The sequence below is a fragment of the Rhipicephalus sanguineus genome, chromosome 11 (genome assembly GCF_013339695.2).
Source record: "Rhipicephalus sanguineus isolate Rsan-2018 chromosome 11, BIME_Rsan_1.4, whole genome shotgun sequence".
NCBI lineage: Eukaryota > Metazoa > Arthropoda > Arachnida > Ixodida > Ixodidae > Rhipicephalus > Rhipicephalus sanguineus.
This window is the reverse complement of record NC_051186.1, coordinates 93,021,498-93,165,676: the sequence shown is the minus strand read 5'-3', so window position 1 is coordinate 93,165,676 and position 144,179 is coordinate 93,021,498. Positions and strand designations below refer to the sequence as shown.

Here is a 144,179-nt window from a genome sequence, read left to right as displayed (position 1 = left end):
TCTCTACCTCTTTGTCAGCAACGATGAGTTCACGGAAGTTGTACACACGCAAAAAGAGCTTAACATCGTTATACTACAACTGAAAGTATCTATTACACACATATGAATCCATCTCGCCCGCTGCTTGGCGGGCAGCCTTCTTAAATTTTTGTTGAGAAAGAGACACTGTCTGACTATTCCGAAAAAAAGGGTTATTGTTGAGCACCGCAATGTGCTGCTTATTGTGTACACTTCATTTCAACGCCGCGAGTTTTCGCAGACTTGTGACGTCGCGTAACAAGAAGGCGATTTTAGGCCAGATTGAAAATTTTTGATGAATAGCGAAGAACCAAGGACCAACAATACGCCGTATTGAAAATAGTTCATTATTATTATTTTTTTACGAAGTCATGCGTACGTGGTAATTACGCGGTGGATAACTTACGCGTCATTTCTTGCGTCGTTTTACGAGCAGATGCTGTGAGCAGAACCCAGAAAATTTCGACAAATCATTAACAGCTAGCGACCTATACGGAAGGAAACAATACGGGATGGTTTAACGTTATAACCGCCGACATTTCGTCAAGGAAAATTTGAGCTTACGCAGTTTAAGTAGGCTATTTACTTGGAGGATCCGGAGGAGAGGAGTAAAGGGCCCCTTCATCGGTTTTCCGTCCACCCCCCCCGGCCAAGATGGGAAATGTAGGAGGGCAAGGAACGACTACTAGTATATAAATCCGTGGCCATTTATATTCTTATAACTATGCACAACCAGCTCAGTGTGGTTTGCTTAACTATTATTCGACTGAACTTGGTCTTCTTCTTTAATAAGAGGGCTCCAACAGCAAAGCGATTGACACTTGTAGCTGGCAAAGCAAGGTACTTCTGCGAAGTACCTTGCTTTGCCAGCCACATGTTTTGTTTAATAAGTGAGAATTTAAAGGGGCCCTGCAACACCTTTCTTAGCTATATTGGAATAGTCTCATTATTGACGTATGACTCTTCACGAGTCATATGCCGCAAAAATTTTTCGAATCCGTCAAGTCTAAGTGGTGTTACCAAATTATAGGGATCACGTTCCGCAGCTTCCTCCCTCAACTCAACGCAGCGAGCGCGCGGAAAGCTGCGCGCGGCGTGAAGAGAGGGAGGGCGGAGGTGCGAGGAGGCAACGTCAGCGCCGGCGGCATTTTTTTCATTTTTTTCTCTCTGGCGTCTCGGCGCAACCACGTGGTCTCTGGCGCCACTTCCGGTCGGCTCGCGCGGTCGTCGTCGAGCGCCGGAGCCCATGGCACCGTGTATCGCGCGTGCTTGAAAACTGCGAGTCGGTTTGGTAATTTTGGGTGTGCATCTCGAACTGCCGTAGTGTTTTCATCGCTCTGCCAACCATGGACGCAAACTTGCGTGCGCGTTTGGAACGAATGACAGCTGAGATGGGTTTCGACTAGTGATGCAGAACTATCGATGGTACTATCGATACTATCGATAGCGGAGTCACTATCGAACTATCGATGGTAAAAAATACCATCGATAGCGCTATCGATAGTAAGTACTATCGATAGTATAAAACCAACAGCGCTAAGTCATTGCACCATAAACTTGGTTCCCCGCGCGCGCGGTACACAGGGGAGCCGGATGAGCAGGCTGAAGGGCAAGAAACCTAACATGATTCTGTTCTTCACCAGAGTGCTTCGCTGATATATGATCACAAAGTCAAACTGTTCAGCTGTAGCGGAAAGGACGCCGTTACATGTGGTGGTACTGCGCGGCTTCAAATTTATATTGCATTTTATGATTCCAAAATACAAAAAAATATCAAGAACTAAGTTTGTTAATCGCAAGGTGTAACTGGTTGCTTTTGAATACGTATTTATTAATGGACATATTCCGCCATTTTCACTGCGGATGTAATTTATTTCTCTCGCCGAAAATTGCTCATAAATTAAGCGAAGCTGATAGTATACGCTATCTCAAATATTTTGGCAGTATGGCCAGCTAGCAACAGCATCATTATTCGCACCTCTATGGATAGGTTGTCACATGGTTGTGAGGGTGAGAAATGCTGCAGCAAGACTGCTCCTTATTTGGGCGAACTTGTGCCCAGAAAATCAAAACTCAGCATACAAGCGATACACGCTGCACACTGATAGCGGCGAGAACAGTCGCCGGCCGTCAAGTAATCTGATGATCGGTGGAACGCTTGGTATTTTATACATCAGTCATAATAATAATAATAATATCTGGGGTTTAACGTCCCAAAACCACGATATGATTATGAGAGACGCCGTAGTGGAGGGCTCCGGAAATTTCGACCATCTGGTGTTCTTTAACGTGCACCTAAATCTAAGTACACGGGCCTCTACCATTTCGCCTCCATCGAAATGCGACCGCCGCGGCCGGGATCGAACACGCGACCTTCGGGTCAGCAGCCGAGCACCGTAACCGCTATACCACCGCGGCGGACACATCAGTCATCGAACCTTCCAGCGTTATCACTGGTTCTCGCGTAAGCTCTCGAATAAACTTGACTATTCGAGTCCAGGGCGTAATCTTAACAAAATTATCTCAGACAATCGCGAACCTTCCCAAATATTGCGGCGTGGTCTGCGTCAAACGCTCGAAGCAGTCTTTGTTGGTGAAACCCGAATACATCAACACAAAGCAATAAACACGCATGTCAGCAACATCGCCAGTAATATTACTAATGGTACTACCGACTGGACTATCGATAGCTTGTCGATAGTAATACTATCGATAGTTTGTTTACACTATCGATAGTTTCAAAGAAACTATCGATACTATCGATAGTCAATTTACCGATAGTTCTACATCACTAAGTTCCGACCCACACTCCGATACACCGCCTCTTCGCACTACTCGCGCTTGAATCGTATTCAACACGGCAAAGCTGCGTGCACCCTTCTCCCAGTGGCGGTACTTCGATGCTGTTTGCTCTTCGAATTCGGGCGCACAGCGAGTGCGGGCTGACAACGAAGAACTACAGACTAGAAGAAAGGATCGTGGGGCATCGGGCCGGCGCGGACCCATCCCCCGACTGTCTGCAGCTACCGGGAAAATGCGAGTCTGCTTGGTTGCTGTGTCGCGGTTTCTCGGGAACCTGAGACTACGGGGAGGATACGCCGAGGTACGGCTCGATAACATACTGAACAGACAGCGAACGGGACTCTCGCCATACAGCGAACACAGGTATCCTAAGCTAGCCGGCGTCAGCATTGTTATCGGAGAAATGCTGCACCGCTGCCTCGGTCGGTCGTGAGAACGTGCCGACGATGCAGTTTCCAGCTGACGAGGCAACACTCGAACGGCTGCCACTCTCAACGGCAACCGGCGATGGTCAAAAGCACAGAAATATTCACGATTTCGGCACTGCACATGGTGAAGAAAATGCAACCAAGCAACTGCGAGCAGGCGAGCTGTCGGTGAGACCGGAAGTGCTAATATTAATGTTTGTTCGGTGTTTTAACGGCATAACACAATATAAACATACATATTATCTACTTATTGAACTCAAAATTAACAACTAAGGTGATAATGAGGGTGTTATCGTGATTATAACATCAGCCAATGGTGGAACTGTCGACAATCGCGTCATATATTGCGGACTAATACATCATTTGTCGAGAGAAGAGGAAGCAATTTTCAGCTGACTTTGAGAATTTATTGTAAATTCCAGGCCGCTCGCTTCGGTATAATATTTGGCTCGCGTGTTCTCGGGAGCCTCGACTACCGATTGGCAGCGCTTTTTGACCCTGCTCCAAAAATTTTGCAGGGCTCCTTTAAGGCACTAGAGTCATAGCAGGTTCATAATACTCATCGTATTTACAACGCCAAACTAAGACTGCGAAGTTTGCTGATGCAATGCTCAGATGGTCAGGTCAAATTTGGGTGTACTTTTTAAACTTCGCGGTAATATTTCCAAAATGTTATTAAACACTGCTTTGTTGCCGCGGTACAGGGCGGCCCATCCTGCACAATCTGTTAGCGCAGATTCTTTTGATTTAAAACAAACAGTTTTGAAAAGCAAGTCATTTGGTCAGCTGTATAAATATAAAAAAAGGTCGCCTCAAATCACACACACACACACACACACACACACACACACACACACACACACACACACACACCACACACACACACACCACACACACACACACATATATATATATATATATATATATATATATATATAATATATATATATATATATATATATATAACATGCCGCGAACAGAGTGAGCGACGCCAGCCGCCCCCACTCGCGAACGAGTTGGTACGCCACTGGTTGCGGCAGCTTCGACTCTAACATTTTTGTAGCGTTAGCTACACTGGGCGAGCCGGAGTGGTTTCGCATGCGTGTACATGAGCCGTGCTGCGCATGCGCGAGGAGCAGTGATGTCACACAGCTGGCGCACCGGAACGCTTGAACACTCTAACGCTATGAGCCCGTGGCTGTGGGCGGGCTGATCGCGTCCCTGTCGCGCGTGCGGCGTCGACTGACCGAGTGCGTCGACTGCTGCCACTGCATGAACGCGCAAACTGCGCCACGGGCGATAGCATCCCTCTCCGTCGGTCAAGGTCTGTGACGTGTTGACCGAGCACGAGACGCTGCCGTCTCTGGCTCTAACGCCGGCGCTGCGCCGGCCGTTGGGGCCATAGAGACGGCAGTGTGTTACTATTGTGGCAATAGAGAAATGGCGTTGAGCAAAAGATAAATATACATGTGTCACGTAATGCGTACACCATGTGTATGTCATTGAAGTACCAGTAAGCATGATAATCATGCTTATCCTAGACAGCCAGGAGAGGTAAGAATGATCAGCTGAACCTTAGGCTCACGCTAAGTATATCCTGGCATAGCCGAGCTAAGCCACTACAATTTTTTTTAAAATCCTCCTTGGCTAAAGCGAATGCACAGGCTGGCTAGAAGTCCGTGCGAGGCAGTTAGATGAATAGATGGATGAATTGCATGACGGTTCCCTGAGAAACCGAGCACTGACCTTCGAGCCACCAAGATGAGCGGTTTTTTCAGAGACGTGCAGCGCCACTATCGCTTACGTGCCGGAGGGAGCAATGACTATCGTGATCGCCGATGCAGAGACGCGTTCGGCAGTCCACACCTTTGTTTTCAACGGGACGCCTTTGCCGCGGCTTGCTCTTCCAGCGTTGATTAGCAGGTAAGTAATCGACTGCTTCTAACAGCTTGCGTCCGTAAGACGCAAGCCTCGTGCCTCAGCGCACTTCGTCTGAAAGCAACTTCAGACAACCCTAGTATGCAGTTTCGAATGGTTTCCGAACATGAGCTGAGTTGTCTTTCTTACACGGTACTCCGGCACGTGCACCGCTTCTGGCTCTACACCGTTTTTTTATTTGTCGTTCTATAATTCTGTACCTCAGAGTGTTACAGGGCTCAGCGAGCGCCGTCTGCAAAATATCCACACTGTCGCGTATCAAGGAAAGCAGTGGTGGAAATGCTCCTAACGGTATTGAAGTAAGCGAAAAAGTGTGCCTCACCTCTTGGAAGAAGAGGACGATTCCGTCAACATTGCCTTTGCGAGGCAATAGCGTGTTCTCATTTTGGAACATAATTTTATGAGATTCTTGTCCATCGTAGTACCTGCAACATCACGGCCCCAAAAGGCTAATGGTATTAGGGGAACCGTTTGGCACTGTTTCGCATATGGACTGTGTTGCTGACCACTGAGGTCACTTTTCGGACCCCAAGTCGTGCTTCTTGCTACTGGCACTGCTACCGCGACTTGCTTATGCTTACCGTTAAGAACATCTACTGCCATAATAATAATAATAATAATATCTGGGGTTTAACGTCCCAAAACCACGCTATGATTATGAGAGACGCCGTAGTGGAGGGCTCCGGGAATTTCGACCACCTGGGGTTCTTTAACGTGCACCTAACTCTAAGTACACGGGCCTCAAACATTTTCGCCTCCATTGAAAATGCAGCCGCCGCGGCCGGGATTCGATCCCGCGACCTTCTTGTCAGCAGCCGAGAGCCATAACCACTAGACCACCGTGGCTTTTTTTTCTCTTTATTGCCTTACAAAGTATTTTCATACACTAATCGTAAACCAGGGAACAGTACAATGATACACCACCAGCTGTTAGCTGACTACATGTTAAAACTTTGGCATGTGTAACAACGACTCCACTCTGGGAACCCACTCCGATACATCCATCTGCACTTTCTGCATTTCGACAAAACGAGAGACACATTCGCGAAAGTAATCGCGAACAGGTCTGACTTCCACATTGGCATTGTGAAAGGCCGTTCGGGTTCGCCATATATTATGCAGGCCCAGGAGCATAATAAGGTCGTAAGGTACGCCATCTTCATTTTCAACCGAGAGAAACCGGATTCCATGTGAATTTAACGGTAACTTCTTTTTTGGAGTTCTTTGTAATATGTCCCAAAAAAAAACACCCCACTCCAGCAGTCTAGGAAAACGTGTTCAATTGTCTCAGGTTTTTTGCATAGAAAACAATCTGGGCCCATGGTACAAATAAGCCTTTATCTTCCAACAATGTTTTAACTGGTAAAGTGCCGGTGTGCAATTTAAAGAAAAATGTTTTAACTCCTGGCGCTACGAGCATTCTTTTCACGCGTTTAAGTACATCTTGGCCTGGGCCTGCAGAATATAGCTCACGGTACAACGGTACAGGCAATAAAATATCCACAAGGTCTTTATACAATTTTCTACGTGACACCTATTAGACCACCGTGGCGGGGCAACATCTACTCCCTGCTACTTGAAAAGCTGCTGCGCCTCTACGGAGCTCGAGCGCGGCGGTTGGGACGCGTTTCTGTAGTCCTATTTTGTACGCTGCAATTGCGTTGCATTTACCAAACCCACAAAGCCCTGGTGTGTCGGTCCTTCCGCGACGGTGCTCACGCGCTTCTGTTTTCTTGTGCACGCGAAACGCTTCAGGGCGTTCCTTTGAATATCAATGGAAATTGTGGTCCAAGTGGCACGATGGATTTTAGAGCTTTATTAGAGTGACTGAGAGGAAGCGACGCCATTTCTAATGCTCGACCTCTTCTTCTCTCCTAGATAGCAGATTTGTACATTGTGCCCGATCAAATAGGCCGCTTGACGTTGCGCGTGGTCCGTACACACACACACACACACACACACACACACACACACACACACACACACACACACACACACACACACACACACACACACACACACACACACACACACACACACACACACACACACGCACGCACGCACGCACGCACACAACACACACACACACACACACACACACACACACACACACACACACACACACGCACGTGTACATTGGGCACATTTTCCACTCGCCAGCTTCAACAGACGCCGATGGTCTTCACCTTGGCACACCATTTCCTTCCCCTTTGCTACAGCGCCCTCGCCTTGTCCCTGAGGAAAACTAGAAGCCGCAGTTCCGGAGGCAACAGCTGCGCAGCTTTCGAACTCTACTTGTTTTTCGCCGTCTAATGTCGTTGCTACACATGATACAGGGCTGGGAGTTTCTCTGCACTCACGATGCTGTCGTCGACTGTGTCCACGCTGGACAAAGAGAAAAATACAATAAACACTTGTTTAAATTTGGCCTAATGCCTTATCTGCCTTGATCTTACCGTAGAAAAAAGAGACGGCTGATCCCTCCGTCATAGGAATCGGTATAACACGAAAGCTAGACGTGTCGTCAGAGAAGTAGTTGATTGATTTTAGTGCATTGATATATAACAGCTTGTAAATATCTACTGTTGTTTGGCAGATATAGCACCGCTGGATGTGAGCGCATCCACGTCCATGCCTAGTGCACATCTAACCATTGTCGTCACTTGGCCACTAAAGTTGTTAACCTATACCTAGACACAGCATATCGTGGATCGCGCGCAAAAGATTGCAGAGCAACCATATAGTAAACACTCATACTCGATATGCACTCCTAAAAGCGTCGTGAAACGCGAATAGAAACGCGACGAGCGTCGTGTCTTCCCTCTAGCCTGGGCGTTAATTCTCACAGGGCGAGCGGGGAACGCGGTGCGACGTGCGACAGCCACGCGAGCACCGGATAGCTATTTTGTAACGTTAGCTACACTGGCCGAGCCGGAGCGGTTTCGCGTGCCCGTATAAGAACCGCGTTGCGCATGCGCGAGGAGCAGTGATGTCACACAGCTGGCGCACCGGAGCGCTGGGGTGCCATTTTGTAAGCGTTCTGTCACAGAACGGAGGCGGAGCGTTCTATGAGCTGCACGGGATTTGTCGAGGCTCTATTCAAATTGAAATTCAATATGCATTGTTTAACGGTCCAAGACGTAAGAATAGCCTGGAAAAACCATAGAAAGGTCACGTGATAGCCACAGAACGGCCCATGGAGTAAGGAAAAAGAGAGGAGGGAGCATTACGTCACGCGATTGAAGCCCACTGTGTCGGCTCAACACGTGATCAAAACGTCAAAGCGCGCGGTAGGTTTTAGCACTACCGCTGGCCTTCTGTTGTTGAACCTCCTCTGGCCCGCTCACGCTAGCGCCAAGCCTACTCCGAAAAACATGGCCGCACTGCCTAAAACGGTCGTCGTCCACCTCGAATCAATCAAGTGGCCGCCGTGTGCTCTGTAGCTTGTAAGCCGCGAACTTATGCTTCCATTTGCTTTAGATTCATGTCCTTAAGCTTCGACAGCAAAGTATTCGCGCCGATTCGGCCCCGTTTTTGAGAGCCATACTCAAACAATCGATGCTGTAGGCTTCGCGAATCGAGATGGGCGCTTCCGAATGCTCGGAGGACATAGATTACGCGGACATAGCTGGCGCCACTTGACCTGGCGCCAGCTTGGGGACACTTTATCTGGTCTTACGCGACGCTTTCTTTAATGCAGGACAGACTAAAACGCTCTATTGACTGCTGGAAACATACGTTGCCTCGACATGGACGACATCCGCACTTCTAGCGTGAAAAACGCGGAGCACAAAGCAAGCAGCTCGAAGCGCAAATCTCAATTCTTGCGTGATCATGACGCAAAAGGTCACGTGCTGGGCCGACACACTTGGCTTCAAAGCGAGTTGGCTTGCCAAGGCTGGCTGCGTGACGTAATGCTCCCTCCTTTCTTTTTCCTTCCTCCATGGAACGGCCAGAGACCTCGTTCCGTGGACCTCCTCTCTCCGTTCTATCGACAAAAATGGATACAAAACGGTCTCCGGACGACATGGATTGGATCGAAACGTATGCACGTGGACTGAGCAGGGGAAGAGCGGCTTCACGCGCTGACTGGTGTTCAGCCATCTCCCTTTTGCGACAGTTTGCGAAAATGGCGTCTCCGTTCTCGTTCATGCCGTTTCTTGTCACCTGCGTGGCTGCTGCAGTCAGGCAGAAACGAAGCCCCGAGGTAGAAGATGCGCTTGAGGTGATGACTGAAGAGGAGTTACGACGGCACTTTCGTCTGAATAACGGTTCGAGTGCTGGCGCTGTTCAAATATTACTACAAGTGGACAAAAATACTAGAAGCATTGGTTGGAACAGCGTGGTAGCCAGCGCCACTATCGACCGTCTCTCAAAACTGTGACACCACCTAGCTCCATGTCAAGATGCTAACACAAATAAATTGTTCAAGTAATCGCGTTCTTCAGTTTAAAGCTTTGAAAAACAATGTCAGACAATATTATTGTTCAGCTATAACAATTTCATATCTTTTCGTGCGTTGAAAACAATCCCAAAATCCTTAGCTAGCTATTGGCTGCTTGCTCCCTCTCGTTCTTCCGTTCGGTCCCTCTCCGTTCTGTGACAGAACGCTTACAAAATAGCTCCCCTGGAACACTCTAACGCTATGAGGAGGAGGAGGAGAGGTTGAGGAAAGGAAAAGGCGCAACTTCTGCAACCCTAATTGGGAGCACGGCTCAGCTCCTTAACGCTATGAGCCCGTGGCTGCAGGCGGGCTGCTCGCGTCCCTCTCGCGTGTGCAGCGTCGACAAACCGAGTGCGTCCACTGCTGCCACTGCATGAATGCGCAAACTGCGCTACGGACGATAGCGTCCCTCTCCGTCGGGCAAAGCCTGTGACGTCATGGAGGCAGTGCGCAGGACTGGACAACTTTCCGTGGCAATGAAGGGAAAGCTACAGAGCCACAATGCACGTATCCTACTGCTAATGAATGTAGTCCCACAATTGCGTCCGTATTTTCCGCGTGAGATATATAAAATACTCCTTCATTTTCTACGTGTAGCCTTTTGCGACGGAACGCAGCGCACACAAGCGAGATATTTGTATTTATTTTACTTGATACGTTGTCTCTTCGCATTTTTGCGTGCTTGAAAAAGTCGCGCCTTTTACCCGTGGCTTAGACGCTAAGCAGCGTTTGCGTCGAAATGCAACGCTAGCCATCACTTTCCGCGGCGTTACGAGACGCGTGCCAATCCGGACTACTTCGCGTAGCAGTACATGTGCAGACTCTCCACCCCCGTAGCTTTCCCTTCATTGCCACAGAAAGTTGTCCCCGAGTATAGGTGGTGTTGACCGTGTGTTGACTGAGCACGAGACGCTGCCGTCTCTGGCTTCAATGCCAGCGCTGCGCCGAGCGTTGGGGCCGTAGAGACGGCAACGTGTTACTACACTGACCCCCCGAGCGGTCTTTGTGGCAATAGAGAAATGGCGTTGAGCAAAAAATCAATATACATGTGTCAGATAATAATAATAATTGTTGGGGTTTAACGTACCAAAACCGCGACATGATTATGAGGGACGCCGTAGTGGAGGGCTCCGCAAATTTCGACCAGCTGGCGTTCTTTAACGTGCACCTATCACATAATGCGTACACCATGTGTGCGTCATTGAAGCAGGAGTAAGTAGGATAATCAAGCTAATCCAAGACGTCCAGGAGAGCTAAGAATAATCAACTGAACCTTAGCTCATGCTACGTATATCCTGGCATAGCCGAGCTAAGCCACTAAAATTTTTTCGATATGGATGGATGCTGTGAGCGAGTCTTGGGCTAAAACCGCCACCTTGCGATGCAGCCTTGCGGATGTATAAGGTTACACCAGTGCGACCCCCCCCCCCCCTCCCCCCCACCGCGTAGATTTCAAACGCGGTGCAGTGAACGAAACCGGCAGCGTTGCACACTTGCGTGGCACCGCCTACGTTTTGTCGGAACCCTTTTCGCAGGGCGCTCCAGTAGCGTTAAAAGGACGCCAACGTGTGCAAGGAATTCGGTTTCTTTGACCAAACTACTCTTCTCCTATTGCAAATACGCCGAATAGGCAGGAGTTATTTGCGGAGGCAACGAATTTTTTTTCGAGCCTGGTGGCACACATGTCACATCCCTAATATAAGGGGACGCATCCATCCATCCATCCATCCATCCATCCATCCATCCATCCATCCATCCATCCATCCATCCATCCATCAGTCCAAGAGCACTGCGAGAGGAAAGTGTGAAAGATAAAGGCGCGTTCATGCAGCCTGCGTTATGTTTGGCGGTAGCTCAGTGGGCTAAACGGCCACCGACCGAGAGGTTGAGGGTGCGACTCTTGTCAACGGAACTGTTTCTTATAGTTTTTCTTTGCCACCTGATGACGTTTCTTTTGCTGACGCATTTCCGTTACGGAAATACGCCATTAAAGTCTTGGTGAACCCAAGAATAAAACACTTTCGTGTTAAAAATAAATCACAGCCCTGCTTCTTGCCCCCTACGGCAGAATGCTGTCATTTTTTCCACTATTTATTTTTGTCCTTCCTGTCTACTATTCTGCCACCAATACTCTAACCGTCTCTTACTTATTTCTATCGCGGGTATGTTCAGCTGTCCATTGTTGTCCCTAAAACCCAAGGCTTCATGTAGGCTCGTGCTCAAACATACACCCGGGTGGATATTTCCACATTCAAGCAGAACATGCTCCGCCGTTTCCTCAGCTTCCTCACAGCCTGTACATTTTTCTTCTTCTTTACTGAATCTCGCTTCATAATTACGCGTTCTAAGGCAACCCGACCTCGTAAGAAACAATAATGCGCTTCCCCTGCAGCTACCATAATATGCTTCCCTCCTTATTTCGTTGTTGCCCTTTCGGTAGTTACTGAGAGCCGGTTCTTTTCCAATAGTTGCTATCCAGTAAATCCTCTCTGCCTCTCTTGCTCTTCGCCTAACGCTCTTTGTTGCCATCTCGCCCGCACTTCCAGCCGTATACTTGCTGGTCAGTCTCCTAGTTCTTTTCCTCCACTGTGAATCAACGCTCTTCCTATACAAATACCGGAACGCCTTCTCTGCCCTTATACTCTCCTTCATATTCCTTGGCCTCTTTTCGGACCTCATTTTGCTCTGATATCTTGTCTATCCCACATCACACTTTACAGCCTCATTTGTCGTCTTCCTGTGAGCGCCCAACGCGAGACGTCCCTCAGTCATTTGATTCGCATCCAGTGCTGATTGCATCTCTGACCTCATGCACACCACTGAGTTGCCAAATGTAAGCCCCGGAACTATTACCCCTTTCCACAGACCTTGAAGAACCTCGTACTTATTGTATCCCCATAGCGCTCTGTGCTTCATTATTGCGCATTCCTCCTTCCCTTTGCTACCGAGGCTTTTTCCTGTACCTCCATGTATCTATCACCCTCATTTACCCATACTCCGAGGTACTTGTGTTCGCTTAGGCTCGGCATTTCTTGGCCCTAGAATGACATCGCCTGACCGCCCGGATGATTTAAAAACATAACTACACATTCTGTTACACTAAATCCAGTGAACTTGGGTGCAGCGAGCGCCTCCGGCGGCGGCGGCGGCACGAAAGACTGACCTTTAGCCGCCGTCAATTTTTGCGAACGTGCTGTATTAGCGTTTCGCTTGCGCTCTTTGGCCGGCGTTGATCTTGGCTGAGCGTAAAGGTCTGATTCACGGAACGAGGCGTTTTCTAGATTTCGAGCTGGAGGAGTAGAGCTATCGCTTTAAAAATGAAAAAAATAGAGGTGACTCTAACCCTTGACTTAAGTGACTTGATAATGGCATTCGCACGTCGGCGTTCATGTGCCCTCGTATGTTCCTCGGATGAACTTTGCACTTCGGCTCGCTGCCTAAGTTGATCACAGAGGCCACGTAGGCAGAAGCGCGTGGTTAAAATCTGCCGCAAAGATCCCATTGGCTCACAGGAAAACCGCTTGCTCTTTCAATGAACTAACTCAATTAATTTTCATTAGTTATGCTGACAGTCAATCCGCCCTTATCTCAAGTAAAGTGATGCTCCGGTATCATATGTACGCAATAAAACGTTTAACTAGCTCCAAAACCGTTGATTTCGTGCCAGTGTTATTGTTCACAAGACTTTTCCTTAATATTAAAAAAAATCAGGAAGTAAGTGCTGCACCGCAAATGCTTGGAAGAGAAACTGGAGTATATCTCGGTGCTCGCGCCTTTAAAAAAGAAAGACAGACCATTTAGCTCGCGCAAAGGAGAGAATAGGACAAAGCGTATGCGGTCACGAGACACTCAATAAATTACTCCTTCACCATGAAGCTTTCTGTGCGTCACGTGGTGTCGCCCTTGCTCCGGGATCGGCCCAGCCTTGACCAAGCGACGATGTCACGTGATCACGCCGTGATATGACGTCATGACGACATCCCAAAATTTGGCGATCTTCGATGTCATGACTACGTCAAAGATCAAGGATGCCGTCATCTGTAATCACGTGATATTGCTTGTTCTCTTCGTGTTGACGCCGCGGCCTTAGCAGATATCGCGGACTATCGCCAGGTCTCGCCACATCTCGGAAAGACTGTTGACTCATGAGACATATAAGGCTTTCGAAATAAAAGGTAGTATGATTGGCCGATGTTTCGGTGGATCCGCAGTGCTGGGAACAGGCATAATTCCAGGGTGGAAAATTTCGGAAAATTTCATGTTGCCATCCTTAATATTTACGCGTACGAGCAACGTGCCGCGTGATATACGTTAGGACCTACAGCGACTGTGTCAAATATCTTATGAACGCGAAAGCGTTAGATGCATCATCGAAAGTGAAAAGTGACCGTCAGTGGCGTCAGCGTCACTATGCGGCGTTATGTAAGCCACTCTATGACGACAGGAAGCCAAAATCAGGTCACTATGACATCAATTGGTCCTAGTGGCGCCGCTGTGACCTCGACTCATACCGTTCCTTTGACGTCACATAACGTGATGTCAAATGATTACGTGATGACATGACATCGTCACTTCGTAAAAGATAGCAAAACCACTTCAGGTGCAGGAAGTATCATGCCTCCGATTCTGGATACAGTGGACAACCATCTTGGGTGCAGAGAGCTTTCGGCGGAAGTGGGGGGCAGAAGCGTAGCCGGAAATTTTGTTCTAGGGGGGGGGGGGGGCTCGTATGTTCGTGCATATACGCACATGCAAAATTGAAAAGATTATGATGGGGCTTCAACACCCTTGCTGGGATCCTAATTTTTATTCTTTGCATTCGTCGGGTCTGCGCTGCCGGTGTCGGTTTTTTGTAGCGCCCTGGCTACGCCCCTGGTGGCGAGCTTCGATCCAGGTGATTTAGAGGAAAAAAATGCGGCACACCCCACGCCTTGTGGGAATCGGTTTCATGCCAAGTAGGCAGCCAGTAGTTCTACGCTGCATTTTGTGGCTTTGGGCCAAGCGTTATGAGGTGGATCGACGTGTTTTTGTAAATGGAGGAGTTGTGTGCACATATTGGGCTTGCCATTGACGCCGACTAGACTGACATTTAAATGGTAACTAATAGTTTGACATTGTATCAGCACTCACGTTAGAGCGCAGACGTCCGTGTTATGGAAACAAAGTTCACACTGCGGTGTGATGGTGTGAATATCATGGGTACCTTTCTCTCCCATGTTCCTCCAGGGTCGTGCAACGCTTGTATATAGTTCAGAATTGTGGCGAATTGGGCCTGTTGGTTGATCATCTTAAACACTTCGCAGCGCAAGAAAAACAGACACAGAGACGACGACACCAGACAACATGTTGTCTGGTGTCGTCTTCTTTGTGTCTGTTTTTCCTGCGCTGCGAAGTGTTTAAGCTTGAATATAGCTTGTTGAATCATAGGAATGCAAATGTAATGTGTGTTAGACTGCTATAAAAGCGGAGCCAACACTGGAACCACAATTGCCGTTAACCTGACATGACGCCTGTATCATAGAAGTACATATGGAGTGTTTATTGCTTTGTTATAAAATTGGGTAGCCAGCAGTACAACCACAATTGACGGTGCACCGATATTAAACCAGCGTACGGTCTTTTTCCAAGGCAGTTTCTGGAAGAGGCGTGGCTCTATGGTAGAATACCTGACTGAGACGGAAAATGCTTGGGTTCGATTTCTGCTGGGATCCTAATTTTATTCTTTTCATTCGTCGCGTCTGCGCTGCCGGTGTCGGTTTTCCGTTGCGCTCTCACATTTAAATTATCAATGTCTCTTCTCGCTGGTGGTGGTGGTGGTGGTGGTGGTATCTTTATTGCTCCCAGAACAAAAAAAATACTCGCTGTTCCTGGTTAGATATCAATTGTCATTCACCTGTGGGCCCGTGGCGCATACCCGTAACCGCGGCCCATGGTATACGGGTATGTGCCACACATGTCTGGGGGAAAGGGTTTGACGTGGTGCGCGACGTGATTTTCACGTTATTCATGTCATGACCAGACAGTCATATTAGTCAAACCCTCTTACCATTATATATCAATTTTGGTCTACACCAAATTAAGGAGGTGATCACGAGAGCACCCGGATGTAGGCGGCTAGATAGATAGATAGATAGATGGATATATAGATAGATAGATAGATAGATAGATAGATAGATAGATAGATAGATAGATAGATAGATAGAAAGAAACGCTCAAAGTGCCTTGGGTTCGCTAAAAATGCTTCGCGTTTAGAAAGAGATGGCGTTCGCCTTAGAGTCGTCTTAGGCAAATGCATATGGAACCGTGTGGCTTTTTACGTGTTATGTCGGTGTTCTGTGTGCACTGCAGCGAAGGATCAGCTACGACGAACACATTCTCGGCTTCCCTGACTACCATGAGCCCTCAAGACTTAATGAGGAAAGCCATCGAGGAGCTCGGGGATCCTGACGAGCTTGCCAACAATGAAGACCTTATCATTCTTAAACTGGAACCGGCGTTTACGAATAAGTGGACTCTACCCGACGACATTAAGCTCAGCGACGATGCCAGACGTTTGAGCATGGGTCAACGGGCCTTCATAACTCACCGAGCACTCCTTGGCAACCTGCGGTATTCGGGTGCCCTGTTCGCCGGATGCAGAGCGTTCTCATCTTTGAGGCCACTCCTTGAGACCGCCAAATACGTGCTGAAGAACGTGCGCTCCTTGGTACTTGTGCACAACAGGTAAGGGTGCAGCGCGTCTCAGAGTGCGGGTCAGGAGGCCCGATTTGGAACTTGCGTTTTATGTGCGGATAACTTTACGGGCAGTGATGCCAACCTAAGTCAACGTTTTATCCATAGAGTAACCCCCGAAATGACCTAGATTGCAAGAAAAGTCTCTAGATTGAATTTTTAGTGTCGTCATTCAGTTTAATTCACCTTTAACAAATTATGGAAATCGTTGGCTATGCGGCCCAATTCGTGTGAACTTATTAGAAGTGAAAGACATCCTATTAACAGCCACTGAAGGTTTTTTTCTGCATTTTCTGTGGAGTAATTGGACATGAAGGGCTTGCAGATGGCGCCAGTTGCGACAGAGACAGACAAATTTGTCAAGTTCACTTTGCCCACTCATTGAAGGCATCGATGTGATTGTTTGGGTCAATAGCGAGTCTGTAGCCCCTTTCTTGTACTTGCAGCTTGCGAGGTAGCGGTCAATTTCTCATTTTCCACATTTGCAATGAGCGTTGCACAGTTTGCAGTAGATACACGGGGCCTTTTTGTTTGCTGGCTGAGAGCCATCCTCCGTACTTTCGATCAGATTCCCATATGGCCAAATATTTTTATTACTATTTTCGTTCTTATGAAAACGGCGTGACGCAAAGAATGAAAACACACGATGTATTTTCGTGCCTTCGCGTCAGGCTGTTTTCATAATAATGAATCTGTACAAATTCACCCAATTGTCAGAGAAAGTCTCATGGTTCAGAAGTAGTTAGACATCTAGACATTGCACGGTGAAAGCACGCGACGAGCGTGAACTTCGCACATTTTCATGTGCGCTAGAAGACAAAATGTTCTTTGTTTCACAAAGAAGCAATCACTCGGGGTGCTCATGACGATACATGCGCGCATGCAAAGCACTTTCGAGGACGAAGTTTAAGTTCCCCGCAGTAGTCAGCATATAAGAATCTCGCGTTACAGAACTGCGATCACCTTCACTCGGCCCGCCAAAGCACCATACCTACCTAGGATGAAAAACAGCAAATAGCGAAAATTATCGTTTTTCGCAGCCTTTCTAGTTGAAAAACACGTGATTACTCAATAATGTCTCTCATTAGGCCGCGTAATGGAATATTTCCAGAGACTTACACAAAATATCTAGATACCATAAAAAGACGCCAGGTATCTGAAAGAGGTAGAAATTCCCTAGATCTACAGATAAATCCCTAGTGTTGGCACCACTCTTCAGGGGACCGGCTTGTCGTCCATCTATATATCTCATGTATCGCGATCACGCTGACAGTAAAACGCTTACTGCAGGCCACAGTAAGCCTAACAGTGCTCATACCCGGGTTAAAATGAACGAACAAGTTTTAAAATAATATATTTAACAGAAATATCTAAGAAGTAATTGCATTAATTAGCTTAAAATCACTGAAACGTTTCGTAAACATAGGGCTGACTCCAGCGGGGCGCGAGAGATGGCACCACAGCACCGCCGAGTGAGCGACTGCCCCCTCCTGCGCCGCCTCTGCGTCGGCGCTGTGCTGGCGCTGCGCTGAGTCGCTACGTGATACATGAGGGAAACATGACGGAACTCGCTGCATGCGGCGCGTGTCGCAACTGCCGTAACAAGCAGGCAGTCGATAAAGCGAACAAATAGTAGCGCACATGTCGCACAACGAGTATGTGAATCTGCCTAGCAAGGTTCTACTCATGCCCAGCAAACCCTACATGCTTAGGTCAAACACTGGCGTCACTGACGTTTTGGTAAACGGAGCAGTGGGAACTCTGCGAACGGGAATTACCGGGTGCCCATGCGACGCACTTCCTCACGCTTCACGGTTGTGTAGCTGACATACGTTTTTTTTTTAAAACAGATGACTCAGTTAAATTTCTGCCGGTATGAGAACTGTAAGAGAGTGCAAAGTATTCCAGAAAATTGTGGCATCAATGTACAGTTTATTGCATGGAGCATGCTGAATACTGAACTTGTACTCAAGGACAGGTAGTGCCAGCTAGAACGCACGTCCATGTGCACCCCTCTAAATTCGCACGTCTTGTTTTTGTTCATGTGACTGCCGTTGAACGATTGCGTTTCGTATCTAGAGGACTGCTACAACCAGTGCGATCTGTGACGTCATAGAAGAGAATGCCTACAAACATGGGCACAAGAAAAGAGAAGAAGACAGTGGAAGCGCCGACTATCAGCTGCAAGGGCGCACTGTGGCGGAAAACGTAGACGCAAAATAAGCCACAGTTTCGCCGCTAGGATGTAGCCATGAATGGGATAGCAACACACTGGAATGTTATACGAAGTAAGGCAAGCAGCTGACTTTTTTAGTATCCGATTTCGGGTAACTCCACAAAACGCTGGATCAAGCAAATGCGGCAGCTTCAGGGAGCGAAACACTTTTTGTGGCGTTTGTCGCTTCAACGCGAAGTAAGCGGTGAGAGCATAGCATACGAACGGGTACGAGCCGTCTACTGATCTTAGTGGAGACTACGCTCGCGCCAGCGCGCACGACCGCACCGTTTTGATCAAAGTTCACAGCTGCAGTAGCTGCTCGAGCGCCGCAGCCTCTTCGCCCTACCGGCACACCTTCATGCTTCTTCACCCGATGGAGCCGGCCGCCCCGTTTCCTCTCTGCTTGAGGCGCGCCCGTCGGCAGCATTCGCAAGATTTCGCTCGCACATAAAATACACGATGTGCGGTGCGATGTTGTCGTTTGGGACTTTATGCGGAACATGACGGCGAGTGGCCATATAAATGCTATTGCAATAAAAGTTATCTGCGCATCGTATGGTAGCGCCACCAGTCAGTCAAGCACACTTGTTGGTGTACGTGAGAGACAACTGTGTAAGAAATAACGCAGGGTGGATGGGCCGTAGTGTTATTAAAATATTAATGGAGCATAAAGGTGTTTAACTGCAGGCTCACCACCTAACCTTTTTTCGCACTGTCGATAGTGGAAATGTATGCCAAAAATCGATGCATGTGTAGTGTTGCACAAACGTAACAATGAAGAAAGAAAAGAAAAGACCATGGCTGATACCTCCGTAATAGGAATCAGTATAGCACGAAAGTGAAATGTGTCTTCAGAGAAGCAGTGCTTATTGCGTAGTGATATATGAGACCTCGTATAATGTCTATTCGTTTTTGGCAGCTATAACACCGTTTGACGCGAATGCACCCATGTTTACGCCTAGAGGCATGTCTCCAACGCGATGACTAACGCCTATGGTCATGATTACACCGTTGTGGTAGCTGAAGTTGCGAACATATATTTGGACACAGCGAATCGTGAATCCCGTGTAAAGATGACATCAACAAGCTCACAATCAACACTGGTGTGCGCACAGTGTGCGCTTTCTAGTAATGCGTAACCTACGCCTGTGCTCGTGCATACACTACCACACTGCTTTTCAGCAACACGGGAGGCAGAGGCTCGTAGCTTGAGCCGCAAACGCGTGCGTGTCGCTGGCCTCTGTCTCGCTTCACCAAGGCACTACATTCGCCCGTCGAAACCGTGTTCTTTCTGCAACGTATATTGCAGCAGTTTTATTAGTGGGTGCTCTCGCAATCGAAGCAGTCGGCGGCGGAGAAATCCCGTTGGTGCATGTGAGAGCTGCACTACTCCTATGAGCTGGCGCACGCTAGCACGAAGGTAAAGGCAACGGACGTAACTGCGTCTAGGGTGCCTCGGCGACGCCAGCGCGGCCAGCGTCCCTCGCTGGTATCGAGACGCTATAACCATGACCTCCGATATCGCGCGCAACCTCAGAGTAAGCGCTAGTAAATGTCGATCGTGACGCATTACTTCTTTTCACCTCTCACAGAAGGCGGCAGAGCACCGCCCCACCGACCTAAACCGCCCAAGAGAGAGCACCATGCGAGAGAGAATGTGTGAAAGGTATAAGGCGCGCTCTTGAAGCGTCCAGATTTGCGCAGGTAGCTTAGTCGGTTCAGCGTTGGGCGCTTACCGTCGCGGCCGCAAGGTTGTAGGTTCGATTCCCAGCGGTGGATCTCTCTCATGGTTTTTAACACGCAAGTGTTTTATGACGGGGTCCACCAAGTACATCCGTGACGGATTTGACGTTAATAAAATGGAGGCCAACGGGTGAGAAAGAAAAAAACCAAGAAAAAGATCCGCCGCTGGAAATCGAACCCTCGGCATTGCGGCCGTGACAGTAAGCGCCCAACGCTAAACCAACTAAGCTACCTTGGCAGTTGCGGGACGCTTCACGAACGTCCCTTATACCTTTCACACATTCTCTCTCGCAAGGTGCTCTCTGTTGGCGGTGTAGGTAGGCGGGTCGGGGCGAAGCGGGGTGGTGCCACCGTCTGTGAGAGGTGAAAAGAAGTAATGCGTTACGATCGACACTTACTAGCGCTTACTCCGAGATTGTGCACAGTATCGGAGGTCATGGTTAAAGCATCTCTATACCAGCGAGGGACACTGGCCACGCTGGCGTCGCACGCAGTTACGTTCTTCGCCTTTCGCTTCGTGTTGGCGTGCGCCGGCTCATCGGAGTAGTGCAGCTTCTTATGCACAAACGGGATTTCTCCGCCACCGACTACTTCGATTGCGAGAGCGCCGACTGACAAAAGTACTGCAATACGCGTTGCAGAAAGGACACGCCTTCGACGGGGAATGTCGTGCCTTGGTGCAACGAGACAGAGGCCAGCGGGACGCACGCGTTTGCGGCTCAAGCTACGAAACTCTACGAACTAGGCGTCAACATTGGTGTATCCACGCCAGACGGTGCTATAGCTGCCAAACACGAATAGACATTGTACAAGCTGTAATATATCACTGCACAATAAGCACTACTTTGTGAAGACATGTTTCACTTTCGTGTTATACGAATTCCTACGACGGAGGGATCAGCCATGTCTTTTCTTTCTCACCCGTTGGCGTCCATTTTATCAACGTCATATCCGTAACGGATATACTTAGTGGACCCTGGCATAAAACATTTTCGTGTTAAAAAACGCGTCTAATGGTCAAGGCCTGGCATTTCGATAGCAGTGGAAGCGCCTGGGTAAGCCAGCCTTCGAATAACTTGCATTAGGAAGACATAGCTGTTGGTGCTTTACGACTCAAAACCACGACAGTTTATGCGGCACGCCGTAGTGGAGGGCTCCGGAAATTTCGACCACCTGGATGTCTTTAACGTGCACCTAAATTTAAGTACACCCGCCTCGAACGTTTTCGCTTCCATCGAAAACGCGGCCAGCATTTCATCCGCCGACCTTCGGGTCACCAGCCGAGCACCATAACCACTAGACCACTGCGGCGGGTATCGGGAAGACATGAAATGCCTGAGCAGTCATCTCTCTTGTAGACCAGCACATGCGCCTGATTGACAGGTGTTACCGTAGCTGTGCAGATAAGTTTTGGTGTCTACTTTCCGCCACAGTGCGCCCTTCCGCTTGGTAAAGAAGTAGTTTATTGAGGAAGGAAGAGGACCTAGTTGTTGCAACCCTTGCGGCCGCACGGCTGAGCGCTGTTGGTAGTCGGAGTTTGTGCTGCCTTGCTCTCTTCTGGTGCGTTAGTGTTCGCGCGCCCTCTCGTCTCTCAAGTACCTAAGATGTCTCTTGTTCTGCGTTTATAATTGCGTTATGTTGAAACGCTACTTAGAGGCAACAGAAAGGGTGCGATCGGACTGCGCACTGTGCGTTGTGACGTAATGACGCTCGGATAGAAATTCTAACGTGCCCGCTTTCGTTAAGCCGGCCTTGGAGCTGGAAGTTTCTGTCCATGTAGCATGATGTGATAAATAGGAGGCCGCAGTCTTGCTCTCTCGGAGGCGTCGCACGCGGTCCATATTTCATCCTACAAGGGGTAGTAACAGAGGAGGTTTCCGGAATACGTGCAGTGAGTGGCACATGCAGTTGGCAGGCTGCTTTGTGTTGCTATTTGCATTGCGAATACTTAAAAGGCACACGGATGCGCCTTGTCTGACCTGCGATGGCAGCTTCATAGCATGGTTTTTGGGTTAGCTAAGAAACAGCATAGCATAGCATGGTATTTTGTGTTAGTTAAGAAACAGCCCATAAAGGCGAGGATGAAGGAGACACAGTGCACTGTAAGTGTCTCCTTCGTCCTTGCCATTTTGCGCTGCGTTTTCCACGCTAAACATGTAGCAACTTCCCAAATCAAAGTTCTGAATGAGAACGTTATTTTGCAAGGCACAAAGAAACCGGTCATATGATGCCCGGTATGCATATTGTGTGGCTTTAAACTAGGAGGGGGCTCATGCAGGCAGCTAATCTTATTCGCTTGCACACAGGAACCAGATCATCGATCTAATAACCTGGTTTCCCACTGTCAACACCGTCATCCTTTATCACAATCTTCGCTGGAATTTCGACAACGACCTGATGATAAATGAAGGCTCGACCAAATCGTGCCGCATGGAACAGCTGCTGGGAAACACTCCAGCCATGGGATCGGAGAACTTGAACTTGCGCTCGGATACTCTTGTCAACTTGCTGAAGAGGTGCCCCAGGGTAAGTAAGGCCCAATGCGCTTTTGATCACGGGATATGTTGGCGATGCGATGTGCTCGATTCATTTAAGAGGCGAATCCATTACATCCACCAGCGACCTTCTCAGTCACGCAATAAGCAACCTATTCAATACTCCCCCGTTCAATCTCTCCGACGCTCTGTTCTGATGGCCCGAAACGCTATCCTCTGGGAAAATGCGCCTCCCCTTAAATTGTTTCCGTGACCTACTTGCGGTCAACAGTACTGAGGCCATTGTCCGGTGTGTTCAGTTCTTGTGGCTGCAGCGGATATCGGCCCTCAGCTTTGTAGTACGTGCCATGAGACAGAAGACAGCCAGTGCAGGTGCCCTTACTGTTACTACAGATGCAAGTGTACGCGTAAATTAATAGCGGCCAGTGGGATAAAGTTTCTGCGCTGTAGCATTCTACAATGATCAGAATTTTCATTTATACGGTATATTGCCTGGACCAACAGTTCGTATAAAGGAACGGCTGCTTCTTTCGGCATGTCATGTCACTCCACATTTTTTTGAGTGATGTGTGGGGACACGTGTAATATAAAAAAATCTGGCGGTGTCGCCGAAAGGCGAGACATTGAATGTGGGGACATTTTAGCTTACAGTTTTGTTCGGGTACGTTATGCAAAGAGTGCGTAAAGCCTGTACGGTGCCACAATAGGGAGTGTTCGCATAGAGGCCCCGAAAGTCTGGGGACCTAAAGCGCTCTGCGTATGCTGGCTTTGGGTTACGCAGGGTGTATGAGATTTCGAATAGTGTCTTACACTCACCATTGCCGTCTTGGGCATGTTGCGTTAAGGCGGCCAGAAACGCAGAATACGATACCTGATAAATAAAAGCAGGTAGAGAAATTTGTCTTCGGTACACAGCGATGTATTGTACACTGCATTTCTCTGTGCACCTTCGAAGCAACTCGCTGCAATTGCCTGTGTAAGGCTGACAATACTTGTCAAACAAAAAAACAAACAAAATAAATAGTCATAATGATTTCACTGGTGACCACCACTGATTTGGCGTGTCCAGATTACTTACCATCATCAGCCAAGTTAATCCAACTTTGAGTCAGCAGCTGCGTTAAGCCTACGAGCTCTCAAATAACAACCGAGCTTTAAGAAAATAGGCTATTTTTTGCTAATTTTCGTTGCACGCGCGAGATCGAAGAAAAGGATAGCCTATACCAGGATTTATTTAGTCGCAGCGTCATCAGTTGCTCAGAAATAAGGTCGGTTTGGCCTTGGCCGAGAGTGGTTGCTTCGATAGGCGCTTCTATGCTCGTTTGACGAAGCGTATGCAGTTACGGCTGCTGTGCAACAAATCAAAAGAACAAAGCTACATAAAGCCGAGACATTTACTAACTCAATAAGCGTTTTGAAGTCCCTAACGTCTTTCTTTTATACATAAAAATCCGGTATTAAATAGTCTGTACTCACTCTTTTGTGCAGCACAAACATCTAACCAGGATGTCATTATATGTTAGGTGCGAGGTCATAGATACAGAGGGCAACGTTCTTGCTGACAAAACCGCTCGACCAACAGTGACAAGGGCCTGTGGCCATGCTGTGGCTGTTTGTGTCACGGATTTAAGTCCAACTATTCGTAGAAATATAAGAAAACACTGCAACACTTGTGGCATCCTGAAATACGTAACAAGCTACATCTAGCAAAACCGAGGTTAGGACCTCCACCACTACTGTCAAAATCACGGCGAATGGACGTGTTGACCTGCAGGCTAAGGATGCGATCCGGCGACGTTCTGGTCGGCACTCGAACACCATAACCACTAGACCACAGTAGCGGGTCACTGCACTTAGCAGATCTCAGCGATTTAGCTCAATGGCATGGCCGAATTTTGGTAGGCAAAGCTTATGGCGAGTCTTGTGACTCGTATGATCAAAACTCTGCACTACAGCAGTGTTTGGCACTGCCGTGCTTGCATAGCAGCTGAGGCGTTGTATGGCTAAGCTGGAATGCATGGATTAGACTGATGTGCACGGTGCCCTATTTCTACTCGCCTGACATAAAACAATCGGCAGATCCCACGTAGCGTAGGAATCGGTGTTACGCGAAGCATGCGGCGGGAAGGCGCTGTCGCGTATTTTTTTAGTAATCAAAACGTTAGGAAATGTCGCTAAAGACATGTACAAATGGTATACGAACACACATGTTGAAGAGTTGCGCATGGGTTATATATTACCAGTTGTTTACAGTTGCGTAACGATGCCAACAGAAACACGACTATTCCAACACCAGACTCGGTAGGCTGATGTGATATGATGGAGAACGCATGCACGTTTCACGGAACCGTGTGCATGTGTGGAAGGCTTTCTAGACAGTTTTAAGGTAGATGGCGGCCAGAGCAATATCTTTGTTATTGTGACTGATGTGCGCAACCTATACCTCACCGATTCCGCCGCTTGTCTGTGCGTTTTCGGTGTCTAGAGGCCGGCGAAGTGGGATGCGGCCTACGTTGAGGTTGCGCATCGCCATGTTCTTATATGTGCGCACACCGACGCACCTGCAATGCAACCGCTTGCTGTGGACGACACAGTGGGCTCATCGCTCCAGGTTTCAGAAAGTGCTAACAGGCCAGTTTCCGTGAGCAGAGCATCTGTTTCGAGGTCGTGCACGTGCGCGTGCACAGAATGTACGTTGAGAGCGGCGAGCGTGAGATGGTTGTTGTGGTTGTGGCACCGAATAAAGGTGCTAGCCCGGTCCAAGACAATGTCTAGAGGCCTCTTTGCTAGCCGGGTCATGTCGTTGACAGACTGTCTGTCGATAGAGCCAGCGACATGTCGGCACCTGAGGTCGCCTTTTGCGTTGGTGAGGTATATACCGTCGAGGGTGGTAGCCTTGGAAAGTGCTACGTAGACCAACTTCAGTGGATGGCGCTTATCGTATCCGTAGACTACCGGGGCATATGTGGCCCTTGTGACTTATATATAGTTAATGGCGTTTGCTCGCGCAAGTAGAAACTGTCCCTTTACATGGGATAATTTTCTGGCGTATAACGTGCTTGTGGTAGCTCGTCCATTTCAATTCTACTGAGGAGTGTGCGGTAGTGATGTGGTTCGTCTTGGCTGGGACGACAATGGGCCTACTGTGGATGTTGGAAATTCAAGCCACAGTCGCAGGAGGTTGCCGTCGCCATTACGTTGGATGCACCACAAGGTACCCATGCTTCCATTAACGAGGCTGTCACTTACGGCCTGCATCACAATCATTTAGCAATACGCATGACTGTGCTAGTTGGTAGTCCATGACTTCTTAGCGCAAAGAACACCTGTGACAAGGGACGAAGATATTGCGACACACACAAGCACTACTAAACCAGCATTTGTCAATACTCCTGCGGCATACTCTGGTGTGTACCGTATTCTTTTCGTCTCCAGTTGCAGAAATTTGTTTGCGCTAAAAAGAATTCATAATGATATCGCTTACTTGGCATGCAAGGAAATCGAGAATCTATTCTTTATTCGCTTTTGCGTTTCCGAAATATACAGCTTTGGCCGATAGTGGTGCTTGAGCGGGGACAGCGTTTTCCTTCACGAATGTATGGTGCCCACGTTTTCTGCAGCTCGCCGTTGTCATGTCTACAAACATGGAAGCTGCACTGTCGTCAGATGCGGTGGTCAAAGCTGCTTCGAAACGACTGCCGGTGCCTTTTCGACGCAAGGAGCTGTTTCTAGGTTCCACGTTTACTCACCACACTGGAATTCTGCTTGTGATCTCGACAACAAGCGCCGAAGAGCTGGAGGAGGCCCACCGACACTTCGGCGAAGTAGAACACCTTGATGTGAGTAATATACCTGCATGCTCTGTACTTTTCTGATCAAACAAGTATGTTGAGATAACCTAGTCCCCATCGCTTCGCTTTGAAATTTTAAATATAGTAACTTATTTTATTCTGAGTACTTATGTCCACCTGTTTTACTTCTTATTAGCCTACAAGAGGTCGGGAAACCGCCGACACCAACCAAGGGTTAACACCATAGCGTTGGCCCGGTAACAGATGACTTACCTGTAGCCGCGATCCTGACACCACGAGGAGAAAGGCGTTATAAAGCAGTCGCCATGTGGCCGACGAAACAGGATGTTCTAAATGTGCATAGGTTAACGTGCTTGTACAGTACGTGTAAGTTTTCACCTTTTTAGAAGTATTCTAGCGGTAGCAAAACATTCGCAGGCAATATCAGTCGACACTGACCTATAAAAAAAACATGATTAATCGCTGAACAGCGCTTTTTTGCTAAACTGAAAATAGCGAGAGGTCTATTACAGTAAAAAGGCTGAAAGGTCGGCCTGCGTCAATGCAATGACCTGCTACTCATAGTTGGAGAAAGGAGAGGGGCGTAAATAATGACCAAGAGAGAAGGTGTTGATTATGAGGATGAAGGTGGCGGTGAGACAAAGACTTCAATGTCAAAAGATATCTCGCACTTTCTTATCAAGTTCGCTCTGGCGAAAAATTTGTTTGGAGCTTTGAGAATACCGAGCTGATGACGAGATTCACGCGAAGGTCACAACAGAACTTTTTCCAATTATCTTTATTTGACCAATCCTGGAAAAAGGGATGACAATGATTGTCACTGCACAGCATATTGCGGCCATACGCATAGGAGGTCTTCCGTGGTCTCAGTAGTTGCACATTTCTCGTGATTTGGACTGTCTGCACGACCGAGAAAGTGTAGGTAGCGCCGAGTGAACACCACACACAGACATAATCTGCGCAGAAAGCTTTTGTTCAACCTTTCATGGTGGCTGGCATTCTTACGCAGGTTTCATACGCAAGCGGCGCCGCCGGCCCATAATAACGCACCAAATAAGAAACACTATCAATATGTTTGTTAGAAGGCGCGACCCACTACTTATGTTGTTCAGAAAGGAATATATCTTTGTAGAAATAGTTTGCTTTGTGATAAACAATTTAAGGAAGATTATATACCCACATGCTTTTACTCTCTTCCTTCAGCAAGATAGGTTTGCTGATTTTGTAGATGGCGCTGTATTCTAGAACATCAAAGTCTTTTTGAGCGGTAAACAATGCACTTATTAACTTTCAGGCAAGAAAAAACATGCAGCGTCCATGACTTCACTACGGACGACGTTGGGGGAGGGGGGGTCTAGTTGTGCAAGGTATATGCGTGCGTGCTCTAACAAAATAGCTATCGAATTTCGTTGTATTGGAGTGCTAATGACGACATACTCAAAATACATGCTTGCCATCCAAAACATCTGCAAATCTAGACTCTCGACGTTGATGCGCACTTCGTCAATATTACGAATACTTTTACTTCTAATGAAAGTAGATGCTGTGCAGAGTACATTCTGTTCTTTTCGTTCCATTGCAGCTCACGGCAGAGAGCGAAAGTGCTATTGGAAAAGTTGCCAGCTACACCAAAGTCACGCATCTCTCCCTCGTCGCCAGTTTGCCGAAAGATAAGTGCTCCTTTGAGCCTCATGTGACCGAAGTCCTATCCGCGCTCCGACTTGTGCACTTGTCCCTAAAACGCTTCTGTGGCGTTAAACTTTCGGTGATTGCGAACCTCTGCCCCCATTTGAAGTTTCTCGGAATATCTATGTGCGACGTCGACGGCGAAGAGGACGTCGCCGCGGATTTCCCCAACCTGGAACACCTTCGCCTCGGCTGTGCTATGAAAGATGAATCGTTCTTCAAGCTCCTGAGGTCATGTCCGGGGCTTCGAGAGCTGGATCTCGAGTGGGACGAACTGACGACAGCGTTTGTCGTGGGTCCTCCCGAATCGTACGGGGAGCGCCCTAGACTTGAACACGTAGAGCGACTGACGCTTCGCACCAACTGTGACGTTGAATCTGGCCTGGATACCCGGAGGGACCTGCCGTCGGACCTGGATTTAACGTTAGCGTGTGTTCCTTCGCTCCAGCGCGTGCGCAGTGACAGCTACGAGATCCGTCTTCACGTCGCTAGCTGCTTTCCACATATTGCTTTGGATTGGTGCGTGTGTACCTTATGCTTCGCGGAGTTCCCGAAAATAAGCGGGGACCACAGCGATTTATATAAAATTACTCAGGACATCAAGTATATGAGGCCATTCCAGATGGTTAGCTACAAATTCAGAGAAGAATCAGAGAAGGACAAAGAAAGAGAAGTAGCAGTGAACACTAAAGATGAGGTAAAGGGAGACAGCGAGGGAGAAACTCCGATAAAGATAGAAGATACGGTGCTGGTATCTCGGTCTTCAAGAACGGAACCGGTATTTGAGTCAGGAGCTGGATCAGCAACGACAACAACTGGATCAGAGAAGGCAACAGACGGAGAAGTACCAGTGGAGACTGAAGAGGTAGCAGAAAGAGAGGGCGAGGGGGAAATAACGACAAAGGTAGAAGATGCGGTGCTCGTGTCTCCGCTTTCAGGAACAGAGCCGGAAGTCGAGTCAGAAGCACGACCAGCTACGGCAACAACTGGATCAGAGAGGGGAACAGACGGCGAAGTACCAGTAGACACTAAAGAGGAGGCAGAAAGAGACAGTGGTGGAGCAGCGAGGGCGACGGTAGAAGACACAATGATGTTCGCACATCGCCCTTCAGGGACAGAGGAGAAGGTTGAGTCAGAAAGAGAAGCAGGACCAACAACGGCAATAATTGGATTTGAGTCATGGAAGGGAGAAAAGCCCGTGAGCGCGGAGAAGCCAGAAAACCGACAGCAGCTACATGAGGCAGGGGAACCACACCAGCGAAGTGTCTAAGCTTCATTAGGACACGTCTTGTAATATTGGAACTTTCTGTCTGCTGCGCTCCAGGTTTCAATTTTCGGACTACTGCAAGAGAGCTTGAAATAAATACTTTCGAATGCGCGATTGGTGTTACAATCTCGCACGAATGCTCTGAATGAAGTTGTAGGAACATTTGGCTATAACGATGTAAATGGCACTCTGTGATCTGCTGGACATTATTTTTTTTCGGCGATGAATGCGATTTACGATTATTATGGTAATATAATACCTACTGTTGTTTATGAATAATATGTCATATTCTGATTTCAAGGGAGTTGTCATGAATGACTATGTAAGCTTCGGGATCCAATGGTTCGTAATAGCGAATCTGCTACCCTCTAGATTTTTCTGGATGTTTCGGGGCGTCGTGTTCACGCAGAATTGCAGGTCTATATCAACGACTGTGTAAGGAAGCAGGACGCGCCCAGTGCCTTCCTTCTGAGGCTCATTAAATCATAGTATCCCAAGACGATGAAGTTTTATAGTGACGTCACATTTGACGATGACGACATTACATATCTTTTTAGGTGATATCTTCACGTGACTATGACGTCCCTACGTAACATAACGTAACGTTTTAATGGATGATTTCATTTCGCGCCCCACGACTTCGCGAAATTATCATGTAAAGGAAGCGCCGTTGCGATGAGATCACATTATGTCACCATGTAAAATCTGACGTCACCGAATGGTCATATAGGTTTTAGTACCATTTCATGTAAGCGCTAGATTTTCCACTTCGTGGGCCATATAATCATTTTGTGTCGATACAATTCGATGGTTGTGGGTTAGGATCCCACCGACGGATAGGGTGCTTTTTCGTCCACTTTAATTAATTTTAGATTTTTGCATAATTAGTACGCTCCAGTTAAAAAGAACAAATATTTTTCCCTATATTTTTAACTGTCTCCAGGATACATTTGGTAGCATCTAACAAAGATACGAGCCCCTCGGTAACAAAAAGAATTCCCTTTCGTTTTTTCAACGCGAGGTCCTCGTGCAGGGAAACTTGATGCCTTAGGTAACACGCGAAGGTTCAATGGTGACCTGCCACCTCGGGCAAAAACCACGTACCACGTGATGCCATCTGGTAAAAAGAGGTGTTCTATGCTCACCGCCTTGGCCACGAGTGGTGCTGGCTAACACTCTGAGGGCGTACACGCACAGAAATACCGAAAAAAGTGGACGGGGAAGCGCCTTCCTTCGTAGCTCACCTGGTAGATCGTCGGGCGCGAATTCAAGGTTGTGGGTTTAGATCCCACCAACGGAAAGGGTGCTTTCTCATCCGTTCATTTCATCTTGTGCCGTAAAACTGCACCGCAGTTTTAAAAAATGGCGAAGCATGCACTCTGCCGCTCAAGGCTTTACAAAGCGAAACTGGACGATTCTGCAGACTAGTCTGGCTGCTTCCAGGTTGTTTCTAGGCATTAGCTAGGTGATTAGGGCTGTTTCAATGTTACCTCTTGGTCGTTGCTACGTTGATGCTCAGCGCAGAAAGGTTCGAGGTAAACCACAGACAGTCAAAGACACAGTAAAGAGGTCCAAGCTCTAGAGACAGAAACTCGCGCTGAAACCAAGCGTTCGCACCTCTCATAGATCTGCGGGCACGTGGTCCTTGGCGTAGGCCTTTCGCCACTTCGGGGTCTTCTCGCAACCGCCGTTGCCTTTCCCGCTCCCTAGTATTCTTTCGTTGTACGTATTCGGGGTCTTCGGCGCGCCACCGTCGCTTCGCAGCCATTTGTTGGGCTAACCGTTGCCTTCTTCATTTTTAGTGGACCAGTGGTGAGTAGTGGGATTTACCAAATTTCCGTTCATGACGATGATAGTTTTCTCGATCGACTCACAAGGAATGATTTGCTAAACAGCTTCGCTGCTAATATTAACGCGTAGGGCTGACAGGGCTGGCTTCAAGGACCGTTCGTTTGCCAAGGGTGGCTGCCTCACGTAATTCTCTCTTCTAAGTAACTTTGTTTCTCCATAGCGTAGAGATTCATAGTGCATAAACTAGAGGGCAGTTTGGCGCTTGCGTCTATGCGGGCTCTTTGATCGGCGCTTGTCACCAGGAGAATGACGTGAAGTACAGGCTGCGGATGTGTTTGGGATGGATTTAATTTTTGAGAATCGCTGTGCTTGTTTACTGATTTTGAAAGAAAATGTTATAAAGTTGTTTCAAATTAAAATTCGCTTCAATCGTTCATATGTAAAACTTACTGCAGATATGTTCTTTGACCGTGGGAACAAATTGCTAATTGGAAATTGAACTACCAGGATATGCATTTGTTCTTCGATGCGGTTCCAGACTTAGATTTACCAAGCAATGAACTGTATTTTTTACAACAGTGAACACAAGCATGCGTGTTTTTTCTCTCGAAAGTACCGATCATATATTTATGGAAATAAATATATAAATGTGTTGTGTATCTGCGAGAAATTAAACACTTAGCGTACTCTCTGCTGTGTCATCTGGGCGAGTTTGCGCGTGCGCAGAACGATCGTGGGCAGCGGTACATGGAACGCACCACTCGCTCAGATGTAAAGCCGATTCAGCAGAGCGTGACAGAGCGCCCAGTTGGCTTCGCTGTCGCTTTGCAGCCAACTTGACCGCGTTGGAGGGTACTAGAACAGGGGCATAGGCGTATCTACCGGGAGGGGGGGGGGGCAAGGGGGGCGCTAGCCCCCCACTGAGAATTGTTGGGGGGGCGGAGGCGCCCCGCTTTCGACATTGTTTATTGTCGGCTGCAGACTGGGAAACTAACAGACACGTAAATTTTTACTTGAATGGAGAAATAACGTAATTAAAATTTGTTCTACAATTCTGCTGTGACGACTGTCCTCCGTGTGTCATGACCACGCACTGTAGGCTACCTGCGGCGCGGGCTGCATATTCCACGCTTGTGCGTCTTGCACTCGTGCATTGGAGAGGAGGCTATCGCTCAGCAGGAGCTCTATAACATTTGTTAAGGAATTCTTCGCAGACTCACATTTTGAACAAAGAACTCTTTAATTGAGAATTAAGAGAAAATAAGAGGAGTAATAACTAGAGTGACCTAGAATAGGGGGAGTGTCCAAAGCGCCGCGCGAATACATGGGAGGAGCGAGGGCCTTTTGCGGTGAACTTCCGCGCCGCGGCGCTTCCGTGCCGGACCCGTGGGCTTTCTCCGCGGCGGAAGCCGCGTCAAAGCGGCGAGCGTCTGCTACGCGCGTGATAGTTTGGCCGCTATTAGCTGAAATTGTGGAAATGTGGGCAATATTTATTACTGCGTCACTGCAGCATAATACAGCAGCGACTCATCACACAGAAAACGCGTTTGTTAGTTTGTGTGTTGTGAAACGGGAATTTTGTATATATCCTTTCAGCTGGTTTGTCACCGCATTGGTCCACACTTCCGCGGCTGTTTGAGGAACGCATCCTGCGCGCACTTCAGAGTGAGAAAAGTCGCTTAACTTACTTTCGTGTGGAATGACGAACGAAAACTTGCTGCAGGAAAGAATAAACTGGAGATAACCAGGAGAACGGTAGCACATAATGCACGTATAGTAACTAGCTCATGCATGCTAACACGTTTGCACCCTTCATATCCTACCTTTTATTTCGTGCATTCCATTTGTTTTACAAGGCTGCCTACGGCGCTCTGCTGTTTCAAGCCATTTCATGCCAAGCCGAATGTGTCAGTCGGCGTGGCCGCTGTACCAAAAGTAAAAAACGTTCACGTTGTATACACGAAAATTAGCATGGAGGGGCACGAATGTACGTATGCCCAACACGACCGATAGGTCATGGCATCATTAACTTGGCATGCTTGCCATTTGCGTAACGACTAACAATAATGATATGGTGTGTGGCGCGCAAACCCGCTTTCTGTAACCAGAAATAATTCTGACGATGTGTGGTCTGACGATTTGTTTCCGTCAGGTTATAAAAAAAACGTGGTGGTCACCTGTATCGATGTAAACATGTTAGACTTACCCATATATTTGGAAGAACTGACCGCATAGGTAAAATGTATGCGAAAAAATTACATTGAAAAAAAAAAAAAAACATGCATTCGCCTGAGATGACTCGAAACGAAAGCCATCTTTTTCGGCAGCCGATGCATTGATCCTCCCTCGCCCCTCTCTGAAAGCTTTCTTCTGTACATAACGGGCTTTCGGACTGCCGACAGGATCGAAGGCATTGCAAGCTTTCTGCACCTTACCTGCTTTTACATTGCCTCTGTGTACATTGCCGGCCCCCGATCACGGAGGCAATGCAAAGCGACCGTGTCATGTGATGGCGTCATCATATGTCGTCACGTTGAATGACGTCATAGTAACGTCACAAGTTCTGTGGACGTCATCGCGTGATGATATTGTGCATTACTCGTGTTGGCTATGCGGGACGCCGACGGTCAATTTTCGTGTTTGATGAGGCATCTAAGGCTCTACCTTAAAAAACAAGACAAATCAAAGTAAATGAAACGATAACAGTGCATCATAGTGTATGCCTCACTTCACGTTACAAGCGATCGCCCGAAAACAAACGTGATTCTCAGTTCAGAGCAGCTGATTGCACGCGTCTGCGGGACAAAGTTGGTATGATTCTCAATCGTATGCGCTTGCCCGCTTATTTTTTCTTGGACCACCTTAGAGTGCTACAGACGTCTCAACATAGGCCAATGTATCGTTTTTGCAAAGTTCAGGATTTTATTTTAGAGCCTATGCGCCGTACACGGGCAAAACAAAAATTTAGGAGAGAGTACGTCTTATGGAGAGTTTCATAAAAATAATTTCTGCATTTGATCGATAATTGCCTTTTGTAAAAAAATTCCCGAAAACACAAAAATTTACTCAACTTTACCTACGCTCTAAGGAGTAAAAAATATAAAGCTGCTATAAGGAACTGCCCTATAATGAATTAACGATGCTCTAAAAAGGCAAAAAAGCAAGTGCTGAAAGAATGCCTGGTACGGTCGCTTTATAGCGAATTTTTTTTCGTACCTGGTTTTACAACGTTTCGTGAAGTTCAAATGGCGCTCATGTGCCCAAAAAACTTTTGCCGCACAAATTATTTTTGGAAAATACTGTAGAACTAATGTCTATATGTGTGTAATTTTCTCAGACTTTTTGAGAGAAATTGATTTTTCTCGAGCGCCCCGACTGGGACAGTTGGTGTGGAATGACCCCTACATCACCAGGAAGATGATCAGCGTCCACGGTTTGTGGACTAGGAAAGCTGCCTACCTGCCAAGGATTGCGTCTGTTCCTAATAATATTTATTTCTCTCTCTACCTCTTTGTCAGCAATGATGAGTTCCCAGATAGTTGTACACGCGCAAAAACAGCTAAAACTGAAAGTATCTATTATACACATAGGAATCCATCTCGCCCGCTGGTATAAGCAGCTGCTGCCAATGTGATTGGCGGGCAGCCTTCTTAAATTACGTTCAGAAAGAGACACTGTCTGGCTCTTGCGAAAAAAAAAATGAGTTATTGTTCATCAAAGTAATATGGTGCTTATTGTGCACACTTCATTTTAACGCCGCGAGTTTTCGCAGACTTGTGATGTCGCGTAACAAATGGAGGCGATTTTATGGCACAATGAAAATTTTTGACGAATAGCGAAGAAGTAATGGCAAGCAATGCAACGTAGTGAAAGTAGTTCATTATTATTATTTTTTACGCACTCATGCGTAATTGGCAATTACGCGGTGGATCACTTACGCGTCATTTGTTGCGTCGTTTTACGAGCAGGCGCTGTGAGCATAACCCAGAAAATTTCGACCAATCATTAACAGCTGACGACCTATACGGAAGGAAACAATGCGGGGTAGCGTAACGTTATAATCGCCCACATTTGTCAAGGAAAATTTGAGCTTACACAGTTTACGTAGGCTATTCACTTGGAGGAGCCGGAGGGGAGGAGTAAAGAACCACTTCACCGCTTTTCCGTCCACCCCCCACCCAAGCTGGCAAAAATAGGACGGCAAGGAACGACACCTAATATGTAAATTCGTAGTCATTTATAATCTTATAACTATACACAACAAGCTCAATGTGGTTTGCTTTAGTATTAATCGACGGAACTTGGTCTTCTTCTGAAGGAAGACTTCATATTAGAGGGCTTTAACAGTAAAGACATTGGCACTCGGGTTATCCTGAAGACTTCTGCTAAGTACCTTGCTTTGTCAGCCACATGTTTTGTTTAATAACTTGCAGGACGCTTGAGGTTCACTTTCAAGAGTAGAACGCGAGAGCGTAATCGGGCCTCGTGCACATCGCCTTCTCAATTGCTAGCCTCACTTCGGCTCTTGGTGTATGCCTCAACGATGCCCTGTGGAAACGAGGACTGTGCGCATAACATTGGCCGTTTCAAAGCATCATATAATGCCTACTGCAAGTACAGTTGTTGAAGTGCCCACTACGCCATAATTATTCATTTTGCAAATCAGTGAAGGGCCCACTACGCGTCCGTAAACCAACACGCGAACTTGCGAAGCTGTTCACCTTGTTGATGTTTTTGCTGCTGCTGTTGATTATTACAAATGTCTGAGCGCTTTGTGATAGGCTGAGCCTTTGAAACACCCACTCGTTGCGCGGTTCACATGTTTGGACGCCTGGCGCGATTCTACGCTTCTGCCACGCAATATTGCAAACGTTCGACAGACCATCTACTACGTGACATCCATATAGCGTTTTTTGGGAAGCAGTTTAAAAAAAAAAGCGTGGCTCTTTGGTAGAACACCTGAATGCCACGCAGACGGCGTGGGTTCAGTTCTCACATGGACCGAAAGATTTTTATTTATTTTATTTGCGTCTTTCTCGATTTTTCGGTCACGGACAAGATGATTTTTCCCTCACAACCAACGACGCCGATACCGCAATTTCTGCGAAACGAGCTCTTTAACGCTGTCGCGTTAATAAGTGCGAATTCGAGGTACTAGATTCATAGCAGGTTCTTCATACTCATCGTATCTACAACGCCAAACTAAGATTGGGAAGTTTGCTGATGGAATGCTCAGATGATCAGGCTAAATTTGGGTGTACATTGTCAACTTTGCGGTGTTATTTCCAATATGTTATTAAATACGGCTTTGTTGTCGCGGTATAGGGCAGCCCACGACAGGAATGTTATATATATATATACATATAATATATATATATATATATTATATATATATATATATATATATATATATATATATATATATATATATATATGAAAGAAAACTAGTCACAGTGAAAAACATAACAACATTTATTCTGAGCTTTCGGCCGGGGACCGGCCTTTATCAAAGAATGCATTCGTACATGGAGTACGGGTTTAAGTACAGATTTTGTCAGTACATAGATGTAGACACACCATCGTGATTCGTCGGACTATGACATGGGAGGGGCCAGAACAACAACAACAACAGCAAACAAATCCCAGGGACAGAGCGACACGCATACAAGATGACACACACAGCATTGCACTCTGTGAAGAGTAGAGTATAGGCGGGGTCAGAACATACTAAAAATAAATAACAAACAGCGAAACGAACCTACGTGTGTGCTTCAGAACGAGAGGCGGAGGGAAAAAAATGACAAAGATGCGAACGCACTTACCACGCTAAATGGGGAGTCCCATCAACTACGGCACTAAAGGAGAATACGCTCACGGACGCCGGATGTAAACGTGCCGCACGCGTTTCCTTGCTACCTTCAAAAAGCGCGTCAAAAGCAGTTAAGTGTTTGCCCATACATGCACCTTTTAGAGTAGGGGGTTCGGTACGGCTTTTGAAGTCGACCGGTCTCCGCGGGCATCTTCAGGTGCTCGCGGTAATGACCATAGCCCTCCCTAAAAAAGAAGGATACGACTCGCCGGTGAACAAGATTGAGGACAGCTGCTGTTAGGCGCAATGTGTGGGCACATGACATATTTCTTTCAATCAAGAGACACGATAAACATATACATATACATGTACATATCCGTACAAGCACACACACATATAGATACATACGGATATACATACACATGCACATACGTACTCATATGAACCAACAACCGATGTTCAAGCGAAAAAAAAATAATAAAATAAGGCGGGGGTAATACCCGTAATCACAGTACCAAACTTAATGACATATGTATTTATCAAGAAATGGGTCCAGGCTCGAATAGCACAATGCGCGACGTGTGTAAGCACATGTGTACATGCATGCACATCAGGGTAAACGGATGCTTCAAATTCTGCATCCCGAGTACAAAAGTTTCTTCGGAATCGGTCACCTAGTTGCCGGCAGAATCAAATTTTTCGGGTTCGTCGCAGGTCAAGCATGATAGTCGGCCTATGCTTTCATTTATGCCACCAGAGACGCTGTTGAATTTGTGGATCAGGTATGATTCACGAGCCTCCCGGTCATAATGGGTTTTGAAATTGGATTGGAGTACCGCCGCGGAAAATGTATGGAAGAGGTGGCCAAGGTTATTAACATGTTTAGATAGAGGAAGGTGCGGTAGAGCCTTTACGTGTGCTCTGTAATTATTGATTCTCATCCTGAACGCAGTCTCAGTTTGACCAATGTACTGTGCATGGCATAAGGTGCACGCGAGAAGGTAGATTATGTTCGCGCTGTCACAGTTGAAGTTGCCTCTTATCTGATAAGAAAACGAAGACGCTGTACTTGTGACGGTGGACACTTTGTTCATCATTGGACAGAGTTTGCACCTAGGCTTGTTGCAGGGGCCGCTGCCTGTGAATTCAGGAGTGTTGACTTTAGAGGACGTTACAATATCTCTAATGTTCTTCGCCCGTCTGTAGACAACGCGTGGAGGTTCCGGGAAAACACATCGTAACTTGTCGCTTTCAAGTAGAATGTTGTGGTGCCTTCTGAGGATGCGGTTTATGTTAGGCGGGGAAGCTGAATATGTTAGAATGAGATTGGGAGTAGTATTTGCGGGTTCGGATTCTGTCTTCTTTATCAGGTGGCGGCGGTCCTGCTTTTCAGATTTCCTAATAGCATCGTTGATGACAGACTGTGGGTATTGTTGCCGTGTGAGGTCAGTGCTTAGTTGTTGACAGTTGGATGCGAAGTCGGCCTGGTAAGAACAAATACGCCTAAACCGAAGAGACTGGCTGTACGGTATGCCGAGTTTACAGTGCTTGACGTGGTTGCTGCTAAAATGAAGGTATTGGTGTCGGTCGGTTGGCTTCCTATACACTGAGGTCACGAGCTTATGGTCTGATATTTTCACTGAAACGTCAAGGAAGTTAATGGTAGAGGCCGAATATGAATGGGAGAATGAAATATTCTCGTGGGCATTGTTGAAAGCACTTATGAAATTCCTGAGTTCCTCTTCCCCGTGGCACCAAATGAGAAAGATATCATCGATGAACCTTCGATAAAAAAGAGGTCGGAATGGGGTGCTGCTTAAAAAATCAGACTCAAGTTTGCCCATAAAAATATTGGCATAGTTGGGGCCTATCTAGTCCACAACTATTTTTAAGCAGCACCCCATTCCGACCCCTTTTTTATCGAAGGTTCATCGATGATATCTTTCTCATTTGGTGCCACGGGGAAGAGAAACTCAGGAATTTCATAAATGCTTTCAACAATGCCCACGAGAATATTTCATTCTCCCATTCATATTCGGCCTCTACCATTAACTTCCTTGACGTTTCAGTGAAAATATCAGACCATAAGCGCGTGACCTCAGTGTATAGGAAGCCAACCGACCGACACCAATACCTTCATTTTAGCAGCAACCACGTCAAGCACTGTAAACTCGGCATACCGTACAGCCAGTCTCTTCGGTTTAGGCGTATTTGTTCTGACCAGGCCGACTTCGCCTCCAACTGTCAACAACTAAGCACTGACCTCACACGGCAACAATACCCACAGTCTGTCATCAACGATGCTATTAGGAAATCTGAAAAGCAGGACCGCCGCCAAATGATAAAGAAGACAGAATCCGAACCCGCAAATACTACTCCCAATCTCATTCTAACATATTCAGCTTCCCCGCCTAACATAAACCGCATCCTCAGAAGGCACCACAACATTCTACTTGAAAGCGACAAGTTACGATGTGTTTTCCCGGAACCTCCACGCGTTGTCTACAGACGGGCGAAGAACATTAGAGATATTGTAACGTCCTCTAAAGTCAACACTCCTGAATTCACAGGCAGCGGCCCCTGCAACAAGCCTAGGTGCAAACTCTGTCCAATGATGAACAAAGTGTCCACCGTCACAAGTACCGCGTCTTCGGTTTCTTATCAGATAAGAGGCAACTTCAACTGTGACAGCGCGAACATAATCTACCTTCTCGAGTGCACCTTATGCCATGCACAGTGCATTGGTCAAACTGAGACTGCGTTCAGGATGAGAATCAATAATCACAGAGCACACGTAAAGGCTCTACCGCACCTTCCTCTATCTAAACATGTTAATAACCTTGGCCACCCCTTCCATACATTTTCCGCGGCGGTACTCCAATCCAATTTCAAAACCCATTATGACCGGGAGGCTCGTGAATCATACCTGATCCACAAATTTAACAGTGTCTCTGGTGGCATAAATGAAAGCATAGGCTGACTATCATGCTTGACCTGCAACGAACCCGAAAAATTTGATTCTGCCGGCAACTAGGTGACCGATTCCGAAGGAACTTTTGTACTCGAGATGCAGAATTTGAAGCATCCGTTTACCCTGATGTGCATGCATGTACACATGTGATTACACACGTCGCGCATTGTGCTATTCGAGCCTGGACCCATTTCTTGATAAATACATATGTCATTAAGTTTGTTACTGTGATTACGGGTATTACCCCCGCCTTATTTTATTTTTTTTTCGCTTGAACATCGGTTGTTGGTTCATATGAGTACGTATGTGCATGCGTATGTATATCCGTGTGTATCTATATGTGTGTGTGCATGTACGGATATGTACATGTATATGTATATGTTTATCGTGTCTCTTGATTGAAAGAAATATGTCATGTGCCCACACATTGCGCCTAACAGCAGCTGTCCTCAATCTTGTTCACCGGCGAGTCGTATCCTTCTTTTTGAGGGAGGGCTATGGTCATTACCGCGAACACCTGAAGATGCCCGCGGAGACCGGTCGACTTCAAAAGCCGTACCGAACCCCCTACTCTAAAAGGTGCATGGATGGGCAAACACTTAACTGCTTTTGACGCGCTTTTTGAAGGTAGCAAGGAAACGCGTGCGGCACGTTTACATCCGGCGTCCGTGAGCGTATTCTCCTTTAGTCCCGTAGTTGATGGGACTCCCCATTTAGCGTGGTAAGTGCGTTCGCATCTTTGTCATTTTTTTCCCTCCGCCTCTCGTTCTGAACCACACACGTAGGTTCGTTTCGCTGTTTGTTATTTATTTTTAGTATGTTCTGACCCCGCCTATACTCTACTCTTCACAGAGTGCAATGCTGTGTGTGTCATCTTGTATGCGTGTCGCTCTCTCCCTGGGATTTGTTTGCTGCTGTTGTTGTTGTTCTGGCCCCTCCCATGTGTATATATATATATATATATGTATATAAATATATATATATATATATATATATATATATATATATATATATATATATATATATATATATATATATGTATATATACACATATATACACGGCGGCCCCCACTCGCGAACGAGCTGGTACGCCACTGTCCAGCAGCGAGCCATGCAGAGAGCGCTCTGGACCATGGCCAAGCAGCGCACCGCAGCGGCTACTGTGCTTAACGTCTCGGCTTTCGCTGTGGAGCCCCGAATAAAAACAAAGGGATGACGAAACGGCTTGTCGGCCATCATACCAATTTGGAAAGTACGATTTATTCGAAAAAGATAATGATTTCGAAACATATATTCTCAAGACGTTCACAAGACAATCAATCCGCGTGCTAAGCACATTACGAAAGCTTGCATTCGCGTCGGTTGGTGATCGCCGGCCAGTTGCATATTTGCCGCTCGATGTCGAATATTGTTCCCGGTGCACAGTTCTGGAGGAGCGGTTTGGAATGCACGCAGTGGTAGTACTTGCTGCAGTCGGACTCGTGCGGTAGCATAGCGCTTTGTTTGGCACCCTTGCAGATGTCCTCTCTACTCTTTGTCGTTACCTCCTCGGAAGTTGCGAGTGTGGACGACTTCGAATACGATTCCGCAGGTGTCACTGTCTGTAGATCACCGCTAACGGGCGTGGTGGTTGTCTCGGCAGGCGCTACCTTCTCGAGAGTATTCAGAACTGTTGACGGGTCTTTCGAGGCAGGTACCATGACGGTTGACGGCACTGGCTTTCCCGTTGTAGGAGTATTCGTGCCCGCTGGCTCTTTCTCTTGGGTCGGTGTCGACACCTCCTCCGGTGGCCTGGTCGTTGTCCACTTCGGAGGCGGTGCCGTGGTAGGTATCATCTTGTCATTGTCCCCGTCCCACCACCATGCTGTCGGTGGATTGTAAGGGTAGTCCATGTCGGCCTTCGCTGCGTCGAAGCTGGAGCGAAGGGCTTTGAGAAGGTTAGTCTTGCCCGCGCATTGGGAGTTGTAGTCGTCCAGGTCTACGCTCCTGACGGCCGCACCACGGTACTTGCGACCCATGACCATGTTTGCCTGTATTGTAGTGAGAGGTGTGACGTCAACGAGTGATAAGTTATGAAAATATATGTACTGAATTATGGCGTGCTTCCTTTAATGCAAACTGCTAGATTTCCAGTTGCAGCGTAATCAAGGTAATATTATCGATCATCGAGGCCATCTTCCTGGGTTAGAGCCGAGTATCGGTTCTAGAGCGAGATCCTGAATTCCTGCACTTTGTTTCTTAGAGCTAACTCATTTCTTGACTTCAGTACCAGTTTGTTCCGCTCTCTCCCCAAGTACAGGTGAGATCTCACCATCCTATAGTTACTACATCTCCCCTTACCGAGCACTTTCATTTCCTGCACGATGCCAGGATGTGCTCACAAACCTATTTGACTTTTAGTCTCACAATTAGGGTTCCTTCACGTTCTGTTCCAGTTCTCCCGATTTCGGTAGAATGTATTCAAGATCCATAATTTATTGCGTTATTCGAACTTTACTAATAATTCTTCTCTGTTATCCCTAGAACTCATGCCCATGTTCCCCCACTGACTGGTCTCCAGCCTGCTTCATGCGTTCCTTGGCGTTGAAGTAGCCCATCAGTACAGTATACTGTGATTTTTCCTTAGCCGTTGCCGATTCCATGCCTTCATAGAAGCTTTAAACTAACTGGTCGTCATGGCTAGATGCAAGCGCTTAGGCCTGTACCACCTCGTTATTGATAAATAATCCCACTCCTAGTGCTGTTCTATGCACTAAGCCACTATGGTATAGGGCATGCCCACTATTTAGTAGTGCATAGGCTTCATTTGTCCTCCTAACCTCACTGAGCTCTATTACATACCCCTTACCACCTTCTAGTTCATCCAACAGCACTGCTCTTGCCTCAATGGATAACGTTCTAACATTAAATGTAGCAGGCATCAGATTCCAATGGCAACTGTTCAGACCAAAAGATTCCTAGCGCCCTCCGCAGCGCCACAGGTCTGACCGCCGCCATGGTCAGTTGCTTCGCAGCTACTGGGTACTGAGGATCGGTTGCACAAGTGTTAGTATATTTAATATTGCGTAGCCACTGGTTCGTCTTCCATGATAATTTATTTGGCCTCTTTTCTAGCATTATCTCTCCTAATATTCGCAACTCGGCTTGCTAATTAATTTGAATATTAAGAATGTACAGAGCATCGATCGATGTATTCTAAATACACCGAGGCAATGCAAAATAAAAAAAGTAAATAAAAACGCCAAACGTTTCATTTGATCTGACACACAACATTTCAAAAGCTTTATATTCTCTTAAAAAACGCGAAATAAGTGCTTGACTCTGAGCAGGCCTTCCGTGCCCTTGTGTACCCTTAATTTCGAGTATGCACACATGAAGTCAATAGTGAAGCCGTGCTTTCCATGACTCACAGTTTGCATCCTTCCGAAATCTTTTTTCAGGGTTTTATTGCATGCCTGACAAACGCTTTGCTTTGGCCTGAACCGATAATTGTGCTTACGGACGCTGGGGCCAGTAGTTAAGAATCACTTCGCAAGTTGAACAATTGTGTAAGAGGGGGTCAATGGCGACAGTGGGCATACTATTTGCTGGAGCTGCCTGTCGCGAGTACACAGCGGCAACGGGCTTAAATATTCGCGTTTCATACCCCCTTCTCCCCTGTTCTGTGATGTGAGTTTACTGAATCAAAGCTACGAAAGTGAAAATAGATGACTTATGAATATGCGTTACTTTTTTACGAACGCTCTCTTCATCTTCGTAGGCTACGTAGTCTTCGTCCTTCTTTAGAAACGGACAGGAGTCTGGACTGGAGAGTCCTTGCTCCCAACCGCTTTGAAGCTGGTCGCACACCTGGAACACACGTGAGTAGAAAATGGAGTAACAAGTATGTCAATGGACGTTCTTTGGGATGTGCATTTTTGTTCAAAAAGTTAGAGCGTTGTTCATAATAAATTGTGCATTTCTGTCGGTCACTGTGTTTCGGCATGTACGCGTACTTACGTGCTTGGTGCCGCCTGCACATTTGTGGATGCTCGGCGACAGCTAAAAAAAATAGTTCTTGCGCTGGAAGAGTCCGAAAGAGCGCATGCTAGCCACATCGTGTTGGAACCATTGTTGGAAGCAGGTGGACAACAGAAGGAGATTTTACCGATGGATAGCTTTGGGGATTTTATTGCAGAAAGTAATTGCGCTCGTGGAGCTTATATTAACTGGTATACAATGCGCGGAATAAATGTGGAAAAGGTTCATGAGTGAAAGTGCCATGCAGTTCATTTATCGAAGGATTATATCGCTCCTCTACACCAAATGTTGTACACAACTTGAGGGGACCTGATGACAGAACTGAAAGCAGCAAATGTGACACATCGAGTACGCACAAATATAAAAAAAAAATTCCCATTTTGAAATGACGCGACATTGTACCGTGCTGGATGCAAATACACTTACAGAAATTATAAACACATGTCATAAATGTCATCGTGAGTTTGTAAGGGCACTAGTGTTCTAAAGTAAACAAAATAATTATTATCACGATAAAGCGAAGAATACCACTAGACAGACGCAGAAAAATAGTTTCAATCCTCAACTAGCTTTTTCGCTCAACGATATTATGACCCTCTCTTCAATACAGGACTTAATTGATAATATGGCCCTTGGAGGCCTTCCGAGAAGTTTGCAACTAATTTATTAGAAAATGTAAATTCATGATTCTCATTCTTCCGCTCGGAATTCTATAACAATGGCTGTTTACAGATCTGCGATATCTTGTTTTTTACAGCAATGAGTCTTGGTGTTGCAACATTTTGGCGCAAGTTTCGATTTGTAACTTCCCAGTTTTTGTCCTTCCAAAGAAATCAGGCTACTAATACAAACGGTTCTCCGCGTATACTGCTGCTGCAGTTAAGGTGCAGGTTAACTGCATCAATTTTTTTTTTTTCAGATAAGTTCAGCTTATGTTCGATGAGAGTGTTCGTGTGTTTGCGCGTACTTGAATATGAAAATTTGAGTATGCCGTAAGCGAAAGCTTCACCTTTTTCAAAACTATAAAGATATACTGGACACAGCGAGAAAAAGATAATCACGGAACGCCAACGCATGCCTGTTGTTTGCGTCGGTGTTTCATTCATGTATTTTTCTTTCTGTGTCCAATATAATTTTGTAGTTCCGCAAAAAAAATGATAACGGTTAAGAAACTAGCCCATTGTCTGTTGTTCATCTTAATGTTTGTGCTGATTGCGCCTGCAAAATTGAACAACATGCATTAACAGGCATGGGTAATGTAGAGAAGCATCACGAATTTGGATAGCAGTTTCAGCGTTCGACCTTGTTTTGGTCCTCTCTTAGCAGCAACCAGGAATCGTACTTGATGAAATGATACGACCTTCAATCGTAGAATTTTTCTAAAAGAGGAAGCTTGGCAAGAAAACCTGCGCAATTCTTCTGTTGAATATACCACCATGACCGCTTCACCAAGGCTCGCGACGCAGTTACTTTTCATTAGCATTAGCTTTCTCTCTGTGAGGACATTATTCCGATGTTACGATTTGATTTCTGTTCTGTTCTGTTCTAACTTGTTTGCTACGGAAAGGCTGAGGTTTCTATTGCCTCGGCTACTCCGTTTCTCTAGGTTCTACAGTACAAAAAAAAAGAGCAAAAACAACGTTTACCCTAAACAAAAATGAACAGGCAAGGAAAAACATATTGCAAAAAGAAACAAATGAAGAAAAAGAAAACATCGCAGGAACAGTGCGCTAGTAAACGTTCACTTTGCAATACAGCGTTCACGCTCGCACATTTCTGTTCAAGTTTTACCCACGTTATACCAGTCTATAAATATACTACAACTGTTCATGGCTGCTCATCACAAGCGCTTGTCTAGTTCAGTGTGCGCTAAGAAGTATTTTAAGAGGATGTCCGCCTTTTGATGAAGATGCTCTTCAGGCACCGGTTCGAGATGGCACTAGCCCTGCATGCAACAAAGCACCCTCACCTAGAGAAAATTGCAGAGGAGAGAGTGAACGAGGCGTATTAAAAACAAGTAGTTTAAGTATTTTTAACCTGGTTTACTACCCCTACAAGGGCAAGGGTAGGTGGAAGTATGCTGCAACGCCATGTTGTTACATCGTACTGTATTTTTTTTTTGCTCACCTCAAAAGATGCGAGGGATCCCTGAAGATTCGTGTAGTTTCCAGAGAAGCCCGGGAATACGGTGTGAACGCCGAATGCTGCGGGCGTCGTGGTGTACGTTCTAGCGGACAGCGGAACCTCAAGCACGATTCTCTGGCGTGGAGCGCCTTTCTTTACTATGAGCTCCGCTCTGTCAATCTGGAAGGGAGACATGATTGTGCCGGGCATGAGTAGTTTTGGTTCGATGCATATAGAGCGCATCGCGTGAGTGTACTTATGGAGTTAAATGAACGTAACAGCGTGCGAGTCGTGCGACAGAGGAGGAGGAGGCGGATGTTGTACACTCTAAGAAAAAAAAGGTGTCCTTTGACTCTTCTTTACTACACATGTGACTCTCCCATGTATAACTCTCTTTAGAGAGGCACGCTGACTCTGTTTAGGAGAGTCGTGAGATGTGTGACTCTTTAAAAAGGCACGCTAACTCAATTTTGAAGAGTCGTGCGCGCTGCGACTCTCCTAAAAGAGTCAAGGTGACGCTCTAAAGAGAGTTATAGAGAAGAGAGTCACATATGTAGCAAGGAAAAGTCAAAGGACACTCTTTTTTCTTAGAGTGTAGGTTGCAGGCGGATCTAGCCCTGCGATGTATGCAGGCAAATGTCCCACCCGGTTTCCTCCTTTCAGCTTATGTTGAAAACATGATTATTTTCGAATGAAGCGAAGCGCGGGCAGGCCATTAAGAAGCCGCGCGCAGCGCGACGCAACAATGCACGTGCCAGTGGCCCATGAGCTATCTCGCATACGGTGCTCCGAGCTAAGGAGCTCGAATCTACTACACCAATTAAGGGCCGTCCAGAGGGCCCACGACGCGGCGGTGAGGCTTGGCCTCCCCGTCCCCACGTGGGAGCGGCCCGCGGCGCTGCCGCCCTGAACGGCTGTGGTGCTCCTCAGGACTATCTTAATAAAGTTCATTGTCTGTCTATCAACACTTATGCAGGCCATAACAGGCCCAAGCAGGAGTGGAAAAATAAAACAAGATAAAGAAGAAAATCAATGTACACAGAAACATATCGGCATTACACATTAATAACGCCACTAGCAATCGAACAGGCTTTCACGATTAAACATGTAATACGTGCTACGTAACAAACGAATAAAAATGATAACCAAAACAACAATTTTTCCAGTGCCGTTTGAAAATTAGCCTCCTCAAAAATGGATTTAGGAAGAGCGTTCCAGTCGAAAATTCTTTGTGGAAAGAGCCGTATTTAAACGCACAAGTTTTAGCAAATATCGGTTTCAGAGAGTGCGTGCCCATTATTATGTCGAGTTTTTCCTGGTGTCTAAGGGTTATATCACCATACAACACGCCAATATGAGTGTCGCGAGTGCTCTTGAAATTCTTAATTTTTACGGACCTCGCATGTGACTGGTGATGAACCACTCCTGAACTTTTTAAACCCTAGACCTCGTGCGACGGAAGACAGATTGTTGCAAGGTTGGTCGTAAGCATGTCAGTCCATTCATTTTTGCCAGCGTCTTCTTATTGCTCTCTAGCAAGTATTTGTTTTTTTACAGATCAGAAAACAGCATAAGAATCGTGCTATGGTAAGCACTGCGGTGCTATTTCAGTCTTTTTAATCAATGCAAGCTTGCCAGGGGCACAGCATCGCGGTAATATGCACGCTGCACACGCATGAAGCGGAACGCTGGAAAATTGATATGCATGTCATTCCTTCTGAGATTTCGTTGCATAACCAAAAATGCACTTAGCGACAGCTGTTGTACTGTCCGCCATGTAAATCTCTGTTATTCAAGTCTTCTTGGACCTATGCCTAAGGTGGCGATACACCAACCCCATGAAGTACACATACTTCCTTTTTACATAAAGAAATACAGCAACCAGATGCAACTATTAGTTTGCATCACGAATATGGCACGGAATTCACGCTACATTTGAATTTATCATTTATGTCGCACTATAATAAATATGCTTGCTCCAAACGAGGGCGCTGATCTCGAATTATATTTGTTAGAAATTGCATTTCATGTAATATCCAATCAACGAAGAATGTAGCTTGACAAATAATATATTAACAAATGACGCCTCATAGGTATGACTCACTGTTTCTACTGACGATGCTGATCAAAGGCGCGTGTCTACTGCACTACTCGCGAACTTTTTTAAATGTACAAGGGTGCCCCAGTCGTAGAGGACGAGGGAGTCACTGCGATGTCAAGCCTGTTCGTGTCCCATACCATTCAAGGCTACGAGCGGCACTGTACGAATCTCTTTGCGATTGTAACATTAGGAATGCAACTCCAGTGGCTTCATAGGCCGCTACAGAGTTGTGCTGCGCTGTTCATACTAAATACACTGCCTGCATTGCCAAGGAAACAATCTTGCTAAAGTTTTTCGGAAACTCTTTCGAAAGAAAGAATCCTGCGCCACCGACAGGACTTAACGTCACAGAAGAAGGCAGTGCAGGCGCTAATGCGCTTTCTGCGTTCAACCGGTCTTTCAGAACGGCTCTGACAGGACGTCCTGCATGTGCGTGCATGCGTGCGGTGTTTTTTTTATTATTTCATCTCACTCTCTCTGTGTCCTCTCTCCGACCCCTATATCCCCACCCCTGTGAAGCGTAGCAAACCGGTCACTTGCACCAGGTTAACCTCCCTGCCTCTTCCTTTTCATCTATTTCTCTCTCTCTTGCTAAAGTTTCATGAAAACACTGGATCTACGAAAGAAATGAGAGGTCTACGAGGTCTGGTAGTAAGCAGCGAGCTATCTAAGTTGTTGAAGCAAGCCGCATGCCCAATATCTTTAGCGGAATTGTGAGAGCTGGTCTCCTTTATTATGGCGTACTGCGCGTAAGGGCGCTATGCCTGGACAACGACACGCGGGGTGCTCATAGGTGACGCGCAACGCGCCGCGGAAGCAGGCCTGCTTATGCAAACTATACGTGCCTTCACAGCGCTGCCGGTTAGTAGAATGTCCACAAATGGGACAAGGCAAAGAAAACAAAAGAGTTTACGTATACTTGCATCGGTCATGTCCATTGTCCTTGTAACGTTTAGCAATGCGCCCTTTGGAAATTCGAGGCAGTCGTTAGATTTCACCAAGAAAAAGTTGACTTCACTAAAAAGAGGAAAGGAAAGAAAAACACGGACGTAAGTTCATGGTCTTCGAGAACACTGGTGTCTGGTCCCTGTAGGGGTAATATGGAAATAGCTTAAAGCTGCTTAAAACTGTGTTGAAGTATAGAATGCAGGTGTAGAGCTTGTACAATGAACAATATTACCCCGAAATATGAGCTCAGGAAATTGTGAAACAGCAGTACAGCAAAACAATTGTTCGCTTCCAGAAGGAGGTGAAGCTGCGAAATGACCTTAATTTAGTTGCCACAAATCAGTGTCACTGCAAAGCTTCAACGTATCGACGTTCAGGATAGAATAAAGGAAAGCGTTTGACGAACACAATTACGCAGCGCCTTCGGGAAAACGTTAAAACGATTAACGGCTGAAAGGGTAGGTGAGTGCCAGTGGCAGAATTTCTATGGAAAGGTTACGGCAGCAGCCGCCTCTCGGGCATACAGACAGCTGATTCTGGGAACTAAGCAGAATAGCTAGGCGATCACATGCGTTCTTTGTGTAAGGCTGTTTTGCTGAACCTAGGTATAGAGACATTACATCCACGAATGGTGAAACCATTACGAACACTATTTTGCGTGAAGACCTTCATTATTTCTGTCACCGGTTGACGGAGGCACAACAGTAGTTTTAACTGCCATACTATACGTCTTTGCTTTTGCAGCTTCGTTCAGTTTGCGACGTGAGCTTGAAATGCACTTTCTCTTCTGAGGAACGTTAGGGCATATCACTGGTGGTATTGTCGTTCGGCATTTCAAAACACAAATGCAGCACTCAAGAAAAAAGTGGCATGAAATGGTCCATGTGGCAGTCATAGGTGTCGTCGTTGGATTTCTGGGTTGTCTATACGTTTACGTGAATTCCTTAATACTCACTGCGTTAGCCTCTCGATGTCGAAGAGATGGTGAGTGGTGCTGTCAAAAGCCGGCAGGGTCAGCGTGATACTCCATACCTTTTTGTGCTCTTGCAGATCATAGTTGATTTGCTGCATGTAAAAAAAAACAGACATGAGCACGAAGTGTTACACGGCGGCCTTTCGAAATGTTAGTTGACCAGTCTATTGTTACAGTCTCTAGAGAGAGAGAGAGAGAGATAGCTCTTTAATAAAAAACAGAGAATTCTGCCGGCGTATATAAAGGCGCATACAGGGAAAAAACTTGTCTCCAGAGTAGAATACGCTCAACTGCACAGCACCGCTAGATCTCAGGAAAATACTTGGACCTACTGTATTTTGTCCATTCACCTACTTTATATCTGTTAAAGCTGCAATTATGAACATCACTTGTTACATATCTTTGCTTTATCAGATTTTGTTAGTTCTGCACATATGTATATGCGTCCATGTGTATGTGTATACGTATCTATATGCATATGTGAATATGTATACATATATATGTATGAATATATATGCACTCCTAACCTGTTTATATGGACCAACGACTAGCCAATGTGGGCTATCGGTCCAGATAGTTTGTTACAATTTCTTTGGATTTGCCAATAAAAGTAAAATTGATTGAAAAAAGTCCTTTTTCTTACTGCTGTTTAATATATTGAGGCAGTCAAAGGGTGATAGTTAATGTCTCGCTATTTTCTATCACAAGCAGGACCGGGTGGTAGTGGGAAATGACTGGGAGGAGGGTAAGAGACATATGGCCTCCAACCACTTCAATCTATTTTCTACAAGAAGCGGTAGTTTATAAAACAACAAAGCTAGCATGCAGAAAATCACCATGAGGGTGCAATTGAACCACATATGTAGAGTTGATGAAAAACAAACTGACCTCTTGGGCTCTTTCCATCTAATAAAATGACCTTAACAAGCGTTTTTCCCTCACTCACTTAGCTCCTTTTTGTACCTTAGAAGGAAAGTTTTTCCGAGGGGCTTGTTTCTTTGCTAGACGCAGCCATTTCCATCAAACAGGCAATTAGGCCAAGGAAAACATACGGGACATTAGCTGTCTTTTTAAATAGTGTAATAACTGTGACGTAAGTTGGAATGTATCAAAGTGGACGAAGAATCACTCTTTTCGTCGGTGGGATCTGGACTCACAACCTTCGAATTACGCGCCCGTCGTAACTTAATCGGTAGAACATCAAACACGTAATTCGAAGGTTGCGGGTTCGGATCCCACCGACGGATAGGGTGATCTTTAGTCCACCTAAGTTCATCTCAATTTACGTCATAATTACTACACTTCAGTCAAATACAACTAGTGTCGCCTATGCTTTCCTTGGCCTAATTGTCTGTTAGATTAAATTGGTTGTGTCTTGTCCCTTAAGACTATACCTATCATTTCTCTTTCCACGGCTCGCTGCGTCGTCCTCAATTTAATGTGAACCTTTTTTCGTAAGCCTCCAGGTCTCCGCCAGTAGGTAAGTGCCGGTAAAGTGCCGCTGTTATATACCTTATCTTAGTCGAAATCAAGAAGAAATGGGCATGGGCAGGTCATGTAACGCGAAGACAAGATAAGCGCTGGTCATTAACAGTAATAGAGTGAATTCCAAGAGAAGGTAAGCGCACTAGAGGGATACGGAACGTTAGGCGGGCAGATGAGATTAAGAAGTTTGCGGGGAAAGCGTGGCCCGGGCAAGAACAGGACCGGGTTAATTGATGAAACATGGGAGAGGTCTTTGCCTGGCAGAGGGCATAGTAAGACTGATGATGATGATAATCTACGAAGCTGTAGCTGTGACTCAACGTTACACTGCTTGCATTTAAATGACAATGCTCCCTCACCCTGACAAATGGATGAATGAACTTCGCTTTAATTGTCCCAATTGCGGGCAGTGTCCTGAAGCGACGACGTGCCGGAAAAGAAGTCCAGGACGACGCCGTCGAAGTCGTACGCCCTCAACCACTGCGCCAGACTCTCTGTCATGTCCTTCCAGTAGTAAACCACTGGGATGAACTGCCAATACTTTTCTAGCGGGTCGTGAGGGCCACCCACGGCAAGCAAAATTTTAAGCTTTGGATTGCGCTTTTTGAGATCCATCATCTGTTCGAACACTCCTGTAAGAGGCAAAGAAGGAAAAGCCTTGGTCAAAAGCACGCACCTGTACAGACAGTCATACGAATGACCTGTTAAGCGCGCGGTCCACTTACTGTTCGGGGGCAGCACCCATATCGGATTGTAGAAACAAGATTTGGCGTAAGCTCTTGATTCTGGGTCTGTGTGAAAAAAAAAGGTCACTGAAAGTGTCAGCCCATTCTGAATGACGAATGGAGAGGAAGTTTTCTTAGTGTTATTCAATATCTTTTTAAAACCAGTGGAGAAACCGCCAGGTCTCTGGAACTAATACAACTTTCTTATCATAATTATTAAAAATTAAAACTCGCTTAACGATCACAACTACTTCAACTTTCAACTCCCTGAAATGCGATTACACTAAGATTGTTTGGTGTGATAGTCAACTCTAAGCACTTCGTACCACTGCAGACATTTCATAATTCATAAGCTCGCTTCTCTGCACTGCGAGTTCCCTCAACTAGTGGCGGAACCTGTCAACGTTGAAATGAAACCAACGTTCTAGCTGCACATGCTGGTGTTTGCTTTTTTGCAATATCAATTATGTGGATACTATATATGCAATATTATATGGACGCTTGGACTTTATACAAAGCCTCACGGTGTCGCCGTCGGCGACGCCGTGAGGCTCCGTATAAAGTTAAAGTGCGATAACATCGGCCTGCTCATCCTATATATGTGCGAATGAAATCGCGCGAGCGCAGCCGACTAACGCGGACTCAGGGAAGCCGAAACGCGCCGGCCACCTTTCGTCTCCCGAAAGGCCCACGGGTGGTCCAGGAGAGGGCTGCGCGGCTTCGGCTGCAACTGCATACTTTAAGCCGCTGGGCGTGGTCGCGTGGACCCTATCTGACAGTGATCGGCAGACGGACCATACCTTTGCACATGCTATGCTCTCAACACACAGTTTTCGTTGAGGCGACAGGCAGCACGGAGGTTGCTTCGCTCGTTGCAGCGGCCGCGTTTCCTGACGTGAGAGTTTCTTTGAGTGACGCCAAGTCGCATGCTAGGGAGTTAGCTAGCAACCCTAATTGTGATAACATTTCAACTTGTTGCTATCGCACTTACTAGTATTGTCCTTTTTTTTGTGCATTACGCCGCGAGATACGAAGTCTACATCTTCGCCCCGTCATAACACAAGCCAGTTGCGTTTGTACAGGCTATTTGCAGAAATGGCTACGTCGCCATTCGTTGGGCAGACTGCATCGCAGGAAAGTTACCTTTGCAATTTTAAGGAACACCTGTTGGCTCTGTCGCTATTAGTTCCACGGGGCTATTCACTTGCTATTTTTGAGCATTACATAGACCCACAAAAATACTATAATATTGTTGTTTTGCTCGCTGAAACTTGCGAAACCGAAAATCGCGAAGCGGATTGCTTTGAGAAAAATGAGTATACTAAGTGCGCCATGCGCCTCCTTGTAGTTCACTGCCCTGATCGGGGATCTAAATGGATTAGCAGCAGTTCACATCAACAGCTGTACACGGTGAACGCCTTCTCTGGGCCAGAGGAGACGCCTGCCTCGTGCGTATGTTCATGCGATTAACAGCTATCTTTCAGTCCAGGTTAAGGGTGGTAAGCTGGAAGCAGACTCAGAGGTTTCATGGGAGGGTGCCTCAACATCACTCACTATGTATCCACCTTGACCACTACAATATCAACATCAACCATTATGATGGAAGACATTCCATCATTACGGTAGATTATGGTAAGGGATGATAGGAAAATTTTGAACTGGGTAATTGCTATCACTGCGATATATGTATTTTGTCGATCGACTGGCCTACATTTTCACGAGCAGCACTACCGCGTCTCTGCTTGGTCAAGTCTTGAGCTGGCCCCCAAAATAACCGCTGTTCGCGAACGAGGTGTCACAAATAGAACCAAGGAATTCACGTGTACCGAGCTCCAGCTCCTTATCGGTCAGCCTAATCCAGTGACTCTTTTCGTCGATGGTCACGTGGGAGTAGACGACGGCGCTGCATAGTTCAGCGGGGATGTCGCTGACGGTGGACTTGTAAGGGTCCGATCGAAAACGGGAGAAGCCGTCCCAGAAGCAGAATGTGTAGTAGTTTGGCTTCTGCGTCGTTGCAGCAACTGCAAACAAGAGCGTAGATAATTTTGAGTACGTGGCGCGGAACTGTTCGAATGCAATGGTGGTATTGTGCTTTCGACATTTTCTGCGCCATCGAGCTGTACTTTTGTGCTGTGAAAGGACAGTGCCGCACGTGGAATAGAGCATGACCAGGCCCGTAGCCAGAAATTTTCTTCGGGGTGGGGGGGAGAAGGGGGCACTTGCTGAAAACCTTGACTATTTGAGAAAAACACCTATTTTTATTATTTATTTTTGGTAAAAACACCTACTTCAAAATTTCGGGGCGGGGACCCAGCCCCCCCCCCCTGCCCTGGCTACGGGCCTGAGCATGACAGTGCGAGAAACTAGAAAGCAAATTTTATATATTATAGAAGGTCGCAGCTGGGAATTCTTTCCGGGCTCTGCTTTTTTTCTTACACAAAACCATATTAATCCAAGAAGCAGTTAGGCCAAGGAATGCATAGCCGACATTGTTACCTTTTAGCTGTAGAGTGCAGTAGCTATGCTGTAAAATCGGAAGAATCCCCCTTTTCGTTGGTGGGATCCGAAACCCGACCTTCGGGTTATGCGTCCGATGCCCTACCGATTAAGCTACAACGGATAGCACTTCCCCGTGCACTTTGTTGGGTACTTGTGTATGTGTAAACACTGGGAGTGTTAGCCAGTGCCATTCGCAGCCAAGGCGGCGAGTGATCCATACTCGCCGCCTTGGCTTTACGGTTGCCTTGGAGCTGGAGACGGTTGTAAATACTCGGTTTCACACAAGAAAAAGAAATAAGCTGACGTCATTGTACTAAGTGCCACGAACGTATCGATATGCAAACTTGTAAAGTGTTCCCGAAATATTGTGATAGGTCTGAGTGTAATAGGTGAAAAGAGTCTGAAGGTGCAACAGTTTACAGCGGAATGAACGCTTCACCCACTTTCGGCATTCCGAGAAATCTATATGCGCCGCCGCGTGCTTTGTTTTGTCTCTTATGGTTAAAAATGTGCTAAAAGCTTAAAAAAGTGGCTTCGTCGTATAAAGAAAGCTTGACGATGACAATAGTAGGGCTTGCTAACTCTAATGGGAAGGAAGAAATATGTTGAGATAAATGAAACGTACCACTAGTGAAGGCGAAAATGAATGCCAGCAGACGTAATCCCACAACCATTGTTGAAGCGCTGAAAGAGGCAAAAAAAAAGAAAAAAAAAGAACAACGTAATCCCACGATGCATCTGCATTTCCCGACCTAATTCATGCAGGTAAAAAAAATGTTTACCTGAAGTCGACGCTGATTCGTAGAAAATCACGAATAGCTTTCTGAAAAGCTGTCGGGCATTAGTTCTAAATAAGCGCTACCGATAACGTCATCGATGGTCGGTTTGGTGGACGTAGGCGCGTAGTGATATTAATAATACAAGTGTATAATGCACTTTGTATGTGCAACTTCTTCCAACCCAGGCTCGTCATTGAGGGCGCTTTTCCTGCGAAGCGAAATCATCAACCGATAGAAAAGGCCTGAGTGAAAGGTTCACTGATAAAATGATATATTGAGATAACGAACTTCCGGCGAAGGAGATGCTTGAGTGGAACCGCTGTCCTAATAAACGCTCTTATCATTAGATAAGAAGGCCACGCACACTCCGCAACAATGCTTTGCAAAATAGATGCTGTCGTTAATGATACAGCAATCATTGTTCGGGGATAATTGTACCCCGCACCGCCGGCAAAGCAGAATTCCATGGCATAGCCTTTGAGTTTAGCTGATTTAACAAAATATACTTCGCTGCGGACACCAACTAGGTTAATTTTTGTTTCAGCTAGGCTAGTCGTGCTTTTCTGTGGTTCTTGGTTGGTTGAATTATGGGCCGTAACGTCTCAATACGGCTAAGACTATGGGAGACGCCGCGGAGGAGGACTTTGGATAATTTCGAGCACCTGATGTTTAACGTGCGCTGATACGCACAGTAGACAGGCCTTTAGCATTTCGGCTCCTTCGAGATGTGACCACCGTGTCCAGGATTCAATCCCGCGGCCATAGGGTCAGCGGTCGAGCTCCATAACCATTAGACCACTGCGGCGCGTAAAGAGCTTCTAGGCGAGTACTTTTAAATGCAAAGCATTTCTTAGCGAACCTCAGGCATTTTGGTCATTTCTATCTATCTATCTATCTATCTATCTATCTATCTATCTATCTATCTATCTATCTATCTAGTCTGGGCGCTCTCCTGGTCGTCCCCATAACTTGTAATATACGAAAAATGGCATAGAAGAGGATCCGTGTATGACGAACACGAATCACTGGTCATGGCATGAATAACACGAAACACCTGTTGCGTGCATCATGAAACCCTTTCTCTCAGTCCCGTGTGGCACAGACCCGCATACCAGAGTTCATGTTGCGGGTATGTGCCACAGGTGATACAGAGCCTCAAGCAACACAGTAATCGCGAACACACACAAAATGACACGCAAGGAAAGTAATAATAGTAATAATTGTTGGAGTTTTATGTCCCAAAACCACGATATGATTATGAGAGACGCCGTACCGATGGGCTCCGGAAATTTTGATCACCTGGTATTCTTTAACGTGTACCGAGATCGCGCGGTACACGGGCATCTAGCACCTGGCCTCTAACGAAATTCTACCACCGCGGCCGGGATCGAACCCGCGACCTTCGAGTCAGCAGCCTAGCACCGTAACCGCTACACCACCGCGGCGGACGCATGGAAAGTGTGGAAGCTGACGTCAGAACACCCTTGGAAGACGCTCAACTACTATCCACTCGTCCACGTGGATTACGGAAAAAGCGGGCCCAATGTTTTCTTCAATTAATCGTCTGAGAGTACTAAGCCTCTCATCATTACCGGGGACTTGAACATTGATTAAAAAAGACCCAATAACGCCTGGTCCAAATACTGCACGAAAGACGGCTTGGATGTGGACAGGGCATCAATAGACCTCGCTGCCGCGTCCAGGACAGGAAGCATATCATAGACGATTTCATCGTAAGAAGCATCCAGGATTTCCACCAGCTGTACTATACCTCGCACTTCACTACACTTAGACGTCTCGTAAACGCGATCACGAACGGATCCGATTAACAAGTCTGGTCCAGCTGCTGTTGCTCACTGATCCCGGTGATGATGACCTTGTTCAAGAACTGTCAAGAACCCCTTCCACACATGCACATGGGTTCGTGAAACGTGCGTGCGTTCTCCGTCATAACAGACAGGTGCAAGCATAACAACTGTAGCGACTGCAATTGTGACTGTAACGTTACGTGCAGTGCGACTGCGCGTGCCACTCGACTGTGTATATATGTAGGAAAAGTTTTATGAATGAAGCTTAGTTGCGAGTAACGCCTGTCCTGTGAGTCTGTGTTCCTTCTTTGTCCTTTTCGGATTCGCGCTATCCAGTATTGAAGAATATAAGCACTACATATCAGCTTACCGCATCTCGTGTTAGTAACACCCATGTGGCTGTTGGCATCGTTACGCAACTGTAAACTGGTTACATAATACATATGCGACTCTTCAACATATGAGTGTGTGTATACCACTTCCACATTTCTCGAGCGTCATTCTGCAACGTTTCGCTCAATGGGAGATATTACGCCACAGTCACCATCCCACGGTACGTGGGATCTGCCGAATTTTTTAGGATGAAGAGATACTGCCCATTTGTGACGCTGCTCCTGACACCAACAGCTGTGGTTGGACAGTGGCAAAGAGTACTGTCACTTCGTGGAGCCGAACCCTGGTGTACCACATAAAAGGTGCACGACATCTTGGAGTGAAGGCTGCTTGGTTAACAGCATTTGAAAAAGAAAAACTGTATATTGCTACATGAAGAGGAGAAAACGCCGACATTAAGAGAAAGTAGCTGACATCACATCCACATGTATTAATAGAAAGTCACATCTAAAATAACTTTAATACGTTACTGCTATTTCACGCATATATAAAAAGATTGATATGAATACGTGACCAGTTGGCTGTTTCGTGCAGCCGAATGCAAGGTATTACAGCTAATATTGTTTTGGAGGAGAGGTCACTGAGGACGGTCCGCTTCTTTCGCCTCTTCTCCCCCAATGGGGACATGAGATATGATGTTAGTAGCCGCCACTGAAGCTGACGCTCGCTCCCAGCAAGACAACATATATAAGATAAATCGACTTTTTGGGGGCTCTTACAGCCACTTACACGTTGCCGCTGCATATGTGGTGGTTAATGGCTACTCGGCATCTACAAAGATTATCGAAAAAGCCACAAACGCTGCATAAATGTTCCCTTAAGAAGATCCAATAATTTTTCACAAGAAACATGGAATGAAGCCTGCCATCCTTTCAATGAGGTATATTGTTTTCGAAACGTTATCGGCAATTTGCTTAGAATGAGGATCATCATCGTTGATATGGGCATAAATTTTAACTCCTGCAAAAGATCTCTTGCGCTTTCTCTCACGTTTCTTCATGGGGAGTGCGTGAAATTCATCTAGAAGGAACTGAAATCTATTCAAAGGCAACATTACGAGGTAGCTTTTGAACGCCCGTGAATATTTCTGGCGTCTTTAAAAAGGATGAGTGTAATTTTTAGTCTTCGGGAAGCTCTATATCGCTTTAATTTTATGTCACCGATTCGGGGAAGTCAAATTGACTTGACATGCATAAATGCGTGTGCGTTCTTTCAATGATCTTTGTCTGTGAAAACTGCAGCATCATTCGAAAAGCTCTTGTTCTACTGATGCAAATGATATCATTGCGATCACATTAGATGTATATGACCAGTTTCTTCAAGTGTACACATAGCTGTTTCTTGCATTACTACAGGTATTGCTAACTCGCGTCCCTGTCGAGTAGCTCAGGAATGATATGTACAGTACTCACGGCTTGAGACGTGAAAATGTAGGGCTAAGTAGTGCACGTACTTGCGTTTCCAGCGTCTACAGTTCTTGTCATATCGGCGTAACGTTTACTGGAACATTTTACATCGGAGCGAGCATTACACCTAGCGGCCAGATTTGCAGCCACATGGCATGGTTACCCCTAGCAACTGCTCATGATAGTCGTTATACTAAAAAAACACGGTTGATCCCTCCGTCATAGGAATCGAAATAACACGAAAGTAAAGCGTGCCCTTACAGAAGTAACTGAACGCTTACTGTACATTGATATAAGAGAGTTTGCACAATGTATATTGATGTCTGGCAGCTAATGGCGCCGTTTAACGTGTATGCACCCACTTTGATGATTGGTGGTACATCTCCATCCCGACGACTAACGTCCATGTTAAATGATTAAACAAACCTTTGTGGTAGCTGTAGTAGTTAACGGTGCAAGCGTAATCAGAGAACGAGGTGTGATAGCCAGAAGAGCGTCGCATATTGGACGCAGAACTTGGTCGCCATCCCGCGGCATGTTAAAATGTGATTGAACACCACGGCCGGACCAGAGGGAAACGCAAGGCGCGTCGTGCCGCCCCGGTAGCCCGGCCGCGATTTTCCTCGGGGCGAGCGCGTGAGCATGGAACGCGCTGTTACAGCCAGGTGAAGCAGGTGTGCGTCGCAGAGCTATTTTAAAGACGATAGTCTTTTTAAAGACGATAGTCTTGGGATACTTAAACAGAAGAATTTTGGTCACAAAGGAAAGTTTATTGAACCTGTACACGCAAGCGCGAGAGACACTTATAAACTAGATACTTATAAATTGCGTCAGTGTAACTTGTACAAACGCTAGACGCAATTACTGGCTGGGGTAATACACTGTACGCTACCGAGCAACTACAAAACAACAACTAAATTGACTAAAGCATCTTACTTCCCAAGGAGATGAGGAAAATTTTGGTCTGTCTTTCTGTTTGTCAGCACGTCACTCGATTCAGCTACTCGGCCAAAGTTGAACCACTTGCCCAAGGGCCAGCCATCTTGAACGGCTGACTAGGTTCATACTTGTGTACACTGTCGATCAGAAAGCAAACATTACACATATCTGAGGCACAACATCACTAGGTAAGTATTAGGTGGTGTGTTCCTTTAATAGAAAATGCAAACATACGTAATTCTAAAGACCCCAGTTTCTTAAGCTGCGCTGAAACTTGGCTTTTTCCGTGCCCTCTGCACGAGCTCAGTGTTGTGTTTCAGTTTCGGTTCTGTATTGCACTGTACGAATGCCATGGGGCGCCACTTTGGCATTCCTGTTTTACCCAGGCGACGTGTAAATAAAAGAGTGTGTGGAGAGTACTCGTTGAGTGCGGACGTTCCTTCTGCTTCAGCGCTTCGCGCCAAACCGCGTGTTCGGGCTGGCTGGCATCCCCGCCGGTCGCGTTGGTCACCGCCGGACTTCGCCTGTTGCTGCGCCGGGACTAGCAGCCCGCAACACAACACTCATGTTTCCCGACGTACCGCCAGATGGCGTCCATATCTCACGCAGCGCCTCTTCTATCGCCTTTAGACGACATTTGCAGTGAAGCACGCAGATACGCGGCCAATTTTTAATTTGTATTAGCGTGATGCTAATAGGCCAACACTTTTACGACGCTTTGGCAAAGGTCGCCACCTCGCGGTGTGTTAAGGCACTGACAAAATTCGACTTTTATTGAAAACGTGCCGAATGGGACGGACGCGTAAACGCTTGCAGGTGCTAGTCGCGGAGGCCACAGCAATGACGAATTACTTTACCTTACCACTCCCAGAGGTCAACATTACCCAGCCGACCGGGAGAGTGGTAGATATAAAAGCCGCGTTCGTAAAGCCTCTAGAGTCTGTGACCGTGGGGCAGTGGATAGCGTGCCCAGCATTTGTTGTTGCGGACCGAGCGGTCGTGGGTTCGATGCCCGTTGACGGTACCTTTTTTTCTTTGCCATCTGATTGTGTAGTTTTTCGACGTCATTTCCGTGACGGAAATACGTCACTGAAGTCTTGGTGGACCCTGGCATAAAACACTTTCGTGTTAAAAAACAATGTTTTGTTTCAGTCCGTGAGTATTCTACGTGAACAGCGGTCTTAGGCCACAAACTGCGGCGAAAATTAACCAAAAACACAAGACCACACAAACACACATAATCAAGAAGGTTGTCCCTGACATCATCTGCTTAGAATTTTATTAACTCATCTAGTGATATTACTCTTTGCTTTCTTTTTTGTCTATTGCGCTAAAAACTTGCGCTCGAGGCATAATTCCTTGATATGTATGTGTGGATTATACACGTATGTCATACGGCTTGTATTGTGGATAAACTGAAGCAGCGTTTTGTGGAATCTGTTATAACGTATCTAGCGGTTATAGCTGGTAGTGGCATTGCAGCGGAGGCTGGCTTGCAGTAGTACACGGGAGCCTAGACATATGCACATTTGCTTTTCACTATCTACTCCACAGAGCTTCCAGCTACTCGCCAATGTAAATCAACTTTTCGTTTACTGAGTTTAAAGCGCAAATTTCAGATGGGGACTTGTATTTGTGGAAACAAATCTGTGTTGCGTTGTCACCGAATGCACTGGTGAGTCCAAGTCATTTCGCTTTATTATGTGAAAAAAAGGGGCTTGTATGACTATACAACGAATACCACTGAAGAAATACGATTTATTTAAAAAAAAAGAAATGCGATTCCGCAAAGTAAGTACAATGCAGTTTACAAGACAGTCGTTCACGATGCCTAAACATCACGAAAGCTTGCATTCGGGTCGGTTGGTGATCGCAGGCCAGTTGCATATTTGCCGCTCGATGTCGAATATTGTTCCCGGTGCACAGTTCTGGAGGTGCGGTTTGGAATGCACGCAGTGGTAGTATTTGCTGCAGTCTGACTCGTGCGGTAGCATGGCGCTTTGTTTGGCACCCTTGCAGATATCGTCGCTACTCCTCTTCGTCACCGCCTCGGTAGTGACGAGTGTCGATGACTTCGAAGACGACTCCGCAGGTGTAGTTGTCAGTGGTTCACCGCTTACGGGCGCGGTGCTTGCCTCGGCAGGCACTACTTTGTCGGGCGTATTCGGAACCGTTCGCGGGAATTTCGAGGCAGGTACCGTAACTGATGACGGGACTGGCTGACCCTTTGTAGGAGTCTTCGTCCTCGCTGGCTCTTTCTTCTGAGACGGTGTCGACACCTTCGACGATGTGGTCGTTGTCCGCTTCGGAGGCGTTGCCGTGGTGGGCATCAGTTTGAAAATGTCCTCGTCCCACCAGGAGGCTGTCGGTGGATTGTAAGGGTAGTCGATGTCGGGCGTCGCTGCGTCGAAGCTGGAGCGAAGGACTTTCACGAGGTTAGACTTTCCCACGCATTTGGAATTGTAGTCGTCCAGGTCTACGCTTCTGATGACTGCGCCTCTGAACTTGCGGCCAATGATCATGCTTGCCTGCGATATAGCAAGAGGTGTAACGTCAGTGAGTGACGGGTTATTAAAATGGGCGTACTGAACTTTGACGCTTTCCAGAATCGTAGCAACACCGGAGTTCTTTCTTAAACGGGAACTCTTAGCTTTCACTTGCAATGTATGTCACGTACACAATTAGGACACTTGCGATCTCTATCGAACACGAGTGAACCTTGTGATGAACTGCCGATAGTAAAAGCAGTAGTATTTTTGTTAATGGCATAGTTAACTCTGTTTAGGTTAGCCTAATTGACGCCAATGTGGGTCACTCTGTATGATTTACTGCTTATGTAGCGCTCTGGAATAGCGAAAAAAATAAAGTTTAGAATTTTGCCCTGGTGTTAAAAATCCAGCTCATTGCCAATATATTCAGTAATATTTTTTTTATATATACTGCACTTTCACCGACGTGAGCCACGCGCTGTTTTCGCGGCGACGCCGCAGGTTAGTGTAGCATGTTCCGAGGGAATGGCGAGGTAAGCTTTCGGTGTACAAGGGGCGAGTGACAGTATTAAGCACGTTGATCCTCCCTGGTGACACTCGTCACCCTTTTGGTCAGTGCTATGCCGACCTTGTACTCATGTCTGAAGGCATTGATTGTCCCCATAGTCAAGAACGAGGCCGCAGAGTGCACGACTTACGGACTGCGAATTTCGAGGACCGAACTGACGTACGACAGACGCCACTGCGCTGACCATAAGATAACTGCAACCAGGTCACGTTGAGATGTGAAACTTCTGCACCAAATCTTTAGTATACTTGCCCATGAAAATGCACCTTCACGACAGCTACTTTTGGCTTGATGAGTTATACGGAACCCAGTAGCAATTGCCAAAAAAAAAGAGATTAAACCACAAGCGCCAAGCCTTGTTGAGTGCAGCAAAGGGAAAGCTACAAGCGTCAACGATAGTTTCAACACTCTAAGAAAAAAAAGAGTCCTCTTACTCTTTTTTGTGAATGCTCATTTTCCACGTATATGAGTCTCTTTATAGAGACACGTGAACTCTCTCTAGAGATAATTTTGAGTCCCACGACTCGTCGCAGAGTCGTGGGACTCAAAAGTGGATTAACGTGTCTTTTTAAAGAGAGTCATATGCTTGCCAAGCCGAGACTTATCAAAGGGGGTAACACATGCATTTTTTAAATTGGAGTGATTATCTACCAACGCTATTTCACAGCGCGTACCTGGTGCGTAGCTTATGGTAATTTATTATATCCGTTTCTCAGGTAGCATCTGACATCTCTGAAACCGTTAGGCTAATGAATAGGCAGAGGATGCATCGATACGCAAGCACGACTTACTGAATTTTTAAGTCTTCCGAAGAAAATCAGGTACCACTACCCAAAAGCGGATGCTTGGTCGCTAAATGTTAGTCTTATTATGCGGTGTAACATTGACACACTTTAGTTTTATTCAGAACGCCAAATATATGCATGGGCCTCTAAGAATCATGCCTTTCATGCCAGGTTGTCTCCTTGAAATGTAGAGGGAGAGAGAGAGAAAGAAAGCGAGATTAGGAAAAGCAGGGAGGTTAACCAGACGAACGTCCGGTATGCAACCCTGTACTGGGATAAGGGAACGGGGGCTATGAAGGCAAAGAAAACGAGGAGACAAGCACTGCACACACACAATAGTAGAAACGGTCACCGGGGCCGAAGTTTTCCGACTTACACGACTTCAGCGGCGCTGTGGCATTCGAATAGGAGTAGCGGGCTTTATGGGGGCCGCGGGTGATCTACAGCGACTTCACTTTCTTTGTTTTACACTTTCTTTGTATTTCATAGCAAGGTTAAACTCGTAATGGTAATCAAATGGGAGAACATTAAACTGAGAAAATAATGTACTTGTGTGGCTGTCATAAGGAACACACGCGACATGGCGCAATGCTTTTTTGTGTAGGAGAAATACCGTCTGAATGTTTTTCTGTGACGTTGTTCCCCATACTAAATTACAATAATTAGCATGAGAAATAAATATTATATTATACAGCAATAGCCGTATCTTTGATGGCAGAACATGCCTTCGCCATACTTCTTGCAACGCGTTCGATGTGTTTGTCCCATAATAAGTGTTGATCAAAGATCACTCCAAGTGTTTTCACGTCAGCCGAGACCTCGATTCGTTCTGATCGATAGAATATGTTTAGATTACGATCTACACGTTTTTCGATAGGTGCAAAAAGAACCGCTTTTGTTTTTTTCGAAATAATCTGTAAGGAATTCGCTTTACTCCACAAATACAGCGTAGCAAGGACGGTGTTAGCCTCTTGCGATAAATGATCAGCACTACTTGACTGAAAGAAAAGACTGGTGTCATCTGCGTATATTATGTATCGTGGTAAGTTACTAATGTTTGCTAAGTCATTTATATAGATGTTGAACAGTATAGGTCCCAATATGCTTTCTTGGGGAACACCGGCTTCCAAATTCAGGGGGTCTGAGTATTCTCCTGATATGCAAACGCATTGTTTCCTGTGCATTAGGTAGGACCTTAGAAGATCCAGGGGTAATCCAAGGAATCCATAATGGTCAAGTTTTTTTAGTAAAGAAATATGGTTGATCCTGTCAAAGGCTTTGGAAAAATCAATAAATACGTCTAATGTTAATTTTTGTTCTTCAAAGCCATTCAGTATTAAGTCCTTCTGTGTTAATAGAGCTAATTCAGTCGATCGGCCCTTACGAAACCCGAGTTGATACGGAGATAATAGCTGATACTTTTCACAAGACGACACAACCCTTTTACAAATAATCTTCTCCAAGCCTTTTGAAATGACTGGGAGCACTGACACTGGCCGATAATTTGACATGTCATTTCGGTCGCCTGATTTGAACAGAGCAGTTACCTTTGCCTGTTGCATTTTTGCCGGGAAAACACCAGTAGACAAGCAAATATTGAATACGTGGGTGAACGCTTGCCCTAGAAAGTCTATTGCGAATTTGATGGGCTTAATCTGGAGACCATCAATGTCCCGTGCCTTACTGTTCTTTAAAGATATGAAAACAGAGTAAACCTCGTCAGGTGTCGTAGGCTCAAAAAACGCTGTGTTTACACTGGACTCTCCCATAAAATTGAGAGCGTCCATACTGTGAGCACTAATTACTAAACTTGTAAAGTGTTGATCGAAGCGATTTGCTAATTCTACACCCTTTAGCTGCTTCCCATTTTGTGTAACCTGAAGCTCTTCATTACTTTTATCACGATTTAGGAGTTTATTAAGTGCACGCCAAACTAGATCGCCTTTGGAATCTGTATCACTAAACAGTTTTTCCATATACGTCTTTCTTGTATCTCGGAGAAACTTAGTTACAAAATTACGATAATTTTTTAAAAGCAGAAAGATCATCCGGGCTTCTTGAGTGCACAAAGTGACTGTATAATTCGTTTTTCTTACGAATTAAATTTAGACATTCATTTGTTAACCAGGGCTTGCGTAGTTTTCTTGATGTCTTTACCCTTTTTAGTGGAAAGCAACTAGTGTAGGTAATATTTATTATGCGCATGAGAGTATCGTAAGCAGTGTTAGCATCCCCACATTTAAATACGGGTGCCCAGTCGACATCTTGAAGTTCATTTCGAAAGTCATTCATTGTTCTTGGATTTATTTCTTGTATTACGAAATATTTACATTCGCGTCGTCTAGCTATGAGTGTGTTGTTTTGTTTAGAAAACATGTATATCTGCAAATGATTACCTAAATCGGCAATAATGGTACCAGCGTTGATAACCTGCATTGGGCTGTTCGTAATAAATAAGTCGATAAGGGATTCAGTAAGGCATGCGACACGAGTGGGTGCTTCTATTATATTCGCACAACCAAATGAGTCAAGGAGTAATGTCAGATTCCGGGTAATTGAATTCGATTGCAGTATGTTTATATTGCAGTCACCGCCTACGTTTATGCACAATCTATTTTGGTATGCATAACATAGTAATTGTTCTAAGAAGGCGAAAAAAAGTTCACTATTTCCATCAGGTGGTCGATACAAAACAGCGAAAACATAGCATCCGCATTGTACTGTAAGCGCTTCGTAATCGGGTGTTGTTTTGCAGAGATTTGCAATCAAGTGACATGAAAGCCTTTGACACCATCTGCATGACACCTCCACCACGACGGTTTGGTCTATTTAGAAAGAAGTTGTGATATCCAGGCAAGGAAATAACATCATCTTCTGAATTGTACCATGTCTCACTTATCATTATAATATCAAACTTAAATATAGAGTCGTTAAGAAGTGCTTCTATCTGGTCGTGTTTATTACGGGCAGACTGAGCATTGAAATGCAAAAAGGTATGAGAGTCAGCGCAGCTAGGACGAGCAAGGTTGCATGGTGCGATCATCAGCAGACAAGAGACAAAATATGCTGTTTGTTGCTAATAATCACTAGCACATTTTAGATAGGTCTGTTTCGCATGTGACCTTAACAACACCTGACTCTTCCGTTTTTCGTGCGAACAATTTTCCGTCCCTGACCCATACAAAGCGCCATTTCATTTCCTTCTTTTTTGCAACTGTCATACCAAGCAGTTGCTTTTGTTGAGGGCACAAGTGCTCGTTCACGAAGACGGACTGCTTGGAAGAAAAACCAATGTCTTCTGCGGTGATCCTTGCCTTTCGTGCTTTTTGAATTACAGCGTCACGTTCGAGCGACGGTTGAAAGACACGACAATGTTCTTATCAGTGTCAGAGTTCCGCACGGGAACGCGATGGCAAGCATCGATACCTTGTTCAGTTATCGGCACGCCAAGCACTCCACCTACTTTCTCCAGAATATTCCCAAGGTTCTCATTGTGCGAGCAAGGAACACCCTTCACCTCAATATTCTTATTTGTAGATTTCTTCCAGTAGTTGTACACGGTTCATTGACGCCCTGATGCCGCAGTGCCTGCATTACTGCTGATATCTCGACCGAATGAAATGCCTTCTCATAATCTATGAAGGAGATATTTAGGGGCTGGCTTTCCCCGCATTTCTCTATCGCCTTGGAGTACAGAATACACGTAAAATCAAGAATGTTCCACTGCCTCCAATGGTAAGAAAGTTGCAACTTTCAGAATTTTTTTTCGAACGTTATAATAAGCAGTCAGACACGCTCGTTTTTTGGCTTATGCCTATCTGCTATAGTGCACACGGACACAAATGGGGGGGGGGAAGGTGTACGCATGTATAACTTTGTATACTGAACAACAATGGTGGCAGCAGGCAAAATTTTTATGAAAGCTGCCTGCCCAAAACAGACAGCTGCTAAGAACTGAAGTGAATTTAGGTTCACAGGTACTTGTCCCCGTGTGTTCTGTGATGTGAACTTTGGGAATGACAGCTACGAACGGGAAAATGGACATCGTACAAATATGCCCAACCTTTTTACGAACGCTCTCTTCATCTTCGTAGGCAACGTAGTCTTCATCGTCCTTTAGATACGGACAGGAGTCTTGACTGGAGCGCCCCTGCTGCCAACCACTTTGAAGCTGGCCGCAAACCTGGAACACATTTTAGAACGACAGAGAGCTGAGCTACATGGTAGGTATTCATGTTCAATTGGTGTTTCTGGAACACACACATGGGTACAAAACGTAACAAGAAAAGCCTGCTGTGTGAGCATCTTGATGAACTCTTCTTTACGAGTGGAAGTTTCGTGCGTGTGAATATTTACGATGTGTGAGTTTTCCTGCTCTGTGAACATCTATAATGTAGTAGTGAAATTGGGCATGTGAATGTCCATTAATGGGTAAATTTGCATAGTTTTGCGATTGTTGACAAATTCACGATGAAAACTATCATGCAAATGAAGGGGAGTAGCAGCACCAAACATGGGCGAAAACCTCCCCTTAAAACACATTTATTTAAAAAAAAAACATGTGAATCCTTCCAGCCTGTGAGTGGGGATGACCACCGAAGCTCTTTCGCACACTACACAGAGGCGATATGATGGAGGCCAGTTTTGCATCAAAGGCCAGGTTGTTAATATGCCCACCAACGTTCAATCCACTTTGCAGAGTCTACCGCGACACATCGACGAAGACACCGCCATCGAGGTGCACATTAAGCAACGTTTGCTCGCGAAGGCCACCTAGAAGACCGATTTTGTCCGCTTCGCAACATGCGCGTACGACTGTTTGCTTTATGCTTCACTGCAACACACATTATAGGGAAGGCATCTTACAAAGACCAAGCTAACATCGATTCTCTCAAAGTCGACTTCCCTACTAAAGACAAATGAATTGCTGGCAACATATTTTCCAGGGCCACTATAACACCTGATATCAGATGACGGCCCTGGAACCTTTTTTATGATTATATTAACAGTTCACTGTTGCCCTGCGGCTGGTTTCATATGATCGTGCTCCAACGTGGACGGCTACCGCCAACTCGGGGAACCTGAGGCAACGAGACTTCTTGCACGCGGTCGCCACGAAATCCCGGATCTTAGACAAACCGTATATAAAACTTCGCTGTAAAAAGAAACATTAAACCTGCTCTTTGCATAGCACCACTTCATTTTACTGGTGAAATATGTCGGTTTTTTTAGTGAGGTCGCGTATTCATGTATACGTCTTTCTACTAACTTGCCTAGAAGCTGTTAGTAGTGCTCTCCGAAATATCTTATAACGATGCGCACGTCACTGACATTCTTTATATTTTTCACTGGCGCATACTTTTATTTCTGCAGGCGGAAGTGCCCGAGGCTCGTCTACTTAGACTTCAGTGCTCGCTAAAGAATTCCATGTGTTCGAAATTTCCGGAGGCATTTACTACAGCCTGCCTTAGAACCATATCGTCATTTTGGCATCTAAAACTCTAGCAATTATTATGAAATTTTGTGTACGCGTTGTATAGTGTGTTTGCTAGAACTATGCGACTGATTTTTTACGTGTGGTCATCATGTGCATCAGAGCGTCTTGCATGTTATTTAATTTCGACTTTATGTTTCATTAGAGTGAATGCTTTTACTGTAATCTATGTGATTGTCATTGTAAGAAGATTGCCGGTGTTCGTGCAGGTCCTTGGTGACTCTCAAGATTTCCGCGACATCTTTTCACCAAGGAACCTCTGACGTGAGGTTGTAAATAAGCTTCACTTGACATACTCTTTCCGGTAAGTACAATATACAATGCCTTCACGTACGCACAATAGCGTTCATTACATTTCGCTTGTACAATAAGTGGCCTTATTTTCGGCGTCCAACTACGTTGCGGCAGAGTCAGTCGGCATCGCCTCACCTCGAATGACGACATGAGCCCTTGTTGCTTGGTGTAATTGCCAGGTGGCCCGGCGAATAGAGTAGGCTTACCGAAGCCCCCACCTGTGACCGAGTACGTACGACCCGACAAGGGAACTTCCGGAACAACTCTCGTGCGCTCGGCTCCCCTCTTCACAATGAGTTCGATTCTGTCAATCTGTGAGAAACGGGAGGAACAACGAGACAAATACAGTTAAACATTGATATAACAAAGTTGGTAAAATAGGCAAATCATTTCGTTATATTGAAACTTGGCTACATTGAAATTCGACCATTTAAGCCAACTATAGTCGTCAAAGGCTGCTTTCTTTGCATGTTTGAATGACCCAGTGTTACAATAAACTAAGTGTCATAACGCGAAAAGAAAATGTTCTTGAACCTGAGATCTGATGACCGCGTCTTGATGCTGCGCCGGCAAAGAAGTCCTCTTTACATCCGCCGAACGTAACGTGTTAACCCGAAAGAAATGCGGGTCCAGTGCGTTGTGGTAACATAGGATAAGCGTTCGCACAACCGCGTGCTAGTCAACCATATGACCAGTGGCCCCAGCAAAAGCTTAAATTTATCGCCGCGGTCTACCGCTGGGGCAGCACTGAAACTTCGTTATGTCAAAACAACAACAACAACAACAACAACAAAAAAAACTTTGCCTAAAGGTCCAATACGTGAGAAGTTGTTCGGGAATGATGTAACTACGATGCGAAACTTGAGTGACCGCATGTAGTAAAAAAGTTTCTCTACGATTCGGTGTGAAAGCTGCGTAGTGCGTGAACGTATCCTATGTACTTCTAACAAGCATTTGTGTAGTATTGTAACTAGAAATTGCGTGGGCAGTGCGGCTGAGAGCACACGTGGGCCACCATTGAAGGTATGTGCACAGCATTACAGCAGTTGATAATCGCTAGAGAGGTTTATAACATGTTACAAAACAGCTTTGCAAAACGTCCTGAAGGTGGCGCAAACGACAGCCCAAAGGTGAGAGTAAGAGATACACTTAAATACCGTACATAAAAGATGCGTCTATTCTTCATTTTATCAGGTTCATCCCAATCTGGATAGCCAGAGGAGGCTGCACTTACAGGGAGGGGCAGAGTGACATACGAGAGAACACGAGGCGCAGACATTTTGCGCTTTCGTTCAAGCAATGTGATGTCGGAGTAGGATTTTGGAAATTATTTCGGTGATACCATTATTTGTCTGCCCATAGTGAACCGGCGGGTCAAAAATCACATGCTTACATCAGACATGTCCATGGACCTCGATACGTTCAGTCCTGCACCTCGCGGAAATTCCAAGCAGTCGCTGCTTTTCACAAAGAAGAAGTTTACTTGCCTGAAAACAACAAGAGAGATAACACGTAAATTTACCAGAGTGTTCCCGGCTGTTTGCGCAAGTACGCTACCCCCCTCAGACACCACAATATCCTAGAAACAACGACGGCTTCGGGAGTTGGTTCATGCTGTTCTAAAAGTTTTGAGCATCAGGGACGAACATGCGCTCGCATGAGCGCTGCCATGTTTACTATACGAACGCTTTGATTCGTTCCAACAAACAGCACTGTCTTCAAGGCGAAAGCCTCTGATGACTCATCAACCGGGACAAGTGAACAACGGCTGCGGCGGCGGCAACACGAGCGATGAAAGATATCATCGCGTGATGACCTGACACTATAACGTCATCGTGATGTCACAGGAGGCAACAAATGACAACATGATGACGTCAATATGACGTGACATGCCGACGTCATCACATGAAATAGTCGCTTTCCCAAGGGCAGGGCGGTCCTGGAGGCACTGTAAAACCACGTGTGGTGCAGAAGGCTTCGAATGCCTCCGATCCCGGAGGCGGTACAAAATCACCCCGTTGGGTACAGAAAACTTTCGGTGAGGGGGGGGGGAGGGGGAGGTTCAATGCAGTCGAGCGAAAAGAAAAAGAAAATGAAGAAGGCTTTTGTCTTTTAGTCGACTTAGGCAAATGCATAAGAAACCATGTTTTTTTTTTCAGCACACTGATTCATGTTTAGCATCGCATTGAGTTTTAATAGCTTTGCGTTTCACCCTACCTTGCGTCGTCATCAGCTGCACTTGATGTGTGCAGCACGGTCACTTTTATTGGTCTGCGATGATGGGTCAGTGCGTCGTACTCCAACTACGGAGTTCGTCGAAAGCCAGCCGAACAAACTAATTACATGCCGGATATAAGGTGTCGCAAGTATCTTGCTTCACCTTATACCAGACAACTTCAGCTTACCACTCGCTTCTGCTCGCGGCTTTAAAGGGGTGGTGCCACCAAATTTGTGGCTTGCGCGTTCTTTCTTGTAAGCGTTTCCTATAGCTCCAGGGAGCATGATGCACGCACCAAGATTCATGTATTCTCGCTAAATAATTTAATATCGCCTCTTGATGTGGACAACTTTCGGTTTCGGTTTCTGGGCGCCGAGGTTGGGCAGTGACGTAGAAGTCTAAGGAGGCGTGGTCACGTGACCACACAAGGCTGTGACGCACTTAGCCAGGAAGCGATCGAAACTCGGCGAGCGATGTAGCAACCGATGCTTTGCCGGTACTATAGTGAATTAGAATATATTCTACTTCACTACAGTCGGTACGTACGTTGCGGAAGTGGCGGAGGTCCGGAGGTCACTCACGTTACTACAGCAGATTTGGTGTGACGTCACTACAACTTTCGTTGCCCATCCTACAGATTTACGTCAGTGTTGGCGCGCTAGCGATGGGTTTCGATCGGGAGAATGGGCATTTAGGTACACATTGGAAGTGAATTAAAATATATTCTAAACGTTTGCTGTATCCGACCCTTCGTGTGCAATGTCCTTGCATACAGAGGAAACCCACAAAAAGCTTGTTATAGCCTCGAAATTTAATGGCCCCACCCCTTTAAGTGTGCATATCAGAACTGGTGTACACTGGCGTGGACGCGAGGTTGATAGGAGGCTAGGAAAGAAGGAGAAATCTAACAATCCGCCTGAGGATTTTACGTCCCGTAACCACCACATGATTATGAGACGTGCCGTGGCGGAGGGCTCCGACCACTTGGTGTTCTTTAACGTGCCCCTAAATTTAAACATACGCGCACCATGAGCCAGCCCGCCATGTGCACTGCGTAGGCATAGATTTTGTCTATAGATCTCCTACTAACTTAGACGCAAGCCTGCGTAGGCGTAGAGATATTGCATAAATCATTTTTCAGCCATTTCTATCAATATTATGCAATGAAGGAACGCTTGGTTTATCAGAACGACACAGTTTCGTAATCCCAGCTCATTCTTTTCGCACGTTATGAGCACTTACGCTATCTTAATTCTGCAAAGAAAATCAGCAAGTACGTGTTCTGATATTTTGCACGTCACACCTTCTAAACAAAGCTTGAGGCCTACTCACTGCGAGAGTCTGTTGATGTCGAATAGGTAGTGCGTCGAACTGTCGAAAGCGGGCAGAGTGAGGATGATGTGCCACTTCGCCGAGTACTCCTTGAAACTCTGTCCTATTTGCTGCAAATGAAACAATTAAGTAACTGAATCACGGGAAGCCGCATCACACGCTTGTATACAATTGAGAGATGCGCGGTGTAGAAACGATTACAAGAAAGGAAATACTAAAGGATGGTGGCTGTCATAACGATAGTCACAACGTCTCCTAATTTCGAACAAAGCAATAGAAAGGGATAATAGAAACGCAGACGCTATACACTACCGTAAAAACCCGAGTAAGCGCCCCTACCCGAGCGAGTGCCCTCCTCCTTGTCTGGAGATTTGAAATACGCGCCGATGACAGAGCAAGCGCCCCCACCCTCCCCTCCCGCCATTTTCACTGTTTCATTCTCTGTCTTGGAAACAGTGAATGCATGCGTACTGAATAAAGCATTTCATTAGAAGCACGGGTCTGCATTTTTATTCTTAGGGGCTCGTCCGCCGCCATGTTGAATTTTGATCCGCGACCAAACATGCCCCCCGCCCCCTCCAAATCCAGTCGGTTTCTCTTTCACCATAAGGTGAGGGGGGGGGTCGGCTCTGGGGATTTACGGTATATTCGTTTAGAGTGCTTAAGTAGTTCTTTAAGCTACATTATTTCCTATTTTTCAGCACGACGACAGATTAGTTTGACAGATAATAGGCGTCATATAACGACTTCTCGTCAAAGCACCAGCACCTTCGCATCATTTTAAGTTTTTTCCAGAATGGGCCCGTTGGGGTGTACTAAGCCCTTCGGGCAGGAACATTTGTTGTATCTGTTCCTACTTTTCAGAGCATATCGATTTTTGCTCCTTTGAAATGGCATGGAGTACATCCATACCTAGAGAGATAATTACGTACGCCGCAGTCAAAATACATCACGCCATGTTCAGATGGTGACATAACCCTTCAAGAATACCTTGCCAGCCGTCGTTCGCATTCGCGTCATCTCTGGATCCTTTTTTGCTTCTGTGGAAACCTAGTGTACCAGAGGCGTGTACTTTTTTTCCGCTTAGTATATCTTTGAAGGGAGGTAGGAACGAAGTAACAGGACATTGAAATAAAAAAACAACAACACTGACACTAATGTGACACTCAAACAAAGAAAAAAAATAGAATACGGTACAACGACACTAAACACACAATGAAAAACGAGAAGAATGAGAGGGGTTTCTCATTTCGACAACATAGACGCAAAATCATGAGCATAGCTATAATTTTTACGGAACCGAAATTCGAAGTAACGCACCAACAAATATTTGATGTTCTATTTCGAAAACGACGTACTTATTAAGAATATGACTTTTTTGAGCATGCCGTGTTCTTATTTGACGAGTCAAGGAAATTAATAAGACACCGAAGAAAGCCTCAATATATTGAGTTATTTTAATATACTGTAAGTCTCAATGGAGTGAGAGAGTTTGAAGCGCACATAGAGATCCCGCAAGGCATTGTTTTTATACACATGTTTGTGCACACTCAACTTCGGAGTTCTCGGTGCAATTAAATTCAAGGCGGCAACATTACATCTGAGCCTGCAATGCACGTTTTCTAACCACTGAGGAATCGTCGCTGTACAATTACCATCCTAACTCCGATGGTATAACAGGGGTGTACTCTGATATTGCGTGTCACACGAGTCCTGAAATATACAGCTCTGATGCTTCATGCTATCTGAACTGCCTTCTCAATCACTTCGCTTGAAAGTTTCGCTCTCGCCGGTTTTTCTTCATTGGAGGCTGATTATGCTCAGATAATTTCGGCTTTTCGTGTTATCTCTCGGACGGTGGTTAATCTGCCCACATAAACACGGGAAGAAAGCCGCCTGTGTAGATTTGGGGTATGCATTCGTGTTCAAATTACGCTCTCGCGTAACGAACATGGCCGTGCCTTACGCGTTTCTTAGGAACCTAAGCCTTACCCAAAGGAAAGGGTCTATGAGTTTAGCCGAGCTCCATGTCCAGTCGGGGTCGTGCGCCGTCCTTGTGCCCGAGAAGAAGTCGAGCACGATTCCGTCGAAGCCGTATGTCTTGAGCCACTGCGTGATGCTGATCCCCATTTCCCGCCAGGGGTACATCTGCCGTAAGAACTGCAAGTACCTGTCGGTCGTCTCGTGCGGGCCTCCTATGGCGAGGAGGAGCTTCAGCTTCGGGTTGCGCTTCTTCAGCTCACTCATTTCGCGGAATGCGCCTTGGGAAGAAGACGAACAGCAAACATTGAACATGAAACATTCTTGCGAAAACCACAACAGGTGAACTGGGAACGATCAGGCCGTGCAACGCATAAAGTTGAATCTTGGACCGTGTTGGTGATCCTTTACAAAGTATCAGAGAATGACCTATGCATACCGTTTCCGTGCAGCTTAATGCATACCGTTTACGTGCAGCTTATGAGAGTAGGTATGTATACTGACATGCGTATGTCCGCGCAGTATTCGTACGCTTGTTCCTTTCGTCAACAAGTGCTATAAGTCAGCACTGTGTGTGCGTCGTTCTTCATGTAGTCATACGATCGTGATGTGCTTGCAGTGGCGTACCATCTCGTTCGCGAGCGGGGGGTTGGCGCCGCTCACTCTGTCCGCCGTAGATATATTATGAGGTCTTGGTTAGGCAGACGTTTATTTGGCCTCAAGACCCGGCAGCCAACAGGCACGATGAACCCACACTAATGATGGTGATGCACGACGAAGATGAGGATGCATAACCAAATACGTTATGATGATGATCATGTACAGATGAAGAAGTTGTGCATAATAAATGCCCACACTATTTCGCCCCCAAGTGAAAGCGGCCAGCCTGGCCGCTGCAGGTCAAGGAGACATGGAACGTCGCATGAAGGGCTTGATGCGGGAGACGTGGACAACCTCGGTAGTACGGTAACGGCGGTCTGCTGGGGTTACAAGTGGCGTCACGCGATAATTCACGGGTGAAGTCTGCTCCAGAACTGTGTACGGCCCGATAAACCGTGGCTGAAACTTCTCACACAAACCAGGCGTGCGAAGAGGCGTCAAGAGCAGTACCTCGTCACCGGGCCGGAAGGAGACAGCACGATGCGCTTCATCATAAACAACCTTCCTGTCGTGCTGTCTGGCTTCTGTGTTCAGGCGAGCACGCTGGCGACACTGGGCGAGTCGTGAAACGTATTCCTCGGCAGAGGATGGCGACGGAATTAGGTTGATGGTAAAGAAAGAAACGTCCAGAAGGGAAGTAGGGGAACGTCCGTAAACCAGGTAAAACGGTGAATAGCCGGTTGTCCGCTGAATGGCTGTGTTATAGGCGAATGTGACGAATGGTAAAATCGCGTCCCAGTTTTTGTGGTCTGGTTGAATGTAGGCGGCGATCATGTCGGCAAGTGTGCGATGAAATCGCTCGATCAGGCCGTTAGTCTGAGGATGGTAACTGGAAGCCGTCTTGTGAGTGATGCCGGAGGCTTGGAGAAGTTCGTTCACTGTTGAGAGTGGAATGCCTGTCCACGGTCACTGATCAGGACACGTGGAGCGCCATGGCGCAGTATAATGGCGCGGAGAACGAAATCGGCAATTTCTGAAGCAGAAGCAGTAGTCACAGAAGATGTCTCAGCGTAGCGGGTCAAATGGTCCACAGCTGTCACGATCCATCGTTTGCCGGCGGCAGTGACTGGAAGGGGGCCAAAAAGGCCGACACCTACAACTTCACATGGTGTCGCGGGACACGAAAGAGGCTGAAGTTTACCGGCAGGGGCAGATGTTGGGAGTTTGCAGCTTTGACAGATAGTGCAGGACCCGACGTACCTGGCTATGCTAGTAGTAATGCCAGGCCAATAAAAACGACTTCGAAGGCGGTCGTATGTTTTATGAAAACCGAGATGACCTGCCGTCGGATCATTATGAAAGGCTGTAAGGACGTGAGAGCGGAGAGAGCGGGGTAAATTTGGGCACCCAGCGCTGACCTTCAGGATGGTAAATTCGGCGGTACAGCACGGATTTGTCGAGCTTAAATTGCGAGAGTTGGTGACGTAGCCTCGCGTTAGGTGGTCAGGAAGTTCCAGGGAGATGGCCTATGATCCGTCGACAGTACGGGTCAGCCAGCTGGCGACAGGCAAATTCTTGGTCGTTGTGCGGAGGCAGGTGGTCTATAGCGGCCAGAGAGGGAACCGATGTAAAAGTGGGCTCGCAGTGTTTGTTATGCGAAGCGGTCGCGGAGCTGCCGAGCGGGGCCGTAGGTAGCGGGCAGCGAGAAAGAGCGTCGGCGTCTGGATGTTTTTTGCCACACTTGTAGATAATATCGAACTCATACTCCTGAAGACGCAGAATCCAGCGACCGAGGCGTCCCGACAAGTTCTTGAGTGTGGGAAGCCAGCATAACGCGCGGTGGTCGGTAACAATGGTAAAATGACGGCCGTGCAGATAGGGACGAAACTTCTGCACCGACCAGATGACGGCCAGGCATTCCTGCTCGGCGATCGTGTAGTTCCTCTCGGCTGCAGAGAGTACACGGCTGGCGTATGCAACGACTCACTCTCGTGAAGAGTTGTCGCGTTGCAGAAGAACGGCGCCTAAACCGCGGCCGCTAGCGTCTGTGTGCATGAGAATTGGAGCGGCCTCGTCAAATGGGAAAGTACAGGGTCGGGCGTGAGGGCAGATTTCAGCAAGTCAAAAGCCGATTGGCATTCTTCAGACCACTCAAAGGGCATACCTGAGGTAAGTAGCTTGTGTAGTGGTGCAGCTATGAAGGCAAAGTTTCGTATAAATCGACAAAAGTAAGAGGCGAGACCAAGGAAACATCGCAAGTCTTTATGCTTCTCAGGGCGAGGAAAGCGAAGCACCGCAGCGGTTTTGTCGGGGTGAGGACGTATTCCGTCTTTGCTCACGACATGACCGAGGACCTTAATGGATTTTCTGGCGAAATGGCATTTCTTGGTGTTAATTTGAAGACCAGCGCCCGCAAGGCAAGTTAGGACTTCATCCAAGCGTTGCAGGTGTTGAGGACACGTTGATGAAAAGACAACAATATCAGCTAGGTAGCACAGGCAAGTCTTCCATTTCAGGCCCCGCAGCACGGTGTCAATCATCCGTTCAAACGTCGCGGGAGCGTTGCATAGCCCGAAAGGCATCACGTTGAACTCGTATAGACCGTGCGGGGTGGCAAACGCTGTTTTTTCTTTGTCATCTTCGTGCATAGGGATTTGCCAGTAACCGGAACGCAAGTCGAGGCTCGAAAAGTATTCCGCACCTTGTAAGGAATCAAGAGCGTCGTCAATCCGTGGCATAGGGTATACGTCCTTCCTAGTGATCTTATTGAGCGCCCGGTAATCGACGCAAAAGCGTACAGAACCATCTTTTTTCCGCACCAGAACAACGGGAGACGACCAAGGGCTGGCTGAGGGGCGGATTATTTGCCGCTGCAGCATGTCGGATACGTTTTCTTCGATGATTTTTCGCTCGGCTAGAGACACGCGGTACGGGCGGCGGTGTACAATGGATGTTCCGTCGGTCTGAATGAGATGTGCTGCAGCGGTAGTTTGGCCCAAGGTGGACGAATAGGCATAGAAAGAGTTTGCGTGCTTGTTCAACAAAGCAAGCAGCTGCTGCTTCTGCGAATCTGTCAAGTCACTGCTGATGACTGTTGTAAGGGCGGAGGAAGAAGCACGATTAGCAGTAGAATGGCCTTTGGAGCAGATAGGCGTAAGGGGCACGACGCATGCAGGTTCCGGATCGGCAACGCTGGCCACCATGGTACCACGGGGAAGTAATATTTTATCTGATGTTGCGTTCGTGGCGGTGACGAGAGCTGAACCATTGTAAAAGCGAACGACGCCCGATGCAAGAGCTATGCCTTGACTAAGGCAACAGGGTGAAGGGACGACCAATACTTCACCAGAGTCGACGTCGTTGGACACAACGGTTACGATTCGCTGTCCACGTGGTGGTAGCTCGGTATCTGTAGCAGCGACGAGGCGAAGTGGCTTGTAGATGTCGTCACCGAGCAAGTAGTCTGTGTCGGTAAGGTCGACGACACGTTGGCCACAACAAATAGCCGCGGAAGCAGACGACAGAAAATGCCACCCTAAAATGAGTTGGTGAGAGCACGGGTACAGCACAGCGAACTCTATGTGGTGAAGAATGTCATCGATTAGCACGCGGGCAGTACAGAGAGCGGAATGACGAATTGTGTTCCCCTGGGTGGCAACCAGCGTAGGTCCATCGTAAGGCAACAGTGTCCACCAAGGCATCGACGTGCACTCCTTCAACTATTACCGAAATCATATTGCAAGGGCATGCTGGTGGAATTTGAGTCCTGTATGTCAATGCAGTTTTTCCCCAAAAAACTGCGTCGCTTAGTTTTCCGGATGGTGGTCAGAGGTGAGGCAGGCAGGCCGAAGCGGAGACGAGGAGCGACGGAAGGGCGAAGGTGAACGGTTTCTGGTTGACCGGTAAGTATTGCGCACCTCACTCGATGTGGGCGGAGATGGAGACCGACGCGAAGGTGACGAATAACGGCGGCCTTGGGAAAAGGCTCCTCCGGGGAAGTCACGTTCGCACATGTCGTACCTCGACGCTCGTCCTGCTGGCGCTTGCGGCAAAAGCGTGAGATGTGGCCGCGATAGCCGCAATAATAGCACGTTGGGCGAGATTATCGCCAAGGTGGGTAGTAGGCAGGGTTTGGTTCACCGGGTGAATGCGCAGTCAGATGGGCAGGGGCTCAGGCGGTGGTGATGGGAAGCTCGCGGGGGGCGCGGCAGCAACCGACGCGTATGTTGATGGCTGCAACGTCGAGTTGGCGTGCCCTAAAGGTGCGGCAGCAACTTGCGCGAATGTTGGTAGGAGGCGAGAGGCGAGAGTGGGTCAGGGACGCTAGCTCCTCCCTGATGACATCACGCAAGGCCACGCCGGATGGCTGACTGGGACACAGTGTAGGCAGTGAAAATCCCATTGATCGTAATTCTTCGCGTGTCAATGCCCTTATCATGCGTCGTAGTTCTGGGTCCGCCGTAGAACGTGTGTCGTCACTGTCCGGTTGTAGCCGAACAGACTCGAGTTCGTCGAGACGCTGACACGTTGTGACAACTTCAGCAAGGGTAGCCGGATTCTTTATGGCAAGAGCATTGAATGCGACAGTCGAAATACCCTTGAGAATGTGCCGTACCCTGTCCGACTCTGACATTGATGCATTGACACGGCGACAGAGCGCAAGAACATCCTCGATGTAGGACGTGTACGACTCGCCGAGATGTTGTTTGCGAGCCTCGAGGGTTTTCTTGGCGAGAGCCGACCGAATGGCCGGTGTGCCAGAGACTTGGCGCAGCTGCTCTTTGAAGGTAGCCCAATCGGGGATGCCAATCAGGTGGTTGAAAAACCACGTCTTCGCCACACCCGTAAGGTACAAGGAGACGAGAGTTAGCTTGTAGGTATCGTCCCACCGATTAGCAGAACTGACACGCTCGAAATCGTCGAACCAGTCCTCCACATCTTCTCCGCGCAGACCAGCGAAGAGATGAGGCTCACGCTGGGGGCTGTTTACGACGTGAGAAGGTGTGGCTTGCGGTGCCAAAGTGGGGACGGTAGCAGCACCGACCTGCTCGTGCTGTGACATATTGCCGGACAGCTGGCACAAACGGTGACCTGAGCGAAGCTCCAGGAGGTAGAGCGGACGAGTAGAGGACGGGGGATCCAAAAGCAACCTCCACCACGTATGAGGTCTTGGTTAGGCAGACGGTTATTTGGCTTCAAGACCCGGCAGCCAACAGGCACGGTGAACCCACACTAATGATGATGATGCACGACGAAGATGAGGATGCATAACCAAATACATTATGATGATGATCATGTACAGATGTGCATAATAAAGGCCCCCCCCCCAAATATATATATATATATATATATTTGATTTCAGGTCAGTTTTTACATTCATAGAACTGATCAGATGACGTAGTTTTCAAAACTTTGTTTTAAATCAAGGAAGAATCTGCACAAACAGATTGTGCAGGCTGGGCCGCCCTATACCGTGACAACACAGCAGTGTTTAATAAAATTTTGGAAATATTAGCCTGAAGATTAAAAAATACACCCAAATTTAACCTGATCATCTGAGCATTGCGTCAACAAACTTCCCAGTCTTAGTTTTGCGCTTTAGATACGATGAGTATGAAGAACATGCTATGACTTTAGTACCCTAAATTCACACTTATTAAACAAAACATGGGGCTGACAAAGCAAGGTACTTCGCAGAAGTTTTCAGGATAAGCCGAGTGCCAATTTCGTTACTGTTAGAGCCCTCTAATATAAAATCTTTCTTAAGAAGAAGACCAAGTTTAGTCGTTTAATACTTAAGCAAACCACATTGAGATGGTTGTGTAGAGTTATAAGATTATAAATGACTACGAATTTATATACTAGGTGTCGTTCCTTGCCCTCCTACTTTTCCCAGCTTGGGTGGGGGGTGGACAGAAAAGCGGTGAAGTGGCCCTTTACTCCTCCCCTCCGGTTCCTCCAAGTAAATAGCCTACGTAAACTGTGTAGGCTCAAATTTTCATTGAAAAAATGTGGAAGATTACAACGTTAAACTACCCCACATTGTTTCCTTCCGTATAGGTCGTCAGCTGTTAATGATTGGTTTCTGGCTCATGTTCACAGCACCTGCTCATAAAACGACGCAACAAAGGACGCGTAAGTGTTCGACCGCGTAATTACCACGTGCACATCACTGCTGAAAAAATAATAATGAACCATTTTCAATACGGCGTATTGTTTGTCATTGGTTCTTGGCTATTCGTGAAAAATTTTTAATGTGCCATAAAATCGCCTCCTTGTTACGCTACGTCACAAGTCTGCGAAAACTCGCGGCGTCAAAATGAAGTGTGCACAATAAGCAGCACATTACTGTGCTGAACGATAACTCATTTTTTTTTCGGAATAGCCAGACAGTGTCTCTTTTTGAACGTAATTTAAGAAGGCTGCCCGCCAATCACATTGGCAGCGGCTGCTTATAGCAGCGGGCGAGATGGATTCATATGTGTATAATAGATACTTTCAGTTGTAGCATAACGATGTTGAGCTGTTTTTTGCGCGTACAACTGTCTGTGAATTCAACGTTGCTGACAAAGAGTTAGAGAGAGAAGTACACATTATTAGGAACAGACACAATCCTTTGCAGATAGGCAGCCTTCTTAGTCCAGAAACCCATGGGCGCTGATCATCTCCCTGATGAGGTAGATCAAGTAATGAGGCAAACATGAAAGCTGGGCTTCTCAGTGTGCTCGAGTCCGCTGCCTTGTTACAAGCCACCATGATCGCTGCAGGCTACCATGTGATAAGCCAAGTGAAGCAGGCTAATCGGAAACTAAAGTGGGAATCCATTTTAGCTGTCCTGGCTAGGCACAACTAAAATACCCGACACTTCTGCACACTCATCAACTCACAACAGCTTGAATATGGAGCAGTGGCGATGCTATTCGTTTTCAAAGAAAGAAACTGAATTTTCTGAAAAAGGAGAGCGTTTGATCGGGCTATATAACGTTTACTGGTTCCCGCCCATATTTGCGTTGCCGATTACTTAGATTTTAGGCCAGGCAGAAGAAAATAAAATCATGAATGATTGCTGTAATGTTACAGAGCCCCTGCTGAGCAATAGCCTGCGCTGCATGGCTCGAGCGCAAGATGCACAAGCGTAGAATAGGCAGCCCGCACCACTGGTAGCATACAGTGCGTGGTCATGACACACGGAGGACAGTCGTCACAGCAGAATCGTAGGACAAATTTTATTACAAAATTACGTTATTGCCGCGTTCAAGTAAAACTTTGCTTGACTTGTTAGTTTCCCAGTCTGCAGCCGACAATAACCACTGTCAAAAGTAGGGGGACTCCGCCCCCCCCCCCCAATATTTCTCAGTGGGGGTGGGGGGGCTTAGCGGCCCCTCCCCCCCCCCCCCCGGTAGATACGCCTATGTGTGCTTGTATTGTGTAAGCCAGAAAAATCGTTCTCTTAGTAACTGAAGTAAGGTGAAGAGAAAACAATGAACGTCGGTAAAGTAGACCATTATAAGGTATGAGTCGTTTTAGAAATTTACCAGCGTTATCGTCATCGTTACCAGAGGTTATCGGAGGCCAGAAGGGAAGTTCTACGTACTGCAGTGTTGGATTTAAAATAAGCTTAACAAGGTGATGTTAATTTTTCCAGGGTGCAAGGGGCTATGCTTGTGAATGTACAGCTAGATATACAAATGGCATTGCCTAGTTGGGTGTCGTTCAAGCAAATGCACAATTATTGATAATTCTGTCAATAACGTCATCTGCGAGCGCGCATGTAGGCAAAAGCGTCGATTGAAACGTAGGTTACTATGTGTTACTGGTCACTGTTGTGCACAGTGTATAACTGTTGTAGGAAGCTTACAGGGCGACGACTGCGGTCAATTAGCTGAATTACTGTTCAATTCGGACACGCATCCGCAAAACGACTGGAAAGTTATGCCGGTTTCAGGATTTATTCGCATCACTTTTTAACCACCTGCACAGACAACGTTAAAAATCAAACTTTTGAGAGACCTTTTGCACAGTAAACGTTTGACGCTGGTCGCAGAAATGGGAGTCGTTTAGTTGGCAGAACAACGTGTGACTGCTGTCAACACCATAGCCATATGAAAAATGTTACCTTCATAATATACACAAAAAAATAAAGCGTGTTCACTTACGATGTGGAGGAAGCATCCATATCGGATTGTAGAAGAACGATTTTGAATAAGCCCTTGCCTCTGGGTCTGGACAAAAGAGAGAGATGGTTACTGTTTCGAAATATCTCTATTTATGTAGTACTATCAAGACGAGCCGTTATCGATCACTCATAGTGAGTGTGAATTCAAATTAAGCAGAAGTACAGGGGCACTTGAAAGCTTCAAATGATAAGTCGTCGAACGAAAAATGTTAATGTAGCCAATGTCTCGACAAGAGGACCTTGGGACGACAACGCGAAAAAATGCGGGCGTAGGAGATACATGAGAACCAGACTATGCTTGCCTTTTCTGCGCGCTGCCTCTGCGTCCGCATTGTTTTTCGTTGTCAACCAACACCTCATGATAAAACCAACAGTCCCAAAACCAAACGTTTGTCAGGAGGAGGAGGATCGAAGAGTACTACAGCCAGTCTGCCTTGAAGAGAGGCATTAATAATGAGCACTAGCAGACAATAATGGCAAGGAAATTGTCTGCTAGTAGCTGCTAGTAAGGATATTGTCTGCTAGTACTCATTAGTATTGTTTCCTGATTGTGTCTAACCAAGGACAACGAGCCCTTAAAAGTGATCTTTCCTTGAAGAAAGGCAGGTCTTCTCAGCACTCATACGAATTCAATCATTTTCTTTTCGCCGTAGCCCACAATCTTTTCAACCTTTCTTCGTCTTGACCTTTGTTGAGGGGTAATAAACATAACGAAAAGCGTGTTCTCTCAGGTATTTTTTTTTATATTCCCATACAGAAGTTGCAACTATACTTTCTAATTAGGCCTTGGCAGCGGCTGCTCGTTGTTTAACGTGGTTGACGTTTATGTGGATGACTACTGTTTGCATTCGATTGACGTCGTTCTGTAGCTACCTAACTACACTATGGCGTTAAGCTCCAAAGGGCGCCCAGAACTTTTCACTTACGCATTCTTATTGTTAAATATGACGCCGGATGCGTTATTTGCTTGTTTTAATGTATGTGCTGCAGTAAAGGTTCGTTAATTCGACCGCATTTGTTAATTCGAAAAATCGTATAATTCGGACGCGTTATGTGGTCCCGCCAGGCATCATCATCATCAGCATCATCAGCCTGTCTACGCCCACTGCAGGGCAAAGGCCTCTCCCACGTTCCTCCAATCAACCCGGTCCTGTGCTTTCTGCTGCCACGTTATACCTACGAACTTCTTAATCTCATCTACCCACCTAATTTACTGTCTCCCCCTCACGCGCTTGCCATCTCTTGGAATCCAGTAAGTTACCCTTAATGACCACCCGCTATCCTGCCGACGTGCTACGTGCCTGGCTCATGTCCATTTCTTCTTCTTTATTTCAACTATGATGTCCTTAACCCCCGTTTGTTCCCTGACCCACTCTGCTCTCTTCCTGTCTCTTAAGGTTACACCTAGCATTTTTCTTTCCATCGCTCGCTGCGTCGTCCTCAATTTAAGTTGAACCCTCCTTGTAAGTCTCCAAGTTTCTGCTCCGTAGGTAAGTACCGGTAAGATGCCGCTGTTATATTGCAGAATATTTGTCAAGTGACGTTGCTGCCATGAGAAAGAAATGCAATTCCTCTTGAGGGATAGTGGTAGACTACCATTCATGATTTGGTAATGCTTGCTGAATGAGCCCCATCCCATTCTTATTCTTCTAGTCATTTCGCTCTCATGGTTCGGCTCCGCGGTTACTACCTATTCTAAGTAGACGTACTCGTTTACAACTTCCAGTTTCTCGCCAGCGCTTTGCGATAAGGGGCGAGACACTGGAAGTTGTAAAAGGAGTACGTCTACTTCGGACAGGTAGTAACCGCGGAGCCGCCAGGTATATGCATTGTTTAATGGCATCAAATTCTTGTTAATTCGGTCATATGTGGCCGCAACCCCGTTCATTCGCACGATCGTAGGAGCGCACCAAGCGTAAAATTCCGCCAGTGTGCGACGCAAAGGAGAAAGAATGGCCTCCGAGAACAAAAGAAACGGCCGCGGGCCTTCAGAAAGGCTTTTCCGCCATCCACAATCTTTCCACAATGGCGCTGTGGGCGATCAAGGCTCTAACGGCTGTGCAGAATTCTTTCGTTTTCGATTTTATTCGGCTCATGCGAACTGCGGTGGCGAACTGTTTTTCTGACGAAAAGGTTATCCTCGCGTCCGCGTGGTGGTGTTGACGGTGGCGGTTCGCCGTAAGGGATATGTTCGGAGCAGGGCTGGGCAGAGATACCCAGAAAAGTATTCCGGAATGCATATATCGAAATACCTGAATTGGAAGCCTAAAATACAGATACTGAGATACATTTGCCTTTAACGTAACGGGATATTTCGGAGATACTTTTGCAATAAGACGAAAAAAGTATTCCGGAATACAGTTACAGCGATACAGATACTGGAATACTTTTTTTTATTATAAGGATGCTCATACTACGCAAAGACACCTATTAGTGCAGCACAATGTTGTAATTAAACTTACAGCGCATCGAAACGTTCAATTCATTTATTTGTTTATTACAGTACCCTCAGCGCCATTAAGACATTGCAGGGGAGGGGGGCGGACAAAGTACATAGTTAGTAATAATGACATAATTACAAGTAGCAATTGCAATAAAAATACACTATTTCACAGCAACAGTAACAAGGATTGGACACCGAAATCGGCATACTTGGCGAACAAACTAAGCTATGCTAGAAATAGCACACTTTAAACAAATCACTCGAATCACTAATGAACACCATTGAATTGAGAAAAAGCACACATTTATTTTGAAGATCTGCTTTGCAGAGAAGGTTTCTGTGTAGGCTTCTCAAATAGGCTGTCTTCTAACAGCGTCTGTTCAGCCTCAGCAGAAGACTCAGGAAAGAAAGAAAGTCTGCCTACCGCTGAAGGCCAGCACAAATTCGTGTTATAATGAATAAATATCGCCTTCATAGCCGGATTACCCTGCAGCGTGGCGATATCTCTTCTCGGGTCATCTAGATACCGAAACACTTCCGCCCTCACTTAGGTTGTTCCAACTGTTCAGAATCCGAAGTCGGTCCCCATCTTCGGAATCCTCAGCCGTCTGACCCTGTCGGCTTCAATGAAGCTTTCACCACCACCGACGCTACCAGCACCCATTTCAGAAAGCCGCAACAGGCGAAGTGGGCTCCGGCGGTGGGGCAGCCTGCTACCACAAAAGACCGTTTCACGCATGTAATCAATTAGGAATGCACCCTGACATTGGAGAGGTGGCTGAAAGCGCATCAATGATAGCCATCTTCTTCCGCCGCGATTACGGGAACTGCTTTTGGAAGTGCCGCCGCTTTGAAAACTGAACGCATGCGAAGCATTGCAAAGCCTGTTCCAAGGCGGTATCCGCGCGGGGGGTCGCGAAGTAATGGATTGCCACCCGAAAAAAATTAGGCGTGCTGCACTGACCTTGAGAGACAGCGACTTTCGTCGGCAGAGGCCGACAACACTGCCCCCGCGATTCTGCCGTCTGCGGCGTCGCGCGCTTTACCACATGAACCATTCTCTGCTTGAGGGGAAAACCATCGCTGCCCTATCTGTCGGCGACCGGCGGCGAGCCTTTGCTTGTCTTGGCACAAAAAAGAAAGAAAAAACGTCATTCCCCCATTGGAAACACGCCTCAACTCATTTCCGACACAAAGAAACAATGTAACGAGATACCCGTGTCCTGCATAGTACCCCGATACAGGCGATACATCGTAAATGTATTTCACTACTGAGATACAAATACATTTTTCAAATGTATCTCGATACAGAAATACAGATACTCAAAAGTATCTCTGAAATACTATCGCGATACTCTTGTATCGCGATACTGCCCAGCCCTGGTTCGGAGCATGTTTTATAGTGATGCAGAATTATCGGTAAACTGACTATCGATAGTGTAGACAGACTATCGATAGTGCAATCGGTAGTACCATGGTAAGTATTACTAGCGATATTACTGCCACGCGTGTTTATTGCTTTGTTTTGGTGTATTCGGGTTTCACCCACAAAGACTGTTAGCAACGTTTGACGCAGACCGCGCCGTAATGTTTGAGAAGCATCACGATTGTTTGACATAATTCTGTTATGGTTACTGCGCCGGACGCGAATAGTAAAGTTTATTCGAGAGCTTACGCGAGCACCAGTGATAACGCTGTGAGGTTCGATGACTGATGTATAAAAGACGACGCTTTCCACTGAAGAACAGATTACTCGACGGCCGATGACTGTTCTCGATGCTCTCAGAGCGCAGCCTGTATCGCTTGTATATTGAGTTTTGATTTTCTAGTCACAAGGTCGCCCAAATAAACAGCTCCATATTTGCCAGTCTTGTATGAGCATTCTTCACCGTCACAACCACGTGACAATACTATCGATATCGGTGTGAATAATGATGCTGTTGCGGGTCGGCCATATTGCCAAAATATTTGTGATAAGCTACCATCACCTTCGCTCAATTTATGAGCAATTCTTGGCAAATGAAATAAATTATTTCCGCAGTGAAAAAGGGCGGAATATGTCCATCAATAAATCAATAAATTCACATCCAAAAGCAACCAGTTACACCTTACAATTAACAAACTTAGTTCATGATAGTTTTTTCGTATTTTTAAATCATAAAGTGCAATATAAATTTGAAGCTGCGTAGTTCCACCACATGTAACGCCTTCCTTTCCGCTACAACTGAACAGTTTGACTTTATTATCATGTCTCAGCAAAGCACTCAGGTGAAGAACACAAGTATGTCAATTTTCTTGCCCTTCAGCCTGCTCCTGCGGCTCCCCTATGTACCACGCGCGCGGAGAACCAAGTTTATTCTGAAATAAGCTCGTGCTGCTGGTTTTATACTATCGATAGTACCATCTAATTTTTTAATATCGATAGCGCTATCGATAGTATTTTTTATCATCGATAGTTCGATAGTGACTCAGCTATCGATAGTATCGATAGGGCGATTGATAGTTCTGCATCACTAATGTTTCAACCTAAGATACTGGGGTCTTAGCCGCGTTCGTCTTGTGAAATTGCGGCTTTTACATTGCTCCTATAGAAAATAAGTACTCGATTTATGTATTCACCCAGAAAATGAAAAGGCATTGATGCAATACGCATTCGCCTATTGTTTTCTTGATGCTTTCAATAATTCGGCATTCGATTAATAGGAATATTTTGCCCGGTCCCATGAAACCCTAGACAACGAGCTTTTCACTGTACTAGATAGTTTGTTCATTTTACTGTGAGTGATATTGCCCTCGACATAATGGCCCAATAAGGCCGTGAAGTGCAAAAAAGGCTAACTAACTAACTAACTAACTAACTAACTAACTAACTAACTAACTAACTAACTAACTAACTAACTAACTAACTAACTAACTAACTAACTAACTAACTAACTAACTAACTAACTAACTAACTAACTAACTAACTAACTAACTAACTAAACTTGAGAAATACGTCAATATCAGTGTACATTCGTGCCAGTCAAGTTGCAGTGAATGCCTCGTTGCGCGTGTCTGTGACACTGCTATGCTACCTACTATTATATAAAAGGGTGAACTCGGCGAAATTTCTAACACTAACATTTAGGTCAGTTGGTTGGAATACGTATTCGAACAGCAGCGCGAACCGCGCACAGAACACAGGCATGAAAGGCATGAAGGCATGAAGGTAAACACAGGCACGAAGGTAAGCAGGTGATAACACGGCAGTATCGTTACCTAGTTCCAGTTCCTTCTCGGTTAGCTTCACTTGGCCGGTGTTGTTGTCGATGGTCACGTGGGAGTAGATGACCGCGTCACACAGCTCGGCGGGAATGTCACTCACGTTGAAGTTGTGCGGCGTCGGCCGCCACCGTGAGAAGGCGTCCCAGAAGCAAAACGTGTAGAACGTGTGCTTCTTGGCCTCAGCTGCAGCGGCGGCTGCAAACAAAACGCAGTGGAGCGAGAAGAAACTTGGAGGACACTTGAGCTTCGCCTCCAAGAGTACAACGCGATATTGTAAGTGGGCCCCGTGCTCATCACCTTCTCAACAGCTAGCCTCGTTTCGGTTCTCGGTGCATGCCTCAACCGTGTCGTAAGGCAATGAACGGCTGTGCACGTAACATTGGCCGTTTCAAAATATCCTAGAACACCTACGGCAAGCACAGTTGTTAAGTGCCCACTACGCCATAACTATTCCTTTCGCCCATTAGCGAAGGGCCCACTATTCGTCCGTAAGGCAGCACGCGAACCTACGCAACTGCTCAGTTTGTTGATGCTTTTTGCTGCTGATGATGATTAAATATGTCTGAGCGCTTTGTAATGCGTGGGCCTTTAAACAGGCACTCGTTGCGCAACTCACATGTTTTCACACTTGGCGCGATTCTACGCTTCTGCCACGCAATATTACATCCGTTAAAGGGGAACCCCAGGGATTTTTCGATATTCACCGATTTCAATTATACTTTCAACATATGTTCTCTTTGGTACCCTGATGATATGTGCCAAATGTTACAACCGTAAATGACTTAGTGTTTTAGAAAACGAATTTTAAAATTGGTAGCCAATTCCGGAATCACGACTGTAAACTAGTGATGCAGAACTATCGATGTTACTATCGATTTCTGTGTCACTATAGAACTATCGATCGTGAAAAATATTATCGATAGCGCTATCGATATTAAAAAATTCGATGGTACTATCGATAGTATAAAATCAACAGTGCGGACTCACTGCAGAATAAACTTCGTTCCCCGTGCGCGTGGTACATAGTGGTGCCGGAGGAGCAGGTTGAAGGGCAAGAAAGTTGACATGCTTGTGTTCTTCACCCGAGTGCTTTGCTAACACATGAGCATGAAGTCAAACTGTTCAGTTGTAGCGGAAAGGAAGCCTTTACATGTGGCGGGACTGCGCGGCTTCAAAGTGATATTGCATTTTATAATTTCAAAATAGTAATATATCACGAAGTAAATTGTAAGGTGTAACTAGTTGCTTCTGGATACTAATTTATTGATGGATATATTCCGCCATTTACACTGCGGAAATAGTTAATTTCTCAGCCGAAAATTCCTCATCAATTAAGCGATGCTGGTAGTAGGCTATCGCAAATATTTTGGCAGTATGGCCGGTCAGCAACCGCATCATTATTCACACCACTATCTATAGTATTGTCATGTGGTTGTGACGGTGAAGAATACTGGAGCAAGACTGGGAAATACGGAGCACTTTATTTGGGCGAACTTGTGCCCAAAAAATCAAAACTCAAAATACAAGCGATACACGCTGCGCACTGATAGCGGCGGGAGCAGTCGTGAGCCGTTGAGTAATCTGATCATCGGTGAACGTGTCGTCTTTTATACATCAGTCGTCAAACCTTCCAGCGTTATCGCTGGTGCTCGCGTAAGCTCTCGAATAAACTTGACTATTAGCGTGCCACGCGTAATCTTAACAGAATGATCTCAAACAATTGTGAATCTTCTCAAACATTACGGTGCGGTCTGTGTCAAACGCTGCTAACAGCCTTTGTGGGTGAAACCCGAACACGTCAAAACAAAGCAATAAACACGCGTGGCAGTAATATCGCTATAGTAATATTAACGATGGTACTACCGATTGCACTATCGATAGTTTCGATAGTAGCACTATCGATAGTTTGTTTACACTATCGATAGATTAAAAAAAAAAAACTATCGATACTATCGATAGTCAATTTACCGATAGTTCTGCATCACTGCTGTAAACGCAGGCTAACGTGTGTATGTGACGTAACGTGCCTACTCTTTTCCAACCCCGCCTCGCCCAGCAGACGGTTGGAGCGCGCGCTTTCTTCTACGAGGCGACGACGACGCGAGCACAGTTGTTCGGTTTTGTTAGCTGCATAGCATCTCAGTCGTCATTGACATCGGGTCTTACAGTAAGCACGCACAATATTGAGCAACGAGGAGATCGATGCGGGGCACGTCAGCTACTTCACGCGCCGGCGGGTCGAAATCAAAAAGTGATGCTCCCGCGCTCATATAGTAGCAGCAATCATCGATCGCTGAACTCGTCACTGGCAGACGGGCTGGCACAGCTTGATTCCGCGTCGGATGACATCGCCAGCTTGCTTTTCGTGCGATAGAAGGAGCACGTGTGATGTGTTTGCACCCTGGCCAGCCGTGGCGGCATGTAGCGTATTTCGTGACGTCAACGCAAAGCCAGCACGGAGCATCTCGCTGTTTCGGTTTCGGATCATCGTTTATTGCTTATTTAAAATTATTGACGAGTCTCTCAGCAAAATGAACCACCCTTGCTGTTACAGGACTGTAATACTATTTGACAGCGGCGTTATCTCAATATGGTCGAAAATGCACCGGAGTTAACTACATGCCATTTATATAGTGTTTTTTTTTCGAAGCAGCTTCAAGAAATAGCGTGGTTATGTGGTAGAACGCCTGCTAGGCATGCGGACGGCCTGGATTATACTCTCACTCTAACCCGAAGACTTTTAATAATTGTTTTATTTTGCATCTTTCTCGATATTTCGCTCACGCACAGGACGACGACGTTTTCGCTCACAACCAACGAATTTCTGCGAAACGAGGTCTTTAACGCTCTCGCGTTAAAAAAAAAACATCTTTAATAAACGTAGGGATCGAAGGAGTGGTTTCCTCTTTCCGGGAATAGATGCGCTGTCTTGCGGGCTTCCACCTTCGACCAGGGCAATCTGGTTCGGAAGGCGGGACCTTGACAGCAGGGCGTCCAATGGACACTGGGGCACATTTACGTGCTGTACTTGTCGGTATGCGCGTGTCTGAGCTGTACCGAGTCCAATGCTGCGAATTCTATTATCTGGTCGTTACGCCTAGTGTTTTGCGATAACACAAGTCGTAAAACTCTCCGCATGCACCAAGTATGATAGTCCGAACACGACTTTGTTCAAAATTGTGCATGCGTGCCGATTGTTGCGTCACCTGTTAGTGGGAAAGAAATAATAAAAAAGAGGATGATTTTATTTTTAGATCTCGCGGTCCCATGCCGCCATTTTTTTTTCTTTTGCGTTGCAAGTTACCGGAAGCTTCGCGAAGCGAGCAGCGTGTTTACGCTTGCGATTTAAGTTTTCCAGGTGATAATGAAGCCAGAAAATCCTGCCTATCGCCCCCCCCCTTTGAAAGTACTTCTAAATCTCACCGCGGCTGCGCACGCGATGACATGAAAGACTACACAAATGCGGTTTGTGTTTTATTATTATTTTTTCTTGTGCCCAGGTGGCTCGTCGGTTCCCCAACTTTAACAAATTTGTCCACGGGCATGTCCGGGTTTCAGGATGGAGTTTCGCAAGAGATGTGATAGAGTGACTCTGATTGCAGCAACATTGCTTAAAATAGGGCTGTGCATATATAGTTTTTCATTCATAAAATCGAGTGAAGAAGAACGCAAGTTACTTCCATACGTTAGCCCACTTACAGAGAAGAGCTCAAAGGTACACTACGCACACCGGGGAGAACAAATTGTTGCAAGGGATGTTTGTTTAGACTGAAGTAAATACAGCGACAGTTTTACACATTGTGCTTTCACCTTTTTTTGAGTTAAGAGTGTAAGAATTTCGACTCCAGCACCTGTCGATGATAGGTAATACATTGTGAAACTTAGGATGTACGCTATTGTTGCATATATTGCGTTGTTTTAGTATAGGCCATAACTACTGTGACTGCTCATATAAGTGCATTGGAAGAATGCTTTCATGAATATTTGCCGTGTAGGACTATTTGATAGAAATGCGGAGCAGCAAACATAATTTTGATCCCAGTTAACACACGTCGCAGCAGCCAACGTAGGGACTATTTGGTGTATTGACTTCAATAGTGAATGGCGAGCGACCAATAGCGGTAGTGATAAGATAAGGGCAGGCCGGACGCCATTGCGGTCGTTCATTTATATGACCAGGAGCCCCTGAGCAAGGATGGCTGCCCCCTACAAGCGATAAAAATTCCCTTCCATAATACATGAGACGTACCATGACAGCAAATGGCGTACACGACCACGAAGAATACCAGGGCTGCAGACGAAGGCCTGAAATGGAGGAAGACGATAATGTGGTCAGGAGGCATTGCTCAAAAATAGCAGGTGAAGTCGGGGCACACACGTCACAGAAATTTCAAAGTTTGGCACCATCTCAAACTCCCTCGCACAAAGCAAATAAAACAGATGTGTTGGGCTTTCTAAGCCGAGCTGCGCGTTCTAGACGACTGCATCAAAGTGCGCTGAACACTTTGTTCAAGAATGCGTTTTGATACGTTCACCTTATTATGGCGGTAACCTCGAGCGCCTAGGTATGCGCTTGACCTCAGATGCCTTGGCAGGTTTGGGACCGTACATTTGGGACAATCGAAAAGGTCACGTGACCCCTCTCGTGCTGCTCGGTGAACGAAAGATCGTGCTCTGGCTGAAGAGAGCAAGAAGTCTAGCACTGCGCTTGGGTACACCAAGAGGTACTGACGCTACAACCCGGGGCACATTAGTAGATTTGGCCTTTGACATCTACTACGCTTCACAACTGCTTTGACCTTACCGACCTCCCAGGAGTCCCGGCGACGGAGTGCGCTGTGAACATCTTTACCCTTCGCATGGTGACATTGTGATTGCTTGAAAACACATTAGAACACAGAAATTTGCCTAAGCTGTCTTTATCTAACAGATACTAAAACGCGGTTAGCGTCGTAACGTCCCTTGAACGGTAGTTATGGACACCTAGATATTAACGCGGTAGCGTTAGAGAGCTCGTGTCGCAGAAAGTCCGCTGTCGGCGTCGGCACCGTTGGTTGTGAGCGAAAAATCATCCGTGAGCGAAAAATCGAGAAAGTAGCAAATAAAATAAACGATAAAATCTTCGGTGCCAATGAGGATCGAACCCGGGCCGTTCGCGTGGCAAGCAGGTGTCTTACCACAAAGCCACGATGTTGCTTGCAGCTGCTTCGGACAAAAACACTACATAAATGTCATGTAGTGAAAGGAGTCTCGACGCATTTTGTTCGGCAGGTGTCACGACGAAAACGAGCCCATACGGTAGGCGCATTCGCGAGTTCATCAAACTACGTCGAAAAACACCGGGATAGTGCAGCCATCGCCGCTAAATACACACACGAACTTTCAAACAGCTCTAAAAATGAACAACTATGTCCATCTAGAGGAAAACATATCAAGCAAACGCAGCAAACGCTAGATAATGTGCTGCCATCTGTGAGGCATTGTGAGAAATATGTCTCGACTTTTCATGGCATCCGAGAGGGCCGGCGCGCGGCGTATATCTAGGCCATGCGACTCTTGCTTTAGATCGAAAGCCTGTAAAATTCGCGCGCGTGTGTGCGTAACAATACACATTAATAAGTATGCACTTAGTGGTTGAAGTGCGCACTAGGGGCCGGATTTCGCTATCGCGTTCAACTCTTAAAGGCGAAGCTTAAGGGTCCCCCAATTTTTTATTTTAAGTATGTTTAGACATAAGGCGAAGGTGCAGAAGTCAGTGGTGGTGCAAAAACTTTTTGTGGTGCGCAGCCAGGGCGCAGGGACTCCGATTAAATCGTACAGCCTTACGTACGCGCATTGAACCAATGCAGTTCACTTAAGCAGTGGCTTGTACCGGAGTTGTGATGCACGTAATTACCGTTGCCTTGAAGTTGTACTCGTCAATGTACGCTAGGCTTTCACGCATTGTTGCCTCGAAGGTCGCGGCATACTGCGGGATCGAATCTCTAGCGCGGCAGCTGCATTTCCGATGGAGGGGAAAATGTCGGAGGCCGGTGTACCTGGATTTAGGTGCAGGTTAAAGAAACCCAGGTGGTCGAAATTTCCGGAGCCCTCCACTACGGCGGCCCTCATAACCATATGGTGGTTTTGGGACGTTAAAACCTAGTTATTATTATTATTATTATTATTATTATTATTATTATTATTATTATTATTATATTATTATTATTATTATTATTATTGTTATAGGCATCGTTCTCGAAAATCACGGAATATTTATTATTACAACATAAAACGTCAAATAAGGGTTTGCCCGACTTCAATTACAACAATGCCCTGCGCCACACATTCACGAAATCTCCTGTGCACGTTTTCAATGTGCGTTAATAGTAAGTTCTTTTCAGCCGACTTGCCAAATTCACACATACCGGAAGCTTCGTAAATAAGAAAAACGCAGTACAACTATTTGCCCAAGAGAAAATATCGATATCGGTAGTCACTAGAAAAACCCAAAAGAGGCACGAAGAATTTTTACAGGCGAGAGTTTTTATTGGTGAAAAGTTTTATGGGTGAGCCTCGATAGCTTTTCCTGTCATGCTTTCTTTTTAGTTAGTGAGAATTGTCTTTATAGTAGCTTTTCTACGTTTTTTTCCCCTTTTTTTGTGCTTGATTGTTCGCACTGATACGACGTACGTGTACTACTCCCCACCCCATATGTAATGCTCTCGGGCCTCTAGGGTACACGAATAAACAAATAAATAAATGCGCAAACCAACGACTAGTCTGCAGTTATCGATTCCATACCTTTGGACATGTTTTAGTTTATCTTTTTAGCGGCATACCGCACAGTGAATAAAAATCCTTGGTACACGGGGTGTCGCTATAGCACTCGTTTTGACAAGCGGTTTTGTCTTCTTCAAGGCTGTATCAGCCTACCTTAGCTCGCCAAGGGCATTTGTGGCCTTGAAGAAGACAAAAGTGCTTGTCGAAACGTGGGCACCAGCGACAGCCCGTGTACCAAGGATTTATCATCTCCCCAAGCTTCCGTCTTCTCCTGAAGATCTGTCTTATTTTGGAACACCACGCAGTGAAATTCTTTCTGCTCACCTGCATGCCATGGCTACCTTCACGGTGTTCAAGTGCTCACTACTGAAGAAACATTGGACAGTGTCCCGCGTAAGTTGCGACGCGAACAATCAGCCGACAGAAGCCCTATTGCTTGAAGTGGTATTTGGTAACGTCGGCATGTTACCTCATTGCCGGTTATTGTGTTCTCTTATCAAAGTATTATCGTCAGCTTGTCTGACGATAGCTCGCACGGTCAGCTCCTCTGATCGATTGGATTCATATTCCATCTGTTCGTCTTGGACTCTTAGTGTTTGACCAACAAATCAGTGTAGCTTGCTTAGACTCCAAGAATATTAGCTTCATTCTATTCGTTTTGCTGGCACGGTGCTTAAAAGTAAGAATTATAGGCGAGGAGCTGCTATCTAATCACAATGAAACAGATGTACCGTTTTTTTTTTCTCGACGACCATTGTGCTCACTTCAGGACGCTTGATGAGTTTGAAATGAAAAGTGAGCTATTGTGAATTTACGAGGAAATTTTCAATTTATGCTATGTTTTTCTAACACTACATTTATCAATATCGGAACATTTCTGGAAACTTAAGTACCAGTTCTTGATCCGAGTAAGTTGACAATAAAGCACGCCCTATTGTGATTCTGTAAATCGAATCTGATGACCTGTACGAGGACAGTTTAAATTGATGCTATGGTTTTCTAACAATATATTTCTCAATATCGGAAAAATTTAGTGAAGCCAAATGCTCAATCTTATTTTTAGCGTGTGGGCAATAAAGTACTCTATCATAATTCTTTTAATAGAACCTAATCCATAACAAAGTTAATAACATAACCGCACTAATACATAACAGCCGCCATGTAGTACGTACATTAGCCGCCCTAACTCTAAATCCCTCTTCATGTTCAACAAGACGCGCTGCTCACGGGTACACTCCATGGCCGCGTACGAACTGTGGATCATAGCTGCTGCAATATTAGCTACCTAAACAAAGTCAAACTAACAGATGACAGTTTACGTGTAATGCCTAAAAACACTGTTTTAAATATGGGGTCTTTGAATGTATTTATTTTGTGACTTGAATGTCACATCTTGATCGTTTTTAGCTGATATGATTTACGAATTGTTACTTAAACTTTTGGATATCAATTAAACTGTTTATTTCCGCATTTTGCTGACAATGAACAATGGTGATGTCGGGGCCAGTCAACTTGTAGATAAGCAGCTTTTATTCTGCTATACTCGCCATGCATGGCACATAAGTTTTTTGCTACATTGTACCGATGTGATGAAATAAACCCAATCTGAAATCTGAAATCTAAGAATATACCTAAGCCGGACATACTAGCAGTTTGGGAGAAGGGAAGTTATACATCTTTGCGAACGGTATTAATTTCTCACTAGCTGAATTTATACATCGCGCCTGTCCGGTCATGTCTGTGTCGCCAGCTTCACGCACTGCTATCACGCAACGTTGGGCGTTGAAATTGATGCGGTGCCTTTTGCGAAAGCGAGCAGTGGTCAGTGGGCCATAGCAAGCAATGCAGACGAAGACAAGGTCATCTGCCCATGTTAAGAATTGCGAGAGCTTTGTGTAGATGCGGGCTTATACATATGACGATAAAGAACGCGTACTACAAACAGTATGTGGTGTGTCTCTGTCATTGGTCGGGTTACGCCTGACGCAGCAATGCAAACGAACACGTGCTTTGTGCAGAAATTCTGTTTAACGCGATGGAAGTTATGTTTAGCGACGCCTAAGTTCTTTTGTAGAAACTACACAAGCATGAGAGATAAAAAAGCACGCATAAAACGACCTCAAATGAAATTTTGAAGGTCTAATTGCTTCTTGATTGAGTTCAAGGAGGGACACGGCACGAAAGAATATTAGACTCCGGAGAAGCCTCCTACCGTGGCGCCGTGTCTAAGCTTCTTTTGTATGAGGTCTTTTCATGCGCTCAGTAATATTGTGAATCACAATTATTAGCTCGTAAATATTCACAGATGAAAATGAAATGAAACCAAAAAGGGTCGCGAAACCTACCGCAGCAGTGGTGACTGTTAACAGGTCGAACCGTTGAAACCATTTTATTTTTATGAAGGGCAAAAATCGGCGTTGCCCATGAGCGCAATTTCGAGGTAGATGAAAATAAGTAAATGATAAAAAATCACGTACGATTACGATACTGCCTAATGCGAATTCTGAGCGCAGCTTCGTGTGGGGACAACGCCAACTGTGTTCGAAGTTGTGGCTTTCCGCAGACATAGCAATGTAACATTCGTTACATATTGCCACAGAAAGTGCCAGTGCTCGAACGCTACGCACGCCAATCTGTGATGTGCAGGCGTCGCGAACCAAGCGAAACGCCAACAGCCCTGTTAATACAGGTGAAGCCCGCCGCAGTGCACGTGTCAGCCCTGCATGCGCACGAGCTCCGACCGAGGGGCCATCGTAGGTGACGGAAGAAGAAGACCAGTGGCTCGGGATATCGACAGACTCCGCGGTCCTCGTTCGCTCTATCGGTTACGCCGACGCCAGCGGCGACGCCGCTTAACGCAGAAACGGGCGCCTGAGACACCGTATGGGAGACACGGTAGTGGAGGGCTTCGCATAATTTCGACCACCTGGTGTTCTTTAACGCGCACTGATACGGAAAGTACACCGGCCTCTAGCGTTTCGGGTCCATCGAGGTGTAACGACCGTGGCCAGAATTCAGTCCCGTGGCCTTCGGATCAACGCTCGAGCACCATAACCATTAGACCACCACGGCGGGTGAACAGCTTTTAGGCTAGTACTTTTTAAGAGGAGGACATACCGCCCTTTCGGGACGCTGCTCGCGATACCAACGACTGCGGTTGGACAGTGGCAATGAGTACTTACAGAGAAAAGGCTTCATGGAGCCGAACCCTGGTGTACCACATAAAAGGTGCACGACATCGTGAAGGCTGCTTGGTGTTAACAGCATTTGAACAAGAAAAGCTGTATATGGCCACATGAAGAGGAGAAAACGCCGGCACCAAAGGAAAGTAGCTGACGTCACGTCCACATGTATTGAAAAAAAATCGGATCTAAAATAATTTTAATGCATTATTGCTATTTTATATACATCAAACGATTCATATGAATACGCGACCAGTTGGTTGTTTCGTGCCGCCGGATGCAAACAATTACAGCTAATGTTGCTGTGGAGGACAGCTCACTGAGGACAATCCCCCTATTTCACCTCTTCTCCCCCAATGGGGATATTAGATAGGATGTTAATATTTACCATTGAATCCGACGCTGGCTCCCGGGCAGACGAGAGATATAACAGAAATCGACTTTTTGTGGGCTCTTACAGCCACTTACATGTTGCCGCTGCATATGTGGTGGTTAATGGATTCTCGTCATAGGCGTGCGAACGGGGGGGCAGGGGAGGCGGCCGCCCTCCCTATTCACCTAAGAGGGGGGGGGGCGCAAAGTCAGCCCCACACATTGACATCATAGGGAGGGCGCGATGCGACTCGGGGGAGGGGGGGGGGGGGGCAGCGCAATGGCAGCGCCGTACATTGATATAATTAGGAGGGGCGTTGCGCTGCGACGAACCTTCGCCCCCCCCCCCCCTGTCTGGGAACCCTGCGCACGCCTATGCTTCTCGTCATCTACAAAGGTTATCAGAAAAACTACAAATGCTGCGTACATATTCTTTTCAGACGTTCTAATAATTTTGCACAATAAATGAAGAATGAAGCCTACCATCCTTTCTATGAGGTATATCCTTTTCGAAACCTTATCGGCAATTTGCTTAGACTGACGTTCACCATTGATGATATGGGCATAAATTTTAACTCGTGCAAAAAAAATCTCTTGCGCTGTCTGCCACGTTCTTTCATGGGGCAGCGCGTTAAATTTATCTAGAAAAAATTGAGACCCATTGAAAGGTAACATTACGGGCTAGCTTTCGAATGCCTATAAATACTTCTGGCGTCTTTCAAAAGAATTGGTGTAATTTTCAGTCTTCGGGAAGCCCTAGATCGGTTTATTTCTTATGGCACCACTTCGGGGAAGTCCAATTGACTCGACGTGCATAATTGCGTGTGCGTTCTTTCACTGATCCTTGTCTGTAAAAACTGCAGCATGATTCGAAAAGCTCTTGTACTACTGATGCAAAGGATATCATTTCGATCAGTTTAGATATATATGATAAGTTTCTTCAAATGGTAGGCATTGCTAATTTGCGTCCCTGCCGATTACCTCAGGAATGGTATGTACAATGCTGACGGTTGAGACACAAAATTTTAGGGCTAAGTAGTGCACGTACTTTCGTTTCCAGCGTCTACAGTTCTTGTCATATCGGCGTAACTTTTACTGGAACACTTACATCAGACGAGCATTACACCTAGCGGCCAGATTTACAGCGACACGGCATGGTTACCCCTAGCAATTGCTCATAACAGTCGTTATACTAAATAAAAACAATTTCTTGTTTCAGTTAATGAGTACTGTACATGAAACCGGTCTTAGGCAACATATTGCGACGAAAATTAACCGAAAACACAAGACCACGCCAACACACAAGATTAAGAAGCTTGTCCGAGGCATCATCTGCTTAGAGACATTATGGAGCCATCTTGTTATATAACTGTTTGCTTCTTTTTTTTTTCTATTGCTATAAAACCTTGCGCTTTAGGTATAATTCCTTGATCTGTATATGTGGTTCATACATCTGTGTCGTATGGCCTGTACTGTGCATGAACTGAAGCAGTGTTTAGTGGAATCTGTTATCACGTATCCAGCAGCTATAGCTGGCAGTGGCGTTGCAGCGGAGGCCGGCTTGCAGTAGGAGACGGAAGCGTTCCGATTGTAAGCGTGGACATATCCACATTTGCTTTGACTAAGTACTCCACAGAGCTTCCAGCTACAACACAATGTAAATCGACTTTGCGTTTCTCTGTGTTTAATACACAAATTTCAAACGGGGGCAAACGAAGTCTCTTGTATTTCTTGATATAAATCTGCATTTCATCGTCATCCATTGCAATGGGGAGTCCAAGCATCTTTGCTTTATATTAAAAACAAAAAGAGACATTAGGGCTTGTGTAACCGTACAACGAATACTACTGAAAAAATACTATTTATTAAAAAAATACAAAGAAAAGTGTGTTTTCCAAATATGTTGAACGTCGTTTACAAGACAGTCGTTCGGGATATTTAACACATCACGAAAGCTTGCATTCGGGTCTGTTGGTGATCGCCGGCCAGTTGCATATTTGCCGCTCGATGTCGAATATTGTTCCCGGTGCACAGTTCTGGAGGTGCGGCTTGGAGTGCACGCAGTGATAGTACTTGCTACAGTCTGACTCGTGCGGCAGCATAGCGTTTGGTTTAACCCCCTTGCAGATGTCGTCGCTACTCTTTGTCACCGCTTCGGTAGTGCCAGTGGCGAGTGTCGATGACTTCGAAGACGATTCCGCAGGTGTCGTTGTCAGTGGTTCACCGCTGACAGGCGCGGTGGATATCGCGGTTGGCGCTACCTCCTCCGGTGTATTCGGAACCGTTGGCGGTACTCTCGAGGCAGGTAACGTCACGGAAGACGTCACTGGCTGGCCCTTTTTAGGAGTCTTCGTGCCCGCTGTCTGTTTCTCCTGAGGCTCTGTCGACACCTCCGGCGGTCTGGTCGTTGTCCGCTTCGGAGGCGGTGCCGTGGTGGGCATCAGTTTGAAGATGTCCTCGCCCCACCACGGGGCCGTCGGTGGATTGTAAGGGTAGTCCATGTCGGGTGTCGCTGCGTCGAAGCTGGAGCGAAGGACTTTCACGAGGTTAGACTTTCCCGCGCATTTGGAATTGTAGTCGTCCAGGTCTACGCTCGTGACGACCGCGCCTCTGAACTTTCGGCCAATGATCATGCTTGCCTGCGATGTAGCAAGAGGTGTAACGTCAATGAGTGATGGGTTATTAAAACGGGCGTACTGAACTACGACGCTTTGCAGAATCCTAGCAACACCGGAGTTGTTTCTTAAACGGGAACTCTTCGCTTTCAGTTGCAATGTACGTCACGTACACAATTAGAACACTTGCGAGCTCAATTAAACAGGAATGAACCTTGTGATGAACTACCGGTAGTAGTTCCTTTGTTATTTGCAGAAATTACTCCGTTATATAAACCTAGTTGATGCCAATATGGTTCCCTTAGTATGCGCCACTGCGAATGCAGCGCTCTTCCCCTCCCCCCCCCCCCCCCAGAAAAAAGAAGTCTAGAATTCTGCCCTGACGTGCAGAATTCAGCACACCGCCGATATATTCAGTAATATTTCTTGTTTATACGGCACATTTACCAATATGCGCCATGCCCTGTCTAGTCGGCGACGCTACGGGTTGGTGTAGAGAATGGCCAGGTAAGCTTTTTTGGACAAATGGCAAATGATGACATTATGCACGCAGGTTCTGCCTGGTGACTCACGTTACCCTTTTCGTCAGTGCCATGTTGGCCTTGTACTCATGTGTAAAGGCATTGATTGTCGATATTCTCAAGAACCAGGCCGCAGTATACACGACTTCATCATCCTCATCAGCATCAACAGCCTGTTGACGTCCACTGCAGGGCAAAGGTCTCTCCCATGTTCCGCCAATCAACCCGGTCCTGTGCTTTCTGCTGCCACGTCATACCTAAAAACTTCTTCCCACCTAATTTTCTGTCTCCCCCTCACGCGTTTGCCGTCTCTTGGAATCCAGTCAGTTGGAATCCATCTCTTGGAATCCGGTACGTACCTACGGAGCAGAAACCTGGAGACTTACAAAGAGGATTCAACTTAAACAGAGGACGACGCAGCGAGCGATGGAAAGGAAAATGATAGGTGTAACCTTAAGAGACAGGAAGAGAGCAGAGTGGGTCAGACAACAAACGGGGGTTAAGGACATCATAGTTGAAATCAAGAAGAAGAAATGGATATGGGCCGGGCACGTAGCACGTCGGCAGGATAACCGGTGGTCATTAAGGGTAACTGATACACGACTTATGGACTACGAATTTCGTGGGTGGCACTGAGGTGTGTAGACGGATGGATTCCATTCCTATCGCATTACAGTCTTCAGCCTGTGCCCCTACCAGAGACACCATTTCAGTGACTGTAGCATAACTGCAGCTAGGCCACTTTGAGATGCGCTGAAACTTGGCACTAAATATCTGTAGCATGCGGTCCCACGAAAATGCACCTTCCACGACAGCGCTTAATAGTTTGAAGTATCACACGCGACCGAATAGCTGTTGCCAGAACATATTAAGCCACAAGCGCGTAACCTAGTTGAGTGCGGCAAGAGAAAGTTATACCCCTGTCACACGGAGCAACTTAAGTGAACTTTGAGAGAGTGCACTTCACCGCTAGTGTGATTTGCACGCTGTCACACGGGAACGTTTAGGGACACTCGCTGAGAAGTGCACTTGCCGGCGAGTGCGTTCGCCAAACTCACTTCGCTGCGACGGAGTGTCTAGCCTCGGTAGCAGTGGCTCGAGAATAAATAAGGTATTATCCGGAGCCGAGTTCAAATCATTTTTTTAAACTATCGTTTTCGCTATTAGAAATATTCTGATGCATTAAAACATACTATACCGCCAAAAACTACTCTGCTATTCTCGCTCTCAGGCAGTTTACAGCCACGACCACCAGGGGCATGCCCAGCAGCACACGCCGTGCAATGGCCGCAGCCGCCGCGTTTGTACGTTAAGTCTATTTTAAGGGCTGCTTATAGATGGGAACATATTCGACAGCGATCTGTCTGGATGGGTGAAAATTCATACGAAAAATAATAAACTCTCGAGCCACTTAGTGGCTGCAGAGTTTAGTATTTTTCTGCTTATAGATGTAACACATTATTGCGTAATTAACTTGCCTGAAATAAAACTCTGTTGTGGTACTTAAGTACCTATTGCCATTACCATCATTTCCAAAGTACACTTCCCCTTCTCGTGTAGCAGCGCACCACCAAAGTAACGTTCTGGCGGCGCAAGTGCACTCGCTCAAAATGACACTAAATTTGCCAGTGTGACCGGGGTATTACGAGCACCTGTGACAAAGTTTCCACTCTCAGAAAAAAAAAAAAACAGCAGAGTCCTTTGACTTTTTTTTTTTGAGTCGTGACTCGTCACGTGTATGACTCTCTTTAAGGAGACATGTGAACTCTCTTTGGAGATCATTATATACTCTCTTCGGAGAGTCGTGTGACCCACAAGGAAGTTAACGTGTCTTTTTAAAGCGTTGAAAAAGTCCGCAAACAGGGAGTGGGTGCTCTAGCAGACGTTTCGACAAGTGGACTTTTCTTCTTCAAGACTGGAACTTGAAAGCGTGCAATATACGTGGCAAGGCAGGACTCGCCGAAAGGAGCAACACATACTTGCTTTTTTTCTTAGAGTGCACATCTACTGACGCCATTTATCTTACAAAGTATCGACTGGTGCGTAGCTCATGTTAATTTATTATATCCGGTTCTTGTAGCTTCTCACATATATGAAACCGTTAAGCTAATGAAAAGGCAGAGGATGTATAGATACGCACACACGGCTAAAAGAGTTTGGAAGTATTCCGACGAAAATTAGGTACCACTACATAAAAGCGGATTCTTGGTCGCTAAATGTTTGTCTGAATATGCGGTGTAACTTTTGACGCACTTTGGTTTTCCTTCAGAACGCCAAATAAAGGCATGCGCCTCTAAGAAGATCGCCTTTGATGCCAGGTTGTCTCCTTGAAATGTAGAGGGAGAGAGAGAAGAAGCGAGAATAGCAAAATCAGAGTGGTTAACCAGAGGAGCGTCCAGTGCACTACCCTGTACTAGGGATAAGGGAATGGGGGCTATAAAGAGAATGAAAGAGAGACGAGACGAGCACTGCACACACGGAATAGTACACACGGCCGAAGCTTTCTCTGACCTTCACGACTTCAGCGCTCTGACATTCCAATGGGAGTAGCGGCCTTTATGGGGGTCGCGAGCGAGCCATAACGATTACTGAAGCGCTGAAAACACCGGATTAAGAACCTCCGGCGATGGCACGGCAGTTTGAGCTGTCGGAATATAGAATACACGGAAACTCTAAAATGTTTCAGTGCCTTCCATGGTAAGCAAGTTGTGAATTTTTTTTTTCAGGGTTAGGATAAGCTGTCGGTCACGCTCGCTTTTCTTTTATGCCTATCTGCTATAGTGCACACGACACCAAGGCGGGGTAATAGGGGGGAGGGGGTACACGCGTATAACTTTGCATACTGAACAGTTTTGTAAGAGTAAGCGATGGGGTAGTGGCGGCAGCAGGTAAAACCTTTATGATAGCTGTCTAGCCAAAACAGACAGGTGCTAAGAACTGAAGCGATTTTAGGTTCACAACTACACCTTCCCGCGTGTTCGGTGATGAGGGCTTAGGGAATGAGAGCTGCGAACGGGAAAATAGACACCGTACGAATACGCCCAACCTTTTTACGAACGCTCTCTTCATCTTCGTAGGCAACGTAGTCGTCGTCATTCTTTAGATACGGGCAGGAGTCATGACTGGAGCGCCCCTGCTGCCAACCGCTTTGAAGCTGGTCGCAAACCTGGAACACATTTTATAATAACCGACAGCTGAGCTAGTTGGTAGGTATTCGTGTTCAGTAGGTGTTTCTGGAACGAACATGGGTACGAAATGCAACCAGAAAAGTCTGCTGTGTGAGCATCTTGAAGAACTCCTCCCTTACGTGCGGATGTTTCGTGCGTGTGAATAATTACGATGTGCGAGCTTTCCTGTTCTCTGCAAATTTATATTGTAGCGCTGGGATTGGGCCTGTGAATGTCCATTAATGGGTAAACTTGTGCAGCTTCGTGATTCTTGAAAACTTCACGATGACAACTATCATGCAAGGGAAGAGGAGTAGTCCGAGGAAACATGGGCGAAACTTCTTCATAAAGTACATTTATTTTTAAAAAATTCTCAGCCAGTTCACTCTGTGAGTGTGGATGACGAGGCAATCTGTTCATAACAAGACACAGAGATAACGTGGCAGAGGCCAGGTTGGTATCAAAGGCCGGATTTGTGAACATGCCCATAAACGTTCAAACTACAGTGCAGAGTCTACTGCTGCAGATCGACGACGACACCACCATCGAGGTGCACATTAAAGGGACACTAAAGAGCAAAACGAATTTTCACGTATTAGTAAACTGCTGCTTCACGATACCAAAAACACCACGCTTGCCGCGAGAAGAAGCTTAGTAAGCGAGAAAATGCGGAAAAAGAAAATGTGGGTGGTGACGCCACCTTGAAGTTTCCGCACCATTCGCCATGACATCACATATTTTGACGGCGCCTACTAGGGTCTACGTAGTTCCTAATCAGTAAAAATTGAGTACGTTGTCATCTGAGGGGGCCATAAACATAACATACCAAGTCTGAGGAAATTTTGTTGAGCCAATGGCGCCAAGATACGATAAATACGCTTAGATATCCGTGACGCCGCGCGCAGAGATTTCGGCGCGAAACTTAAAAATGAAAATTTGAATTTCATTTTATCCTCGTTTAATGAACCTATGATGGTGAAATTAACGACATTAGAGTTCTTAGAGCATAATTTATCATTCTAAACCGATTCCTTGTTTCTCTTTAGTGTCCCAAGAAGGGACATTTGCTCGCCAAGCCCACCTACAAACCGCATGGTCCACTTCACGACATCCGTGCACGATTTTTTTTTCTTTATGAATAGGCTTCACTACAACACACTGTGCAAGCAAGCATACAAAAAGCAACCTTGCACCTATACCCTTAAACTCGGATTCACTTCTACACACAATAGTACTATTGGAAATACATTTTCTAAAGCATTACAGGCCGTCCTAACAAAAGCCATGACGACCCTGGAACCTTTATTTTATCATTTTATTGCTTGTTTACTGTTTCCCAGAGGCTGGTTTCTCTGTCATCGTGCTCCGGCGTAGACGGCTACCGCCATAACCCTTTCAGTCACGGGTGCGTACATTTGTACACATCAAATTCGGAGTCGCATCACGCACCGCATGTTTCTTCAAATGGCCTGAAACTTAGTGTGCACATTCGCGCAGGCTTCCTTAGTGGACAATTAGCGTTTATTTAACTTCATTATGCTGATTATTGCTGTATATGATCACTTTGCTAGAGAGACTACCATGTTCGACGATCGTTCGAAGTGCGACGTTCCGGACCAACGTCAGAGTATTTTTTCTTCCTCGAAATCACACATACAACAGAAACAAAACTGTGCATGCATTTGGGCCTAATAGTTGATTCCTTTTATGGAAGGATTGAAGGTGACTCATTGCAGAATAATTATATATTTAATTACACGCTAATTAACATTAATTACTGTAGCTCACACAAAACAACAGATTCCTTCATTTTATTTCTTGGAATGTAATACTGAGTGCCTTGAAATCATGCCATGCAAATTTGACGCATTTGCAGACAGTGCATCATAATTCGTGACTTAAAGGGATATCGGGGAGCCTGAGGAAGCGAGACTTCTTGCTCGCGGACGCCACGAAGTCCCGGACCTTAGCCATATATACAGCTAGGCTGTAGAAAGAAGCCTCGAACTTGCTCTTCGTATACGACCAGCTCATTTTGTTGGAGCAATATTTTTATTTTTGAGTATGGTGGAATGTTCACGCATACGTATTTCTGTTAACTTGCCTACAAGGTATTCGAAGTGCTCTCAGCATGTTCTTATGGCGATTAACACGTCACTGTGATGCTTTATATTTTGTCACTGGCGCGTATCTGTATTTCTGCAGGCGGAAGCGCCATAGGCCCGTCTGCTTAGATTTAAGTGCTCGTTAGAGAACCCCAGGTGGACTAAATTGCCGGAGGCATTCACTACGGCGTGCCTCACAATCATATTGCGATTTTGTCACGTGAAACCCTAGCAGTTAGTGTTAAATTTGACGAACGCGTTCTATAATGTGTTAGTTTGAACTATGTGACTGATTTTTTATGTGCCGTCATGATGTACATCCAAGCGTCTTGTAAGTCATTCAATTTACGCCATATGTTTGATTTCAGTGAAAACTTTGACTACCATCTATGTGATTGTCATTGTATTACTGCTGTTCGTATGGGTACCTGGGAACTCTCAAGATGTCTACGATATCTTTTCGCCTGTGGACCTCTGACTCTTTGCTGGAAATTAATTTGACTAATATTCCTTCCAAGAAGTACAGTATACAATGCCTTGACGTACGCACAATAAAGTTCGCTGCGCTGTGCTTGTACAATTCGTGCCCCAATTCTAGGCGCCAAGAAATGGTGCAGTAGAGTCAGTGAGCATCTACTCACCTCAAATGATGACAGGAAGCCTTGCTGCTTGGTGTAATTACCTGGCTGCCCGGCGAACACAGTGTGCCTACCTATGCCCGCACCCGTGGCCAAGTAGGTGCGACCTGAGAGGGGAACTTCCGGAACAACTCTCGTGCGCTCGGCTCCTCTTTTCACGATGAGTTCGATTCTGTCAATCTGCGAGAAACGGGAAGACCAACGAGACCAACAAAGTGAAATCTCGATGTATAACGAAGTCGCTAAAATAGGCAATTCATTTCGTTATATCGAAACCTCGTTACAATAAAATTACACTTTTTAACACAACTATAGTTGCCAAAGGCATTTCTTTTGCACAGGAAGTGCCGCGAGAATCTTTCAGTAATATGGCAGTACAAAAACCTGATTACAATAACGCGAAAAAAAAAAGCGATTTTCTTGAACCGGAGATCCGGTGACCTCAGGTTGATGCTGCGCCGGAGAAGTCCTCTTCACAGCGGCCGAACGTGACGCGTTAACCCGAACGACATGGACGTCGAACTGCACTGTGATTATATAGTATAAGCGCTCACAAAAACCACGTGCAATCCAACCATGTGATCATTGGCCCAAGCAACAGTTTTAATTTATCGCCTAGGTCTTCCTCTAGGACAGCACTGAAACTTCGTTATATTGAAATCACGGGTGACACGACTCGCTATATAGAGGTTCAATATTCATGGTGTTCCATTGGCATGAAGTTGCGAAAAGTGAAATACTTCGTTATATTGAGTATTTCGTTATACCGAAGTCTTTATATCGATGTTTCACTGTATGCATTAGGAATAACCAATATACCTAAATGCCAATACGGGTGAATTTGTTGGGGAACGATGTGACTGCCACGCAAAAGTTCAGTCAGCGCTCGTAGGAAAAGGTTTCTGTACGATTTGATGTTAAAAGCGGCGTGGTGTGTGAACGAATCCTATGCATTTATAATAAACATTTATGCGGTATTAGAGCTTTCGCGAGCTGTCCTGCTGAGAGCAGACATGGGCCACAATCACGGTTGAAGGTATATGCACAACATTACAACGGCCAGGTGATTTTCGCTAGAGAGAATAATAATATTTATACCACTATGCAAAGCAGCCTCACAAAACGCATGAAGGTCCGTGTACTTTGCGACGCCAGTGCAGGTTAGAGAACACCAGATGGTCCCAATTTTCGGAGCCCTTCACTACGGTGTGCTTCATAATTATATATCGTGGTTCTGGCATGTCAAAAAAGCCCACAAAATGATAAAACGTATGAAGGTAGCCCAAAGACGGCCTGATCACGTGAGCTATACACTGAAATACCATAACATGCTTCTGCTTTTTTTTTTGTTAGATTAGTCAATCCGGACTAGCAAGAGGAGAGTGCGCTGACAGGGACAAGAAAACACGAGGCGAAGACATTCCGTGCTTTCGTTGAATAAATGTGATGTGGGAGTAAATTTTTAAAACAATTTCTCTCATGCAAACCTTTATCTGCCCATAGTGAGCCGGAAGAGACCAAAAAGATGCGCTTACATCAGACATGTCCATGGTCCTTGATACGTTCAGCCCTGCACCTCGCGGAAATTCTAGGCAGTCGCTGCTTTTAACAAAGAAAAAGTTCACCTGCCTGAAAAAGAAAGAGACAATAACACGTGAATTAACATGCGTTTTTTCATCTGTGTATGCAAGTATGCGATCTTCCTCAGACACCGTAATATGGTAGGCACAGCGACGACTATCAGTGTTGGTTATGCTGTTCGAAGAGTTTTGACCATGATGAACGAGCATGCGCTCGCATGAGCAATGTCGTGTTTGCTGTACGAATGCTCTGATTCGTTCAAACAAACATCACTACTGTTAAGGCGAGAGCCTCTGATGACTCATCGAACGGCACAAGTGACGGTCGGCTTCGGCGGTGTCAGCACGAGTGATGAAAAAGATCATCACGTGATGACCTCACACTATGACGTCATCATTATGTCACGGGTGGCAACAAAAGACACCATCATGACGTCAATATAGCGTCACATAACGTGACGTCACATGATGACGTCATCACACGACATTGTCGCTTGCCCGAAGGCACGGCGATCCAGGAGGCACTGCAAGACCACGTGTGGTGCAGAAAGCTTCCAATGCCTCCAATCTCAGAGGCAGTGCAAAATCACCCCGTTGGGTGTAGAAAGCTTTCGGGGGAAGGGGGAAGAGGGGAGGGGAAGCGTGGTCAATGCAGTCGAGTGAAAAGCAAGAAGAAGATGAAAATGGCTTTCGCCTTCCAGTCGACTTAGGCAAATGCATAAGGGGCTGTGCGACTTTTTCAGCACACAGATCCACGTTTAGCGTCGCACTTGCGTTACACTAGCTTTGCGTTTCACCCTAACTTGCCTAATCAGCAGGTGCACTTGATGTGTGCAGCACCGTCACTTTTATTGTCTGCGACTATGGGTGAGTGCGTCTTGCTCCAACTATAGAGTGCTTCGAAAGCCAACCGAACAAGACACTTACACGATGGGCATAAGGTGTCACAAGTATCTAGCTTCACCTCATTTCAACTTACCACTCGCTCCTACTCAGGCTTTAAGAGTGCAAATGAGAAGAACTGTTGTACACTGGCGTGGATGCAAGGTTGAGAGAAGGCTAGGAAACAAAGATAACTGGAAGCAATGAGAGGTGCCCGTAGTGGAGGGCTCCGATCACCTGGTGTTGTTTAACGTGCCCCTAAACCTAAGCACACGCGTACGATGAGCCAATGCACCATGCACACTGCGTAGGCTTAGATTTTGCCTATAGATGTCCTACTAACTTAGATGCAAGCCTGCGTAGACGTATAGATATTGGATAAATCATTTGTCAGCCATTTCCATCAATACTATGCGATAAAGGAAGACATCGATTATCAGGACAACACAGTTTCGTAATCCGAACTCATTCTTTTCGCGTGTTATGTTACTTGCGCTATCTTAATTCTGCAAAGAAAATCAGCAAGTACCTCTTCGGATATTTTGCTCGTCACACCTTCTAAAGAAAGCTTGATGCCTACTCACTGCGAGAGTCTATTGATGTCGAATAGGTAGTGCGTGGAACTGTCGAAAGCGGGCAGGTGAGGATGATGTGCCACTTCGCCGAGTACTTCCTTGAACCTCTGGCCTATTTGCTGCAAATAAAACAAATAAGTAACTGAATCACGGGAAGCCCCATCGCGTGTTTGTAGAGTTCAAAAATGCACGGTGTAGAAATAATGAAAGAAAGGAAAGACTACAGAAGGATGGTAACTGTCCTAGCGATAGCCACAGCGTCTGTTAATTGCCAAATAAGAAAATAGAAAGGGATAGCAGAAACGCGGACGCTACAGACTAGATTCGTTTAGAGTGATTAAATAGTTATTTACGCTCCATTATTTGCAAATTTCTCGGCACGTGGGCAGATTACTTCGAGGGGAAATAAGTGTCTCATAACAACTTCTCGCTAAAGCGCCAGCACCTTCGCATCATTTTAACGTCAAACATTTTAAATTTTTTCAGAATTGGCCCGTTGTGGTGTGCTAATCATTTTGGGTAGGATCACTTGTTATATATGTTCCTACCGTTTTCAGAGCATACCGATTTTAGTCCTTTGAAATTGAATGCCATTACATCCATACCGAGAATTACAGTTACGTACGCCGCCGTGAAAATACATGATATCATGTTCAGCTGGTGACGTATCCCTGCAAGCATAGTTTCCTAAAATTAACTAGAGGGGACTCTGGCGCTGCGATCGCTCAGCTACCATGGGAATGATGGGTAGTACACAAATTTGCCTAGTCTTCGTGCTTGTGGCTTCGAACGTACTTGTGGCTTCGTTTATTGCTGTATTTTGGCGTTCGTTTCGGATAAAAGAATAGACCGTTGCGAGCATCCTGAGCAGATTTGCACTGGTGAGCCGAAAAAGTTAAAGTGGTGAAGTGGAACTGCTGAGTTTTGCTGAGCTTTGTTTTGCGACAAAGCGGATGCAGGCGACGCGCAGCCAAACTGAGCCGAAAGAACGAATGTTTAGACAAATTTGTGTACTACCCATCATTCCCATGCTGGCTGAAGCGTCATGCGTTGCAGCTCCCATAGACACTAGCGCCAGAGTTCCCTCTAGTAAGTATAGTAGGAAACTCTATGCCTGCAAGGGTACGTTGCCAGCCGTCTTTCGCATTCGCGCCATTTTTAGATTTTTTTTCGCTACTGAGGAACCCAAGTGTACCAGAGCCGTTGACTTTATTTTTCTCGTTTAGTATATCTTCAAAGGGAGATAAGAATGGAGTAACGGGACATTGAAAAAAAAAAAACAAGCTTTACACTAAAGTGACACTACAAAGGAAAATAAAACACGGCACAATGACAATAAAAACACAACGAAAGACGAAAAGAACTAGATGGGTTGCTCATTTCGGCAACATAGACGCAAAACACGAGCATAGCTAACACAATTCCTACGGACCCAACATTGTAAGTTACGCACTAACAAATAATCTGCAATTTCCAAAACGATGTCTTTAACTAAGAGTATGCCGTATATTCCTTTGCCCCGACGAGTGAAAGAAATCACTTTAAGGCCAGACAAAGCCTGAAGCAATTGAGTCATGTTGATATAACGTAAGTGTGAATTGCAGTGGGAGAGTTTCAAGAGCACATAGAGGTCCTGCACAACGAACGAAACCGGCAGGACAATTAAGCCAAGGTAAGCATAGGGGACGTTATTTGTGGCTTATTAACTGTAGTCTAAGGATGCTCACTTAAATTGAAAGTACTTCTAGTGAACGGAAAACCACCCTTTCCGTCGGTCGGATTCGAAGCCAAAACCTTCGAATTACGCGTCTGACGCCCTACCATTCGAGATACGACGGACGGGCACTCCCTCGTCCACTTTTTTTGCGGGGTATTTATGTGTGCGTATCCTGCGAGACATCGTTTGTACACAGGCAATTGCACGATTTGAACTTCGAGGTTCTCGGTGCAGCTCAATTCAATACGGCAACATTGCATTTGAGGCCACAATACTTTCTATATTCACTAATGAATTGTCGCTACCCTTCTACTAACAAAACCACAATGGTAGCACCGATGTCTACTCTGATATTGTATATCATGCGTGTCATGAAATACACAACTGCGATGCTTTATTATTTTTTTTGGAACTCGAAACGCATTCTCAGTTAGTTCGCTTGAAAGTTTCTTTACCGCGCGCTTTTCTTCAATGGTTACTAATCACGCCGAGATAACTTCAGCTTTTTTTGGGGTTACCTCTTTGACAGTTCTAAATCTCCCACATGCGCAAAGGGAAGAAGCTGCCTGTGTAGTGACGTGGTTGTAGCAAACCGGTTGTCCCAAACTGGTTAACCTCCCTGCTTTTCTTTCTCTACTATTTCTCTTCTCTCTCTCTCAAGTTTAACCTCTGCCACCTGCGTCCACATTCATTGACATGGCCTCTTAAGCAAATTACACAACAGCGAACGGCTCAGTGTCGTTGTAAACTCGCGCCTTTTCCGAAAGGAGTGTCCTTATACCAGTACTCGGAGCGTGAGCTGCAGAAGTCAACATCAGCGGCTGGTGTGTAATGATTGTGCAGCGCGCGGCTGCTGAGGCCTAACTTCTTAGTTCGGCAATTAACATGTTTTTTTGCAGACAAAGTAGTGCGAAGAAAATTATGCTATTGGTGTTTGGGAATAATTGAAAAAAAATATTTGAAGCACTGAAAGCCACAATTCGCGTATATCGGTGGTTGTTTTGCCATATTTGCAACTACAGTCCCCGTTTGTGAACCCGCATTTTTACCATTTCACAATGAAATTTTGGTCGCAATGTTTTTTGTTCTTTGCACTTGCGGAGCCACGTGAGTGCGTGAGTGAGTGAGTGAGTGAGTGAGTGAGTACAATTTTAACGAGGCCAGTGCAGACACGGAGGTTGCACCGCGCCACCCGGCTACTCCCACCTGTGAACCATGTGAAATAAATTTTTGCAAACTTCATCTCTTTTCCTTGCCTACATCTTTGTTCGGTAGTGGAGAGGTAATAATGCGCTTTCGTGTTACGAACATACCCATGCGTTGCGTGCTTCTGGGAAACCTAAGCCTCATACCTGAGGTTTAGCTAAGCCTTACCCAGATGAAATGATCTATCAGTTTGGCAGTGCTCCACAACCACTCGGAGTCGTGCGCCGTCCTTGTGCCCGAGAAGAAGTCGAGTACAATTCCGTCGAAGCCGTACGTCTTGACCCACTGCGCTATGCTGATCGCCATGTCCCGCCAGAGGTGCATCTGCGGTATGAACTGCCAGTACCTGTCGATGGTCTCGTGCGGGCCTCCTATGGCGAGGAGGAGCTTCAGCTTCGGGTTGCGCTTCTTCAGCTCGCTCATTTCGCGGAATGCGCCTTGCAAAGAAGACGAATGAGAAAACATCAACATGAAACATTCTGGCACTAACCATGAAAGGTGAAATGAAAATGACCATGTCGCGTAAAGCAGAAAGTAGCTTAAGTTTGTAGCTTGGACGTGTTGGCAATCCTTCATAATGCACGAGAGAACGACACGTGCACAGCGCTTGCGTACAACAGCTTATTGCAGATAAAAAAAAGAGTGAGTGTATATGTGCTTTCCTGACATGCACATGTCAGTGCAGCACTAGTGTGTGCGTCGTTCTTTCATGGCGCCCTTTCATGGCGCTGTGCTTGTACTGTATAAACCTGTCATGTTAACAGAAGATAGGCGAAGAGAACACGATGGCCCTCGGTAAAGTACACCATTATGACGTATGAGTATATTTAAAAGATTTGCGGCACGCCGTCTGATGCAGAGCTTATCGGAGACCGCAAGGGAGAGTCTACGGACTGCGCTGCTGGATTTAAAATAAGCTAAACAAGGTGATGTTTATTTTTTGCAGCGTATAACGGACGGTACTTGTGAATAGACAGCAAGGCGTACTAATTCTATTACCTACTTTGGACAATGATTCGTTATTCTGTCGGAAAGGTGACAGAACGTGAGCTCACCTTTCTCCCAAGAGAACACAACACCTTAATTTTAGGTCAGGCACCGTGACGTTTTCCATACATGTAGCAAATTCGCGGGCAAGCGACGAACCACACTCGCTTTTGCAAGATCGCGGCAAGTTATCTGCAAGCGCGCATTTACGCAGAGAACGCCCATTTGGAAGCAGGTTATGTAATCTTGTTTACAACGGTGCCCAGTGTAAAACTGTTGCCCGAAGCTTAGAGGGCGACGGTCGCGGTCAATTACATGAACTCCAGTTCAATTCGGGCACGCATCCTCAAAAGGAATACAATCTTATGCTGGTTACACCATGCATTCTTATCACTTTTATGCCATCTGCAGAGGCAACATTAAAGAAGTTGACAGACCTTCCTCACAGTAAACTGTAGACGGCGATCACAGAAACGAGAGTCTTCTAGTGATCAGAACACTGTGGCTGCTGTCTATGCCATAACCATGCGCAAAATATTACTTTCGTGCTATGTTAAAAAAAGAAAGAGGGAAATGAAAAGAAGTAGTGACCACTTACGATGTGGGGGTAGCATCCAAATCGGATTGTAGAAGAATGATTTCGAATAAGCCTTTGCCTCCGGGTCTGGAAAAAAGGGAGTCAATTTTATTGATGCTGACAAATATTTGTAGAGAAAATTTGATCTCTGTATTTCTGTAGCTTTCTCAATGCGAGTCTTGGACCATCACTCCTATAGTGGGTATGCATCCAAATTACATAGAAGTACGAAATTACTTGGGCGCCTCAAGTGTATCACTAACATCTGCAGCAAAGCCTCACGGTCATTAGGCTACTTACGCCGGAACTTACGTAAGACGCCCACTAATATACGCGCTTTAGCTTGCCTAACATTTGTTCGCCCTCAGCTCGAATTTGATTCTTCAGTTTGTTCCCCTCATTACACTTCTTTAACTAACATGCTAGAATCAATTCAGAATATAGCCATTAGATTTTTCTCTCAAAATTGCGATCATAGCACAAGCATAATCTAAAGATTAAGAACTTATCAATTTTTCCCTTCTGCAGTCGTCGGGAGATAACCCTCCTATCATATTCTCATAAATACGTGCACGGAGCAAGGCCGTCACCAATAACGTAGCATGTCTCTGCATTCACCCGAAAAAGACTGCATAATCATTTTTCCTGCGCACGCATCTACGGCAAAACAGACACCATCAACTCATCTGCTCTACCACGCGTCATCCGCATGTGGAACGACCTTCCAGATGACATAGTAGCAGAACACAACAGAGATAAATTTCGACACCACCTCAACACGCATTTCCAGAATTAACTTTTTTTCTTCTTCCACACCTAGTTTGGTATTTATGCATATAACTATCAGTGATTTCTTGTTTCAATTTATTAGTGTTTTCCATTGTGTTTGACTACTTACATGTACTTCATATTTGCTGTATAATCGAGCAATGCTCTTGGCTTTTATGACTTGTGTATAGTCCATGCCTTTTTAGAATTTGTACTTATTTTTCGTAGCCTGTTGTTGTATAGTCACATATCTTGCATGCTTCATCTTCTGTACTTAGTTTCCATTGCATTTTCTTTACTGTTGTAACTGTTTCGACATTGTAAGATCATCGACATTTTTTAAGTTTAAGTTGTGTATAGACATGTATATAATCTTTTGATGCTCCCCTTGCGCAATGCCCTGTTGGGCCTGTAATGTATTTTGAATAAATACTTAAATAAATAAATAAATAAAGAAATAAATAAATAATAAATAAATAAAGTAAGAAAAAAGTCATTCAACAAGAAACGTCGCTGCAATGTCTCGATAATTAGGAGGAGTTAGAAGACACATGAAAACAGGACTATGCTTGGACTGTGCCGCGCTTTTCCTTGCTGTCAACATACACTTAATAAATGAACCACCAATCCCTAAAACAAACATTTCTCGTGAAGAGGAAGATCGCAGAATACTACAACCAATGTTTCTCGAAAAGAAACATGCCTTTTCAACCCTTGCAAGAAGTCAAATATTTTCTTTTCGCCGTTGCCCACAATCTCTTCACCCTTTGTTCGTTTTGACCTTTGTTTAGGGGCAATAAACAGAGTGAAAAGCGTGCTGTTCACTCAAGTATTCTTTCAGATTCCCATACAGAAGTTGCAACTATACTGAAGCCTTGGCAGCGGCTGTAAACTTTTTAACGTGGTTGACGTTTATATGGATGACTGCTGTTTGCATTCTAATGACGTCCTTGTGTAGCTGCCTAACTATACTGTGCAGAAGGACTTGTTCTAGGGCTATTTGGTGCTTGCTAACAGTCATGGTGTAGGGAAAAGACACAAAACAGAGACCCAGAGACACACACCACAGGCGCTACTTATAACTTTAATGAAAAATTGATGAAATACAGAATATACACTGCTCCAAACGCGCAGGCGCGCGAGTGACATCCCTGTAGCCTGCCAGGTGTCACTTGCGCGTCTGCGCGTTTGCAGCAGTATATATTCTGTATTTCATCAATTTTTCCATTAAAGTTGTAAGTAGCGCCTCTGGTGTGTGTTTCAATCACTCTGTTTTGTGTCCTTGCGCTACAGCATGATTATTAATTCTACAACGGCATTAATTTTCTAGAGGGCTCCCGGAACGTTTCACAATTAGGTGTTCTTGTTGTTACGTATGACATCGGACGCCTTTGTTTCCTTGGCTTAACCTTAACTTATATGCTACAGTAAAAGCTCCTTAATTCGATCCCCGTTAATTCGGAAAATCCGATGATTAGGACGCCTTACATGGTCCCGCAAAGCATATGTATTGATTAATGGGATTACTCTTATTAATTCGGTCACATTTGGCCGCAACCCGGTTCATTCGGACGATCCGCGGAGCGCACCAAGCGCAAAGCGCCCGCAGTGTGCGACGCAAAGGAGTGAAAACGGCGTTCGCGAACAACCGAAACGGCTAGGGGTCCTCAGACAGGCCTGGCCGCCATCCACAAGCTTATCACAATGGCGCTGATGGCGACCATAGCTTCAACGGCTGCGGCAGACTCTTTTGCTGTAGTATATAGCTTGTTCATTTTACTGTGAATGATAATACCTCCGACGTAATAGCTAAATAACACCATGGGTTTGAAAAAAGGCTCACTAACTAACTAACTAACTAACTAACTAACTAACTAACTAACTAACTAACTAACTAACTAACTAACTAACTAACTAACTAACTAACTAACTAACTAACTAACTAACTAACTAACTAAATAAATAAATAAATAAATAAATAAATAAATAAATAACTAAACGAAATAGACAGTAACATTCACACAATTTCAGTTAGCACAAATATTTGGGCTAGCTGGTTGAAATACGTATTCGAATGGCGGCGCGACCCACAAGCAGAACACAGACATGAAGGCGCTAGAGGTAAACAGGTGGCAGCAGCACAGTGTCGTTACCTAGTTCCAGTTCCTTTTCGGTTAGCTTCACCTGGCCGGTGTTGTTGTCGATGGTCACGTGGGAGTAGATGACCGCGTCACACAGCTCGGCGGGAATGTCACTCACGTTGAAGTTGCGCGGCGCTAGGCCGCCACCGTGAGAAGGCGTCCCAGAAGCAGAACGTGTAGAACGTATGCTTCTTGGCCGAAGCTGCAGTGGCGGCTGAAACATAAAAATAAAAATAAATAATAAAAAGACCGGGCAGATCCCACGCACTGCGGGAATCGACGTAATGTGAAGCAGTCCGCGTGGAGCTGCTTACACCGCATTGTTTGTCTTTGAGGCAAATTAAGGCCTTCATGTCACGACATGTAGTTGACTATGACATGTTCGTCATGCATGCATGCATGTGCTATCTGATATATCCCATGCTAATCAAACGTATATTCTAGTATACACAGTGCATGACCTGTTTTTTATGTTCGTCACGCTCTCATACCATGCCATACCCATCTTGGTATACACCCAGTTAATAAAACTGGCCATGAGCGCTCCGAAGAATATGTCATGTAAATCATGCCGTACCGTACGTGCATTCCATATCATGGTTTTCATGTTACGACCTGTCCTTTATGTTCGTCATCGAGTCATGTCACGCCATACCAATCCTGGTGTATATCAAGCAAGCCAGACCGCCGCGAGCGCACGATGAGCGTGACATGTAAATCATGTCGTACATGACATGCATGTCATTATTTTTATGTTACGACCTGGTTTAATGTTCGTTCTCAAGTCATGTCATACCATACAAATTTTGGTAGATATCAAGCCAGCGAAACGGCCGCGTGCGCGCCATGTAAGTCATGAGGCGTGCGCGACATGTAAGTCATGCCGTATATGAAATGCATTTCATGATTTCCACGTTAAGACCTGTCATTTGGGTTCGTCATGCAGAAATGTCCCTCCATACAAACTTCTATACATACCATGTTAATGAAACAGCCACGAGAGCACCAAGACCGTGGCATGTAAATCATGCCGTTCACTACATGTATGTGATTATTTTCATGCTATGACCTGCCGTTTAGGTTCGTCATGAGCTCATGTCATACCATACTAGTTTTGGCGCATATCGTTCGAACGAAACGGCCACGAGAGCACAAACTCGTCGGTGGATAGATAGATAGATAGATAGATAGATAGATAGATAGATAGATAGATAGATAGATAGATAGATAGATAGATAGATAGATAGATAGATAGATAGATAGATAGATAGATAGATAGAAACGCTCAAAGTGCCAAAGGTTCGTTAAGAAATGCTTCTCATTTAAAAGTGGAAATTGTGGCGCATTGACGCGCTGTATTGCCGCAATGTGCTTGCCAAGCTGAGGCAGAGTCCGATGCAGCCAGTTCCTTTCTCGCCCTTAAGTACTGCCCGAGTTCTTCATTAATACAATTCGCCAAACTTCCTATTCACGCTAAGTAGGATAATCCCAACACGACATTGGTCAATATTGTGCCTGTGTGTTGCGTCACCTGTTGGTGGGAAAGCATATCAATTAATGTCATTTTTTCTGTTTTGTGTCTAACAGGTCCGCAAGCAATGTGAAGCGAGCATTGTGCTTACGGTTGTGATTTACTTTTGGCAGGTCGCACTGGATCCAGAGAAATCTTGTAGGTTTCTTGAAGGTACTTCTCGTAATTCTCACCGTGATGATTCGCACAACGAGTGCGTCGGAACGGAACAAAAACAAAAAGAAACGAGAAAAAGAAAACTACATTCCTTGCAGCAGCGAAAACTAAGCGGAACGTTATCTATTATTTCGTGTCAGAGTGAAACTGAAATATTTTTTATAGGTTTTCCATGCAAGGGAAAAGTTGGCAATTCGGAACAAACGAGGTCATGGAACATGAGCATTATTACATATCTCAGGGGAGTGCGTATCACGGACACATATTCAAAAGTAAAGATGTGTTGAAATTGGCGTAAACCTTTGACGCAAACCATTCGGCCTCCCCTGAGAATCTGTAATTCATCGATGAGGAAATAAAATATTATGTTTTAACTACGAAACTGTTTAGGGAACCATTCCTGGTGAGTCGATCTCATGAAATTATCATCATCTTAACGGGTATGGGACAGTGCGCGGCTACTTGAGAGCGAGCACAGAGAGGGAGAAAGAAAGAAAGAAAGAGAGAAAGAAAGAGAGACAGAAAGAAGATATAAGAAAGAGAACGAGAAAAATTCTTGCCGAAAAGAAATTTCTTCACGGGCGGGATTCGAATCCGCGATCCGAAGGCGAGCGTCCTAACCCTCGGCTATCCAGGCACGCCAGCGGAGCATAGCATAGCCATGTATAGTATAGTGCAGCAATGGGGTGGGAGAGAGAGGTGAGCGCGAGGAGAGGAGACGTGATGGGGAGGAAGAGAGAAAGGAGGAGGTGAGAGAGTAAAACATAGCAAGAAAGAGTGAGAACGAGAGAAATAGAAAGAAAGAAATGCAGAAAGAAAAAGAAAGAGAGAGAGAGAATGAACGAAAGAGAGAGAAAGAAGTAGAGAGAGAAAAAAAAGGTGGGAATAAAGAGAATGCAAGGATCCCGTTGTCTAGCAACCAGATATTGCACCACATGACCAAGCCGCGCATGCGCAGTAGCTAAGCCACGCCCACCGACGGAGACATTGCGCGCAACCTCCGCTGTATAGTGCCTCCTTTGCATCAGTTGTCTGATGCAAAGGAGCAGATAATCATCACGAAAGAAGCCCAAATAGGCGGCGCGACTTTTGCGAAGAAGCCCAAAAGAAGCGAAAAGTTAATGAATTTTCCCATTCTTGAAAATAATTTTAATTGCAATAATAAAATCTCACTCAAATACGAAGGGGAGTTGAAAAAAATTACTTTAATTATTTTGTACATCCAAAATATGCGCAACTATGAACGTTACTTTTTAACATTGTCTCCAGGGTAGTTCTTTTTGGTTAAATGAATGTTTGCCAGTGCACGATTAACGTAACTAGTCGATTCCCCCAACGTATGTCTGTCTTCAACACTCAACTACTCAAAGTCATCGACAAACGCGCTATTAGTAAATGACAAACGCGCTCTTGGTGAACGTGATTATCACTAAAATAACTATAACTGCTGTCAAAATGCAAATAAGCCCAAAAAACACGACAAGTGACTGGAAAATTCTACAAGCGACTTGGCGAAAAAAGAAGCCCCAGTCCGCTTATTATAAGCACAACTGGCAACTGTGCCCTACATGCTTGCCTCAAACATTGACGTCATTGACGGTTTGGTAAACGGAGCAGTGGGAACTCTACGAACGGGAATCGCTGGATGCCCACGCTACGCACTTCCTCAGGTTTCACAGTATGCACATGCATTTGTTTTTGTCGTTGTTTCCAGGTGACAAATGTATTCGCGAACTTCCTCAGGTTTGACGATTGGAAAGTCGAGATTTCAAAATGGAGTTTTGCGAATGATATGAGTGATCACTGCTGGTTCCGGCTGCATTTCTATGAAATGCAGGGCCAATATTCCCATAAACGTCTTACGCTAAACGTTTCGTAAGAGACTATTAAAGGCAATCATGTTGCTGAACATATCATTATTGAAGCCTTGTAAACTTGGCCCCTGATATGCATATGTAATGTACTTCATTGAAAACAGAAAGCGAGAGAAAAGAAAGCTTAGATCATTTGCACATGACAGCCTTTTTACAAGGGGAGAGATCCAGGATACACTGTGCGACACGGGGAAGAATAAGTTGCAGAGAAAGTTCGTTTTAGAGCTTAATCAATAGCGGCAATTTTGAAGACTGTTATTTCACTTTCGGTGAGTAACAAGCACATGAATTTTGAATGGATTCGCTTGAAGAAAATGTGTAATAAGTTGCAAATATTAGAATCTACCCTATCTTAGCACTTATTGCGTGGTGTTTTAGTATACGCTGTAACAAGTGTGAAATTTTATATAAGTAGCGTTGAACAACGCCTAAAAAACTATTGGCGTTTTAGGGCCGTTTAATAGCCATGATAAAGCAGCACAACATGTCGAACCGTGCCTTATTCACTAGTCTTACATGTATGCGCCAATTCGAAGCATATGAACTGTGTCACCTTGTTGAGCTTCCAGCTATGTTATTTTCTCACATGTACCTCTTCTATGCATATCTACGTATACGAAATTTAAACGGTTGCTTTTTATTTAAATGCATGCAATGGGACGCTTGAGCCTAGCACAAGGGCCGGCTACTCTTTAGCGGTTACAAGTTGATGATGACGGGAAGAAATGTTACTAAAACAAAATAACGAATACATGACAACATCATTTATTTTAAATTGTAAATAAATTGGCGCTCTTCAATCGGGAAACTATGGGCAAACTAAACTTGGCAGTAGCGTGCCTTACGTGCTAGATTTCTTTCTTTCTTTCTTTCTTTCTCTCACATTGCGCAATATTCCTTCCTAAACATTTCCTTCCGCCACGCTGGGAATTCGACCTTCACCCAGAAGCCTATCTGTGCAACACTTCTGTTGCTACAGGAAACAAAGACGGCCTTATGTGAAACAATAAAAAGCAACACTGAAAGGCAACAATGAAATGTGGCAACGTTAAATGACAAGCGACCTCTATAAAAGAACATATTACCATATCAGAAAGGGGTGATCATTGACATGGCCATGATCGAGAGAGTATCAGATCAGTTATTGGAAAATGGCGCGTACGAATGCGCGCGTGACCTGCGCTTCTTGGAGGGCCTATTTGTTTACACCTGCATTTCTGTTAACTCGCCGGCGCTGGCTCCCTTTATTTTGCAAATTATGCCGCCGCCGAAATCTGTTACTCATAGGAGCTTCGCTTAAAATGATCATTTGTGTGTGTACTGCGTGTTCTGTGAAATCATGGTTGCACAAGCTTAATTTAATAAACGTTGCCCAGAGTCACCTACAACGTACGCTGCGAGCTCAGTGACCTATCTTGCACGAGAGACAAAAGGAACTATCCCCCTCGCATCACCGACAGATATCAGGGGCAAGCGGATGCTTGCAGTGCTCCGCCGGCATGTTTTCGAAAAGCCGATAAAGTGAGCGTCTGCCGATAACTTGTGGATAACTGCGTATATGCGTCGTTTATGCGGCAGGTTTGCTTGGCTTGTACGGGATCTGAACACGTTCCTCTACTTGTAATTCCTCATGGTGCTACAGTGCAGAGCCCTTAAGCACTCCAAAGAGCATATTGCACTTCAACTGTTTTCGAAAGATATCAGTCAGTCATGATGCTAAACGTAAAATTAGAGAAGGCGGCTAGCCAGTAGAAAAATATTTCTTACCAAAAGAAATCTTTCTCGGATTCTTTGACTCTAGTACCCGAGCTTAGAGGAAGCGCACTTAATCTTCACACTTCTTATCACCTGTCAGCGCCGCCAGCACAGGGACCGCGGGATTGGTTACGTCATAGGCGATAGCGGGCGAAAACTTGTGGCAAAGCATGCGATAAGAAGAAGCCGGACACTACCGCAGTCGTTCGTTGCACCTAACCCGCAGCCCATGAGGAAAAATGACTACCCCCTACAGGCGATAATAAGTCTCTTCTATAGTATATATAACCTACCATGACAGCAAATGGTGTACGCGACCACCAAGAATATCAGGGCTTCAGATGAAGACCTGAAACGTAGACATACGTTGACATAATCAGGTAGAAGAACGAGTAAAGTCAGGGACGAAAGATGTCCACTTTGAAAACAAAATGAAGGTTCGCAAAATTTGCGATATAATCGCATGCCACAAATGAAATCATTGATATATACATACTGAGACAGGCTGCGCGACTCATCGGTGACTACACTAAAGAGAGCTGGACATTTCGCTCTAACATTGTGCTATGTTAGAGTCAGGTTTGATTTATGAAAAAAAAAAAGAGCACCTGTCACTCTTTTTGACGAGTCCTGGCTTGATGCAGATATGACTTTAGAGACAGGCGTTAGCTCTCTTTTAGAGAGTCGCAGTTCCACGGCCCTCCAAAGAGAGTGCGACGATCTCCAAAAGAGTGTTAACGTGTATCGTTACAAAGAGTTTATATGTGGCAAAGCAGAACTCACCAAAAAGTTGAGAGTAAGATGTTGTATATTGTTTTTCGCTAGAGCGTCGTTTTAAAGAAAGCATGCGCATTTATAAGGTGAAAGTTCGGTGAAAAACATAACATTTATTCTGAGCTTCCTGCCTGGGACCGGCCTTTATGAAAGATGACATTGTGACATTGCGTTCAGGTTTAAGTACAGATTCTCGCAATACAGACACAGATGCACACAGCGTCGCGATTCGTTGGAACGGGACAAGGGGAGGGGCCAGAACAACAACAGCAAAAAAAAAAGAAAGTGAGAGAGGGAGAGACTATACATACTGACATACACAGTGTCGCAATTCGTTAGAATTTGACAAGAGGCGGGGTCAGAACATAGAAACAAACAAGAAATAAATGGCAAATAGACAGGGCGAAAGAAACAGGGCTACGTGTGTGGTTCGGGAAAAAAAAAAGTTAACGAGTGACAAAGGCAAGAACGCGATTACTCCGCTAAAGGGGGATATCCATACACTTCGGGATGAAAGGGAGATATGGTCACGGACGCCGGATGTCAACGCAGTGCGCGTGTGTCTTTATTCAGCGTGTTATCTTGTAGGAAGGGCGCCGAAATTCGTTACGTGTGTGCCCACCCGTGCACCTGAGGGTTGGGGTTCGGTGGGGCTATTGAAGTCGACCGCTTACCTCCGAGGCCTTGCAGGCGCTGGCGGCACTCATCAAGAACCACCCGCAAAGTCACAGATGCGGCTCGCCGGTGCACAATATTGAAAACAGATGCAGGATATAATAGGACATTTTGGGAGCCTAGTTGGTGCATACCGACAAAAATTACCTAGTGTTTGTTCTTTGTGTACCTTCCTTGTGTGCAGTGTTTGTATTGCGCCAAGCAATTCTTTTTGCCAGGATGCAGGACAGGTGGAATGAGGGAGTACATCAGACTTTACCTTCAACAAATGAGCGATTATACATAACACATACATACACATACACATATCCATGGATATATATATATATATATATATATATATATATATATATATATATATATATATATATATATATATATATATATATATATATATATATATTTCGGAGCGCGGGCATATCGGCTCAAATGAAATAATGCATCATTGTAGGTAGCGCAACATTTTACTGTGGACGGAAACAGAAAGGACAAACCACAAGCGGTTTTTGTACCCCTCCTTAGTGAAGTGTTGCGCTACCAGCACTAATGGATCATTACCACTAGCTCGATCAAATTGTTGGTCAAATTAAATAATACAGCCTTATGCGTCAGTATTGCACCACTGTAGTTCACTTGAGCAATGATCTGTCCCGTTGATTCGCAGAAATTATTCGCCGTGGTCTTGAAATCTCGCTCGTTATTCTACGCTAAGCATTCACGAGCCCTTCTTGAGTATCACCGAATATTTTAAATTACTGAAGAAGCCGACAAACAATGGTTAGCTTAAGAACACTTACAATAACACCCGGCGCCATACAATGACGGTGATAGAGGATGTGTTGGGATCGTTGTGGACATGTGCTGAGTTAAGGTCCTACGGCGCCGCATATCGACAATGATTAAAAATTTCTTGGGCTAGTTTTCAAGATATTTCGAGTTAAGCTCCATTTCAGTCGACCTACAAATTCACACATATGCCAGAAGCCTGGTGTATATGAGAGAGGCACAAATTTATCTGCACTAGAATAACTCTGAATACGGACATATCCTGGATACATGGCGGAGGCGCTGAAAATTTTTATAAGTGACTCGACCAAAGAGACAAACCGATGACTGGTGTTATGCCCGTCGATTTCATCTTATGACAGCCCGTGTTTTACTTTTTGTATTTTGCAGCCATCTACAACACGGTGCAATAAAGGCGCTCACCTGCACGCCATGGTTACCTTCGTGACGATCAAGCGTTCACCGTACACACAAAACTTCGAACGTTGCCCGCGTTAATTGCAACACGCGCAATCAGTCACAACTCGTCGTATTGCTTGATGCTGCCTCTCTGTACATTGGCACGTTACGTCAATGCAAATTATTCTGTTCTCTTATCGGAGCTTTATCGCGAGCTCGTCTGATGACATCTGGCACGATGAGCTCCTCTAATCAAGCGGATTCAATTCTAAATGTGCTTATCGGTGACGCAGTACGCTGTTTCATCAACGAAGTGATGGAGCTCGCTGGAATTAGAAGAATTGTACCGTCGTTATATTATTCGCTGTGCTGCGTCTGCACTTAAGTGGAGGAGCTCCTATCTAAACACATGGAAGTGGGCCAATTCTTTTTTTTTTTTCTTGGCAACCACGGCATCCATTCAAGAAGCTTGATGAAACTGAAAGGAAAGATTGAACTATAGTGAAAACTGAAAAGGAAACAGCGCGATTTTTTCACAAACAGCGCTTGTTCGGGTCGTTTCCTTTAAAATTGTCCCGGTGTGAAGAAATCGCGCGGTTTCCTTTTCAATATGCGAAACCAACTAGCCCAAAGCTTTACTTTACTAAGTACATATTCCACTATAGTGACAATATGAATAAATCTTCAATTGATGTTATATTTTCCAAGAACGTGTTCATCAATACAAAAAAGTTCACTTAACTGAAGCAAATGTTTATCTTATTAGGTTTGCAATAAAGTGCACTCTATCGTAATTCCACGGATTGAACATAATAATATACCTAAAGAGGAACCAAGTATAGTTGAATAAAACTTAGGAGTAGCAATTCTCGTAGATATTGCTGAGCATTGATAATTTCACTCAAGCTGCAATATATGAATGACATTCTTCTAGCTCAATGTGTGCCCTGAAATGACACACTGCTATAGCGGAGCATCGGCGCTTGGAAACGGACGCGCTGCTTTTTCTGACACATATTGTATATTGCGCGAGTGATGGCTTGTTGACCAGACAATGCGGGTGAACAAAGCGTATAGCGCCACTGTTAGTGCATATACGACAGTGTTCAGTACATCCGAGTGTGACTGCTTGGACGCATCACAGTGGGGAATATTTAGAAGCGAATGGGGAGTTGCGTGCTTCGGCCATTTTTAAGGTGAAATCCTTATATATCTCATTATAATGTGACCATGAGTGAAAAACCGGCTTGTGGCACAAAATAAGTGACATGATCACCAGCGCATCTCATGCTCGAGGCTAGCGAGCTCTTCCTTTACTGGGTCTATGCGGCGTTTGCGTGACAAAAAAAATGCAAGAAAAATTAGGAGCGCTTCCGCTATCGGGAAGGGCTCCCGATGGGAGCAAGCGAAGTTGGGCGTTTGAGTGTCTGAGCTAGTGCTTCTTTATCTCTTTCTTTTTCTATCTATCGCATTGTGCAATGCTCTCTACTAGCCTTTTTTTCTTCCTCCATGCCTGGATTTGGACCTCGATCCACGTGCTTAGCAGCGCAACGCTTCAGTTGCTACAGGCAGCAACTACAGTCATGTGTCCATATATACAGGCAACAATGAAATTCGCCTTAGAATACTGTAGGATTGGGCGTGTTGGTACAGCATGATTAAGAGCGCGTATCAGAGAAACCGGCAGGAGGGGACAGAAGTTGGACACAGAGCGCTCTGTGCCAACGCTCGCTGTTCCTCTCCTCTGTCGCATCCTGTTGGTTGCGCTGATTTGCGCTCATATTGTAATGAAATGTGGCAAGATGAAATGACATTTGACCTCAATAAAAGATCACATTGCCATATCAGAGACGGCTGATCGTCGAAAAGCACACGATCGAGAAAGCATCAGGTGTTGGAAAACGGTGCCAACAAATACGGGTGTGACAGGCGCACCTTCGAGGCCCGCACTTCTGTGCATTCCCCGGCGCCTGGTTTCTGGCGTGCGATGCCGCCGCCGCCGCCACCGAATTGTGTAACTCATAACAGGCATCAATTGGAGACAGCGGCGTTCTCGTGGTATAAATTTCATCATCATCATCATCATCGTCATCATTTTCAGGGTAATATAGCTGCCCCAAGTGGCTTTCGCTCTCGGGTCGTCTAAGGCGAACGCATGAGAAAACGTGCGGTTTCCTCTTGTTTTGTCGGAGACAGCGAGGTGAATCAAATATCTATTCCGTGCAGTAGTCTTGTGTAACCCGGCTGAAATGCGAAACTAACGTTAATTTAACACGAAATATAATCGGTTGCAGATGCCACGGACGCAGAAAAGCATATAAAACGGAATGTATAAAAATGAGCGGAAAATTACTCGCGAACAAAAGCAGAAGTAATGCCTAATGTATGTGCAGAATTTATCTGCACATAGATTCTGCTTCGTGTATCAGCCATACGTCTGTAACGCTGCATCAAAAAGAAATGGAACATTTGAATGGCCTGTTCCGCCGTTTCTTTGGTTCCACCGGTTCTCTGGTTTTATAATGTGACCTAAATGTTTTTTTTTTACTGAGCATGCGATAAATTTTTCAGTTTTGAGTCAGCGCTCGTGTCGTCTGTTTATTTGTCCTTCGTATGTGCCACGCTGCCTGCATGTTTACCCGGAAATGAATTATGGCTGATCCCTTTCTAATGTGCGGGATGTTTTAAGCCACCCACTCGTTCCGCAGTTCGCGTGGTGTGAGGCCTTGTATGATTCTACGCTACTGCCGCTATTGCATCTGTTAACGCGGCTCCTCGCGTGACATGACGGCAGTATTGGGTCTTTTTCTGGGGAAGGTTCGAGCTGCGGTATGGCTCTGTGATAGAATAGCTTACGGTCATGCAGAGTGCCTACGTTTGGTTCCGGCTCGAACCCCTTGATGTGAGCTCCCGCTTGAGAGGTAGTGTTAGTGTCCGTGCCGCACTACGCCGCGCTCTTTTAAGGGCAGCGTCTGATGAGGCACGTAAGGCTTTCAGCTTAATAATATTTTAATACTTAGCTAGTCATAATGGTATTTAGCGCAAACACTAGACAACATATAAAGGAGAGGATGTAGACGCAGCGCTAAATGCCATTGTCACTGACTTGTTCCAACTCGCCCAATAAGCAACGTTGTTGATTTAATACTTAAGGCTCATTCAAGGTACATTCACACCGAAGGCGGGGCGGCAAAGCGGCGAAGCGGGCTTTTCAAGGCGGCGAGGCGGCGAGCGCGCGTACCTGTTCAGACCGCATGGCTCTCTTGGCTGCCCGCGCGGCCGAGGAGGCGGGGCCTCTCGCGCTTTAGCGCACGCCCATCGCCGCAGCGCGTTCTGATTGGCAGCGGCAAAGCGGCGAGTAGCGGCAAGCGGTAAAAAATTGGTCCGAGAGCAATCGGACCTGCCGCCTTGTTTTCCGCCCCGCTTTCGCCGCTTGGAGAGGAGGTTTTGCCGCTTTCCGCCTCACCGCTTTGCCGCTTTGGCCGCCCCGCCTTCGGTGTGAATGAGCCTTCACGAATGAGCCGCCGCCTGGAAAGCGGTTCAGATGTTGTTTCCAATGAGGTTCAGATGTTGTTTAAACAGAAACAAACTTGCTTGTTAAAAGAGAAATATTCGATACAGAACATTAAAAGACAACTATTTAGAAGAAAAGAAAAAGTTCACAAAGTATCCCCACGGTTATGCGCTTCATACCTTAATATGTGTTACTACTACCAGGACAGCCGTTTTACTGACTACCTCAGAAGGCCCCACTAGCTGCCGTTTTGACTTAGCAGCAATGGCGTTGCGCTGCTAATCTCGAGGACGCGGTTTCGAAGTCCGGCCACCGTGGTGACACTTCGGTGAGCACGAAATGTAAAAAAAAAAAAAAAAACAACATCCGTATGCTTAGATTAAGGTGCATATTAAAGAACCCCGAGATGTTAAAATTAACCCAGAATCCCCTGCAACGGCGTGCGTCATAGCCATATCGTGGTTTTGCAACGCATACCTATATATATCTATGAGTTTTATTTCTTTGATAACGCCCTATTATTTCGTCGCCCAGCAGAGACTTCCTTGAAAGCAAGAACGCAGTTTCACTATATCTTTGGATCAGCTCTTCTGGTTTTGGGGACGAGCCCGCTTGCCTACTTTTTGTACATCGAGCCTATTGTTCATTGTTAAAGATAGCGCTGATAAAACAGCCGCGAAGCGACGCACAGACTGTGGGGCTTGCGTCATCGCAGCCACGGCGCCGGTTGTTTTGTCGGAAGATATGACAATGGCTTTGCATGACCACGGCATAAGCTTATAAACGCTATACCTCGCGTGTAATCGATGATAAGATACACTCATATTGGGGCGTTGTGTTATGATATAGGGGGAGGGTACCGCACCGTACGTGAGATAGCTCGTGGGTCACCGTAATGGGCATTGTTTCCTCGCGCCACGCGCACTTTCTTGGTAGCCTGCGCCCATTTCGCTTAAAAAAACTTATCATGTGTTCAGCATAAGCTGAAAGGAGGAAACCGGGAGGACGATTGCCTGCATATCTCTGAAGGCTACATCCACCTGCAACGGGCAACGTTCTCCTCCTCTTCATCTATATAGAGTGTATTCAAATTACCAGTTGGTGTAAAGCGCACAGTGAGCGTGAAGTACACGTAAAGTGACATACGCATGATAACGAATCCGCGCGATACACATGTAATGAAGGGTTGCACCCTCTGTTTGCGATTACTGTCCTCAAAACGAAGACGCCATAACTCCTAACACTTAATCGTCATATGTCTGATGCGGCGTTTATTCGCACTTTCTTTCACGGATAAATCATTGTGGAGCTGAAGGCGTAGCCTAAATGCGTCACATAAAGTAAATTAGAATTTGGGGTTTACGTGTGAAAGGCACGATATGATAAAAGACACAGGGTCCCCTGTGCATTCGACGAAGGTGAGTCGGTGATGGTGGGGATGATGATGATGATTATGATGATGATGATGATGATGATGTGCCTCTACACATGGCTCATACCACCACTGGGGGATTGGCCAAGAATTGTAGATATGAAGATTTAAAGTTATAACTACTGAGTTAACACAAAAGACAAGCAAGCAAAAAATATAACTAGTGCAATAATTATTTGTACATTCAGCCCAGACTTCCAATCCTAACCAGGCATTAGAATAGTGAAATTTATGTGTTGAAGGCGAAAGCCATCATCTTCTTGTGCTCTTCTTCTGCCTTTTCTTCTGAGGTATTTCATCGACCAGGTAATTGAGAAGTCTAATGAGTATAGTGAAGCTCCTTATATGGATTTCAGAGACTGCAGCAGGGAATTCGACTCAGTATATATGTGATCGGTGATGAAAGCGTTGCAGCGCAGAGAAGTACTTGAAATACGTGTGAATAGTTTAGTAAACGTCTACAAAGACTCCACAGCTGCCTGTATTATGCACAGGAAAAGCAAAAGATGGTTGATCCCTCCGTCATAGGAATCGGAATAACACGAAATTAAAGCCTGCCCTTACGGAAGTAACTGAATGTTTACTGTACATTGGTATAAGAGAGTTTGCACAATGTATATTGATGTCTGGTAGCAGTAGCACCGTTTAACGTGGATGCACCCACTTTGATGATTGGTGGTACATCTCCATCCCGACGACTAACGTCCATGTTAAATGATTACACAAAACCGTGTGGTAGCTGTAGTAGTTAACGGTGAAAGCGTAATCAGACAACGAGGTGTGATAGCCAGAAGCACAACTTGGTCGCCATCGCGCGGCATGTTAAAATGTGATTGAACACCACGGCCGGACTAGAGGGAAACGCAGAGCGCGTCGTGCGCCCCCCCCCCCCCCCCGGCCGCGATTTTTCTCGGGGTGAACGCGGTGTAACAGCCAGGTGAGACAGGCGCGCGTCGCAGATCTATTTTTTGTTTGGATTAGCGCGATGCTATGAGCGACGCCGGCGCTTTTACGACTCTTGGGCTAAGATCGCCACCTCGCGGTACGTGTGCTAAGGCATTGACAAAATTGAACTTCTGTTGAAAGCGCGCCGAATGGAACGGACGTGTAACGCGTTGCAGGGGTTATTCGCGGAGGCTACAGTAATGAAGAATTACTTTGCTTTACCGCTCCCAGAGGGCAACACCACCACGCCGACTGGGAGAGTGGTAGATATAAAAGGCTCGTTTGTAAAGCCTCTAAAGTCTGTAACCGTGGCGCAGTGGATAGCGTGCCCTGCATCTGTTGTTGCGGACCGAGCGGTCGTCAGTTCGGTGCCCGTTGACGGAACTTTTTTTCTTTGCCATCTGATCGCTTAAATTTTTTCGACGTCATTTCCGTGACGGAAATACGTCACTGAAGTCTTGGTGGACGCCAGCATAAAACACTTTCGTGTTAAAAAGGGTTCAGGCAAGAAGCCGCTGATATTCCGGTTTTGTTCCCTGTATGCTTAGAAGTATGGAAACGACTATATTGGGGACGAATAAGAACAAAGATTAACAGAGAACATTCCGGAAACATAGAGCTTTGTGATGACACTTCTCTGCAGCAATAATGGACACAAAGTGAAACAAGCGATTGCAGACAACCGGAAAAATCATGGCGTAGGACCTTAAAAACTGCTTCAGTGCGCGAAATACGAAGCGAGACGACAGTAAAAGGCGTTTACTTACAACTTCAATATTTATTCAAGGGAAGCATATAGAAATGCTCAAAAAAGAGGCAAGGCGCATGCGCGTAAGAAGCATGGGACATAGCAATCTATGCCAAATTAGAAAAAAATGATGGCTGATCCCTCCGTCATAGGAATCAGTATAACACGAAAGTGAAACCTGTCGTCACAGAAATAGTTTTATTTATAGTGCATTGGTATATGATAGCTTGTACAATGCCTACTGTTGTTTGGCAACTATAGCACTGCTCGATGTGGACGCATCTCACTAACGTTGACGCCAGGGCTGGGCAAAGATACTTTGAAGATGTATCGCGAGACGATACAAGATACTCAGGGAAGAAGTATTTGAGATACAGATACAAGATACTGCAACACCGATTGTATCCGATGCGATACATTCCAACTGTATCTTAAGATACTTCGATACATTCTCAAATTTGTTAATATATATCAATATAATTCAGCATTAAACGCCTATGGACATAGATGTTCGCTTGAAAATTTATTAACTGCGACGAACTGTGTTTCATTTGAATGGAAACTCTGTAAGTATCTCAAAAGTTTTGTACTTCTTGTTCAAGGTATATCTGTTTCATTCCGAAACAACTTATTGGCGCTGTTTTAGCTGCTTAACATGACAGCTCTTTATACATTTCGCTGATAGCGGTTCTTGCTTGTAGCTTTTGTAACTGATGGGAGCTAGTCGCTGCTGTGCTTGCTGACCAGCAATCGGATTGCTAAGTAACCACACGAACTTCAATAAGAAGCCTCCGCACGATGGTGCAAATACCGCTCTCGAGTTCTGCCTTGCCGGTAAGCATATTACGGCTTTCGCAATAACGGATCACTGGACAGGCGTACGTCACCAAGAACATGTGCAGCCCAGAAACGTTTCAGACGTATTGTACAGTTGCGAAAGCGCTGCAGGACACGGCCGCTATTCACGTTATTGACAATTATAGATCCGATTACCTGGTGATTAGCAACAGTAAAAGGATTCAGGGAAGCCTAAACAACGAAAACAAATATATCTAAGTAAAATAGAAAAGCGGTTCCGTATTAAACACAGCGAATGAGTATAGAAACACGATACAGGAGGCACCCCCAATGGCTAATAATAATTGTTGCGTTTTACGTCGAAAAACCACGATATGATTATGAAAGACGCTGTATGGAGGGCTCCGTAAAATTTGACCACTTGGGGTTCTAAAACCTACATATAAGCACACGAGCGTCTACCATTTTCCCTCCATCGAAATCCGGCTAGCGCGGCCTTCGGGCCAGCAGTCAAGCGCCATAAGCACTGGACCACCGTGGTGGATAACCCCTAATAGCTACGACAATTAAATTCAGTGCCTATGGAAAATGGCGTAAAACGACTCTTTGGGACGCTCATGAGAAAAACAGAGCATGTGGTATAACAGTGTTTCTTGAATATCTTTGCGAACGTATTTAAGATGGCGCCTAATAATCTACGTTATTATAATGGAAACTCAAATTTGCTAATTTACTTTGCAGTAAGCGGAATTGTCGTTACTGTATACTCCAGGGGCGCCCGGATTATTATATATTTGTTCTCAACATCACCTTTATATAACAGTAAATTCAAGTGGAATTTAAGTATATAAACTTACATTCACTTGAAGAAGAACAGAAGCAGAAATGATGCAGATAGTTAAAACCAGGTATAAAGCAGAGAGCTTACAGTGGCAGCACGTTAAAGGCATATAGCAGTGAGCAGACCGGCAGAAAAAAAAATATAGAGACATAGGTAATGTGCGGGATGGAAAAGAAGGACAGCTAAGAAATAACTTCTGCTAACAATAAAATTATGATTTTAAAAATTCTTTGGATAAATGAAAAACAGACGTACGCCAAGATAGCCTCTGTTAGGTGAATGCTTGTTCTGTTAAATCCAGCATCGGTACCGTAGGTGCTAGCGCTGTTAGAATCTTATTTGCATATAAGTCAATCTCATTGCATGTAATGCAAACTAACATTCACGAGACCCTTCAAATCGCCGAAATGTGAAAGCCACGAGAGGCAAAGCAACCCACCATTCTTGCATTCTTCGGACTTCGTAACGAAGCACCATACAAGAGAAACTTCGATAATGACTTTACAGCGGTATCAGCATGTGTGCGAAAGACGCCTCACGCATTGGAGTACGCGGCACAGGAGAGTGGCTAAGTGCCGTGTGTCATGGCACGGACAAAACTAAAAAAAAACGATTAAACAAAAATTCGGCTGCGCGCAGACGTTCGCGCGCTTGTCTGTCGAGACGACGCGAGCGCCTCCTCATAACTCTGCTCAACCAATATATAGGGACGCTCGGAGCTCATCGCCTATCCTCGCTGGAAAACTCTTGCGGAAAGATAAAATAATGTCACTGCCTTTCGTTTTATTCCGGTGACTTAGTGGCAGTAGTATCAGCTTGAGAAGCTCGAGCTCAGCTAACGTTTATAGCTTCGCACGGCGGTGGTGCCATCGCAGTATCTTGTATCTTAAGATACACGATACATTCTTCAATGTATCGGAAATACAGATACAGATACTTGTTTTGCGAGACGTATCGCGATACAGATACAAGATACCCAAAAAATATCTAAGATAGTATCGAAGATACATGTATCTTCGATACTGCCCAGCACTGGTTGACGCCTAGTGGCTTTTCTCCGTACCAATGACTAACGGCCATGATCAGGATTTAACCCTTGCGGCAGCTGAACTTCTTAACATATACGTGGACACCGCGTATCGTGAATCCCGCGCAAAGATGGCATCAACAAGCCCATATTGAACACTGATACTCTATATGCACTCCTTCAAAGCGTCGTGAAATTCGAAGAGAAACGCAACGCGCGTCGTGTCTTCCCTATAACCTGGCTGTTACTTCCCACGGGGCGAGCGGGGAACACGTTGCGACACCCAGGCGAGCGTCGGAGAGCTATTTTTTTATACGGATGGATGCTATGAGCGAGACTTCGGCTTAATCTGCCACCTCACACGGTGCGTTAAAGCGTGACGAAATTCAACTTGTATTGAAAACGCGCCGATTGAGACGGTCGTAGCAACCACGCGTTTTTAGGGGCGAAGCTCCTTAAGGCGGCACCCGTTCGTCCCTCGTAGTAGTGCGTAACCAGTCGTAACGCTAGTACCAGATCTTGACCTCCAAGGTGGTGCCGATGGGAGATTTTTCCTGTGCGTTGTTGAACAATAAAAAATTCGCAGCGTGCGCGTTAACTAAAAGCCGAATTCTTCTGTCTCTCATTCCCCATTAGCAGCCATTGGCATCTTCCAGTAGGAAACGTTAGTAGAAGTAGAAGTGTAAGTGTTAGCTAAAAGCCGACTTCTTCTGTCTCTCATTCCCATTAGCAGCCATTGTTTACCTCCAAGGTAGTGCCTGGTGAGATTTCTCCTGTGCGTGATTAGACAATAAAAATGTTGTTCAAAACGCCGTTGATTGATGAAATGAACCAACGAAAGACGCCAGATGTTTTCTAAAAGCAAAACGAAAAGACGCCAGATGTTTCTAAAGCAAAACGAAAAGACGACAGCTGCTAAACGAAAGACGCCAGATGTTTTCTAAAGCAATGGTTTTCTAAACAACGAAAATTCCCAGCGTACATGTAAAATTAAAGTGAGCTGCAAGTCGTCATAACTCATCGAAACTTTAGTATAAACGCGCCCGATCTCACGTCGGTGATGATGTACTGGGCAGAATTCACGGAAGATTCACGGTTTACCGATGAACCTCCGCAGCTTCGCCCACTCATCATCATTCACTCCGTGGATATGCTGTGATTTTTTTTTCTTTTCGAGCCTGGTGGCACAGATGTCACTGCCCCGTTATAAAGGGGACGCTCATAGCATCCATCCATCAATCCAAGAGCACTGTGAGAGGAACGTGTGAAAGATAAAAGGCGCGTTCATGTAGCCTCCGTTATGTGTTTGGCGGTAGCTCAGTGGGCTAAGCGCCCGTCAGCTATCGTCGCGGACCGAGAGGTCATGGGGTCGACTCCTGGCAACGGAACTTTTCTCTTAAAGCTTTTTTCTTTGCCATTTGATGGTGTTCATTTTGCTGACGTACTTCCGTGGCGGAAATACGTCATGAAAGTCTTGGTTGTGCCCGGCATAAAACACTTTCGTGTTAAAAAATGCTGTAATCATCGAGCAAGCAAGTTCCTCATCAAACAGTAGGTATCAAGGGTGGCTTACAGAAACTACTCATCTTTTCTTATGTGGTGGTCCTCTATCATCTCTCGGGTTAGCTGGTTATGGCTTCTGAAGATAGCCTCGATTTCTATTAGTACAGGATGTGAGCGGCCAGAAGTGACGCTCCAGGTGACTTTACTACGTCCTTGTGTTCTGCTAGACGCACGTTGATTGAGTGGCCTGATTGGCCTACGCGTAATTTGCCACGACTAAAACGGGTCATATACACAACGCCTTCGCACAATCTACGGACCTCTTTGGTATGTGTGCTTAGTGTTGCATTGCGATGGCTTCCTGCAAATACGCGAACAAATTGTTTGAAGTTCATTTTTAGGTGAGTGAGTGAGTGAGTGAGTGAGTGAGTGAGTGAGTGAGTGAGTGAGTGAAAAAACTCTATTCGGTCCACAATAGACGCGAGTAGGTAAAACAAATTGGAGGACGCTTGAACTTCTAAAAACGCCATATGTAGCGTAATCGGGCCCCGTTCGCATCGCCTTCTGAAACGGTAGCCTCGCTTCGCTTCTCGTTGGACACCAAGGAACCACTGTACGCGTAAGATTAGCCATTTCAAACTATCCTAAAATGCCTACTGCAAGTAGACATTCGAAGCGAACACTACACCATAATTATTCCTCTTGAGAATCAGCGAAGTACCCACTGTGCATCCTTAAGTCAGCACGTGAACCTAGCGGCTGCCCACATTGTTGATGCGTTTGGTGATGATGGTGTTTAAATATATCTGAGCGATTGTAATGGGTAATACTATAAACAACCCACTCAATGCGCAGTTCACATGTTTGACGCCTGGCACGATTCTACACTTCCACGACGCAATATTACATGAGTTAGAAACACTCCTTCCACTACATAACGTTCATATAGTGATTTTACTAAGCTATTTCAAGAAATGGCGCGGCTCTGTGGTAGAACGCCTGCTTGTCACGCAGGAGCCCTGGGTTTGATCTTCGCGGTGACCTTAAATTTTTATTATTTCTTTTATTTGCATTTTTCTCGATTTGTTGCTCACGGACAACGCTGATTTTTCACTGACAACCAAAGACGCCGACGCCGACACCGGAATTTCGGCGAAGCGATCTCTTAAACGCAGTCGCGTTAAAAGCAAACGTCAGCCCTTGTGTGTCTTAGTTGATGCGATGTTCTGAGCAGGTACCTGGGTTGGAGGTGATTCTTCCAATGTACAACGATCTGCACAGGAGCTCCAACGTTAACGTGAAAGCATTTCTTGGCTAGGCAAGCGAATGCGCCGCACCCAGCTTGTTTCCGCAAAACCCGTGTCGAGAAAGCACGTGACCTGCGACACGGAAACTGATGCGTGCGCCAACAAGTGCCTTAGCAATCACGCGCAGCCACGGCTGCGTTTCTTGACTAGGTTGGCGAAAGCGCGCACCCAGCTGTCGTCGCCGCGGCGACAGTTGGCGCACGTCCCGCTGTGCCGCGCCACAGCACAGCCGCGGCGTATGCACCCCCTCCCCTTTCCAGCAGGAGGAAAAGCCCCGACTGTTACGTGAGAAGGAAAGCGCGTAAGAATGGTCGGCGCACTTTGTAAGAAACAATGTAGTGCTCTGGTCTAATAAGAATATGCTTAAGGATGCTGTTTTAACAGTGAAGCTGATGTAGCTCACCGTATAGTCTGTGCGGTGTTAAAAGCAACTCCACAGGTGGGTGTGCGCCACAGGAATTGGACGAGCCCCACTACCGAGTACAGCAGGTGCGAGTGTCAAACGAAAGCGAACACGTGAAATAGATAGGTAGAAAGAAAGATATAGAAAGAAAGAGAAAATAGAGAGAGAGAGAGAGAAAGAACGAGAGGAAAACAGACAGATAGAAAGAAAGCGATAGATAGAAAGAAAAAATAGACAGACATAAGTGGAATAACGACATAAAAAGATAGAAAGACAAAGACATAGAAAGAAACAGACACCAAAATACAAAAAAAGAGAAGACGAAGCAAAGAGAAAGAAAGAAGCGAAAAAAGAAATAAAGATAGAAAGAGAGGGAAAGAGAAAGCATTAGAGAGATAATAAAAGATATATAAAGAAAGAAACAAAAGTAAACAGATACAAAATGAGATACAAGAAACAGAGAGAAAGATAAAGAAGGGAGGAAAAAAAAGAAAAATAAAGAAAGGCCACCCAGCTGCGCTCTTCCTTAAGGCTTGACACACCTAGTGCTAAGCTGCCATAATTTTTTTTTGGTTTGTAGTCGTTTCAAAGTTGCAGCACGATGTGATTTCATGATGTTGTGTGGATAGGTAGCTTGTTCGAATTTGTTGATGTGACTGTGGTAGCTAAATTGCACCGTGTGCAATAATTTTTACAGTAAAGCTATTTATGGTCAAGGTTCAACCCTGAACCTCGACAGTGTTGGGAGAGCTACGCAGCTCCTAGCGGGTATGTGAGTGAGTGAAACAAATTTATTCGGTCGACAACAGACGCTGGTAAACTGAACGTCACCTGGCTAGGCCCACTCGGGGACCATAAGGTTAAACCTGACGGCCCTCGGCTGGCCATTTGGACGGCCAGGATTTGAGAGGTCTAGTCCTGGGCTTTAATGAGTCTCTTCATTTTCTCTTGGGTGAAAGGGGGACCGGCAGAGGCGCAGCCCCGCAGGACATGCTCAAAGTCCGCATAACCACCACACAGGGGGCCGTCCGGCTTTGGGAACCATTCAGCGTTAAATGCATGCAGAGCCGCAGGGCTCGGGTAAGTGCTGGTTTGCAGCAGTCTGAGAGTAACAGCTTGGGCCCTGCATAGCGAGGAGTGTGGTAGAGGCAGCAGCCTTCTTGAGAGATAGTGGTGCTTGCATATCTCGTTGTACGAGCAGAGAGGCTCGGGTCGCCTAGAAGATGACGCGTTACCCGGCACACGGTCAGTCATTCCTCGTGCAGCCGAGTGCGCGTCCTCGTTGGGATTGATCGAGGCAGACTCAATGGTTCCAAGGTGCGCACGAAACCTGACCAATGAGTGATTTTTGAGGTCTTTGGCTTTTTAAATGATCTGTAGGAGCTGGGGAGCCACCGTGCCCATTTGAAAGGCCTTGATAGCGGCCTCGGAATCTGACAAAAATTGTGTCATGTACACCGTCAGTCAATGCAAGAGCAATGGCAACCTGCTCTGCAACGCTGGAACTAGAAGTGCGCATGGTAGCGCAGTTGATGACTTTGCAATCACAGTCGACAGCCACTGAGGAGAAGGCTTCTTCTTGAGTGTACAAAGCAGCATCTACAAAAGCAGGCTCGATCCTTGTCCAAGCGGGCACTGGCGAGCAGAGATATACCCCTGGCTCGTCTTCGTGCTTCGTTGAAGGATTGGACGCATATTGCGTGGCATCCGGCGTATGGAAACCTTGGACCTTACGTGGTTGGGCAGCTTTACAGCGTCAGGACCGACAACCGTGGGGTTGCGTCCCAGCATGCCGAGTATGGCTCTACCCGCTGGAGTGCCAGACAAGCTGACAAACTGTGAAAACTCTTCGGGCTTCGACAATTTCTTCAAACGTGTTGTGGATTCCCAACTTGAGGAGGTCTTCCGTGTGCGTTCGAACGGGAATGGCAAGGGCCAGCTTGAAGAATCTTCTGATTAAGGCATTGATTTTGTTGCGCACACGAGCCAGTTATGCATAACCGCCATAGCAAGTGAGGTGACATAGCAAAGAATGCGTGCATAATCCGAATTTGATTGTCCTCCATGATTCCGCGGTATCTGTTAGCGATTCTTCGAATCAGTCAGAGGGCGCTTTCTGTCGTGGAAGGAAGGACGTTTGACGGCGGCTTCATTTAGATCAACATTCTTAGGACCCTGATAGTGTCCATCCGCGGAACTGGGGAGCCGTTACTGGTGAATAACGTAATGTGGCTCTCGGTTGCTGGCTTCCAGGACCAGGTGAGAACCGCCTCTGGGTCTCTTATAGAGTAAGAGCGCGGACTTAGCGGGCGAGCACATTAGATTGATGGGGATAAGATAGCGCTGCGTCATGCCGATGGCCTCTTGAAAAGCACTCTCGACATGTCCCTCACATCCGCTGAGGCACCAGATGCTGATGTCGTCCGCGTAGATCGTGTGGTTAATGTTCGGCATCTTTTTCAAGGCCCTAGACATGTTGATCATGCAGATATTGAACAGTTTCGGGGAGATCACCGCCCCCTGAGGTGTCCCGTTTGTCACAAGGGTAATTTCGTAGGTCAAACACTCGTCAATCTTCAGTCTGTGGACCTCGAGGAAAGGAAGGAGCGCACGAAATTGTACGCCCGCTTGCCGACGAGAAACTCAGACAAGCTCTTGGGAATAAAGGCGTGCCACATGTTGTCAAAAAGCTTTTCCAAATCCAATCCTAGATTTACTTTGGTGTCGGCGAAGCCGGATTCAATGACCTGGTTCTTGATCAGCTTCATGGCGTCCTGAGTCGAGAGCCCCGACCGAAAGCCAATCATGTTGGTTGTGGGTATAGCATTCGTTAGACTCGAGGTGGTCAGTGAAGCGGTTGAGCATGGCGTGCTCTGCCATCTTCCTGACGCACGACGTCAAGGAGATTGGCCTAAGATTCCCGATGCTCGGCGCCTTACCGGGCTAGGGTATCAGTACTGTGCAGGCAGCTTTCCAGCTCTTGGGAATGAGACCGCTGCGCCAGATTTCGTTGATCTTGTGATCAACAAAATCAATCACCTTGACGACGACTCGATGGAGTAGTCGTCAAGGAGCTTGAGCATTTTGTTGGTTACCCAATCTCGCCCAGGAGCAGATCTGCTATTGAGGGATGCGTGAACCCGCTTGACCTCAGCCACGTCCATCGATGGCGCGTCGCGCCCCTCGTAGTCGGGAAAGTAATTGAGCAAACTGCACTACTCACCTCGGGTACAGAAACAAAAAAAAATATGAAGAAGCCGCCTATAAAAAGCCTGGCTGGTATGTGCCAAGCAACTCCTAGCAGGTATTTACCACAGAAATAGGACAAGTCCAACTACCCACCTCCCATCCACTAAAAAAATATTAAGAAGCTGTCTAAAACTAGCTTAGCGGGTAGGTGCCACAGAAATTGGGAACTCCACTACTCACTTCCCGTCCACTAAACGTTATGAATTTGATGTTTGAAGCAGCTTCACTGAATTAACGTCGCGAAGCCAGTTAAACAGTGCCAATAGTGGCAAAACTACTCTTCCAGGGGCAGATCTGCCATTGAGGGATGCGTGAACCCGCTTGACCTCAGCCACGGGGAAGTCCTCGTCCATCGACGGGGACTTCCCTCATTTCATTTTGTTTCATTTTGTTCATTTTGGTTTATTCGCTTGCTGTTTTTTCCTTAGTTGCCAACCTTTGTTTTCTACATTTTTATACATGTATTCACAGGACACGACAGTTTTTACTTTGGGACCTCCTTCTGTACTATATCAAGTTTGTACTTGCACTGTACTGCATTGAATATTGAATTGAATAAACACGACTTTGATGCATGCATAAAAAAAACCAAGATAAGCAATTAAATAGCAATATGATGCCACCAGCTCCGCTTTTTAACCAGCGTTTGCGAAGTTAAGTCAATGAAGCT

At 45.8% G+C, this 144,179-nt stretch overlaps 3 protein-coding genes across 3 annotated transcripts; all 3 read right to left on the bottom strand.

Annotated features, from left to right (window-relative positions):
* Positions 1–41,491: 41,491 nt before the first annotated feature.
* On the bottom strand, positions 41,492–46,493 carry LOC125756421 (endochitinase-like). Its single transcript, XM_049411208.1, has 3 exons — positions 46,302–46,493; positions 43,896–44,003; positions 41,492–42,184 (listed from the first exon to the last, which is right to left on the bottom strand). Exons 1-3 carry the CDS (start codon positions 46,491–46,493, stop codon positions 41,492–41,494), a joined length of 993 nt encoding a protein of 330 aa, XP_049267165.1.
* A 15,580-nt stretch (positions 46,494–62,073) lies between these two features.
* Positions 62,074–97,196, bottom strand: LOC119375513 (endochitinase). Its single transcript, XM_037645704.2, has 10 exons — positions 97,084–97,196; positions 94,247–94,302; positions 89,992–90,192; positions 84,271–84,336; positions 75,527–75,795; positions 73,535–73,644; positions 71,378–71,471; positions 70,120–70,296; positions 68,260–68,379; positions 62,074–62,882 (listed from the first exon to the last, which is right to left on the bottom strand). The coding sequence occupies exons 1-10, from the start codon at positions 97,092–97,094 to the stop codon at positions 62,193–62,195; spliced, it is 1,794 nt and encodes a 597-aa protein (XP_037501632.1). The 5' UTR covers positions 97,095–97,196; the 3' UTR covers positions 62,074–62,192.
* Positions 97,197–102,164: 4,968 nt separating this feature from the next.
* Positions 102,165–125,419, bottom strand: LOC119375514 (chitinase-3-like protein 1). Its single transcript, XM_037645706.2, has 9 exons — positions 125,402–125,419; positions 119,805–120,006; positions 116,905–116,970; positions 115,488–115,756; positions 112,406–112,515; positions 110,895–110,988; positions 109,363–109,539; positions 106,496–106,615; positions 102,165–102,952 (listed from the first exon to the last, which is right to left on the bottom strand). Exons 1-9 carry the CDS (start codon positions 125,402–125,404, stop codon positions 102,260–102,262), a joined length of 1,734 nt encoding a protein of 577 aa, XP_037501634.1. The 5' UTR covers positions 125,405–125,419; the 3' UTR covers positions 102,165–102,259.
* Between the last annotated feature and the right edge of the window lie 18,760 nt (positions 125,420–144,179).

Bases quoted from the DNA above. Each gene is read 5' to 3' on its own strand.
- LOC125756421 (XM_049411208.1), bottom strand. From the start codon at position 46,493: ATGTCTCCCTTCCAGATTGACAGAGCGGAGCTCATAGTAAAGAAAGGC. The intron at 44,004-46,301 runs GTGAGCAAAAAA...CGTGTGTTCCAG, and splicing joins GATCCCTCGCATCTTTTGAG to GTGTGCGACCAGCTTCAAAG. The intron at 42,185-43,895 runs GTTCGTAAAAAA...ACTACAATACAG, and splicing joins CCTACGAAGATGAAGAGAGC to GCAAACATGGTCATGGGTCG.
- LOC119375513 (XM_037645704.2), bottom strand. The intron at 75,796-84,270 runs GTAAGTGAACAC...CTTCTTCCCAAG, and splicing joins ATGGATGCTTCCTCCACATC to GCGCATTCCGCGAAATGAGT. The intron at 68,380-70,119 runs GTGAGGCGATGC...AATGTGTTCCAG, and splicing joins GGCTCATGTCGTCATTCGAG to GTTTGCGGCCAGCTTCAAAG.
- LOC119375514 (XM_037645706.2), bottom strand. The intron at 110,989-112,405 runs GTGAGTAGGCAT...TTTCTTTTTCAG, and splicing joins GACATCAATAGACTCTCGCA to GCAGGTGAACTTTTTCTTTG. The intron at 102,953-106,495 runs GTTGGGCGTATT...GCTACATCGCAG, and splicing joins AAGAGAGCGTTCGTAAAAAG to GCAAGCATGATCATTGGCCG.